The 130,859-nt window shown below is 33.1% G+C and overlaps 5 protein-coding genes across 13 annotated transcripts; 3 read left to right on the top strand and 2 right to left on the bottom strand.

Moving 5' to 3' along the window:
* The first annotated feature begins 10,966 nt into the window (after positions 1-10,966).
* Stoml2 (stomatin like 2) lies at positions 10,967-22,493 on the top strand. Of its 3 annotated transcripts, none has more exons than XM_074138611.1 (9): positions 10,967-11,134; positions 11,381-11,464; positions 11,757-11,904; positions 15,436-15,556; positions 15,768-15,895; positions 16,586-16,741; positions 19,252-19,367; positions 20,880-21,008; positions 22,229-22,493. In XM_074138611.1, exons 1-9 carry the CDS (start codon positions 11,093-11,095, stop codon positions 22,394-22,396), a joined length of 1,092 nt encoding a protein of 363 aa, XP_073994712.1. In that variant the 5' UTR covers positions 10,967-11,092; the 3' UTR covers positions 22,397-22,493. The 3 variants fall into 3 exon arrangements, with proteins under 3 accessions (XP_073994712.1, XP_073994713.1, XP_073994714.1); XM_074138612.1 differs by lacking the exon at positions 10,967-11,134 and adding an exon at positions 11,156-11,295; XM_074138613.1 differs by lacking the exons at positions 10,967-11,134; positions 11,381-11,464 and adding an exon at positions 11,573-11,689.
* A 2,063-nt stretch (positions 22,494-24,556) lies between these two features.
* LOC141459483 (uncharacterized) lies at positions 24,557-47,334 on the bottom strand. Of its 3 annotated transcripts, none has more exons than XM_074138608.1 (16): positions 47,020-47,334; positions 42,949-44,022; positions 42,142-42,281; positions 41,860-41,958; positions 41,725-41,782; positions 38,585-38,742; positions 36,505-36,636; positions 34,713-34,827; positions 31,576-31,644; positions 31,205-31,468; positions 30,109-30,181; positions 28,690-28,908; positions 27,806-27,944; positions 26,107-26,227; positions 25,942-26,033; positions 24,557-24,797 (listed from the first exon to the last, which is right to left on the bottom strand). In XM_074138608.1, the coding sequence occupies exons 1-16, from the start codon at positions 47,117-47,119 to the stop codon at positions 24,774-24,776; spliced, it is 2,877 nt and encodes a 958-aa protein (XP_073994709.1). In that variant the 5' UTR covers positions 47,120-47,334; the 3' UTR covers positions 24,557-24,773. The 3 variants fall into 3 exon arrangements, with proteins under 3 accessions (XP_073994709.1, XP_073994711.1, XP_073994710.1); XM_074138610.1 differs by having other exon boundaries at positions 27,815-27,944; XM_074138609.1 differs by having other exon boundaries at positions 31,576-31,641.
* Positions 47,335-56,288: 8,954 nt separating this feature from the next.
* Shal (Potassium voltage-gated channel protein Shal) lies at positions 56,289-93,814 on the top strand. Of its 3 annotated transcripts, none has more exons than XM_074138573.1 (5): positions 56,289-57,794; positions 68,127-68,289; positions 69,234-69,422; positions 69,993-70,145; positions 93,686-93,814. In XM_074138573.1, exons 1-5 carry the CDS (start codon positions 56,680-56,682, stop codon positions 93,797-93,799), a joined length of 1,734 nt encoding a protein of 577 aa, XP_073994674.1. In that variant the 5' UTR covers positions 56,289-56,679; the 3' UTR covers positions 93,800-93,814. The 3 variants fall into 3 exon arrangements, with proteins under 3 accessions (XP_073994674.1, XP_073994673.1, XP_073994675.1); XM_074138572.1 differs by lacking the exon at positions 93,686-93,814 and adding an exon at positions 86,116-90,821; XM_074138574.1 differs by lacking the exon at positions 93,686-93,814 and adding an exon at positions 74,322-78,233.
* On the bottom strand, positions 92,805-123,125 carry LOC141459461 (uncharacterized). 3 transcript variants are annotated; one of them, XM_074138576.1, is made up of 6 exons: positions 122,220-123,124; positions 121,891-121,923; positions 119,699-119,823; positions 95,873-96,058; positions 95,164-95,262; positions 92,805-93,083 (listed from the first exon to the last, which is right to left on the bottom strand). In XM_074138576.1, exons 2-6 carry the CDS (start codon positions 121,913-121,915, stop codon positions 92,982-92,984), a joined length of 537 nt encoding a protein of 178 aa, XP_073994677.1. In that variant the 5' UTR covers positions 121,916-121,923; positions 122,220-123,124; the 3' UTR covers positions 92,805-92,981. The 3 variants fall into 3 exon arrangements, with proteins under 3 accessions (XP_073994677.1, XP_073994679.1, XP_073994676.1); XM_074138578.1 differs by having other exon boundaries at positions 119,720-119,823; positions 121,891-123,125; XM_074138575.1 differs by having other exon boundaries at positions 121,891-123,123.
* Positions 114,784-118,736, top strand: LOC141459458 (uncharacterized). The gene is made up of 2 exons (XM_074138571.1): positions 114,784-115,290; positions 115,404-118,736. The coding sequence occupies exon 2, from the start codon at positions 115,770-115,772 to the stop codon at positions 118,422-118,424; it is 2,655 nt and encodes an 884-aa protein (XP_073994672.1). The 5' UTR covers positions 114,784-115,290; positions 115,404-115,769; the 3' UTR covers positions 118,425-118,736.
* Positions 123,126-130,859: the final 7,734 nt, after the last annotated feature.

The raw sequence follows: 130,859 nt of genomic DNA, 5'->3' as shown, positions 1-130,859 counted from the left end.
TCCATATACAAGTGAAATATAAACAAAATCCATCAAATAGTTATTGAGATATTTGAAGTTAAAGATTTCACTGTTTCAAACGAAACGAAAAGTTAACTCTAAATATCTCGTTAACTACTCGACAGATTTTTACGAAATTTTATGTAATTATAGACAAAAGATGTCTCCATATACAGGTGAAATATAAACAAAATCCATCGAGTAGTTTTTGAGATATTTGAAATTAAAGATTTCACTGCTTCCATCGAAACGAAAATATCTCGTTAGATACTCGGCAGATTTTTACGAAATTTTATACAAATATAGAAAAAAGTTGTCTCCATATAGAAGTGAAATATAAATATAATCCATCGTGTAGTTTTTGAGATATTTGAAGTTAAAGATTTTGCTGTTTTAAACGAAACGAAAATTCAACTCTAAATATCTCCTTAACTACTCGGCAGATTTTTACGAAATTTAATATACAATTATAGAAAAACGTTGTCTCCATATACAAGTGATATATAAACAAAATCCATCAAATAGTTATTGAGATATTTGAAGTTGAAGATTTCACTGTTTTTAACTCTAATTTTCTTGAAACTGAAAATTTAACTCTAAATTTATTGTTAACTACTCGACAGATTTTTACGATATTTTATACAATTATAGAAAAAAGATGTCTCCATATACAAGTGAAATATAAACAAAATCCATCAAATAGTTATTGAGATATTTGAAGTTAAAGATTTTGCTGTTTTAAACGAAACGAAAATTCAACTCTAAATATCTCCTTAACTACTCGGCAGATTTTTACGAAATTTAATATACAATTATAGAAAAACGTTGTCTCCATATACAAGTGATATATAAACAAAATCCATCGAATAGTTTTTGAGATATTTGAAGTTAAAGTTTTCACAGTTTGAAACGAAACCGAAATTTAACTCTATATATCTCGTTTCCTTCTTAACAGATTTTTACAAAATTTTATGCAATTAAAGACAAAAGATGTCTCCATATACAAGTGAAATATAAACAAAATCCATCAAATAGTTATTGAGATATTTGAAGTTAAAGATTTCACTGTTTCAAACGAAACGAAAAGTTAACTCTAAATATCTCGTTAACTACTCGACAGATTTTTACGAAATTTTATGTAATTATAGACAAAAGATGTCTCCATATACAGGTGAAATATAAACAAAATCCATCGAGTAGTTTTTGAGATATTTGAAATTAAAGATTTCACTGCTTCCATCGAAACGAAAATATCTCGTTAGATACTCGGCAGATTTTTACGAAATTTTATACAATTATAGAAAAAAGTTGTCTCCATATAGAAGTGAAATATAAATATAATCCATCGTGTAGTTTTTGAGATATTTGAAGTTAAAGTTTTCACAGTTTGAAACGAAACCGAAATTTAACTCAAAATATCTCGTTTCCTTCTTAACAGATTTTTACAAAATTTAATATACAATTATAGAAAAACGTTGTCTCCATATACAAGTGATATATAAACAAAATCCATCAAATAGTTATTGAGATATTTGAAGTTGAAGATTTCACTGTTTCAAACGAAACGAAAAGTTAACTCTAAATATCTCGTTAACTACTCGACAGATTTTTACGAAATTTTATGTAATTATAGACAAAAGATGTCTCCATATACAGGTGAAATATAAACAAAATCCATCGAGTAGTTTTTGAGATATTTGAAATTAAAGATTTCACTGCTTCCATCGAAACGAAAATATCTCGTTAGATACTCGGCAGATTTTTACGAAATTTTATACAATTATAGAAAAAAGTTGTCTCCATATAGAAATGAAATATAAATATAATCCATCGTGTAGTTTTTGAGATATTTGAAGATAAAGATTTTGCTGTTTTAAACGAAACGAAAATTCAACTCTATATATCTCCTTAACTACTCGGCAGATTTTTACGAAATTTAATATACAATTATAGAAAAACGTTGTCTCCATATACAAGTGATATATAAACAAAATCCATCAAATAGTTATTGAGATATTTGAAGTTGAAGTTTTCACAGTTTGAAACGAAACCGAAATTTAACTCTAAATATCTCGTTTCCTTCTTAACAGATTTTTACAAAATTTTATGCAATTAAAGACAAAAGATGTCTCCATATACAAGTGAAATATAAACAAAATCCATCAAATAGTTATTGAGATATTTGAAGTTAAAGATTTCACTGTTTCAAACGAAACGAAAAGTTAACTCTAAATATCTCGTTAACTACTCGACAGATTTTTACGAAATTTTATGTAATTATAGACAAAAGATGTCTCCATATACAGGTGAAATATAAACAAAATCCATCGAGTAGTTTTTGAGATATTTGAAATTAAAGATTTCACTGCTTCCATCGAAACGAAAATATCTCGTTAGATACTCGGCAGATTTTTACGAAATTTTATACAATTATAGAAAAAAGTTGTCTCCATATAGAAGTGAAATATAAATATAATCCATCGTGTAGTTTTTGAGATATTTGAAGTTAAAGATTTTGCTGTTTTAAACGAAACGAAAATTCAACTCTAAATATCTCCTTAACTACTCGGCAGATTTTTACGAAATTTAATATACAATTATAGAAAAACGTTGTCTCCATATACAAGTGATATATAAACAAAATCCATCAAATAGTTATTGAGATATTTGAAGTTGAAGATTTCACTGTTTTTAACTCTAATTTTCTTGAAACTGAAAATTTAACTCTAAATTTATTGTTAACTACTCGACAGATTTTTACGATATTTTATACAATTATAGAAAAAAGATGTCTCCATATACAAGTGAAATATAAACAAAATCCATCAAATAGTTATTGAGATATTTGAAGTTAAAGATTTTGCTGTTTTAAACGAAACGAAAATTCAACTCTAAATATCTCCTTAACTACTCGGCAGATTTTTACGAAATTTAATATACAATTATAGAAAAACGTTGTCTCCATATACAAGTGATATATAAACAAAATCCATCGAATAGTTTTTGAGATATTTGAAGTTAAAGTTTTCACAGTTTGAAACGAAACCGAAATTTAACTCTATATATCTCGTTTCCTTCTTAACAGATTTTTACAAAATTTTATGCAATTAAAGACAAAAGATGTCTCCATATACAAGTGAAATATAAACAAAATCCATCAAATAGTTATTGAGATATTTGAAGTTAAAGATTTCACTGTTTCAAACGAAACGAAAAGTTAACTCTAAATATCTCGTTAACTACTCGACAGATTTTTACGAAATTTTATGTAATTATAGACAAAAGATGTCTCCATATACAGGTGAAATATAAACAAAATCCATCGAGTAGTTTTTGAGATATTTGAAATTAAAGATTTCACTGCTTCCATCGAAACGAAAATATCTCGTTAGATACTCGGCAGATTTTTACGAAATTTTATACAATTATAGAAAAAAGTTGTCTCCATATAGAAGTGAAATATAAACATAATCCATCGTGTAGTTTTTGAGATATTTGAAGTTAAAGATTTTGCTGTTTTAAACGAAACGAAAATTCAACTCTAAATATCTCCTTAACTACTCGGCAGATTTTTACGAAATTTAATATACAATTATAGAAAAACGTTGTCTCCATATACAAGTGATATATAAACAAAATCCATCGAATAGTATTTGAGATATTTGAAGTTAAAGTTTTCACAGTTTGAAACGAAACCGAAATTTAACTCAAAATATCTCGTTTCCTTCTTAACAGATTTTTACAAAATTTTATGCAATTAAAGACAAAAGATGTCTCCATATACAAGTGAAATATAAACAAAATCCATCAAATAGTTATTGAGATATTTGAAGTTAAAGATTTCACTGTTTCAAACGAAACGAAAAGTTAACTCTAAATATCTCGTTAACTACTCGACAGATTTTTACGAAATTTTATGTAATTATAGACAAAAGATGTCTCCATATACAGGTGAAATATAAACAAAATCCATCGAGTAGTTTTTGAGATATTTGAAATTAAAGATTTCACTGCTTCCATCGAAACGAAAATATCTCGTTAGATACTCGGCAGATTTTTACGAAATTTTATACAATTATAGAAAAAAGTTGTCTCCATATAGAAATGAAATATAAATATAATCCATCGTGTAGTTTTTGAGATATTTGAAGTTAAAGATTTTGCTGTTTTAAACGAAACGAAAATTCAACTCTATATATCTCCTTAACTACTCGGCAGATTTTTACGAAATTTAATATACAATTATAGAAAAACGTTGTCTCCATATACAAGTGATATATAAACAAAATCCATCAAATAGTTATTGAGATATTTGAAGTTGAAGTTTTCACAGTTTGAAACGAAACCGAAATTTAACTCTAAATATCTCGTTTCCTTCTTAACAGATTTTTACAAAATTTTATGCAATTAAAGACAAAAGATGTCTCCATATACAAGTGAAATATAAACAAAATCCATCAAATAGTTATTGAGATATTTGAAGTTAAAGATTTCACTGTTTCAAACGAAACGAAAAGTTAACTCTAAATATCTCGTTAACTACTCGACAGATTTTTACGAAATTTTATGTAATTATAGACAAAAGATGTCTCCATATACAGGTGAAATATAAACAAAATCCATCGAGTAGTTTTTGAGATATTTGAAATTAAAGATTTCACTGCTTCCATCGAAACGAAAATATCTCTTAGATACTCGGCAGATTTTTACGAAATTTTATACAATTATAGAAAAAAGTTGTCTCCATATAGAAGTGAAATATAAATATAATCCATCGTGTAGTTTTTGAGATATTTGAAGTTAAAGATTTTGCTGTTTTAAACGAAACGAAAATTCAACTCTAAATATCTCCTTAACTACTCGGCAGATTTTTACGAAATTTAATATACAATTATAGAAAAACGTTGTCTCCATATACAAGTGATATATAAACAAAATCCATCAAATAGTTATTGAGATATTTGAAGTTGAAGATTTCACTGTTTTTAACTCTAATTTTCTTGAAACTGAAAATTTAACTCTAAATTTATTGTTAACTACTCGACAGATTTTTACGATATTTTATACAATTATAGAAAAAAGATGTCTCCATATAGAAGTGAAATATAAACAAAATCCATCAAATAGTTATTGAGATATTTGAAGTTAAAGATTTTGCTGTTTTAAACGAAACGAAAATTCAACTCTAAATATCTCCTTAACTACTCGGCAGATTTTTACGAAATTTAATATACAATTATAGAAAAACGTTGTCTCCATATACAAGTGATATATAAACAAAATCCATCGAATAGTTTTTGAGATATTTGAAGTTAAAGTTTTCACAGTTTGAAACGAAACCGAAATTTAACTCTATATATCTCGTTTCCTTCTTAACAGATTTTTACAAAATTTTATGCAATTAAAGACAAAAGATGTCTCCATATACAAGTGAAATATAAACAAAATCCATCAAATAGTTATTGAGATATTTGAAGTTAAAGATTTCACTGTTTCAAACGAAACGAAAAGTTAACTCTAAATATCTCGTTAACTACTCGACAGATTTTTACGAAATTTTATGTAATTATAGACAAAAGATGTCTCCATATACAGGTGAAATATAAACAAAATCCATCGAGTAGTTTTTGTGATATTTGAAATTAAAGATTTCACTGCTTCCATCGAAACGAAAATATCTCGTTAGATACTCGGCAGATTTTTACGAAATTTTATACAATTATAGAAAAAAGTTGTCTCCATATAGAAGTGAAATATAAACATAATCCATCGTGTAGTTTTTTAGATATTTGAAGTTAAAGATTTTGCTGTTTTAAACGAAACGAAAATTCAACTCTAAATATCTCCTTAACTACTCGGCAGATTTTTACGAAATTTAATATACAATTATAGAAAAACGTTGTCTCCATATACAAGTGATATATAAACAAAATCTATCAAATAGTTATTGAGATATTTGAAGTTGAAGATTTCACTTTTTTTAACTCTAATTTTCTCGAAACTGAAAATTTAACTCTAAATTTCTTGTTAACTACTCGACAGATTTTTACGATATTTTATACAATTATAGACAAAAGTTGTCTCCATATACAGGTAGTATATAAACAAAGTCCATCGAGTAGTTTTTGAGATATTTGAAGTTAAATTTTTCACTGTTTCAGACGAAACGAAAATTTAACTCAAAATATCTCGTTAACTACTCGACAGATTTTTACGAAACTTTATAAAATTATAGACACAAGTTGTCTCCTTATACAGGTGAAATATATACAAAATCCATCAAATAGTTTTTGAGATATTTGAAATTAAAGATTTCACTGTTTCCATCGAAACGAAAATTTAACTCTAAATATCTGGTTTCCTTCTCGACAGATTTTTGGCCTAGGCTATTCCACTTATAAGGTCCTTTTACCTCCCATTTTTAAGTTTGTAAATTACATGAGAAATAATAATAAAATCACTACTGTGATATATATCAATATTGTAAAGTTTTTCTTGTCCTTTTACTAAGAAAACTTTACTTACACAACTAATGCCTGCCACTAGTTATTTTATAATATGTGGGTTTGATTAAATAATAAAACTCGCTAAATTTGTAAGTAATAACCTGATTTATTAACACATTACCTTTACTCACATTAACATTTACTAGCAACTAACGCTATTCATTACAGTCACCATTTCCAACAGTCACAACAGTTTACTGTTACTTACTCACTACGTAACGCCACAAAACTGTTCCCCGTTTGACCACTGGTCCGCACTGCACCGAATTGCACTAGTCTCTGCTACACAAACAAAGCTCTACTCACTAACTGACTGACCTCCTGACTAGCTAACTTTGAAGCATTCCGCAACACTGACTCTCTCAAAACTAACTCATAAACTTGACTAATAACTCTAAACTCTAATAACTCTTTAAAACTGATTAACAACTCATTAAGAACTTTAAAAAACTGACTTCTCCAGCTGTGTCTGCCTCCTTTTAATTGCGTGCCTCCCTCCAACTGGGACTGCCCTCCTCCAACTCTCTGAGCATAAGTTTCCACGCCCTCCTGACGTTCATTGGCTGGAGAAAACATACTGCCACCACCTCAGCTGTGAGCCGCCTCCTCCCATTCTCTGTCTCTCTCCAACTCCGTCTGTCTCACTCTCACCTGTCAATCACTGGCTGGGAAACACATATGCCACCACCCCAACTGAGGCCTTTCTCTTGGCTGGCTTTTACACAGGTCACAAACTCCTTGAACAATCTAGCCCTTTCCTTTCTAGTTCAGGTAGAGACCGGTCCTTTTGTCTACACAGTGGTGGCCTGTTACCGGCTTTGGTCGCTTAACCCCTAGAACAATCTAGGCCTTTCTTTTCTCCTCAGGTAGAGACCGCCCTATTGTTCACACAGTGGTGGCCTGTTACCGACTTTGATCGCTCAACCCCTAGAACAATCTAGGCCTTTCTTCTCTGCCCAGGTCAACTTCGTTACAATATGTTAAATGTTAATATATAATATGTTATGTTTTTAAAATAGTGTAATTTTAATTTTGCTAACAATTTGAATGTAGGCCCTTCTTGATCTTGAGGCTCTAGGTTGAAGCCTAGTTAGCTTATAGGAAAATCTGGCCCTGGGGTTAGGGCCTTGGGAAGTTGAAAAACTTAGGTCATATTTTCTCTTTCTCATGTTATATTTGCTTTTCATAAAGGTGTATTCCAGAATTACATTATGTACAAATTTAAAGAAATTCCAAAATTAGATCGTTATCTTCTTCTTATTCTGTTGCCAAAATAATCTTCGCTTAGCCTGTAATAAAATTGGAAATATTTATTGTGTAAAGTTTTGTATTCACTCCATGTTAAATTTTTGAAGCACTGTAATCTTACTAGATGTATTGAGAAAAATAAATAAATTGTAATATAGTTCAATAAACACAGCATAGTTCATAAATGGTTCAGAAATACTTAAAGAAAGAAATTAAAAATCAGTCGGGGATAGAGTTCATTGTAAAACCTTTCCCATTCGCAATAAGACGTTTAGTCCCAATAGTAATGATAAGAGCCAAAATACAAATGACTGTAATCACCACTTGAAAAATTGTCGTTATTTTATTTTAATTTATTTTCTTTAAATATGGTTTTATAAAGATGAGTTACATTAATATAATTGTCTTTTAATGAAATTGCAATAGAAGTTATTGAAAAGTTATAAAATTTTAATAATTAAATTGTTAATAAATAATTATATTAAATTATTGATAATTTAATTATTAATTATGTTTTATAATTGCAAGTAAATTTAGATCAAGAAAAAATAATTTTAATTCATGGAGGAGCAGTGGCTAGTGTAAATAAATGTTCATGTATAAAGTAAGGAAAACAATTTTTTTAAGGGAAAAAAATTACGATTGGTGCTTGTAGAGCTAAATTGAATTTGTAATGTATAGGCTGCTGGCCAGAAGTCGCACACTCTAGCACTTAGATAACTCTGAAAGGATGGTGAATTTGTCCTATTGTTTACCTAAGCGTTGCACCTGCACTGCAGTGTCGCAAGTGCGCGTGTACCAACTATAATTCCTTAGTGGAAATTAACGTAAGTACACTTACGGTTTTACGACCTCCTTCTGCTTGGCTTGAACTCTTGGCGAACGGCCACTATCTTAATGTGAGAAGAGCGAAGAAAAGTTGAAAATCTTGGAGCGAGTAAAGTATGTGCCCTAGGCAATAATAATGTTTAGAATCACTAAGACTGCACGCACTACCTGTAAGAGGTTTAGCTTGCTACTCACGAAGAGCTAAATTGCTACTACTCGAAGGTACTATAAGGGTTTCTTATTAAGCAATACAATTAAAATTTCTGGTAGTTAGGAAAGAATTAAAGCAATACAAATAAAATTTCTGGTAACCGGAAAACATTTGATTAATTGAGTCCGAGAAATTCCGTTTAGATATATCTGTCCGGAAAATGATAAAGAAGTGTAAAAGAGATCATTGGACCTTATATTATTGGCAAAAAAGAATAATTAAATGTTTATTCTAACACATTTTTCAAGGCTAACAATGTAGTAATAATCATGTGACATGTCTTATACCATACGTTCATTAAAACACAATATGTATTATTATGAATTACTCATTAAGCAGCTAATACTACACCTCCATCCACTCGAAGAAGAATTAAGTTGAACCCTTTTCTTCTAATGACTCCTTATAATTCAAGCATAGGAGGCAGAGTGAGCGCATTTATTTGTCATCTCTCCTCCTCGTCCTAAATTTTAATCTGGACCTTCTGTCTGAGAACTAATTTCTAGAAGAACCAGCTGGACGATATCTGCCGTAATTTTTTTTATATCTATCGCTTATCTCCTTCTCCTCTACTGTTGATTGATTGGAAATATAGATTACTGAATGGTTCTTTTCTATAGTTACCATGAACCCCTTTTCTACATCCCTTGGTTAAAGGCCACTTTCTTGGGATGTTGATTTATATGGCAAGGGAGCCATACATTGGTGTTAATTTTTATTGAACAGCTTTCAAAAGGTGTAAACACCAGATTCAGCCAAGTCTTTGAATTGGTGGAACTGTCATTTACTGTTATCGACCTAGTCTCCAAGTGAGGATTCTATGACGGAGTTTATTGGCTAAAGTATTTCTACTGCCTGTCTCCCTAAAAGGGCTTTAAGAGCCTTGTTTAAGACCTTTAACAGCATAAATTATTTGATAGTTGATTTATCTTTCAGTTCTGTTTGGCAGCAGATTTTCCTGCGCACACTTGATTACCAACTCCAGCATGTTCCACTTTTTCTGCTGATGGTTTTCAAACTGATTTATACTAAAACGCAGATTGTGTCAGCTCCTGTCTTTCATCTCGATCTCAATCTTTTATCTTTCAAATAAGCAAGCTCTTCCTGTCTCTTAGAACATTCTAATACTAATCTTCCTGATTAGAAGATCTTCAATGCAGTCTGAATATCTGCTCAGATGCAAACGTTTTTGTGAGAGAATTGCAAGTACGCTCAATCAAAGCTCAACAGAGAATATAGCAAAAAACTGGGTCTGGAAAACACTGGTTTGCTCTTCAAGGAGCATCACAAAGTGATCCTTAATAATACAAAAGGAGATTCCGCTTCAGACCTTCAATCTATCTTGAAACCATCCGTGTAATATCTCAAATAATTTCCAGGTAAAATACTCAAGACGGACCCGTTGCTAGACCTCCACAGAATGCAACCTTACATTGTTAGAATGACAAAAAATAAGTTTATGCTTCATCTGAAGAAGACAAGTGATTTTTAAATAATTAATGTGCCAACCTTCAAAAAAGTTAGGGTAAGGAAGGATCAATTTTTTATGCAAAAAGATGTTTTCAAGTCCATGAGAGGCGAACGTAATGAAGGAACCATTGCCAGTGGAGCCATTGGTGAGGATTTAACGATTAGATTCACAAAGAGGTCATCCCCGGATTATCCGTTTCAAAAAATTATAAATCTGACTGCCCAGTCAAAAAACGATTAGGTAAACCAGCTTTTTCCTTATTTTATCAAAATGTCTTATAAACAACTTCAATTTGTGAAAACAAACTTTTGTTGCTTTGATTACGATTAACTGACGTTTGCTGGAACCAACTTGATTGCCCTACATTAATTACTGGGTGTGACAAATTCTGTAAAAATAATCTAAATGATTAACATTTACTGATTTGAAACAAATTTACTGAGCAAGTTCATGGATAAAACTTTCCTCGAATGCCTTAAAAACATAAGACGGGGCTCCGACCAGTATATTATTATTATTGAACAAAAAAAAATTGTCATTTAAGAGTTGTAACTATTGAATGTACACTTAAGAGTAAATTCGTGAATTCCTCATAAACACCCTGAATTTGTTAATTTTTTTTTCAAATTCTAAAAATAGATATCACTTTTCTTTTTTTTTGTAGAGAAATTTAAAAGTGTGTTAACGATAACCATTTGCAACCTTCGAATCTTACTAATTACGTTTATAACCGATTATAGAAGGTTAAAATTTTAAAGCTTGCCGAGTATAAGCATGTATTGAAAGTGCATAGATTTGTTTATTTAATGTACTATATTTTCATTTCTAATGGCGTATAATTTCAGGACATGTTCAAAATATTTACTCACAGTAAGTTTTATGTGATCATAATGATTGTTTACACTTGAGTGCAGTCAACTGAAGGACCCGGTTGGTTCTGTGGAAGAGCCCTTAACAGAGAGATTTCCACTAGAGGGTCACACTTCCTGAGGTTAACGCGATGCTGCCTCGCATAACCAAAATGTTTAAAGGCATCTGAGTGTTGTTTAATTTTTAAGCATTATTTTTTAAATTACTTAATCAAATTTATGCTAAGATGCGTTTATGTTCCTGTAGAGGCAAAGTCAGTTAACCGTTACACGAAGACTGAGAAGTTCAGCCCCCATTAATACAATCATCATGTTCATCCCGCAACAAGAGGTTAGTGTACCTAATATACTCATTTAAGGAATGTTACAAATTGTACATGAAATTTCTGTTCTCTTTCAAAACATGGCCACAAAGTAGTCTAGTCCAAAGCAGTATGAGCTCACTAGCCAGTGCAATCAGTTTGAAGAAGAACATTGCTGGAGCTGGGCTGTACACTCATAAGACCTGTTCTCAGTGAGGATGTGATTTCAATTCTTTCGCTAAACATGTGACCATGTATGGCAGTCCAGAAAAATGTGAGCTCACTGTCTAAAAGCTTGATTTTATTTGAGTTGTTTTTTAGGCTTGGATTGTTGAACGCATGGGCAAATTCCATCGGATTTTAGAACCAGGTTTAAATATTCTTTTCCCAATTCTTGATTCAGTCAAGTATGTCCAGAGTTTAAAGGAAATGGCTATTGATATTCCGAAACAAAGTGCCATAACGTCAGGTAAGTACTCTAACCTTGTCTGTTACAGAATATGGTTCAGTAAGTGTAATCTGTGTGTATACAATTAAATTAATTATTAGATAACCGTTCAGTATGTTCGCTAAGTACATAAGGCAAAAAGAAAGAAAGAAAAAACTCTTCAGTAACCTCTGTTGGACAGATTTCTGCGTAGTGATTTCTAGAAATAACTTAAATACATAGCTTAATTCTTTTCTCATCTCATGATGGTTGCCTGCGAAAAACGAAATACAACATAATTTAATCAGCTTCAAACTTACTTATTCGGTGTCCTCTTCTACCTCCATTGTAGAGGATCTGCAAAACTCTTTTGCCACTTTTCTCTGACTGCTACCATTGACAGGTTAAGATCCCTGAAAATGTCGAAGAGGTTATCTGCCAATTTCAAGCGTTTCCTTCCTCCAGTCTTTTCCTCATGCACCTGCCTTCTACTGCTCTTGCTCTGTTCATACTAGCCATATGATATTAGTAGAAAGTCCATTCAGGATACTTTCGGTTTAAGAATCTTTTTCTAAAACTCGCAATTTTAGAATTGTGCTGACCTTATCAAATTATGCTGATTAAGATGTGAAGGCACCACGCCCATCAGAATAGCATCAGTCCTTCAATGTTCCACCACGTGCAGAGCATTATCTTTTACGCAGTATTTTTTCTTTGGGAACAGGAAGAGCAGATTAGTTGCACAACCCACTGTTTTCGGGTATTGGATTGTTAAAGTGTACTCACTTGTCATCCAAGTTGAAAATTTGTTTTATAAATCAAAATTCACTTAGATTTTAAAGACGAGTTTTCGCATTTTAACTTCATGTTTAACTCGCTAAGGTTATAATTTGAGGAGGATAATCTTAAAGCATTTGGACAACGTTCCAATGCGTTATAGTACCTATAATGGCAGGGCAACACGCCTACAAGTTTTTTTAGCACTTCTGTGACGATCAGCTTCTGGATCTTCTCACAAAACTTTAACGTAAAGATATTTATTTGTTTCCTCAATTCAGTATCGAATACAATGAGTCAACGAATATGAGGGCGCCAGAATAAGATATCGCTTGTTGCACCTTTACTCTAGTAAATTAGAATAGTGCGTCCTAGGTGAAGAGGCTCAGGTACGCATGGCCCATAAAATGAGGGCGACCTTAAGATACTTATCAATGCGAATCAGCACTTCACCTGGTTCGGGGGACGTATCCATCGAGGTTGATTTAATCGCCTTCATTAACGAACTAATGTCAGGAAAACTCAGCTGGACAGTGTGAAGATGACATTTCAGTTCTAATATATTTTCTTGAGCCCAAGAGTTCCCTGAAGTGGGCCTATACAGCTTTTATCTCAGGCGTGCCCAACAGTTTTTGCCTCCAGGCCAAATTGGAAAGAAAACTTTTTTACACGGGCCGGAAAAAATATTATTAATATTAAATTAAAAAATATTAAAATTAAAAAATGTTAAATACAAAACCGATTCATTTAACTAAACAAAATTTTATAATGAACTTTGTGAATAAATGTAAGTAATTCGGTACAATAAATTGCTTTGCATCACTTTTATTTTCTTAATATCTGGCTGGTAGTAGCTATTGATAACACAGCTTTCAAATGTAAATTTTATCTGTCACACCGAAGACTACAAAAGAATACAATGGTTTAAATAAAAATAATAATAATGAATTAACCCGAATTCATTCGTCCAATTATTGGCAGTTAAGTAACTAATATTGAAAGATTAATCGGGGGCCGTATGTTGGCCCTGCCTGCCTGATCTATCAACTTCACTCATTTTAATTGGGGTGCGGCAGCTTTCATAATATCCTGTAGTACTCGATTTATAGTAGGGCAACTTCATGGTGATGTTTCTTTTTCTAGCAACTACTAGCTGTTTTATTGGCCCTTTGCCAACTTGGTCTCTTCCATTAATTTGTAGTTTTTTCTTAATTTTAGAGCCGAACTTAGTTTAAGGAAGTTGAGAAAATGATGTACTGTACCACCAAAAACTTTCTTCTCTATCTCTCAATATTCAGTATTTTTCGGAACAAGTGTAACAATGGTTCCATCCTGAATTTAATTAACTTCACATTTATTGCTATAACTCTCCTGGCTTTTTATCCTAGGATTATTATGGGATGTTTCTTAGCCAAATAAATACCGAACTCCGTGAATTGGTGTCATCAGGAGGGTTCGAGGTTTCAGGGGCAGCTGTATTCTCTTTGCCGTAATTGTAACTGGGTGGCCGTGGCTGGCTGGCGAGGAAAGGTATTTACAGATACTTGTTTCCCCAGAACTTCTCTCGAGTCGTCGGTCCTTTCCACTTTTACCAACTATTACTTCTCTCCATTACTAACACTGAACATTTCTAGCTCTGCAATGCTTATCACTGCAATTATCACCATACTGTTTAGCCTACCTCAAATAATCTTGTTATTGTTAGAAGTTGGGATGCTTAACTCCATTGAATATGGATAACGGCGAGATTCGAAAACTTATAAAGGCACAGGGTCTAGAAATTGTAATAGGACCAAATCAGATTCTGCTAGTACAAATGCAGCATACAGCCTGTACACCACCTTTATTTCTTTCATATATAACCTTATATGTTATATATATATCTTATTGCTATTCTCTTATTAAGGCAGAATATTTTCTGTTAGTCAATACGATGTGAATAAATCAAAAAAATAAATAAGCTAAAGTCATAAAATAGAAAAAAAATAATATGAAAAATAAATAAATACTAATGAGAAAAGAAAATAATAGCTAGTTGCTTCAGTAATGTATGCGTTCACTGAACATTTCCTTGCGATGGATGAAGTTCAGAACGGTCATTACTGTAAGTCCATCTGTCGTATGTGCTCTGAGTAGTGCTTGATGATTGTCTCCTTAATCTGAAAATAAACAATTTCAACTTGTATTGGAATACGTCTGCCTACGTAATCACGTACATATGTACAAGTCCGTGCAACTTCTTGCTTTCGGTAATCAACATTCTTTCTTAAAATTATATTTTCATTTATCACTCGAAAACGGTTCCTTAAAAAAAAATTATTTTTGTACTAATACAACTCAACCTTTAACTTCTACTCTGCAAAATTTCAGCGCCATGAACCATATTAAGTAACAGATTGTAACGGATACGAAGTGATATCAGGCAGAGTACGGTAATCATAGTATACTACTTTAGCTGCAGGTTTTTCCTCCTTTTTTCCTGCAATCCAATCCTCCTCACCTAACTTTTCTCTTGTCTACTTAGTTAAGAAGGTTGAAATGTTTTGTTATACATTTATACTCCTTTATTTATTGTATATATTTATCATAATAAATATTTATTCTTATTCATAGTATACTATAACCTGTATTCAAATAATCCTTACAGGACCGCACTGATTGCCAGATTTATGCTTTGAGTGATTACTCGAGTAGTGTGCCCTGCCACAGCTAAACGCATACTGAACCGCCACCATATAATGACTCTGCTTTAAGCCGTAAACATTTCATTCACTATTGATTTGTTTGTTATTTTAGATAATGTTACTCTGAACATCGATGGAGTTCTATACCTTAGAGTTTTGGACCCATACCTGGCCAGTTACGGCGTTGAGGATCCAGAATTTGCCATAACTCAGTTAGCCCAAACAACAATGAGGTAATGGTGATAATTAAAAACTATGCCAGAGTAAAAATTCTGAAAAGTATTTAGGGCAGATTGGTTAAGGTTTCAAATTATGTTTACATCAGTTAGTGCTGGGCTGACTTAGTTAAAGCACTTAGGGTGAGGCTCAAATACTCTGACCAAGTTTGAACCTCACAGACTTAATGCTGTGCATCCTAAAGCTCAAAGTCTATTACTATTGCAGATCTGAAATTGGTAAGATATCCTTGGACAACGTGTTTAGAGAAAGGGAGAGTCTAAACGTAGGAATCGTTGCATCGATTAACAAGGCTAGCGAAGCTTGGGGAATCACTTGCTTACGCTACGAAATTCGTAAGTACAGAATACATATCAATTTAGTTATGTAGATAAAGATGTTTTAAGCACGATAGGGTATTGAGACGTTACTGCGAGAACATTGTACGACCTGGTACTGGTACATTTTGTTGTTTTTTTTTAGCTTTTTTGGTTCAGTCATTTAGTCAGTTTTCATTTTATATTTATTCTTTCATGATTATTTTGTCTGTGGCCGTAGGGAGCAGCTGCCCCAATCTTCCTCATTCTGATGATGCCCGTAATCTGGAATCGAAAGTACTGATACATTTTTTAATACATTTCCACGCTCATATTCCCCTCCCCAAACTGTTTTAATTGTCCATTTTTTAAACATCATAAATTTTTTCATTAGCTAATACAAGCTAATTGCATTACTAATGCAATAAAGGAGGTAATAAAGAGCTGTTGGTAAATAGTACCAAGTACGCTTGAGTGTTGAGAGAGAGAGAGGGAGAGTGTGTAAAAAAGAGTCTTTTGTTACTTCGGCTTAAAGCGTAAAGCGTAGCCTAAAGCTGGTGAAGTTACACTGAATTCTATGAGCGAATTTGAAGACTTAGGAAACAAACACAGGTTTCTGGCTATCATTTTACATTGATGATGCTTACGGAAGCCCGACAGAAATTCAAATTCGCCAAAACTACTATATAAATTAAGTAAAGAAGTTTTAATTTTTTAAACATCATACAGGTGACATAAAATTGCCAGTCCGCGTGCAAGAGGCCATGCAGATGCAAGTTGAAGCCGAAAGAAAAAAACGCGCAGCCATACTGGAGTCTGAAGGCGTACGTGAAGCAGACATAAATGTAGCAGAAGGGCAGCGGACATCAAGGATTTTGGCATCAGGTAACTGTGTGTGTAGATAGGCTAGCACTTTAAGGCAGTTGGCTTATTTTTGAATACAAGGCATACCTCTGTTTGTACTTAATTCATTTTGAAACGACCCAAGTGTGTACGTACAGGTAGTTTAACAGTAATTAATAGTACTACTAATTAATTAATCCTACTGCTATTAAAATAGAAAGTGAGTAAGAATGTGAAAAGCAATCGGAAAAAATTATACATGCTTAATGTACTCGTATTTTTTACTAATGTATTAAAACAATGACATAAAAATATTTATGTACATAAAACTAATATATTACATAGACAACAACTGAAAGTCTCTTAAAATTAAACAGTAATCGTAAAGGATATAAATAAAAAACTATGATAAGATTCATATTACAAAAATAATACTCGTACTACACGGTATTTTTAAATTTTTGGTTTGTTTCGTAAGTTGAATTTGAACTCTGCTATCAGATGAAATAAGTATTTTCAACTAAATTTACAGAAATTCATTAAGGCTGGCTAACTTTTACCATTATAAATTCTATAATTTCTTTACTTTTTAAATCTTTTTTCCCAACCGTTGCCGCCTATATTCCGCTTACACGGAATACTATTACCTATATTATGTTGGGCCGTTTTTCATCTTTTCTTTTGCGCACTTTTACCCGCTATAAGATTTATTTTTTACATTAAATGCAGATAAATACATTAGACCTAGATTTTCTTTAGTAAGATGAACTTAAATACCTTAATATTTTATGAAACTCCAACCTCGTATAAACTCAAATAAATTGTATCATTAAAATCAGAAGATTAAGAGAAACTGAAAGTGTGACCCTATTTTAGGTGCGACAAAGTAATTATCTATCTATTGTCTTGATATTTTTTAGTCCCTAAGTCAAACTTGGATTTAATTAATTATTTGATTTCTCCATCAGTAGTATCTCTTCACTAACACTGACATAAGCCCTGAAATTATTCACCTCACGTTAGTGGCGATTTTTTCATGATTAGGTTATTTACCTCTGGTCGAAGCTTTTTCCCTGCTAGGCAGTTTGGTGCTGCTGTTAGTCCGGGTTTCAGATTTTGAATTCTCCACCAGACTAAGGTAACCACTTGCTGACTTGGGGGCCTTTTCCCCTCTTATCCACTTTTTGTTGCCTCTCCTCTTCTCTTTCTTTCTGACCATTCTGAGTGCTGCCTACGTTTTTCATATTATTATTTTGTGTGTGTGTGGAGCTTACGTCTTAGCCCAACTTAAATTGTCTAGCACTCATTCTCTAGTCCCAAACCTGCCCTGGCAATCTCGAAGCTATTATTGACCGGATTATCAAGAAGAATCTGAAAAGCTGTGAATTAGGTAAGAGGTTGTTGACAGGATGATAATGTTATAATACGAACAGTACGATGTACTTATTGGATTTAGTAATGAGTATTTAACGTGATGGCTGGGCATGCTTCTGTGGTGGTCAACTGAATACTCTCAACGTCCTTTGTACATGGTGTGAGGAGACAACGCGAGAGACCATTTATCATTATTTGGCGCAATGTCCTCGCTTCCTGAAAACGTCTCCACTGTAACTGAACTGGGGCTTAATTATTCGGTAGCACGTCGTTGCAGAAAAAAAAAATTAATGTAAATATTGACTTATAGAAGAATTTTTAATTGTTGAACCTTATTGGTAGGTTCATTCTAAATAATTATACACTGGTGCGACAATTCATTGGTGGGGAATTCCGCGCCGAATCGATTCTGACCATATTTCGCACAAATTCGAAGAGTCCACTAAAGAATGTGATTTTGAGCAAATCACGAGCAGTTCTCTTTATCCGAAAATAAATATAGATAGCTGAAAAAGAAGTGCACAGAGCAAATGTCTTGATAAAAAAGTGCACTTGTGATAAGAAGGATTGGAGCTGACCTTGTTAAAACCTTAAGACAAAAAAAAATTTTTTTTTTTATTTGCATTTATTTTGGTTCGCCATGTATCACTTTTTTTCTTTAGATATAATGATAAATAGTTTTCATATATCAGCTGGAACGTTCACTTAAGACTGTTGCAAATGTATTTGGCGATGAGACATTTTAAAATAAATAGTTCTACTGTCATAATATCTTTCAATTTGTTATAAAAACTTAAGAACGTTCTAGAACACTACTTTCCCTGCAAAATTGTCGATCGAAAAGATGTGTGCATATATTCGAACCATTTATGAATAAAGAATAAAAAATTAGTGACGGTTGGGAATCATTACGCATACTCTGAGACTTTCATTAGTAGCTGCATGTAGTTTGGAACTGCTATATGAAATTTATAAAAAAACTATGAAAGGCTAAAATTTCATCGACAAAATGTTATATACGATACGATGTTGTGTACGATATTCAAATATATAAGAAATTATTACTGCTTATAGCATGCCTTGGGTCAAAAGCTAGGATACGCCTCTGACTTTAGATTAGGTTCTAGTCAATCTGCATTTAACAGAACTTTTTTTAAAAAACATGTGTTTTCAAATAGAGGCAGAACGCCAAGAACAAATAAATAAAGCGATGGGTGAAGCTCAAGCCATGCTCGCGTTGGCCGAAGCGCGAGCCAAAGGATTAACTATTGTGGCCAAAGCACTAGAGACTCAGGTTTAGTAAAAATCACTATTTTCATAAAATTTTATTATAATGGGGTGCATAAAATACTAAATGATAACTGGAAGTCATCTTTCTGCCAGATGTTTGAGCCTTCGCTCTGTACCATTACTAGGATTTTCTATCTACTAACTCCGGATTTCAACTTCGGAGAAGTTATAATAAATAAAAAACTGTACTAAAGGGCAGGCGTGAATTGCCATTAATTAAAACTAGATAACGCTGGGCCATTTTAAAATAAAATTCTATGCACTTGATCCTTCATATTAAAAAAAAAAAAGAAAAGCGCACAACATCGACTTTTTCTCGAATTACCTTCTCTTGTTCCAACCGAAAATGCCGTCGTCCGACGCACATTCTAATCATACCAGCCTCAGCCAGTAAATCCTCTTCTTATAAAAAAGCGCATATCAGATGATTGTTTGAGAGTAGTTGGCAATAACGCATTGTCGTATGCCACCATCCTAAGCTCCATTTTACCTTTTCTGTATTCTGTGCATGGTCAGCTGTTTAATTTGTATTCAAAAGTAGATTATATTCAACACAAAGACAAATCTTTTAAATTAGTTTATGGAACAGGAAGATATCTGCACCAATAGTGGCAGATACTGTCTACTACAATTGCTGCAGCTTAGATTAAGGTAATTGACACAAACTACTTACAGTTTATATTATTGTAAGTTTTTTAATCACACTGTAATTATGTGTGATAATTCAGCCTGAGGAAGAAAATTACTTATTCCAATTACTTTGCCACATAAACTTTTTTTTTTTTTACCCTAACCAACCCCCCTATTTGTGGAACAACTATTTTTATTTTTGCTTAACATTTTAATCAGATTAGCACCCGAGTATTATGACAGGAAAACTATGCCAATTCATCCTTTATATTTCATAAAGAACGAGTTTCAAAAAAGTTTTAACTTAATCGGAAATATTCTTTTTACTTTGCGCAGGTGTGTCTAATGCGTTATAAATTGAAAACTCTTAAAAATTACAATTTTGTATAGTAAGAATGAACGAAACAAAAATAAAAGTCAACATGATATTTTAAAGATAAAATTAGTGTAAAATAAAAATATTGAATAACTAACTTCTTTTCCCAGCAAGAAACTGTGCGACCATAGCTAGTGCTCGAACCATTTTTTAAAAGTCTAAAGATGAATATATCAATGGTGTTGAACTTCCATGAAATGTCTTTACTTTAAAAAACTATCATTTTTTTTATACACCCCAGGCTTAGAAAGGCTGAGTTCGCCAAATTCTGCATACTGTATATGTCTTTTATTTTAAGTGAAGGCTAATTAATCGATATTTTGAATCATGTTTTAAAAAACGACGACAGCCTCATGAGAGAAATGTTTCATAATACTGTATATTTTACTTACTGTTAAACTGGATTATTGGAGATCCGAAACATTCGTTTCATGAGGGCTTTGTACGGTTTTTTATATGTATAACCTGATACTTTACATGTGAGTATATCATGGACTCTTTTATTTGCAGGAAGGTCATAATGCTGCTTCGTTACGTATCGCTGAACAGTACATAGACGCATTTAAGAACCTAGCTAAAATGAACAATACGGTGATATTACCAAGCGACGTATCTAGCGTATCTGCCTTTGTATCGCAGGTAATTTTGCTTAAGAGTAGATAATTGATTAGTTGCTTGCGTAAGTGTTCACTTCGGGTCTCAAAAGTTTTGTTTTTCCGGAGTTAAATCTAAGCTACTATCCAAAAAGTATTCTGACGGTTGGTAATGAGAATGAAGTTTATTGGTGTAAAATTCAAAATTTTTTTTCCGAGTAGTTATTCAGACTTCTCATACAAAATTTAACAACTTAAATAACAATAACAATAACCATTTTGCAGCATGGCGGTTGTTAGAGCGAAGTGAAAATTTATTTAGATATCTCGGTTCACCTACATTTCCCTAAGGTCTTCACTTGCTCTCTATTTTGAAATTGTATTATATTAATTATAATAGTTTTGAATTATTAAGGGTAATTCAGCTGCAAAGTGCAAAGGATTACAAGCATTTGGGTCAAAATTGGAAATAATTATTAATAGATTTTTATTGTGTGTCTAGCAACCCGATCTATTTGGGCAGCACCCTTTGTTTTGCAAATATTTGCATTAAAATGTTTCTCTCTCTTGAAAAAGAAAATGTATTTCTCTGAACTTGAAGTTGTGAACAATTATTAACACTTCAGTTTTTAACCATTAAATAAAATACTTTAGAAGCAATCATGTTTCTTCGAGTTAGGGTTGAATTTTGCTGAGAACATTGTCAGCTCTATTACTTAGCAAAGGAATGTATATTTTTTTATATTGAACAAAAAAACAATTTTTTTTTTCAAGAGTAGTCCCGATGTTTTAAGCAACAAACTCGCTTACGACATTGAAAAAAATGACTTATTCTGGCGTTTTATGTATTTTTTTTTTTTCACATGAAAATGAGAAATTTCAGAGCTCCAAAATTTTTTTTTTTTTTTTAAATGGTTCCTTTAAAGAGAAAATATTTGATACTGGAATCAACTAACTTTAAGTAAATCGAATGTTTTAAGAATATTTAATTACCTTAGCTGCATTAAGAAAAAGTCATGCAATTGTTCACCATATTTTGTTTTTACTGTACAAATTTTAAAAGTCAACAAGAGATTGAAAAAAAAGAGTAAATTGTATTAAGGACTCCATTAAATTAGTATTATTAACAGTTGTATCAAGTAATAATAATTATTAATTAATTAATTAAAAGGTCAAAATAGACCCTTTGTGGCCCCACACTTTTTCAGACTTTAAAGGCTATTTATTAACCTGTATCACCTCAATTGAACCTTTTTCTGTTTTCAGGCATTAGCAATTTATAACGCAGTCTCGAATACACAGAAGACGGCTATTGAAGATGTAGGCAAATTAGAACCTGCACCAATCTTAAGAGGTGATCGAGAACTGCCAATGAAAAGTCAGCTTAATCTCGAAGAAAAACCTTCAGTTGTAAAACCAACCGATGCTATGTGATAATAAATAAGCTTTTTGGTGTACAAATGTATCTAGCTCTTAAGAAAAATTAATTTTATTAAGTTTATTTTATGTAATTACATCTAACTGGCATTAACCTCCTCTTTTATGGCTGTCACCGGCAGTTATTGTGTCTTAATCCTCATATAAATTTTGACAAAGTAATGCAATCCAGAGCAGTGTGAGCTCACTTATAAACTCACATTGCCTCAGTTGGACTGAAAACTCTGGTGAAACAAAACCACAAATTAGATCTAAAAGTTAGACCTCTTGAACTAACTTACCATGATTTCTCTAGTCGGCTCACTGATTCAGCACGTGGTTACTGCAAAACCACGTATTGCTCTCTCTGTCGGTAAGAAAAGGTAGGTAACTCCCAACTATCCATCTTCGCGCTCAAATCCAGTGCCTCACTTCATGAATTCATTAACTCGCGCGGTACCTAACCTACCTAATTACCTACCAAATTTTAGCAAAACATTTAAGCGCTAAGATCAGTGTGTGTTATTGGGTTTAAAAAAGTTGAGTGGAAAAGGAACACCAAACTAAAGAAGCAAGGATGATGACATTAAGCAGCCACGCTGACTGGTTCTCTCAACAGTAACGGAAAGAACTTTTTAGCATTAACAAAAATTTACTTAAAACATCTCTTTTAAGACATAAAACAACGAACTAAATATATAATTTTCTTCCAAAGATTAATCGCTCTCATTTCTAAAAAAATAGTGAAGAAAGGAACAGAAAAAGGTTAAAGATGAAAGAAATACGCTCTTCACTTCAGAAGTGGTTCTCACCAAGACTTCGCGCTGAAAAGGTACCGAAAGGTATTAGGTAGTAGTAAAGGAAAGGTGCAAGTTTTCTTAGAGAAAAAAAGCATTAAACAATTAACTAAAAAGAAAACTTAAGCTGCAGGCAAATTTACTTCACAACAATCTCATCACCTTCCGGAAACACACTACTCACCTTAGTGCCAGTAACCTGAAGGAACATGATCGCCCTTTAACCATTCAAGTCTCCAACATGAATGTTATCCAATTTCTTTAGAATTAAGGTTCCTGCTATCATTTATTCAGACTATCTGAAATTCAAACTCTACTCAAGCGCTTTTAATAATTAGAGGTGTTCTTAGGCTGCTTAAATAGTTTCTTAATGAAAACTCATCGTACTTTTTCAATCGTATCAGCTGCTAAGAAGCCCCATACTTGGCATCAGTATATTTACACATATTCAAGCGGCATCCACGGTTATATTTACACAACGTTTCATACCTTATTAAATTTGATTTCTTCCTGACTTCATCAGAATTAATAATGCGTAACAAATTAAGTCCTCTAATAATAGCTGGAAGTCCGAAACCGGTATACCGGGCCAAGGATACCAAAAACGCGTGCTACGACGCTTGAAATCAGCGATAATATCCAGCACTGCGGACCTCACCACTTTTTCAATGTAACATTACTTTTATTATACTGGATTATGGTTAATTAATCAAATTATAACTTGAAATTGTAAGTTTGTTTTAGGAAGAGACAAAAAAAAAAATCTTAATCAGCAGTTTATCAGACATTTTCCAGAGAAGAAGTGATGCTGTGGGACTGCAAGCGCGAATTCAATGAGCTGGGGGTCTGGGAACTACTCCACTTAGGGAGAACGCGAACACTCCAATTTGGTTGAAAAATATATCTCAATGGTTAATGGAAAACGAGAATTTCATGAAGAACTTCATATTTTACACTGTTCTTGAGTGACGTCACTTAATTTTTTTTTCTAAAAACATTACTTTTTTGACGTCACTCAAGAACAGTGGAAAATATGAAGTTGGCCAATACGTCATTGAAGTACACTATAGATGTACTACACAGAGTAGGCCTATGGACATTACTTACTGATTCACCCTGTATATCTGCAGCAGTAAGCATAATAGGGGTTAAACTATGGAGAAAGACACACATCTTCTTCCCTTACATTTCTTCCCAAACTTGTGGTTTTCTTTCGAGAGTGTTTCCCCTAACACGTCTCCGGATTTTAGGAACACATTACTCGGAGCCAGATTAAATTGATCACTTAAAAATAACACATCGAATCCTAGTGGAGGGGAACGGTTTCAAGAGGTTTTTTCTATGGTCAACTAATAACCCAAACCCAATAAAGTAAAATGAACAGGTGTAAAATACAACTTATTTTAAGCAAAACTTATATATCAATACAAAAATTTACAAGGCACTGAATTAAGGTGTCATTAAGCTGTTGAAATTAGGCTGGGGCACTAATGTAAGGTGCCAATAGACTCTTGTCTCTGTCGGAAACTCTAGCTTCAAACACGTCCTTGCACTTACGCGCTTACAAAGCTAGATGGTTGAATCAGAGCTAGGCAGCACTATTTGTCAATACTTATGATTACCTGCAAAACAGACAAATTTATTAGTTTTTTTTTTCGGCAGGGGTAGAGGGCAATGAATGATATTGGTTATTATGTCCTCCCACCTAGATACTTATAAACCATATAAAACTTAATCGATTACTCTTATGTAATCACTAAGTATAATCAAAACAATTTTTGATTATAAAGCAAACAAAAAATCGCATGCCAAAATTAAGACAAATGCAACTGTTTTCAATAATTTTATCTCTGTTGCGAACTCTGGCTTCAAACGTGTCCATGTTCAAAAAGGTGCCTGCAGAGCTAGATGTCTGGGGTCGTCTTACCAAGAGCATCCTAAACTTTTCTAGAATACGATTTAATAATCTATAAAAACTCACAACAGTCTTGCATTATCTACCTTCACAGTCAGTCAGAGATGCGCTAAAGGAACAGATAGGTATCGAACTCTAACCATCAGAAAATCACCTGTAACCCAGGTGTGTCCGATTCCTCAGTCAAACTATCACTATTTTCACTCTTAAGTTACATCTGCGATTGGACTTCCATGGTGTTAACTTGTCTTTAAACTCTCTAAGATGCTACGTCTACTCATCCTGCCAAAAGGTTTACAGACTTTTCTAATCAATTAGCATGTGTCTCTCCTGGCTCCGATCCAACCGTAAAATCTACTTGTGCCAGACGCGTAAGTTCCAAACTTCTTACAAACATTAATTTAAAAGAGTCACGGTTGAGTTCTTCGGATATTCAAGGAAGCATGAATCAACTACAATAGGAGGGAGGTGGTAATCCAGCATGATCTTAATTCAGCTGAAATGGGAAAATTTTTGGTGTCGAAAAACTTAAACAGAGTTCTTTTCCGCTTAATCAGGATCAATTTTTTTTTTATTATTATTAAAAGCACTATTACTTTGTTGTATCAACGTTTTTATTGATTAGTGAAATTCAATTATTCATGCTTTCACACTGCTCCAGTGCACTTAAAAAGGGGTTCCTGCACGTATGACCTCAATACTAATAAGTATACGGCACATATCTTGAATTAAGTCCACATTGAAAGTCTGACAGCCTTTAAGAAAGTGTTGGGTCCAACACGGCGATGTTTCACTGATTTGAGTTCTAACCTCACATTATTTATCACGAAATATTAAGCTAAATAACCTACCCTCGGCTTTCGCTTCTTGGCATCCTCCTTGATTTTTCGGATCATGAGTTTCAAGCATGCGTCAGCATCCTCTTTACTATCATGCCCGCTTTCTATACAAGGAACATAACAATTGAGCTTAATAATGTTACAGTGTAACAATGATTGGGTTCAGTTATAGCTCACCTTTGTCCTGGATTGATAGACTTAGTTTGTCTTTGACTAGATTACGGAGCGCTACCTTGTAAGGAAGCCCTAACTTGTGCGGAAAAATTACACTTGTATCTACAACAGCTTTGTGAATGACCTGAAATGCATAAAGAACATATAAATACCTGGGACTCAGGGGACCTTAACTAAGAAAGAAATTTGATGGCAATTTGGGCAATACTTTCACTTACCAGTAAAATAATACATTTATTTCCAAATGTACCATACAATTTCTTTCTGTAATTAAGGTCCTAAAGTCCAAAAAATATTCATGTTATGATAGTAAAAGTCCGGAATTCATCTAAAATCAAACTATATCGAATTCCTTCTTAGTTCCACAATAACACAAAGCTACTTTCTATAAGATCATACGCCATGAATCTTCATCTCTTTTTTAACTTATTCGTGGTATAAAATGCACCTTTAGACACAGCCATTCTGCACCTAGTGCACGAATATTTTTGACTAAGACAGCTTCTCATCAATATCATATAATGGACGTCCTTAACCAGTCTTTCATAGTTAGATCTTATCAATAATATAACATTTTTGCTATAATACTCCTAAGAGAAGGTATTTCACCAGGTTGCACAGAAAGTATGGGTTACGCAGCACAAGTTGGGGACATAAAGCATGAGAGTCTCGAAAAAATTTTGTTTTGTTTTTATTAAAAAAATTAGTAGCTACGCTATTAAAGGGGGTTAGCTATGTAGTAAGCGCATTGGATTCCTACGCGGACATCCCTGGTTCGAATTCAGCGGCTGGGCCTTAAATTTTCTCTTCCTAGGAGCTCTCTTTCCGGTAATGGACAGTTTTGTTTGTAACGAGAGACCTCTGCCCCGAGGTCGGCAGTGCACTCAAAAAAGCTCTGGGCACCAATAACCTCAGATGTTGACTTAATTTTAAATTTTTAAAAACAGCTTTGCCACAAAATACCCCAAAGGCTGTTTTGTATCTGGAGACAAAACATTGTATGCCCTTATATAATTTCTTAATTTACGATATGTGTAGTAATAAAACATGCACTCCTATAGACTGCCGAATATTCTTTGTAAATAAATTATTTAAAAAAAAATACATTGGTGCAATGATTGGATACAGTTTTTAATAGGATTAAATGTGGTTTGGGAAGTATTTTGATTCAAAGTAATAATGAGAAGCTTATAACAAAAATCTTTTAGGAAATTAATTCGGAATTCTGGCAATGAATTAAAATTAGCCTTTCCCAATAAAATTTAATTATTTGTATATGCAATTAGGATTTAATTTGGATTTGCTGTACACATAGTCATAATGACAAATACAGACTTTCAACGGTGTGATTAATATGCAAGTTTCATAAAATAATCAGAAATGATTAATTTAAAAGGAGGAGTTCTGTCACTGAAGAGTGTTTTCTGTGTCTATGAATGTACCAGAGAATGTAGACCATTTCCTAATGTCCCGTATTATGAACTCAAGCCAACAAGTGAATATAAACTGTTCTCAATAGAAATGGTTCGGAAGTTGGACTTAATGTGCACATACACTGTACAATGAAAAAATTAATATAAGAAGTTGGTAAACATTTGAGCAAGTGGATAGTTTATTTCACAAACATGGATCTTCTTAAGGTACAGACACTAGAAACCGCAAAATTTCTGGCAAATTTAAAATTAAAAAATGAAATATTTACCTTCATCACCTTAAAATCATTTTCCAATGAATGTCCCACCACAATCGTATTTTTTTTAACTAGACTCAATAACTGTTCACGAAACTGCGAGAATGTTGTCTTGCATTGTTTGATTATGCTTTCTGTAATTCCGCTAAATCTGAAATCAAGAAAAACAAAATAAATTAAGTGATTTGAACGTTACGGCGAAGATTTAGTTAACTCACACTTTTTTGGACTTCATATATAGTCACATGTTTTAACGTAATACTCCTGGAACTAAAGCCATGACTGAGTGAAATTTAAGAAATCATGACGTCATTTAACGTTTTTATGACAATAAAAACCCATTAAATGAATCGGATAAAATGTCCTGGGATAATTTTTCTACCTTTTAGTTAGAGGAAGGCTAAAACATTACGTCCATTTTGCCCACGCAAGTTACAATCAGTGTAACTGGCACTCAGAGCAGCTAGCACGCTAGTTTTTCCCATAAATTAAGGATCTAGATTAGACCCACGCAATGCAGGAGCAAAAAACACATGGAAAAACTAATATGAAATATAGAAGTCGCACAGCATCCGAGAGAACCTTATAGCAGTTATTGTATAATTATCACAGTTGAGAGGGTTAGGAGCACGCAAACGTACAAATGTAGGTGGCGTGGTCAACGACCGGCGCAAGCATTTAATTCAGAACCATGAAAGATATGATGAAGACGTTAGCAGTTTTAACATCAATCCCTCGCAAGTGCATCGCGCTACTGTCATTACCATTTTTAATGGAGGATAGAGACCGCATTGACAGACTGCTGTGTATTAAAGGACTGTTTAGTCCAGCTCGATCAGATGACTCCAGTGATGGATGGTGCAAATGAATACATGTCGTACATGATAGAATTATACCTGGTGCAGTAGTCTAAAATTGGTGACGAAGGTAACACTGTAGTGTCGAGTACGATTTTACCATCGAGTGATATCATGGTGCATCTTGTTAACTCTAGACCAATCTTTGTGTAGCACATCTCGCAGTCTAGAGCATAAACCTGAGGTTCAGCTGACATACCGCTAGTTGTGACGAATCCTTCCAGACAATCTTCGTTGATTATGGAACTTACGTGGTACCTGCAAGGCAAAGGAGATTGTTGCATGATACAGCATCATAAACAGGGTGTTTTAGAGTTAAGTGTCCTAACTGAAAATATGAATACAGGACCTCAAAACAAAAATTTTTCCTATGAAGGTATGCCCGTTAACGCTTGTTTACGAGATATTCACGACTGAAGATTTCCATTTTATGAATTATTATTAGGTAGGTTATAATAAAAAAAAATTAATAGAGTATTTCCAACTACTTTATTATTATAAAATAATGTCAATTAAAAGTAAATAAATAAATAATAAAGAAAATGAGGAAACGGTATCTTTCTTCCACAGCAGCAATAGCCGTTATTGATTCAATTACTTTTCTTCTTAAAGAATGAAGATTATTGACCGGCATTTCATAGACTTTTTCTTTAATGACACCCCAAACCAACCAAAAAAATGATCATCTCTGGATGCTCGAAAATCCTCATGTAATTCGCGAGCAGCATTGTTCCTGTGCAATGTTTGGTTGGGGATATCAGACAATATTTTAATTGGTCCGCATTTCTTTTCACCTAGGTTTGTAATGATTATTACATTTTAATTGAAGATGTTCCGCCACAACTCAAAAGGAATTTATGCTTACAATTAGATGGTTGTCTAGCAAATTGCGGCAAAAGTCCACGGCAGTGGCTAAATCAACATCCCAATCGATGGATTGGCCGTGCAGGACCAGCGCTTGGCCTGCTTACTCTCCAGATCTAACACCAATGGATTGCTTTTGCTTGGGGTGCCATTAAAGGAAAAGTCTATGAAATGCCGATCAATAATCTTCATTCTTTAATTAAGAAGAAGAGTAATTCAATGAATAACAGCAATCCAGTGCCCTTCGGCTATTGCTGCTGTGGAAGAAAGATACCGATTCCTCATTTTCTGTATTATTTATTTATTTACTTTTAATTGACATTATTTTCTATTAATAAAGTAGTACACTATTAATTTTTTTTATTATAACCTACCTAATAATAATTCATAAAATGGAAATCTTTAGACGTGAATATCTCATAAACAAAGCGTTAACGGACATACCTTCAGAGGAAATTTTTTTCTTGTTATGAGGTCCTAAATTCATGTTTTCATTTAGGACACTTAACCCTGAAACACCCTGTATAAAACAAGAAATTAATTAAAAAATAATAATAAAATAAAAATAAACAAAATTTAAGCAATATCAGTTACCTAGCGTTCACACACGGTTCTGATCCGGCTTCTGAGTTACAACATCGGTATTTTTCTTGCAACATATTTGCGGCTGTAAAATAACTTACAAATGTAATATTACTGGAGTTTTTGCAAGGTACTTCTGAAGTATATATAAAAAAAAAAGCGGAGTGTATGAAAGAAGTTTAACGAAACATTAAAAAAACCCATTTTCTTACATCTGTTTACATTAGTTTACTATCTATCAAATTTATATTTGACTGTGTAAAGTGTTTCCATACACTTCTAACTTCAAAGAGTCCCTTCAATTAGTAAGAACGGCTGGTTCACACGGCCAGCAGGTGACGTTCATATGGCTTTACTGACAGCTGTGGATCACAAGTTGTGAAAAAGTACAAGTGTTGCAGAACCGATTTTTATCGCTGATTTTATATGCACAGATATATTTTATATCCTTAACCGGTTTCAGATTTTTATTTATCATCAGAGGTTGATTAATCAGTTTAGTGTAGAGAATTTGACTTCAATTTGGTTTCCATCTCACATTCTAGGAATTTCCTAGTGATTCAAATTCTAGAGTTTTCGTGCATTCCTTTCCCGGCTACAACAGATTTTTAAGACATGAAAATTGCAGAATTTGAATCACACACGTGATCAATTTATATAAATAGATTTTTTAAAAATGCAATAAACAATAAAAATGATTGCTTTCTAAAACATTTCTAAATACTCTGAATATACTGACGATAAAAAATTAAAATTTAACCACGCCAACTACTAAGTTAAAAACTATTAGAGAGATAGCTTAATACTAAAAGTAAAATGGATTATTAGAAAAATATAACAATTAAAATTAATTTTACAAATATATTATACAATTTAAAAACTGATTAAAAATAAAATTATTAAATTGAAAATGATTGAAGAAACTTATTATAAAGAAAAAGAGAAGGGAAAAATAACACGTTGATATAGCCCAACATAAGTGGAATTCCCCAAAGGTGCTGTAGCAGCCAGGCTTATTGTACAATTGCCCTTGATGTCTGGTAAATACCAGAACGAATTCGTGAACTCCGAAAGGGCACAAAAACAAGAAATACTTTAGAAGACATACCTCTAAATTTATATAATCTGCCCCAATGATAAAAGCAATCATTCTCAGTAACAGGAAATCCACTGTCGTCAACGAAATATTGGTTACTACAATTTGCGCAAATCCTTTGATTAGGATCGTCAGGCTGTTTTACGGTTGCCCGTCTTGCGGTTTTCTGAATATATGCGCAACCTTTGCGTGTAGGATGAGGCATAGGAAATCCATTTTCTGTATACTCCTTTTCTGAGATTACATACTGCAGAAAGCATTCGTATAAACTTAATCCTGTAAAAATGTTTTAGGGTCAGTATGTGCTCTATGAATAAAAATTGTATTATAGAACTTTGTATACAATTTTGTAAGCAAATGTATTGGGCGATATTAACGCTTACCGTATGTAAAATCTGGCACTGACTGAGCAGTCGTTCCGGTTTCTAGTTCGCTCTCATTAGGTTCCACTACTGAAACCACACAATATCTATAACCAAAACATTCACTCGAATTTCTCTTAATGGTAACTGCGAAAGAGTAAGTACTCCACCAACGGTCAACGACCATGGTTTCGTCTTCATAAAATAACTTCATTTGAAATCATTCTTATTAAAAATTGAAAATTAATTTCTCAGTGGTGTTTTTTCTTAATACAGTTGTAAAAAATTTGTCTGTCATAATAAAAAGTTAGGATCATTTTTATTATAATAAAGGGGAAACATGCGTTTAGTGCTAAGTTTAACAAATGCTCCTTAATATTTTATGGTTGGTAGCTCTAAACATTGCAAACAACTTGGGACCATTTAGGTGGCTAGTATGTTGTTATCCCTTAGTACTACTGCTTAAAAAAACTTTCAGCTGAAAAACTTGAACCTCGCCGATAAATCGAGAAAATCAACAATATCTAACATTTCATTCTTATTTTCTTTTCAGCTTGTAATTTCAGCCAGATAGATACGTATTTTCAATTTTCTTACCAATCTTGGTGAACTGACATCGTTCACTACTGCTGGGATTTCGTTGGCACTTTATCATTCACTATTTAACAATTTTTTCAAGAATACTTACCGAATATATTGCTTATAATGGTTCTAAGGGAGTGTCTTGTTCCCCGTGGCACTGCAACCAAAAAAGCTTATTGTGCCATCCCTTGCCTTTTAGTCAGATACCTACACAGAGGTTCTGGGTTAAATAAAACATCCTGTGTTGATATTTACCGAAGCTACCGTGCCCTGTAAGGAGGCCAACCACCAGATTAATCTGGTACAATACATTTCATTTTTTTAGAATTTATACTACGTCATGTACTCATGGAAGCCGTTTTAATTTATAACATATCATTTGTTAGAATAATATTAAAAATTGTACTTTTATTTATCATCATTGAGCTATTTATTTTACCACTTCTGAACGCATACAAACACAACACCCCAAAATCGAAAAAGAAAAGTATAAGTTGGTATTTTATCGTATTTTAACTCAAGGACCTAAGTTCGAGCCGGTGATTAATTGTTGTAGAGGTCCCTGGAGCGCTGGCTTACAACTTTAATTTAAGTAGTGTTTCTGCAGAACTAGTTATCCTGTAGGTAAGCTGCTACCTAGATGCGGTTAGAAATTCGATATTTTTGTGATATTTGAATTTTCATATATCTCTATTATACTGAGAGTGGAAACTGTCCAGTAGTGGGAGAATTGTATATTGGTTGAAATTCTTAACACATTGATGTACGGGGGACTAATGCTATGGTCTAATTTACTGCGGCAATATTTTTTACAGTTTTCATTTTTTTAGTAATGATCTCGCCCTACTATTTTGAAAATAGCTACTATTCACCGCACTGAAGTAAAAAATTATTAGTTACTAGTGAGATTCCTGGACCTATACAATGCCCAGAATGTACAAGTTGGAACATTTGCTGGAATTTAAAACATTTATAAGTTTAGTGTCAGTGACAGAATTTATTTATGTCAATAAGCATTAGTTAATTGTAAAGATGTTCTCACAGAGCAGAAAAATCGTCTCAATGGCGCTTAAAAAACTAAATGATTAATGTACCTATTGATGGACGCCCCAACGAATCCACTAGTATTATTATGGGCAAGTTTTGAGTAAAGAATAATTTGAAGGTTTCTCTAGTGACAATTCAATAAAGGATATGAATTATTTTCCAACTTCAGATTTGGATGGTTCTGAAATGAATTTAGATGAGGTAGAATCAAATCATGGTATCAACCTGTGAACTTTTTCGTTTTATTTCAAATTTATTTTTTAATTAATAGCATCTTAAACAACATTATTAGATGATTCCGAAAAAAGCATTACTCAAAGTGACAGCAACTGATAAGATATAACCAAACGTCAATCAACTTTTACTTTTTCAAGGAGTCCATTATCTATTATTTTTAATATATTTGATTCTCTAGTATTTGTACATATAAATTTAAAAAAATCTTTTGTTTGTTACACTTTTTTTTTTAAACCACCAAATTGTATCAAACAGTGCGGTTTCGGTCGTTGGAGACCGTTGCATATTAGGCAGTTGTTTAACTTATATGTAAGACACTAAACTTGGTTACAGAAATCTAAGTTTAGTTTTGCTTATAACTTGAGACAGTATTGAACAAAAGGATAGACGATGGTCTCCTGCGACCTAGGCCGCACTACCATCTAGTATAAGTCCTCGAAGGCCGAGAGCGAATAGGAAAGAGAACCACTTGTTTACTCTCGCAGACAACATGTTTAAATGATCATGATTTGAATTTATTTCAAAATTATATTGGCCGTTAAAGTTTACTTTAGATTTTTGTTTCTTTCATCAAACCGAAATTAAATACTGTCTGTTAATAGCAAAATCTGCCCGCCAATAATTGTAGGTATAATAGTATCAATCAAAAATATACTTACTACCATAAAATTAAAACAAAATTTTAACCCTGAACTTTTCTTACTGCAGAATAGCAAAGTCTAATTAAGTATCAACGCGTATAAATAAATGGACGGGCTAAAAGATTAAAAAATAAAATAAATGAATGAAATGTTAGGTATTTGCTGATTTTTTAAACCTTAGTCGATACGAACATATAGGCATAGATTCACCTACATTAAAGAAAATCGGTTCAGTGTTTAGCCGCTAAGTTGTGAAGAAAAAAACCAAAAGCAAAAAAAAAACAGAATAATTTCATTAATACATACTAGTGATAGATTAGTTCTATCTGACGTGGGAAATATTTAGAGGATTATAGCATATTATAAATCGCCTTTTTTTTTCTTTTTCTTTTTTTAAGCGCATCATTTGAGGTCTTGGTGCTCAGAGCTTTTTTCAGTGCACTGCCGGCCTCTCGTTACAGACAACACTGTCCATCACCGGAAGTGAGCTGTAACGATGCTCCTTGGAACAGAAAATAAAAATCTAGCAATTGGATTCGATCTCCGCGATGGAATCCTGCATTCGCTAACCATTCAGCTAATCCCTTCTCTAAGTCGCCTTATTATTTATATAAAAATTAATCATCTCAGTTGAATTTTGTTCACACTCACAATCTTTAATCTCGCCCTTGTTCCTTCTGATTCTAAGCACAGCGATGGCCATGGAATTTTGATATGTTTTGGTCAAGTGTACTCGTTTTGCAACCATTAACTCTGTTGATATTGCCTGAAAGATAAAAATCTATTATCAGAAAAGTCTATGTTTTAATCTTTGTTGGAGTATTTGTTCGGTTCACCATCAGTTCCTTACAAGCCACCCCATTTACTTCCAGTAACTATGCGTTTTAAAAAATTGCACATTAAAAAAAGTTAAACGCCGAAATTCGCCCTATTTAGTGCCCCCATTCAATATTTTTAAAACTCTATAACGGCACAACGCCGCTTTAGAAACTAATGAAATAGAAGATGAATACCCCGTTTTACATAGGCTGCTGATATCTGGTTCAGAATTAAGAAGATTTGTTATTAGCAAAGACAGTATGCTGGATCAGAAAGTGTTCCTTCCAAATATCCCACTTTAAATTGAAAAAAGTAGTGGGGTGACCATCTCAGTGTCAGTGAGGCCATTTTGAGAGAGACTTCAAAAGCAGGAACCACGATGTATTCCTGGAAGCGGTATTGCCGAGCAGATGGAATATATAACGCAAAAGACAAACATCTAATCAATCAGATGGCGCAAACGCCCATATAACATTACAGAACCTATAATGTACCTGTGAAATTTCATTTAGAAGTACATACTCTAATAATCCGTTAATTACTGGTAATTACATTTATGGTTGAATTTTCTTAGTTGGCCTCTCTTGCATATTACTATCACAAACAATTGTACATTTTTACTAATTTAGAAATGGGCGCGAAAATGTAAGCTGCGATGAAAGTAAATTGTCTATTTGTTGGTCGTGAGAACCTCAAATCAGCGAAACTAATCTCGTTTGCTGCTACTATTTAATTTTCCCTGTCATTTTCCAGGTTTTTTTTTTTCGTGTACCTCAAATAAGAATTTTGTGCAATTACTCCCTACTTTCAATGAAGTGGCGCCCATAACAATATAATTTTCTCCCCTTAAAATACCTACACCCTCACTGAGTATTTACTCCGTGAAGCCTGACTTGGTCTACAAAATTCCCTTCGAAACCACAATCATTGTTGTTTCATCAACCAAATGATTTCTTGCGATAGAATAGTGGATATATTAGGAATAATCCGAACAAAATAAATTAGAAAATCTACGGATTAAATCAGATCAACCAGCTACACCTGTGCCCCGAACAAAAAAAATTGAGAAAATTATCTGTGATGTAAGCACCAGGACGACATTATAAGCTAACGCTATTTTACCCAGATGGATCGGTTACACTCTGCTTTAAATGAAAATCGGTGAATCTCACTTCGGTAATTTCTTAGATAGAAAGAGCCACGCATTTGAACCAAAGCTTTGAAGTTAATAAAAAATCTGGCAAACAAGCTCAGTAGTACAGAAAAAAAAAAACTGTAACGTAAAAACTCACAGATTTCGCGGAACCCTCACGACTATACCTAGTTTTATAGGCTTCAAATGTGGCATGCGGCTTGCTGAGGAACGTGAGTTGATGTGAAGTGCTTATGGCAAGTAAGCCAGCTGCTAGCAGGCGACATCATATACAACTGAGGGGAACACACGTAATTTACCTGGAAGTTTTCTGGGGATGGCTTTCAAATAGTTGTATTAATGATGTATTAATTAAAACTGTCCGGTAGGGCAGTTGCATAAGGGTTGATCGTCAAAAAGTAAAGTATATAAAGTTTAAAGTATATAAAGTAAGCATAATTTTTTAATAAGTACTGAAACCTTAATATTTACGTTTTTCTTAGCATCGTCCGGCGAGCAGAACTGGGCATACGTTTCGTACATGGTGTTCAAACAAACCTGCCTTACGGACAATGGTAGTTTGATCTCAGGATCCAATACACATTTGGGATAATCCAATGTGGTCTGAAAAAAAAAAAAATCAGATAATTTCATATTAAGGCTACGGTTACCGTGGATGTGTGTTCAATTCTTCAGGAAAGGTAAGATCTATTGATCAAAAGATAGTGGTTCAGTATGATGAGCGCAGTATGAATATCAGCAGGCTTCTAGCCCTCCTCAAACTAGAAGCCACAGAAGATATTGTTGAAAACACAGAAAGTGTGTGGTTGAAGATATTACTGACCAAAGTGCAAAAACAAAACATGTTAAACGAATGAGTGCTTCAGAACGATAGGGAAGGGTGGCGAATGTTATTACAAGCCCTTTCTTAATCCACTAGCGTTTTATAAGTGTTTTAGATTGTACCATTAACTTATAAATATGAACATACTTAAATATACCAGCACATGTACATAGGGAATTGAAGAGAATACTTCAAATTACTCAATTTTTTTTTGTTTATATTGCGGTAGGAAAGAGACTGAATTTTATGCCCCACAATTATTATTGAACACATTCGACATTATTCAAATTTTCGACCTCTATTAAAAAAAGTATGGATACGAGGACTGGAAGAATAACTCTAGGAAGAGCTGCACTTGGACCGGGACACACGCAGAAAACAATGATATGAACACTGATTTGTTTCTGTTTCATTTGATGTTTCTGTCTCATGTGAAGAGAAAGTCGCAAGCAAAGTATAACAATCTTATAACATTAACTAAGGGGCAAAGTCGGATTTCTACTTACTTATATAGCCCTGAACAAACTAGATTCAGGTAAGTGTGATTGAAATTCTAGCCAACAGTGCCTTAATGACAGTTCTTAGTACCTACAACAGACAAGAGCATGGGGTGACAATGGATAAATGGAGATAATTATGAAATCTGGTTTCTGGTCCCTAATATCTTAGAAGGCATTTCAATGCCCTCCACCTAGCGGGCGGATAATTTCGTGAAAATTTGGAAAGGCTTTTTTTTTCCCAAGTAATAGACGTATTTAATACGTGCACAATGAGAGATGGGACTCCTACATGATACCAAACACAAAGCCCGGGCAAGCCCGCAGACGTAACGCTGTGCTCTCCAGGCTAGTCGGTGATAGAGGAATTGCTGAGACGGATCATCACATGCCAGTTATTTCAGAGATTGATTCTGCTCGACGAGGTCCTTCCAATTTTCGCTTTTGGCATCCCAAAACAAATTTTTCGAACATTCATATGAGGCCACTGGAAACGTATCAAAACATATTTGACGAAATGTTTGAGTTTAGACCAATTAAACTGTACCTAAAGGAGCCTAATAGATACTACAGAGATAACTGCTTTGAAATCAATACTCAAATGGATTTATGTAAAGCAAAATGGTTGACAAAACTTGGCGGGATGAAGACTGCAGTAAAACAAAACGACAATCGTTTTCAGATGCATGAGCTTGAACTAATGTTGAACAACTTCATATATATATACTCGTATATAAATCTGTCAGCGAACCTAACAAGCAAATAAAATAAGTAAATGGTTCGAATCTGCACTAGCTTGTATCGCAATATTTCATAAAAATAACTTGGGCTAACCTACGAAAATTGAAAAATTTTAATTTTCTCTTTGACAGACGTAAGAAAACAGTGTGCGTGCCCCAAATCCCGACTGCAGCGAACGAATTTCAAAACGGTATTAAAAAACACGTCAACAGCTCGGATAAAAAAGAGAAAAAAAAGAAGACTGAAATTGGCATTATTCTTTCTTCCTACTGGATTAATTGAATCAGTTACCAAAAACAATCAACAGTAAATTATTATTGGAAGAATTTAATTATTATTATATTTCAAACGTATAACTTATAAAAATAAATGTGGACTTGAAAATGATACTTCTATGTAGTTTCTAAACGAACACATTAAATATTTCGTTCCTTCTTCTAAGAAAATTTCATTAGGAAAAAAAATATATATACTCAGGTCAAATACCTACTGGCTTATGTGCGATCCTAGGTTTAATATGTGGTTTAACCTCCTCCTCATCCGCATGTTTTTTATTTGGAGGGACAGGTTTCTGTGCCATAGACAACAATCTATCTTTAGCATTTAACAGCGACAATACATTTGGAACACTGGATATTCTTAATTTACCTGAAAAATATTAACATTAATATCAGTCTTCCAATGCACACAAAGCTTTGGGTAGGTTAAAACTTAATACGGATGACATCAATGATAGTGATAGTATTCTATACGTATCATATCCCCTTGAAGCGGTTATGCCCGCTAATGTATTACAGCTCTCCGGGAAGTAGTAATCGGCGTAATAAACTCTTTCGACGTCGGGAGCGCCAAAGGGTCACTAAGACTTTAGGTGCGTTGGACATCAGTGGGAATAATCCCACCGACGAACCTACTGTCGGTTCGAGACCTCAACAACAGGCGGCCAGTGGGAAGCGGCCCAGGTCAGAGGGAAGCTCTCCATTGGTTGTAAAAAAAACCGAATGAGGCTGCTATCTCTTTGGTAAGCCCCTCTAATCTACGCGATTGTTCGTGTTCTGGCCAAGATACCAGCGTGGAGATGTTCAAGGGCAAGCTCGACTATTTAGTTAATGCGGTTGATTTCGCTATTCTCATAACGGATGGCTCGTTTTGTTCCGAGAATCCGTTCAAATGTATTGAAGCATGGGTGTGTCCGGTTCGCTTGTGCAAACAAAGAGACGCTTGACTGACTGAAGCCTATTTTGAGGGGAGTTGGTCCACGGGTGGAAGGGCACCCTGGTAATTGTTTGATCGGTCCTAGGGATCAACCCCCATTGAAGAAATACTACATCTGGCTCCCGCAGCATGCTAATCCAAACACGGTTCTAGAATTTGTAGCAAAGTGTAACCAGGGCTTTTTGCTGGATAGTTAAGCAGATCCGCTTTAAAGAAACAAGTTTGCGGCCGGTTGTTGTTCAAGCGGGGAATGCGGCTGGGGCCCAGATAATCAGCAGCTTTCGCTTAAGCCCCCACCTGATTTCATTCCGGCTACTGCTAGAATATTCCTGACCACCAATTCCTCCACCCCTTCCTTCTTCCCTATTGATGTTTATTCCCACACCCCTTAATCAACTCTCCTCGGAGGCGGCTGGTGAGGCTCGCGCAGTCGGTGAAATATCCGGTGCCGCTTGGGCCCCAGTGTTCCCTCGGAGTTTCCCTGCGATGAGAGTCTTGCCCTTCAGGCGAGCTCTCTACTTTCTGTTGGTGCGAGTACACTCTCAGGGAAAGGGCCAAATAAATATTAATTCTAGAGGTGAAACTCTATTAAAGTACCTCATGAGCACTAACTTGGTATGGTGCAAACGTGGACATAACCCACCTTTGATACCAGAAGTAAACGGGAAGTCCTAGGTTTGACTTTGGTCTTTCCTGATATTACTGACTTGGTCTCTGGGTGGGATGTCTCTGATATTCCCTCATTGTCAAACCATTCAGGGCAAATAGGTAGCTGGCCTCTATTTCTGAGGAATCCAGTTCGGGCTCAGATGGGAACGCACCAGTCTAGATCTTGGTAATTATGCATCTGTTTTTCATGCGGAGTTGGCGGCCATTGAGATGGCAGCTACCTTACTCCGCTGGAAGGGATTCGCCAGTGCTATTAGGTTCATCACGGATAGCCAGGCTGCATTTAAACCTCTGGCCTCGCCAAGTAAAAACCAAATTTCGGTTAATTCTTGCCATGCTGCTTTCAATTTGTTGGGAGGTTCGAACACTGTTTCGGTTGCTTGGGCCCCTGGTCACTCCGGGATTCCGGGTAACGAACTTGCTGATGAAATAGCTAAGAAAGGAGCTGCGTTGATTACAACTCCTCAGCCTATTATCCCTGTATCCTATCGCCGTTGTCGAACGGAGGTGGAGCAGTGGATTTTGAAGGAACACCGGAAACGGTGGAGATCCCGATCTGATTGCCGACAGGCTAAGGAAATTATTGGCCTGTCTAAAACGGCTGTTGTTGGCTTCAGCAGGTCCTGAATTCGCCAGTTGGTTCAGTTGTTGAGTGGACATGCGAATTTAACGTATCATCTTCTTAAATGTGGCCTTACCCAGTCCCCAGTTTGTGCTGGCTGTGGTGAGACCAATGAGACTGTGCGGCACTTTGTAGAGGAGTGTCCCGTTTATTCTAAAACTAGTTTCCTCGTCTTCGGGAGGTTAAATGTTTCCCTCCCGGAGATTGTCAGATCTGGTAAGCTTTATGAACTCTCTAGGTTTATTCAATGCACTAGGCCAGTGGTTCCCAATCTTTTTTAATTAGTGTACCCCTTTACCTGATTGTTTTCTTAGTGTGTACCTCTAACATATATATATTGTATATAAATATATATTTATATATATAATATGTAAATAAAAAAATAATCGTATTCTTGATTTTACGTATTGTAACTTTAAATTAACAGCAAAACAATCTGAATATAATGTGTCTTGTAAAGAACATATAAATATGATATGTTCCTATTAAAATAATCATTTATGAATAGTTGAACATTTCAAACCAAGGGGGTCGTAAATTGAAACAGCAAAGCGTTAATAAAGGAGAAGTAAATTATATGCGGGCCATGTCTAATATTAGTCAAAACTAAAGCAACATTTTTTCGAATTTTACATTTTCCGCCATAATAAATTTTTTTTTGCGTACCTCTAAACAATCTTTCGCGTACCCCAGGTTGGGAACCGCTGCACTAGGCGATTGAGTTGCCATGCTCCCTAGTGTCCCGTTGCCACTTACAGTGTTGACATCTGGCAATGTTTAGCCTGATTTGTTGGTTTTGAAGCCCCAGTGCCTCTTATGAGGTGAGTGGTGGGCGGGGAACAATGGGCATTTTTGTTTAACTGTGTTCCTTCCCCCTTGTGGAGGAACCGCTCTGTCAATATCTAATCTAATTAAGTTAGCTGCAGTATAAGGACGTAAAATGAATGCCCCACAGTTGTTCAAGATATAGAAAATGATGATCCACATTTCCACGAGTAAACTTAGCAGGAAGGGTAAGCATTGTGGAATTTTCTTACAATATGTAGATTACAGATACTTTGTACAGTCAAAATTGAAATGCCAGCTCCTGAAAATCCATATACTGAAAAAGAAATTACGATTACCGGTTAAATTGGATTTCTGCACTTGTTGCCTAGCTTTCCTCCATCTTTCACAAAGCGTCTGAAAAACAAAAGATTTGATAAAGACGGTTGACATCGAATCCCAGACTCAAGTGGCTGTCGTCTGATAATACTTACTGAAGGTGGTGATACTGGGTTCGGATTTTGTAGCAACGGTAAAGACCCACCTGATACACTTAGCTTCCTTTTTTTGGGCTGTGGACTGATTCTGCCATCCTGATAAAGCAAAAAAAAAAAAAAAAAATGTTTTTTTTTAATCAGAAAAATAGTTAAAATTATTCAGTGAGCATATTATGTGTTTTATTTTTAGCTTTTTTTTTTTTGTACGGCCAATCAGGCATCAAAATTTCTTAATTAGCTAAATCTTTTGAAATAGTCAAGTAGCCAATTTTTCCATACCTCAAGTCCACTAGAATTGAATTCGGAAATTTGATCACTGGAACTACTCGACGAAGTATCATTGATGACGATGCATGTCTGCTTGTCGAGAACTAGTTCCACATCCGAGGAACTGCTGGTTTCTGCAATGGCTTCATCATCTGCAGAATACAATATGCAGCTTTATCAATAAAGCTAAAAGAGTTAAAAAAAAGTTATAAGAGCGCTTGCACTTATCTGAATAAAATCATTCTAATCTAACCATATTAGAATCATTTGTACTGACTGACTAGCCAAGTATGACGACTAAACTTAGCGACTTTGAGAAAAACACTTCTAGTTAACAGACTGGGGCAACTAAATGAATAACTCTGATTAATGATTAACTAAGACTTAATCGGTACTTCCTTTGGAGATAACGAGTGAAAAGAAACAACGGGTAGTATCTATGCAATGAATGAAATTATGCACTCTAACAAAATGGGGGCGGAGTCAGTATAGTGGTTACAGGTGGGATTTGTGATTGGAAGGTGTTCCAGTTAGACAGGCTTGTAATTTAAATTTATACTTAGAAAAATATTAATAACAGTATTTTCGCCACTTTCCTCGACACCTAATTTGGAAATCAGACAATTTGATTATACATTAATTAAAAATTTGGGGAATTCGTTATTTTGCCTGAAGAATTACTAAGTCTGCTATCAGATAAACTCTAACTAACTCAACTGACTGGAGTTACTTTTTTAAATTTTAACATACTTTGGCTGTTTTATTATCACTTGTCTTTGACAATAATCTATTAATTTTACCACAAAATAAATTACCAACCTGTTGAATTCATTTTCGACTTGACACTAGTTTTCATCTTATTGTCAGTAACTCGTCCTTTCTTATCCTCTTTGTTAAGATGGCGTTGATCGTGCGATTTCTTGCGTTCAACTTTACTAATTTTATTATCAGTTTTATGCTTAATATATTTACTGTGCTTATCACTTTTATGATGTTCATGGTGCAGACGGTTTGATTCACGGCGATCTTTATGATTTTCTGCTGGTCGCCGTTTCTCTTTATGTTTTTTATGATGGTTATCTTCAGTAGATGCTGTGCGTTTATTATCTAATGTTTTGCTTTTCTTAAATGTTTCTTTATCGTTGGTTTCATGTAATTCTGTTGATTTGACTGCCTTTGTGGTGCTTGGTTTTTTTTCTGGTTGTGATGCTGTTGATGTGGATTTAAGTTTTATTTGTTCAAAGGGCTGTTTTGTAAGTTCTTTGTTTATCTGTGTCGGTATGTAAGTCAACGGGGAATTGGATCTTTCAAAGTTCTCATACAGGTTAGTTGGTTTATAATCATCTGAACTATCTGCAGAATCACATTTTTTTGTCTCAGACAATTTTGTCGGTGCATAGGTGACATGGCTTACGTGTGCTTTACTACTTATAAGACTTGGTTCGTATTGATTCAACGATGTGGTATTTGTTTGACCGTCAACAGTTTTAATACTCGGTGTATATGTAACGTTCAAAGATGGCGTTTTACGAGGAGCCATTAGATGATTTGGCCTTGTTGGAGCATATTGCACAGGTATATGTCTTTTAGTTAGTTCAGAAATAGGTGTCGGTTTATACGACACTTTCGATATTAGCTGTGCCTCAGTGATTGGTTCAGTGCTGGTGAGCTCCTTATTATTATTTTTAGGATTGTTATTGCGCAGACTGGACACAACATTATCAAGAATCAATGTAGTGTCTAATAATTTGTCTTCTTTAGTAGCATCTTTACATTCTTGTTGTGTTAAGACTTGTTTCACAGTTTCATTGACTAGTTGCTTGATTAATGTTTCATTTTTCTCATAGCTAACTTCACCAGTGGCTTCGTTTTCAGATGAATTCACATCCTTATCTGCGGGAACAATAAAAAGAGTTTAAAATTACAAAATTTGAATTTTGGTTCTCCTCTAATAGTAGTGGAAAGGAAAAAAATATAAGTTATCAACGCTCTCACGACTTTCTCATACTGCAATATCCATAATTAAATTTTTTGCATTTTAGAATTTGTATTTAGAAAATAGTTGCTTCATTGTGATTTTTTTTTCTACAAAATTGAAACTAAATTTACATCTGTAAAACTTCCAATAAAAGTGAAATTGTTATCATACTTGTAAGGAGTTATTTTAGATTAAATTAAAAAGAAAGAAGAAGAACTTCGAATACCAGTCTTCAAGTAACATTGATACAGAACGGCTAACGCTTTAGGAGGGAGGGTGAGTCAAGTATAATCTATGGTATCTATTGACATCTTATCTTTTTTTATAAGCTAGCAAGGCACGCCTTATTATTAACTGATTTAATGTGGCACTTCTCCTGCGTGGAAGAGAAAGATAATCTATTAATAGCGTGGAGGAGGATACATTATCGGAAACATTATTAAAGAATGCAACCAACTCAAAAAAACAAAAATATAGATCAAGAAATTTGGAAATTTTTCATTCCGCCTTAATGAGAAAAAATAAAAGCTAGTGAAATGAAATTTATAGATATGAATTTGTTAAAGGTTTGTTTAAATAATACTAACAATAAAGTAAATTTTTATAATTTTTTATTTTATTTTTGGACGAGGAAGGATTTAGTATAGCATTTCATTTTTGTTTAAATAAAAATAACATTAAAATCTGTAATATTAAAAAAGCATGTGCATTTTTCAAGCAATTTAAGGCGTTTATTTGTTTTAAAACTGGCACATTGCGCACGATGTAAAATGAAGATTTCTAAATTATATCTTCTATAGCTCTTACGAGTGTTGAATTGCTAAATAGAAACAAAGATTGGACACTTTTACGATTAAAAGTATACTATAATGATACTATGTTTATGCTGCTTATCTGTGTCCTGATCATAAATGTAATTTGAAAATTGAGAACTTGGGTAAATGATTTGAAAAACAGAATTAAGCTAAAATATATGTTGTATTTTGGATGAAGATTTTGATTCGAGACTGTTGAATTAAATAATATCCATAAGACGGTCTTTAATAGCTCTCAAATATTTGAACTTATGCATTCTTTTTATACATTAACTAATTCCAAGCGGAACAATTCATTGCATTCGTTCAATGTTATGGGCGAACCGTTACCGATTCTCCAGCTCGCTTTTGTAGGATGCTGGCGATTAAGCGTAACAGGTTTAGTATTTAAAGATCAGGTTAGTGTTAAAGAAATATTAGATCTCGAACCTTATAATATACCTCATAAACTTGTTGGTTTGAAATTGGGAAACAAAATCGTAAATTAGTACACAAAAAAACAATTAGTAATTTTGTTAAATGTATAGATGGCATTTTAAGAAATGATGGGAAGGGATTAGCTGAGTGGTTAGCATATTGGATTCCCGGAGATCCCGGTTCGAATCCAGCTGCTGACCCTTAGAATTTCTCTTTTTAGGAGCTTCTTACAGTTCACTGTCCGGTGATGGACATTGTTGTCTATAGCGAGAGAACACTGTGCGGTGGCCTATGAAAAAAGCTCCGGGCACCAATAACCACAGATGTTAACCTTAAATTAAAAAATAAATATAAATGTTTAAAATAAATTTAGAAGCGTTATTTCATACTCAATTTGTCATCTCGAAGAACGAAAAGCTGTTTCCAGGCGCCAAACATATTCAAGTTAAGAGAAAATGATTGTCCTAGCAAGGTCTAAACAAACTACCCTTAAGGGCGCCTCAGATGGGATCGCTCTAAGTGAAGGTGGAGTCCTATACGGGAAAACCGTATGCGAAGGGAAGGTAATATAAATGTCTCTCTTAGATTGAAATGAAACTAAAACAAACACTTTTATTTAATGAAGAATGAAAAAGAAACCCAAATAAAGCATCTGAGAATAGTAAATGGAAATAAACCTAAACTCTAGAGTACTTATACCAGAAACTACTACTTAAAAACAAAGAAAAACTACGTAGACAATAATGCTTTAACCTGCAAAAATAAACGTAAATCAAGCGCGCCAAGGAAAATTTCAAGTACTTCCATGAATGAAATGTTTCAGTATGGAGTTGCACTGGCCAGACAGAAAGTCAACAATATAAGAGTAATCTTTACTATTTGAGGGTAAACACTTCATTGAATATTGCTGTCCAACCGTCAGTTAGAGGCTCTTCTAAATTAAAATTGCAATAAAATCTAGCCTAGTCATCTAGCGGATATTTCGGTTACAAATCAAACGTAAATTAGTTAAGGTTGGTAGATTAGCGTAATAAAATACAAATGAGCCTCAAATAAATCCGTAGAAATAGTTTGTTTTAAATAATTTAATACATATCTACTGAATGGAAGGATAGAGGCCACTGAAACAAAAAATTATGCGTAATCCTTTCTATCAATATGATTTAGGATTCCTATAATAGAATTTTTCAAGATTTTAAACTGAAGCTTTAGTATGAATAACCTCATAGAGTCCACCTGAAGCTCCGAGCGCAGCATGCAATTAGGTTCTTTATAGTGCAAAACTGAAAAAAATATCACTCATTGGAAAACACCCAGCAATAACAACCTCCAGCATGAGCGTGAAGTGCAAGACTCGCAGAGATGAAGCAGACAACAGCTACCTTCTCACCCATGTTTTTTTAAATGTCTGCCAACAAATCAATTCATACTGCCGGTTAAACAATTTTTTTTTTTTTTTAAAGAAATAAACAGCCAGCTAAGGCGAAAGTAATTCAAGAAATAACACCATAACGACTTCGTGAGACCTAATTACCCACGTCTTTTACCGTTCTCAGATATAACAGATTTTTCCGCAACGACCCAACTAGCTTTTACATACATGGTTATCTCAGATAGAAACGTAACTCCAGATTTCAATAAATGACACACAATTAAAACCAAATTTTTGGTACAACTCACCTTTTTTACTATGTTTAAAATGACAATGCGGCCGGTCACAAGAGCCGCACTCAAAATATGGACAATTTAAATTGCTGAAAAAGCCTTTTGAAGGTAACATTTATATTTAAGTAAAAACTTGCGCCGTAGATAATATATTTTTCGCTACGCAACATTCAATTTAAAAAATAATAATGTGAACATATCAAAGAAATTAAGAGGAGGCAATTTATTTATGAACAAAAAACAAACAAACGGATTTTTCGCCACATTAACGATCTGAGTGCCTACCAGTTGCAAACTCCACTAATGACGGAGAAGGTTAGAGTAGAGACCAAGCTGTGATTCACTTGTGGCCTCAGTGTTGTATAAAAAAGAATATGAAACTGACTCGAATTTCTCTTCCTACAAGTCTTAGTTCTAAGTTACGTTTTAATCAGTTTGGAATTTCGACTAAATGTTTAGTTGGGCTTCAATATTACATAGCTTTACGGTAGAAAATGAGAAGCTTGATATTATCAGCTCCCCCCACCAAATGACTTTTTAAGATCAAAGTCGTTTAAAATTAAGAATGATAAATAGACAAGTAATAAGATAATCATTAGCCCTAAAACAACGAGTTGGCTAAGATCACTTAAATTAATTAAGGTAATCATTAGGTCTCAAAGTGAGACAAAAAAGAAATAAGAAACGAAAATCCGACGAAGCTAAACTTGTAATACTGATTATTGAATGTTAATGAACAACGATAACTGTCTATTTAGAGAGGAGGAGAGAAAAGAGAAGAGCATCCGAATTAAAACTGTCCGGTAGGGTTGTTCGTCAAGAACTGCACGAAAAAGCGTTACGTTGAAAAACACCCAACTTTTTCTATAAAAGATAAAATTCCCATTTTTTTTAAACATAGGCAAATCCTCGTTAACAAGAGTATTTTTTTGAAACGACATAGATTTACTACATTTCGAGAAATAAGGTGCCAAAAATGAGCAAAAACAGCATTTTCAAAAATTGTTGTTCTTGTTGTTACTTTTTTTTACACAACGTATACATTTCCATGAATGAGGTGACATTCTATTCGAAATTTCATGTAGATGTGCCTTTTAGGGGTCTCCACGTTGACAATGCAATGGGAAAGGAGTAAGCTCTATGTATGTAGGACCCCTCTAAAATTATTATTACTAATAACTCTGTAAATCTTAGCCCGATTTGAATCAAATATGGCAAAATGAAGGGATTAGGGCTTCTCTGCGTAACATTAAAGCGCAATCCTACTCTTACACCTATTCAGGGCAAGTATTGCATTCGTTTCAAATTATCGACGTGTGAACTGATTTACATGAATTAATTGTCATTCAATTTGAAATTTTATGTAGATGCTTCTTTTTGGGGTCTCGAATTATACAAAATTACACTTTCCCTATTGAGTCGTGCAAGTAGAATGCTTGCATTCTAACAACAAAATGTTGTTCTCTCCACATCAGACTTGGATTTAATAAATATCTCAAGTAATATACATTTGGCGGTACAAAACTTTAAAAGAAAAGTATTACCAGAAGTACAAAATGTCCCCGAAGAATCGAAAGGAACACCCAGGTAAGTGAAGCTTACTTCAGCTGAAACTGTAACATTATTGTATTTAAAGCCTTGCAACTTACATAGTTTTTCTCGTAAACATTAAACATAAACAGTGTCCCACCTACGAGGGTTTTAGGTGTCGACTCCCTACTTAGAAAATATAAGTTTTCCAATATGTTATAGAAAATTTAATTTTCAAGTAGACTATATACTTTAGGAAATTCCAGCTCTAAGAAATAAGTTTAAATGGTTTAAACTCATTTATATTTGTACAGAGACTTGCATCTTTTGTCTCCATTTTAAAAACAATGTTCTAATACAAAAATTGGGCATAGGTTTAGAATAGATTAGATTCCAAGGGAGCTAGCAATTCCTCCTTAGCTTCTGAGGGTTTTTTGAGGCACGATCTAGTTGGAGCACCTTCAGTCCTGTCTGTTTCATTAGAAATGAGTTTTGTGAGGAACTTGTCGAAAAAACTAGAAGATTTTTCTCGAGTTTTTCTGCTCCAGAGTCGAATTCTCAGTTAAAACGCGTTTCTCAATGACAGATAATAGGAGCTCAATAAAGTAGTGCCGTTTCTTGGTTAACCGTTGACAAGGGCATGCAGTGCACGTGGATTCTCAGTCAGCACGAGTCGTATTTTTTTAACCTGCCAGAGATATTTCTTCTCTTTCTTCAGAGTTTGTACACTCGTACGTCGCTTCAATTTTAGTTTATATCACTTTTATTAATTTATTTGTTTACCTATTTTGGTAATTTCTATCACTAGAACTTCCATCATATTTAATATTTCATACCTGTTTTTTAAGGACCATATCATCCACGAACTGTAGTGTATTTGCCCAATCACTTTTTATGCTGGTTCTTTTCTATTTCAATTTTATTTCTTTAGAAACCTAGATTAAATAATATTTAACATGAAGTTAAATGTTTTTGTAGGAGGGCTATCCACTGCCTTAATCATCGTCCAATTTTATTTATTATTTTTAAATACCATCTATTTCAAAGGTTAGCCTTGTATTCTGTAAATAAATTTAATTATGTCCATATTACTGTTTGGTTTAGTTAATATGGAGCTTCTTTTTGCACTAAAAGATGCTTTCTCAAGGTTTATAGTGTAATTTCTGGCTTTTCTAATAAGCTGCCGTATTGCTAGTAAATTATCTAGAGTTGATTTTTTCCCCTAAATACTGTTTGACTAGCGTTTTCAAATGAGTTTAAGGTGTTTTCCAATCTTCTTGTATTTCCTGGCACAAATAATTTATACATAACTATATTAAAACTGTCCGGCAGGACAGTTGTATAAGGGTTGATCGTCAAAAAATGCACGAAAAAGCGTAACGTTGAAAAACACCCAACTTTGACAATTTTTTTCTCTTTTTCTATAAAAGATAAAATTCCTAAATTTTCTTTATAATATAGGGCAAATCCTCCTTTATGAATGTAATTTTTTGCAACAACACAGATCTAATAGATTTCGAGAAAAAAGTTGCTACAAATGAGCAAAAACGGCATTTTCAAAAATTGGTCTTGTTTCTTGTTCTTGTTGTTGTTGTTGTTCTTGTTGTTACCTTTTTTTGTAAACAACGTAGCGCCTAAACGCGTGAACCAATTTTCATGAATGAGGTGTCATTCGATTCGGACTTTTATGTAGATGTGCCTTTTGGAAGTCTCGATGCTGTACATCGAATGGGAGAGGAGTTAGCCCCCTTTATGTAAGGCCCCCTCCAAAATTATTATTACTAATTACTCTGTAAATCTTGGCCCGATTTTGATAAAATTTGGAAGGATGATAGGGTTATGGCTCCCCTACGTAACAATAAAGCAACGATCTGCTCTTACACTTATTAAGGGGAAGTATAGCAATCGTTTCAAATTATCGACATGTGAACCGATTTTCATGAATGAAGTGTCATTCGAATCGACATTTTGTACAGATTTACCCTTTAAATGTCTCGACGCTGTGCCTCATAAGGAGGGGAGTTCGCCCCACCCAAATAAGGCCCTTTCTAAAACTATTATTACCAATATTTCTATAACGCTTAGTCCGATTTTGATAAAATTCAGCTCGAATAAGTGGTTAAAGCTCCTCTACGTTGCTGTGAAGTGCTATCATGCTCTTTCACCTACTAAGAGGAAGTACTGCAATCGTTATTTGTGTACCTTTTGCCGTTTAATCAACCCTTATACTTAACATTTTAAACTGTAAGTTTTTGATAAGGAGATTAAATTTATAGGACTATGATTTCTATTGTTTGTATTTTTTTTTTATTTTATACGTTTATTTATTCATCAAAAAGCATACATAATCCAATTACAATGCCGCAACAAAAAACCCATGGTCATAAGACCGTCAGGCAAGTTCCATACAAAAAATAATCAAATAATTATCACAGATAGTTTAAATATTGATTTATACATTTTCATTATTTATGCCATTTTCTCATATTTTGATTCATTACTTATTTATTTATTTTACTTTATTTTATTATTTTTTTTCCATTTTATTTTATTTATTTATTTATTTCTTTAAACTATACTTTCTCAACTCAGCTTTTTAAATAACAAATCGTGACAGGAAGAAACACTGCAACACTTCAGGACTTCATAGACACCATCTATTAAATTTATTTTAAGTACATTTTGTTTTTCTAAATTCACACGCCCTCTTTACATAGCAGGCAAGGGGACCCCAACCGCAGACACCATTGACCACATTCAGGCCCTCCTCAGCAGCCAATACTGCTTTACCCAAATACCGCTCTCTCAGCAGACATAGACCAGGACATTCAAGCAGAAAATGGTAAAGGTCCTCCCTCACGTTCATACCACACACCGGGCAGAAGGGTGACTTAACAGGTTTATAGGGGGTGCAAGTCAAATTCAACATCTCCGATCTTACGCCAATAATCAATTTTGTAAACAGAAAATTGTCCAAATTTAAATATTGGTTACTCAAATTAAATTTCAAATGCAGATACAATAAATGATTTGAACTATGGATATTAACTGATTATATTCTTTATTCATTATACTTTTAAGTAAATCATCAGACAAATCAACCCATTGTTTCACATCAGTATTAGCAGTGTCAATTAAATTAAATTCAATTAACCGACTCGACCATTCTTTGGCCCAACAAATCTTCTTACTTATTACTGACATTGCTAATATTTTTGGTAATCGACTATTATCCATTTCATTCACAGTTTTTTTAATGTATTTCATGTGAAGTCGAAAGGTGTACGCAAACATACTATTTACATTGGATTCAAGCAATAAGAAATAATTTGGAGTGTTTAACGGAAGACAAAAAATTCTCTTTAAAAACATTCTGTGACACTTTTCCAGTGATTCATATTGTCTCCACCCCCAAACTTGAGCGCCATATGTCATGATTACACGCGATGTCGCGTAAAATAATTTCATTTTTGAATCATAATTACACTTATTTGAGAAGAGAATATTATTGAAATTATTTAGCGCAATTTTAGCCTTACTTATTTTTTCTCTTATGCTATTGGTAAAATTTAAATTTGAGGTGAATTTGATTCCTAAATATTCATACTCCTTTACTATTTCAATTAAATTATTCTGATAAAACCATTTTTCATTTCTTGTTATTTTCCCAGGATACGGTTTAAAAATTACAATTTTGGATTTGTCAAGGTTCACTAGTAAGTTCCACCTTTCACAATAACTTTCTAAGTTCTTTATCATGCGCCTCATGGTAGCTATATGGTCCGCGAGAATAACGACATCATCTGCATATGCAAGCAATTTAATTTTCATTCCAGCTATATTAATCCCACCATCTAATTCATCATAAAGATCATTAATGAACAAACTGAATAACAGCGGGCTAATTAAGCACCCCTGTTTTACTCCCATTGTTGTGTCAAATTCCTCGGTTAGACCATTTTGTCTCAATATCGACGCTGTTGTACCCTGAAATAACCCTTTAATACAACTAAGCATTTTAGTAGAAAGACCCAAATTAGATAACTTGTAGAAAAGCGACCTTCTATCCACATAGTCAAATGCTGCCCTAAAGTCTACAAAAAATGCGTACACCTTCCTATTGGCACTGGTCGTCTGGGCCCACTTTAACTGAATAATATTGTATAAGGAGAAAATGTGGTCAATGGTGGAATAACCCGCGCGGAAGCCCGCCTGGGACTCATGCAGTATCCTCTCTGTGTTATCCCACTTAACTATCTGTTTTGAACTATACCCGTGAACAATTTTGAAATCGTGTCGAGAAAGGACAGACCCCTATAATTTTGAACCAAACCGGGGTCTCCTTTTTTATAAAGCGGATATATTATGGCCTTAACAAAGCTAGATGGTATTTTGCATTTGTCATATATATTGTTAAATACTGTTACTAATTTTACCAAAAAGTCATTAGGGGCCTCCTTGAAAAACTCATATGGCACCCTGTCCCTGCCTGGAGCCTTGTTCAATTTAGCTTTTGACAGTACTATATTTAATTCATCTATTTCGATAGTTTTATCTAATTCATAGTTAACTATAAATGGCTCAGCAAAAGACAGCGATAAGTTTTTCAAAGAGGGATTCAATAGATACGCAGGTTGCTGTAAATACTTTGATAAACTGTATTAAAAAATCTGCTGATCTAGGAGAGAAAATAATTAAAAATAATAAAAAGTTGGCGTGTTTTAAAAATGTTTGGTTTGATTTTGTTTTGCTGAAACAGAGAAAGATATCATTTAGATTATTGGAACTGTTCAGAAGGTCAAATTCAAACTTTGTTAAGAAACTTTATTTAGAGGCAAACAAACTTTATAAACAAACATGTGAGAGCAAACGAAAGAATTACTATGAAAACATTATTTCCAACTTAAAACAAATAAATAATAGTAAGGATTTTTGGATTGCGGTCAATCATTTGAAGAAAAAACATACAAAATTTTTATTTCCAATTTGTAACTCTGTTGAATTAAAAGAATATTTTAAAGATCTATTGTTTGTATTTTAATTATCTTTATTTAAAAGTAAAAGTTCATTTTAAGTTTTAACAAGCCAAATTTAGGGTATTTTTTTTTCAGACATTGTACAGTTTCCGCAGTGATCTGTTATGGGAATCCTCTATTTCTTCATGAATTATAACATCTTTGGCGCCAGCTAAACCTTCTTTTAAAAAATTGATAACATAAGATATTTCTTCTTTCAGAACAGAAAATTCGTTCTGCAGTTCCGCATCACTTATACAAATATATTCTGTTTTAATTATCTTTCTTCGTCATTCCCCTCTGTCTCAGTTTCACCTTTTTAATTATAAATAAATAATATCAAACAATTTTCTACTTATACTGAATTTTGTACACTTCGTATTACCTAACTGCGTCACCTTCGCCAAGTTGTATTATACACTTGAGTATGATTTGTTTCAAAAAACTGTTTCAAATGCAAGTCGGCCTAGCATTGTGACTTCTCTCTAATTCAATACTTACAACTTAGCAGATGATAACAGAACTATATTGGGAAATCTATTCATACATACGCTCACTACATATATATTCCTTCACTCTTTACATTATTCTGCGTACTCATCCTTACAGAGAACTACAATAAAACTATTCGAATTACTGTTATTTAATCAATTTATTTTAAAAACTATAATATTACAATATTTATTAAATTATGCTTTTAAAATTTAAGTTAGTTAAAATGTTAGTAATTTCGAAGGTTGGTCTTTTTCTGTTTATGAACTACTGTCCTCATCACCTGCACCAGTTCAATCATGTTCTTTACCCATGAACAGGTTGCTAGTTTTAGTAAAAGGGACAGTCTTATCCGACGACGTCTTCCTAACACACAATGCCTTTTTTTTTGCATACAAAGTTTCTTGTTCCTTTGCCGGACAAAATGTTCCATCACAGAATCAATGTTGCAAAGTCTGGGTGTAACTCCAAGATTAGTTAACTAACGCGATTTTTAAATTCGTTTTTAATGATATTCTTCTTCTTCTTCTTTATTCCTACTTTTGTTCTCGAATCAAGAAGTGGCATTTTATAACGTTATTTCGTCGGTAATTTTGAGGACAATCGCTCCAGATAAAAACTTTTTCGACGATTCACCTAAGACGTTTCTCTCACCTTGATGTAAACTTCGGCACTCAGTTTGCCCTTAAGTTCTTCTCATAACTAGATTGAAGCAGAACCCTATAATTTGAAAAATCCCATCATTTTTGTTACGCTTACCTCTAATTAGCATAGAATAACTTTTCTCAGAGAATGTTATAACTTGATCGTCTTTGGTAACACTTTAATCGCAAGATTTAATAATTGCCTTATAGAATACTTCTTTTTTAGGAAAGTTACAGCTTTGTTTTTAAGAATTTCAGCGCAAATTACTGAGGTTTTGTTGGAATAAACAACGAGACTGTTATAGCGCTCATTGAAATCCAAGACCTTCAGAGTAATAATTTCTTTTTTCACCTTTTTGATCACTTTATTTCCTGGGTTAGAATAGAATAGATTAAATTAGGGCGGCCTCAAGGCCTACGCCACCGCGACCTCTATGGATCTATTGTGGCTCCCCATTTCCTGGGTTAACGGCTAGCATAGTGTCATCCATTTTTATCTCTTCCAAGATTTCCACTAGACGCTTAGTATTTAATCGAAAGCCTCTCTAAGTTAGTTTACACTTTTGTCCATCTTGTGTGAATCCGTCCCTGATGTGTGTATGTCCATCGTAACTCAGTTATTTTAGTTTTTCTCGAAAATGGCTCAAAGGATTTTTTAAAAACATTTATTGTGCAGAAATAGTTCTTTAACTTTTATTTTATTTTCAATCATTTTCAGGAAAAATTAGAATAAGTAAACTTCTGGATGTGGCGGTGATTCTACTTATAGTGAAGTCCTTTCAGCTACATACTATTTTTTTTTGTATTTAAGGCGCGTCAACATCTAAGATTATTGGCGCCCGGGTAACATCTTTTCAGTGCACTTCACTTTTTCAGGCCTCCGGACTCAAACTGTCTAACACCGGACAGTGAACAGTAACAAGTTCATAGGAAGAAAAAAAATCTATTGTCCAGCAACTGGCTTCGAACCCGTGAACTCTGTTGGAATCCAGTTTTCTCTAACCACTTAGCTAATCCGTACCCTACATACTAATAAGATGTATAGCATTTACATTCGTCTAATTTGGCAAAAATTCCAGGTTCAAAGTAAGTTTCTTAACCAGAAGTAAATGTGATTAATGTAAGTGCAAAATGGATTTTTTGCTTTGAAAAATGACTCAACGGTTTTTAAATTTCGGCTTCATTACGTACACTGAGCACCATCTTTTGTAGTAGTAGTAATTTTTCTAGGTAAATTCGTTTTAGAGTAGATTTGAGGAGGGAATAGATTTGGGGTTAGCTTACATCTTATATCATTTCAGAGTGATGTAAGGTTTCACAAACAGTATAATGTTAGGAAGAACCAAGTATAATTGAAAATTGGGAGTTGGAGCATTTGGTCGTAAGGGACAGTCGCGTGAGTGTTCACAACCAGAAAGCCTGGTAGTATGAAGTCATATGACTTTTAGTAAAAAATCCAAGTTTACTATAACCCACATGTTTAATTTTTTCATTTTGGAATAGTGCCAAAAACTTATAGTTTCCTTTAATATAACGAAATGTAAGAACAGATGAGTGCAGCACTAGTCTCGTAGTAATCCACTTGGGGTCGCGAAGTGGGGGTGACACAGAGGCAGTAGTGAGGTATATCCCGCAGCCGGGGTAGAGTAAAAATCAATGTTCCAATTCGGTGTAGTTGTGATGTAACATACTTCAGGGGCCAAAGTGTGTGGCTTAGTTTGTTTGTTTTTTTTTTTTTTTTTGTGGAAAACGACGATCATGTGATATTTGTAGCCTAAACTTTTGTTTTTAGGGGGTAATTCGAAGGAGGAATGAGATCTAGAGAGAATTGTTCTTCCTTTGGTAGTGTGAAACTCATACATGTTTTTAGTGTATTTCCAGCAAGGATTTGTATACCCTTCGAGGATTTTAAGGAGTAAAGATACCAAATTTTGAGAAGATAAGTAAAGGACAGGTGAGGCTAGTAAATCACATAAAAGATTGCACCTCATAGCATGGCCTCGGTTGCCGCTTGGCTGCCTTTTGCTAGAGCGGCAGCCATAGGTTGGGTTCCGATAGCAACTCATCCTCTTCCACCAGCACCTGTACCAAAAGATCGACGTAAAGCTGATGATGAAAAACTACTCATCAACGTTTCAGGACGACGTTTTGAAACTTGGCGTAACACTTTAGAGAAATATCCAGACACCCTGTTAGGCTCTAATGAACGTGAATTCTTTTATGATGAAGAATTTAAAGAATACTTTTTCGATCGAGATCCAGACATATTTAGACACATTTTAAATTATTATAGAACTGGTAAGCTACACTATCCAAAACATGAATGTTTAACTAGTTATGATGAAGAGCTGGCTTTTTTTGGCATATTACCTGATGTGATCGGTGATTGTTGTTACGAAGATTATAGAGATAGAAAACGTGAGAATGCCGAAAGGCTGATGGATGATAAGCTGTCTGAGAATGGAGATCAAAACCTACCCCAGTTGACCAACATCAGGCAGAAAATGTGGCGTGCTTTCGAAAATCCACATACAAGTACAGCTGCACTAGTTTTCTACTATGTTACCGGGTTCTTTATTGCTGTTTCTGTGATGGCCAACGTTGTGGAAACAGTACCCTGTGGCCACAGACCAGGCAGAGCTGGTACTTTGCCCTGTGGTGAACGTTATAAGATAGTATTCTTCTGTCTGGATACGGCTTGCGTTATGATCTTCACAGCTGAATACTTACTAAGATTGTTCGCGGCACCAGATCGTTGTAAATTTGTACGTAGCGTTATGAGCATAATAGATGTTGTAGCTATATTACCATATTACATTGGACTTGGCATTACTGACAACGACGACGTGTCTGGTGCTTTTGTCACGCTCAGAGTTTTTAGAGTATTTAGGATTTTTAAATTTTCAAGACATTCACAAGGGCTGCGTATTCTTGGATATACTTTGAAGTCTTGTGCTTCTGAACTGGGATTCCTTGTGTTTTCACTTGCGATGGCTATCATCATCTTTGCGACGGTTATGTTCTACGCGGAGAAGAATGTGGACGGTACGAATTTCACATCGATACCTGCAGCTTTTTGGTACACCATTGTCACCATGACAACTCTGGGGTGAGTTCTGTTTTAAATATAATTCTTTTATTAAATTTAATAAGTGGGTAACAAGTCTTTACTTTTCCTTTTATTTTGTTGTCTGAACTATTTATATAATTGGTAGTGAGCTTTATATACAGATAACATAGCATTTAAATAAGTGAAATAAATTTGAAGCTCGACTGATATTATGGTATTATTATAAAAACGGCTATTCAGCCTTTAAGGCTGGCTTTACTACAAGTAGTATAATAAAGAGGGTCCAATGATTTGTCGATTCATACTGCAAAGTATTGGTTTAAAACTTTCAGGGAAGAAGATAGGGCAGCTGCGTTCCCTTGACTCAATTATTGGAAGAATAACTGTATAAACTGATTCTCGGACAAATGTTAGAAAACTAGCAGGACGGTTAGCTAGGAGTGTCAAAGTTCTAGTTGAAAGACGCACTTGGATGGTACAGAGCAGTACGTTAGGAGTGTGTCAAATTCTTATTAAAAATCCGTGATTTATAAAGCGAGTTATATTTGTAACGAAATATGGGTTTACTTTAAGTACCATATCTCTTACAAAGAGTGGGTTAGACCTGGGACTGGCCGCTCCACATGTGGTAATCAGTAAGTATTGCAATCGTGTGGATTTCCAGTTTTGATTTTTTCACCTGAAATATCGGTTTTGAAAGTTTCCTGGGTCCGAGAATAGGTTCCTTGTACATTTGCTTGTATATTTGTGTGTGTGAGCAGTATTTGTCAGCATAAATTGCAGAAAGTTCAAATTTCTTATGTAGCTTAGGTCATCATCTCATCAACGCCCAAAAATAAGCTTTGGGACAAAAACATTCAACCACATTTGTCGCTTTACTGTTTGTATTTTCCGCTATTTTAGGTTTCTCTCTGAAAGAAGCTTATATGTTATTTGTAAATACAAAAGTCTCTCCAAAATTCCGAGTTGAAAGAAGGTATAAAAGGTTTGAAATTTGTCAAATTTTAAATTACCAAAACTCAAATTAGATCATCAATTTAAATGTTGTTATTTACTTTCCGCGAGTATGTACATCTTTTGTATATTCTTTGTGTATGTGTATTTGTGTGCATTTGCTGCTTCTATTTTTGCGGCTGTCTACAATGTGTGTGTATACTGTATGGATATGTATTTGGAGGTGGTCAGTGTATGTATGTTGTTGGCCGATGTACACATGCTTAGGCAGCTATCTTTTTTATACATGTATATAATAGGTAATGTGTATATAATATTTATATGCAGTTAGGAATCTAATTCACTTTTAAAGATTTTATATTCTAAATTATTTTTTATGATATTTGATAACCCATATTTTAAATTCATTTTGTCCTTAGTGTTTCTTAGTGTTACTTGCTGGTGGCAATATTGATTATGTTTTGGAATCATTTGACATTATGACTAATAATTAAATTTTAAGTTCTGCTTAAACATTCAATATTCTGCTTGTAATATTTAATAATTTCATTAAATGTGTACTGTACTTATTTAATGCCTGACGTCGGCTATCAAGATAATGAGTAGCACTTCGTAACGCCTGAAGGGCCAGTAACGGCTGGCATCACTGGATGGCCGCCGTTCAAGAAATCAAGCCAGTGTATGGTGCGCTGGCGTTAAGTCAACGTTCACATTTATTGTACATATATCCTTTTTACTTGTTGTACTTACTGTGCAGTAGTAAAATACTTCAATAAAAAGAAAAAAAATCTAAATTTCAAGACAATTTAATTGTGCAGAGTGCGTTTTGTGGAATCATGTACGCACGCCTGTCAAAGGAAGATGAAATCATTAATAAGTTGCAAGATCTTGCATTCAGAGAATTCCGTAAAAAAAAAAAAATCTGAAAATTTGAAAATAGGTTACTGGTTTTAGCTCGCTTTTTATTCTAAAGATTGTACGAAATTAACCTAAGTTAAGTTTTGCAAGTTTTTGCGTAATAAATTAGGTAATTCGCACAGTCAGTGTATTCTGGTGTGGAAATACGTAAAATTTTATTCTATTGGGAAATTTTAAAACAATCTTCGTAATTACAACAATAGTAAAAGCTATTTTCTAAAATTAAGGAGCTACAAGAACATTTCCTCTTTGATCACCTTGTCTGTCCAGATTCTCACTTCTGTTTGTCGCCTAACCGCTAAAGATAGTTCAGGTAACGATGAGAGGGTAAAGGCGCATGTAAACTTAACTGCTAACTAGCGGGCTGATTTTTTGATTGCAACAAAGTAAACTACTAATAGAAAGATAACCAATAAACAAGTATAAAAAATGGTTTAGCTTCTATTATCAAAGGAAGAGTGTGAATTGTTGAAAGAAAAACAAACACCTTGAGCCGAATGAGAGCACATCAAGGTTTACATACTATTAGAACAGAATCAGAATTAAAGATTCACCACATTGATGGGAATGCGGAGAATTAGATACAATAGAACATCATGCACTCTCCCGAGAATGTGAGTTCAAGGAACATAATGTTTGATTATAATTCAAATTAACATTTAAAAAATTATTGCTTCTCAATTGGATTATAACAAACTTGGAATATGTGTTTATGTTTGTGTTTCTTTCATTGCCAAGTTTAAATTTTAGCTGTTACTAAATTCAAAACAGTGAATGACCGCTAAAATCTTCTTTAATTTAATTCTATCCAATTGTGTGCTATAATTATTGATTCATAATTAGCTATGGCTCGTAGCTAATGCCGAAATATGGCGCTGGAAAGGACTTCTGGAAAAAGTTTTAATTAAAAGTAACAGTCCTGACCAAGTCTACGGAAAATCATTGGAAATTTTTCTTTCAAAAAACTGAAAACTCTAATCAGTAAAAAGATATTTTCGGTAGACTGTTGTTTTTTTTCTCAAAATTCAAAATTTTATTTACACAATTAATTTCTTCAACATTGTGTTAGTGGTAATAAGTTTGAAGTGAGTTCTGCTCTTCAAACATTCACTTTTGTTGTGTTTTGAGTTGTTAATTTTTGGCACAACTGTAGTTTACTGTATCATCTAGATCAGTGGTGGGCAAACTTTTTTTTAATGGGGGGGGCCACAAAGTTTAAGAAATTCTAGAGGAGGGCCAGAATTATAGAAAAAATGCATTTTGTGTTAAAGCTTTTAATTATAATATTATAAAAACATTACAGCATTACACACTTGTGTAACTAGTGTGGCTAGTTTAGCTTCACCTATAGGTTATGCATCTATTATTCTACTAAGTAGAATCTACTCTATACTTCTCGACCGTCAAAACGTAATTATAGCGGGCCATATACTATCCATGTCGATGGACCCTCGGCGGGCCGGATTAAATACTTTCGCAGGCCGGAGTTGGCCCGCGGGCCGTACTTTACCCATCACTGATCTAGATCGTAGTGAAGTTTTACAAATATCCATGAGCAGATTTTTGAAGAGTATTCCTTCAAGTATGCAATAATATGAGCGAAAATAATGATTATTTGCTGATATAAAAAGTTAGATCTAAAATTAATGAGTTAGTTAAATGGAAGGCGGGTTTCCAAGAAATGCAAAATGTAAATAATAAACTGCAAGAGACGGAGAGAGTTACTTATGGTATAGAGAAGGAAAGAACAACGTAGTGACATATAACTTGAATGATCTCACAGGTGAGAGATATTAGCTTTTTGGAAAAAAGATTATTTAAACATCTTGACTATAACAATGGACAAAAGTCCAGTTATCGTGAAATTCACTTGTTTCTCACTTAGAAAACTTGAATAAGAAAGATGATATATCTAAAAAATAGTAAGAAGTTGCCTCTAAAATCATTTAGAGCGATAGAGAATGAAGGTTCGCAGACAGAATTTCTTCGACGGGAGTAGAAGAGGAGGACTTGAAGACGCCAATAAGTAGCAACCAAACACATCACTTGACCCAGATGCATCACTCGTCGGATGAAATCACTAATAACTTGCAAGATGAATATCTTGCATTCAGAGAATTCTGTAAAAAAAATCCGAAAATTTGAAAATAGGTTACTGGTTTTAGCTCGCTTTTTAAATTGAACAAAAAATAAATAATTTACTGAAATTATTTATTGGAAATACCGTTTTACGGAAACCTGGATCGTATCCGAAAAAGTTATTCAACCGAGCGAGTGGCGACATTATTTATATTTATTAAGCGCGTCTTATCATGATGGTGCGTTAGTAGGAGCGATTCTTCAGAACCCTGCCTTTACTCGCAAATTCATATTCATAACCTTATATTTTAGGTACAGAAAGTGATTTATTTTAGGCCGATCTGAAGTGTTAGGCTCAAAAAAAAACAAAAAAACTATTGTATAAATGGTGTATTTGAGAAAAACTTCCACCACTTCAACGAAAATTGCTTTTATATGATTTTTCTAGGAAAATGTTTCAAATACAAGCGTGGACCAACATGAGTGAAATGGATGAGAAAAGTAAAGCTTTACTTAAAAGCTATTTTTTTTTTTTGTGAAAAATCCAAAATTCCGAAAAATCGAAAACGCAATCACTTCCGGCTGGGTGATTTTGTCTAAAAGCTCATTGCCGGGTCCCACGGAGGCACAATGATGGTGGCCGAATTTCAAATTTGTAATTTTCGACCATTTTTCGATTTTGAGCTATATCGATATACACACCCTTTAATTACAGACCAATTATTCATTTATTTATTTTGTACATATTTAACAACAAATAATTTACAAAAATAAAATAAAAACCAATCATACTTTTTTGTCCAAGCTAATCTATACTTAATACACATAGACACAACGGATAAAATCCGTCTGTCAAATCTGTACAAGTATTTATATATACGAGTATACATTTCATTATTATTTACCTTTATTTATATATTTATTCATTTTATTTTATTTATAATTACTCCTTTTTGGAATTCTCTCCTTTACTTATTAACCCTATTTATGCAACAGAAAGTATTACTCCCTCTCATATTTTAAATAGAAAACAATGGACACTACTCTTAATGAAGATTAATTAATAAATATGTTATATATGTATATAGCAAAAATAATAAATAGTAATGATAAATTAGCAGTTTTTCTTTTTTTTTAATATAACAAAAATTAATCTCTTTTTACGTTCTTATATTGTAAATAATTATCATCGAAAATGTAATTGTAAACAAACAAACAGAACTTCAGCAAGAGTAAGAATTAAATAAATAATTAACTACATCCTTTCCAACTGAAATAAAGAAAACTCCAGAAATAAATAATAGTTCGTAATTTAACTAAAATAAAATAATTCAACTACGCCCCTTACCAATTAAATACATTAATTAATTCGTTTCTGTAATAACTGGTTTGCCTTAAGTACATAACAAGATTTGACCAATTTCTTCCATTTAACAGATTAGAAACCTCTTCCTCTTAGTCAATATTTTCTATTTTTAACCATTTGACCCTCCATTCAGATAGAACAGTACACACTCCTATGAAGGGATAGGTATCCTCTTTTTAATTAGAGTTACAACGGGAACACCGAACTGTATTGTCTGATTTCCAGTATTTAAAATTCAGATTTAGGGGTTCAGTTCTAGCCTTACAAATCCATCTCATCGTATATAAATCACTATCATCATTCAAATATATAGTGCCGTTCCCGACAGAACAAAGCTTACCGTATAATTCACACCTTGATTGTACGAGTATACAGTTATTTAAGGCTTCTTCTTTTTGAGCTTTTGTTATAACCTGCCTAAAACTTTGTAATTTTTGCCGCAATGATGGGATATTTGTCAGAGGTAAATGTGCAGCGCCCAACTCCCCCCATTTTTTATACCAGTATATATTCCTTTTAATAGTCTCGTTACACAAAATGTGGGGCAAAGGAGTGGCGGGCATTTCTAAAACTTTCAGTACATACTTAAAGTGAAGCTTCAAACTATAACAATATACAGGGTGATCCATTTAAAACGCACCAATCGCTAATAACTTTTTAGGAAAGCGGAATTTCGAAAAAACCCACGAAGTAAACTATATGTTTTTTTGGGCCTAGTTTTCAAATTTGTTACCCCCGATGCTGTATCTTAATTTTTGGCGGAGTTACGGCTAAAAACCTGGTTTGAGTTTCGTAAGGACCACTGGTTTTGACAATGGTTATGAAAACTACATAAAAAACTGTGAAAAATGACTTAATTCCGTTTCGATATCCGTAATATTTGTCGAGATATTTAAGATCAAAGTTACAATTTTTCTATTCGTGAACGGTTTTCAATATTAATTTTCCACCAGAAATACACGTTTTGGGAGGTCCTCTGATTGCAAAAAATGTTATTTGTGATGCAAAATAAAAAAATAATAATAATTGAAGATTTTAAAACATGTAGTGTCATGTAATGGTTGTGGGTGAATCAAGATAAATTTGTTTTATCGTCAAATAAAACCAATCATCAAATCATTTTAATGCACCCAGTATGTAAGACTTCTTGACCTATGATTTCGGTAAGAATATCTTGCCAGGATGTTGGTCTAATGGTCAAGAGCGTGGCTTTGTAAAAGGGAGATCTCCCGTTCGAATTCCGCGTATGCAATCATTCGTATTACTTAAAAAACCATACTACATGTTTAAATAAAATGTAGTCATACGCGGGATTCGAATTGGAAATCATCCACTTTACAAAGCCACGCTCTTGACCACTAGACCAACACCCGCCGATCCCTTTGCAAGATATTCTTACCGTAATCATAGGTGAAGAAGTCTTGCTTACTAGGGTGCATTAAAATGATGTGATGGTAACTTTTATTTGATGATAAAACTTTATCCTGACTCATCCATAACCACTACATTCTACATCCACATTACACTACATGTTTTAAAATCTTCAATTATTATTATTTTTCTTCATGCGTCACAAATAACATTTTTTGCCGTCAAAGGACCTCCCAGAACGTATATTTCTGGTGGAAAGTTAATATTGAAAACCGTTCACGAATAGATAAAATTGTAACTTTGATCTTAAATATCTTAATTAATATTAGAGATATCGAAACGGAATCAACGTTATTTTTCACAGTTTTTTATGTAGTTCTCATAATCATTGTCAAAACCAGTGGTCCTTACAAAATCCCAATCAGGTTTTTGGCCGTAACTCCGCCAAAAATCAAGATACAGCCTCGGGGGTAGAAAATTTGAAAACTAGACCAAAAAAAACTTATAGTTTACTTCGTGGGTTTTTCCGAAATTCCGCTTTCATAAAAAGTTATTAGCGATTGGTGCGTTTTAAATGGATCACCCTGTATAGAGTCAATTCCGGTTTCAAAATCTACTATATAATTTGGGGTACTCCGGGGAAGTGACAATAATTTTTTTATAAAGTACCTTCTAAATTTACAGACTAGTTTATAAACATTGTTTTTTTTAGAAGGAAGGAATTATTAACTAGGTGGTCAGTGTATTGAATTCTCACGCGGACATCCCGGGTTCGACTCCAGCTACCGGCCCTTAGATTCTCTCTTCTTTGCAGCTTCTTACTGCCCACTGTTTGTAATGAGAGAACACTGTCCAGAAGCTAGCAATGCCCTGAAAAAAAGGACCTGGCGTCAATGACTTTACATGTTAACGCACCTTGAATTAAAAAAAAAAAAAGTAGCTTTGCCACAAAAGACCCCAAACGGTGTTTGTGCCTGAAGACAAAACAGGTGGCCTTACATTAATTCTTCATTTAAGACATATATCTGTCAAGTTTTAAAACATGCCCGCCAATAGACTGCCGAATATTAAAGAAATCTTAAAGAGAAAAATACATTGCTACAATGCATGGATACTGCTTTTACAAAAATTAAAGTAATTCATATTGAAAAAAAATCTGGTGTGATTGACTGTATCGTACTACAATTTAAATTTTTTGAATTATAGGGACATTTCAACACAATTTAAAATGCCCAATACGGATTTCTCCAGAAACATTGTTCATATAAAACTTTATATTATAAATTCCAAGTAAAATATTAAGACAAATAAAAACGATTAAGGCGGAAGTGCGTGTTTGCCGGCAATCTACACAAACCCACATTGTACACAATCCACTTCTCGAGCCTTCTCTGTCCGGGATCGTTGCCAAACCTTTTTAAATAAGTCGCTCTCTTATAAATATCACTGCCAATTGAAGAATGTCAATTTTGACTTTTTTCATAATCACTTTGATGTGATGTAAAGAAATTTTGATTGTAAATGTGAATCTATTATGCCCTTCACAGTTTGGGACGGAAGTATTAAAAAAAAAAAAACAAATGAAGGCCCTAGTCTAAAGTTATATAATTTAGTTTATTTAATTGTTAGGACTTGTTTTTCAAAAAAGAATTTATTCGACAGTTAGTCACAGTTACCAACATAAGGTAAAATGTTCATTGTCAGAAACTAAAAACAATTGCTGATGAGTTCTGTGTTTGTAGTTGGAAATATTGCAGTGAATTTTTCTGACTCCAAAGATGGCTTTTAACGGAAATGAAATTCTCAAGCTTTTTCGAGCTGGCTGAAATTTGAGCTAAACTTTAAATGAAATATTAGTTAATACTTGTGTACCTTTTGCCGTTAAATCAGCCCTTTTACCTTTTTAAACTGTGGTTTTATGAAGGAGACAAGGTGGCAGATATTAAAACTTAACTTGGAGTATGATGCGAGATTTTGAAAATTTTTAACACCCAATACTGGCTTTTCTTATATATATCTGATGTTGATAGTTATCTCAATTGTGCCTCTAACAGTAGTCATTTATTGTGCCGAATTGCATTGATTTATCTAAATTAGAATTTAGGAAATTTGGACATTCAGCGTGATTTAACATTTTTAACATTTCAACGTTCAATTTATTTTTTTCATTTTTATCTTTTTATGTCTGTGATACATCTGAGGTCATTGGCGCCTGGAACTTTTTCCAGTGCCCTGCTGGCCTCCGGCGGACAGAGTTCTTTCTTTTACGAGGGTCGTTTGAAAAGTCCGTGCAAAAATAAAAACTACTTAATTTTTGGGGTAAACCTTTTTTATTTTTCAACATAGTCTCCTTTTAGGCTTATACACTTCGTCCAACGCTGCTCTAGTTTGTTGATCCCTTCCGAATAATAGGATTTGTCCAAGTCTGAAAAATAGCCATTCGTTTCTGCAATCACCTCCTCGTTTGAATAAAATCTTTTTTCCGCCAGCCATTTCTTCATATTGGGGAACAAATAGTAGTCCGAGGGAGCCAAGTCTGGAGAATAGGGGGGATGTGAAACGAGTTGGAACCCTATTTCCATTAATTTTGCGACCACAACTGCTGAGGTGTGAGCTGGTGCGTTGTTGTGATGGAAAAGGACTTTTTTGTGGGCCAATCGTAGGCGTTTTTCTTGCAGCTCGGTTTTCAAACGGTCCAATAACGATGAATAATATGCACCTGTAATAGTTTTACCCTTTTCCAGATAGTCGATGAGGATTATTCCTTGCGAATCCCAAAAGACAGTCGCCATAATCTTTCCGGCCGAAGGAACGGTCTTCGCCTTTTTTGGCGCAGATTCCCCCTTGGTAACCCATTGTTTAGATTGTTCTTTGGTCTCAGGAGTGTAGTGATGTATCCATGTTTCATCCACAGTGACGAAACGACGCTTAAAGTCCTGCGGATTCTTCTGGAACAGCTGCAAACCGTCCTTGCAACACTTCACACGATTTCGTTTTTGGTCAAGCGTGAGCAATCGCGGCACCCATCTTGCGGATAGCTTTGTCATGTCCAAATGTTGATGCAAAATATTATGTACCCGTTCATTCGAGATGCCCACAGCACTAGCAATCTCACGCATTTACGAGGATAATGAAATTTAAGTGTGAAAGTTAACCGCTTCTGTGTGCATAGTTGAGTGGGACAGGTCGTAATGTGTGAAATGGTCGTATGCAGGTATAAATTTAATCGTAATTGCCATTTTTCCTTTTGTTTGGCAACGTTTTGTCTTTTTCATCTAGATTTTTAGGTTATATTACTCTATAAATCAGGATAGGACCTTATTTAAAAAAAAAAAAAAAAAAAAAAATTAGGAATTTTACCTTTTTTTTAAAAAAAAATAAAAAATGTTTACAGTTGGGTTTTTATCAACATTGCACTTTTTCATAAGATTCAGTTTTTGATTATACAGTTGTCCGGACTGTTTAATAACTATTTGAATAAAATGTAAGTTGAATCAAATATTTATGTCACTGCTATCACAGCAGCTACCGTTTTAGAGGAGGCACTCCTCTTAAAAAGGGTTTTGCAGCGAGAAAAGCTCAGTCTATTGCTTAAATCAGTTAATTCATAATATTTGAAGGTTTTCTGAACGACTTATTAAATAAATCGTAACATATTTATACGCTTTAATTTTGTTTAACAGATATGGGGATATGGTGCCGGAGACAATTGCCGGTAAAATCGTCGGTGGTGTTTGCTCGCTAAGTGGAGTGCTTGTGATTGCCTTGCCTGTACCAGTCATCGTGTCCAACTTCTCCAGGATATACCATCAAAATCAGCGTGCTGACAAGCGAAAAGCACAGCGAGTAAGTACTGTTCTTTTAATAATAAACTTGGTTGGAGTTTATATCTTGCACAAATATTAATATTGCTCAAGTCCTTGGGGTCATTTAAGTTTTTAATTTTCTCGGAAACATTGTATGGATCGTACAAAAAGTTCTGGAATTTCAGTTTTCTTCGCTAGTGCACATCTTGAGCTTTCGCTACTCCCTCTTACTCCAATTCTTACAATTATAATTTATTTTGTAATAACAACAGTCATTTTTCCCCCAAGCGTTCAGTCCCTATAAAATAGGGAGCTACAACTGCAAAATCGCGTTTGTTGTTAAACGGTTTTGTCAGGGAACCGGTAAGTTGACCCTACAGTCAGTACTGTGGCCTAATACGGTCTTATTTTGATTATACTGGCATCTATCGTGAGCGTTAACGGAATCGTGTACTTACATTTTTCTAAACATTTCAAATGAATCTTAATTTAATGTTAAAATTTGGGATTATTTAATGTTAATTATTTGGTATAGGGGGTTAATTATCATGCGTAGAATTATGATAAATCAAGTGGAATACCATTACCATGATCTCTTTCTCCCTCTTTTATTGACTTCAATAAGAAATAAAAAATAGCAAAAAGTACCAATTAAAGAAATTAAACAAATAAAATATATAGAATTATAATTCCATTTCAAAATAATTTAATATAGGGCGAATCCAGATTTCGAAGACCCTCAGAACATGAAATGAACTTATAGAAATTGTTTTTTAGAGCAACTTTTCCAAACATCCTGACGGAGCAAATCGTAGTATTAATGTTATCTTAAATCACTTACCGGATTGTATATTAAAACATACTGTAGGACGAATGAGAAAGTCTCTAAAATTTTACCATATTCTACTTTTGCTCTAAGTACTTAAGACTCATTCTATAAGACTGGTGGTATTTCACGTGTCTCAATTTTTTGTTTTTATTCAGAAAGCAAGGCTGGCACGAATTCGTATCGCGAAGGCGTCATCAGGGGCGGCCTTTGTGTCGAAGAAGAAGGCGGCTGAAGCCAGGCTAGCTGCTCAAGAATCTGGACTGGAAATCGACGAGAATTACAAAGAAGAGGATATTTTTGAACTGCAGCATCATCATCTGCTGAGATGTCTGGAAAAAACCACAGTTAGTATGTTTTGAGGTCTACATTCTTTTTTTAATGGCGGTCATAAGACTTAGGTCTGAATTACTTAGGTCTGAATACTCGTACAATCACATAAAACATGAACCGTAACCAACTACACCAGTTCGTGGATCATTGCCGTACTAGATTTACAACTTATTTAAGTAATGTCACGGAATGTAAATTTTGATCTGAATTCTCTGACTCAAAATGTGTAAGCTTTGCATATGACTTTTAGTCCACAAAGTTTGAGCTCACTCACTAAATTTCCAACAAAGTAAAAAATCAACAAGTTTTAGTGGCATGCATTACCGAGTTGTACTGAACCTATTATATCACGAGCTTAAATTTTGATATGATTTCCTTTACTCAAAACATGTTTTCATATATTTCAGCCAATAGCCGAGTGAGCTCACTCAATAAATCAGAAGATAATTATGAACTTAACCATTCAGCCCAAACAGTTTAAGGACTGTTTATAGTTTAAATTTTGGTCTCTATTCTCTCACAAAGCTTGTGATCAGATATTTTATTGCTTATTTTATTTTGTCTATGGCTTCTTACAAATTTAGGATCGAGAGTTTGTGGAGCTTGAAGTACCGTACAATGGAGCTCCAAAACGTCCGGGCTCGCCGTCACCATTGATCAGCCCGACGCATTCAGCTGGCAGCCGAACTGGACTACTGCACTCTTGCTGTGGCCGTTGCTGTGCCCAGAGATATCAGGTATGTCGTCACTGACAGAGCTCAACTGTTTAAATGGGTTTGTTCCAGCTTTGTGTTGGGCTCAAAATCAACTCTTGAACATTATGAGGGTGTGAAAAGAGTGTTTTTGTGATCTGTGGCAGGGCACTCGTCTTATAGAGTAAAGTTTTTCTATATCTGAACACAACTAGGTCTGTTATTACAACCAGAAACCGCTCTGGACACTTAAGGCTTCATGTAGGATTTTGTTATGTCTAGAAGAGAATTTTCGGGATCACTTGATGAACTCCAACACATTGCTGTGGACTTGAATGGCCTAAAGTGAAAGAGTACAAGAATTTCCGATTCTACAATTGCTTTTTGTTTAAATTTAACGTGAGTGGCCTGGTTTTCAAAAACTGGAAATCCGAATGGAAAAAAATTCTTGATGAACTGCTACATATTTTCAGTAAAAACGTTCCATCGTCCTAATTCTTTGAAGTTATGTCATTTGTATTCCGTAATTCGTTGATGACTATGTCAATCCCATGAGAAGTTAGCATTGTGATGGCCTGTTGAAATTTAAGTTAATGTGCCACTAGCCTACAACTCTTTCTTATCTTTATCAATATATGGATGGCCACATAATCTCCTAAGACTGTGTCAGTCGTACAAGTGCTGCAGTTCTTATATTTAGGTTTGACTCAGATAGCTTTCCGTAATTCCTCATCGAAACATTACGTGATGACCGCCCTGAGAAAGTGACTTTCTTGCCAACATCCCTATCACCGGTACCCCGTTGTAGGATTCTTACCATTTATTATATTCTTGTCAAATCCTCTTCGTTAAAATCGTCAATTACCTTCATTTGCTGGTTGGCTACTTTTGCTTGGTCGTTCCCGTTTTCTTGTACTTGGTGGTGAATATACTAAAAGTGTTTTAAGCCAACGTTCTTCATCTACTGGAAATGAAAGCTATCATTTTCTGTATCTTGGAACCATTTGCAAAGCAACAATTTTTTATAAGTTTTTTCACCGCTGTATTAATTATCACCATGTAAATACTGGGCCATAGGACATGACTGGTGGTTATCAGAGGTGTCGGTTCCGGGATGTTAGCTGGGCAAAGGAAGCTTTAAATTCAAATAAATCTGCAGTCTTGTATTGTCTTCTTGAAAGTTTCAGCCAAAACAGAGTGTACGCGTTCTAGTGGTAAAGTTGGAATGTACTGGATGACAACCAGCTTAAAATCGAAATGTCTTTCTCAAATTTTTCTCTCCAGGTCATATGTACAGCTGGTTGGCCTGATCCAATTTATTGTTTTTGTTTCACGGCAAGTCCGAAATAAATCCACTTTTCTTCTCTAATTCGTTTCGACAAACGAAAGTCATTCGGATTTGGAAAAGAGTATTAAAGACGAGAAGTGGTCGTCTGGCTTCTTGGAGAAATGAATTAAGGTGGAAGGTTTTGCTGACTGCTCGAAGCCGGCGATTAATTTTTGAGTGAAACACGCCTAATTTCCCTGAAAGTTTCCTGGTGCAGGGGTCCGCTTCTACAGCTGGTGCTAGAAGCACAGAATGCACGCTAGAGGTCGCCGTGGACCATGTTTTTATCACCCCCTCTACTTTTTTTAAAAATTAACGTAAGTTTTTGTTTAATTTAATATTTAGAAATTTAAGTGACCCTGGGAATACCAACCAGCTTAGTACGAACTGAGTCGACCTCCTTCAGAGTCCAGAGCACTAACCACTGAGTTAATCGCTTTTCTGACCTCTTTATTAGTGTTTTCTTTTTTAAAAAAATCAAACAAAAATAGTCAAATCAGTACGCTGAGCATAGGGGCTAAATGTTTTGCCAAAGACTGTCCAGAAAAACTTTACTCTAGCAACAAGGGTTTTTGCCATGCCACGTAAGAAATCACGGACTTTTTAACTCTTCAAGCAATAAATCCAAGTTGTGCTTAAAAACATTGACCTGCTTACTTTTGGTGGGTTATTGGATAGAGGAGGAAATTAATAAATTGCCATGAAAATTGCAACCCAGAAATGTGGTTTGCCTAAAATTCAAAATTGCACTGTTATCTTTATTAAAAAGGCCAAGCAAAGCTAAGCAATTTTCCTTGTCCCTTTTATTTGTATTCATTATCTATTCATCATAATTTTTATTTTCATTTTTGTAAATATAACTCAAAAGTTAAAAACTCCAAGTCAGATTTTTTTTTTATTAATAGTAAGCAGTAGTTGGTGAATTTCAATTATTATAAAACTAACTTGATGAACCCTTGAGATACTGGATGGATGTGGGTTTTTAAGGAGAAATATTTACCTCAAAAGACCTATATTTTCCTTTGGGTTTTGGAAAAGGATACCAAATGTTTGGTTTCCCCCGAAGAGTAAGATAACCTTTTCGTAATTGGTATGATAAGTTTGCTAGTACTATTTTGGGGATGTGTTGTGATTTAGCCCCATGATTGGTGCCCACTGGATCTATGAGTTTCTATTTGAATAGTAGGTATTTCTAGATCTTTCTCTTAGGATTGGTGCAGTATTAGGAGATCTCTTCTCTATCAGAGCTACAGTATTAGTAACTAAAAGTTTTCATAAGAACCATTAGTAAGTCTAAATATTTCCCTAAATTTATATATTCTTTGGAGCTTCGTTTCCAAATGGACTATGGTATTTCTAGGACATTCCGTCAGAATGGTAAACATGTGCTCATGTGTTCCCATTAAAACTGTCGGACTTTCAAGATTCTCCCTTGAGATGTGTGTCCTGGAGGTATGAGTTTTCACTCGGATTGTGGGTATTTATAGATATTGCCTCAGGATTTCTAAACCTCTTAGTATGGAGGTTCCTCTTCATAGAGACCGCGAGCTTTTCTTAATTTTATCTTCAGTACCTTTGTTATATTTGGGACTGTACGATTCAATTAGAGTTGTGGGTGTTATTGATGTTGCACATAAATGGTACATTCTTTGAAACTTTGATAAGGGCTGTGGGTATCTTTCTTTTGTAATTGGTTTATTATTAAGAGCTATAGAGCGTCCATCTGAACTGTAGGCATTTCTAGATCCTTCCCCATTTGGTGCACAAGTGTTACGAGCGTCTGTCAGAATTGTGGGGATTCTAAATCTTTTCCTGCTGGATTAATGCACTAGAGCTATGAGCATTCTCGATACTTCTGGGCATGCGCTGTCAAGTATTGCATGATCTCATTTTGAATTAAGCTATTGTATCTATGTAAACAAAATAAGATAACAGTAATAATACATATTATTGTAGCTAACTATAATTGTAATAGAGTGTGCACATTAGACATTACTTGGAGTTTTTAATTTATGGCACTTGATAGCTTTTTTGCAGTTAGCTTGTGGAAATATCAGCTTCTGCTAAACCTGTGGGTTGTCATCTCTGATGGTCTAGCCATAACTCTTCTTTAGGAGTTCACAGTCTTGCCAAGCTCAAGACAATTTGCTCACATTAACTAACATACCTCGTTATTAGTAATTATGTTTGAGCTACTCAAAGACTCCACTTTTACTACAAACCCCACCACAATAAAAGCTACTACACTACTCAAACAAATCTACCCCAATAAAAGCTTTCATTCAGGGTTAGATGTGATGTAATTTATTAAAGCTGTAAATAGCTCTGTAACGTAGTTGAAGTTATTTTTTTTAGTTAAAAAAAAACGTAGCATGTGACGCCACCAAAAAAAGATGACCTTATCCTGTTCTAGGCACTTAGCTTTGGTCTCAAAGTAATGAGTTTTTTTTTGTCAATAGTTCTAGAAATATTTCTGAACCAATTATTATTAAGTGACTCATAGTCCAGGGAGAGGTCCCTTTTTGAACCATTTTAGAGCTATGACTGAGCGACTCAACTTGGGGCTCAGTGTAATGTTTTTTTTTTTAAAAAAAAATGCTCTAGATCTATCATTGAGCTGCTTATCTTATGGGATCCCATTTTCAAATTCTAGAGGTATCACTGAGCCACACAGTATAGGGCTCAGTTAATGAGGTACTTTTTAAGATCCTAGAGCTTGACTGAGCCCCAAGAGTTGGTGGAGAGGTCATTATTGAACATTCTAGTGCCATCACTGAGTTACCTAGCCAAAATAAAAAGCATGCATTGCCTTTAATAAGCATGATTGCATGCTAATAATATCTTGACACATGCTTTTTTGACGCCTTTCTTGACGTCTTTTGCCTTCTTTTTAGGTCACCAGATCTTGCTGAATTTGATTTTAAAAATAAATCCAAAGATAATGGAAAGATCATTTAATGAAATTCTATTGTCTTTTAGAGACTCTCATTAGTTGTAATTCTAACTTTTAAGTTTTAGCAAGTTATAGTAAAAAAAGCTACTTGTCAATAAAAAAAAGCTACTAGAAATGAAAAAGTTTAAGTCATTGTATATTCTTACTCCTTTTTCTTGTTGTAAATATTGTTTATTTAAATTATTACATTAATTTCAATAAATAACGAATTGTTAAATTAATCTTATGTAAAATATTGTTGTTGGAATGTAGTCTCGAGAATGAACTCACAAGAATGTGTTTCAAAAAGTTTGAGCATTCTTGAATTTTAAATTTTGTTAGAACATACTTCGCTGTTTTACGGGTATCTTTTTTTTTGGAGAGAACAATTAATCAAATTTTCAGGGCCAAACAAAAAATAATCGGGAACTCCGGGGAACCGGGTCGCCGGTCAAGATAGTTTCCTTTAGCCTTACAACTTCTTTTGGTGGGGGAGGAGATTGTAGGAAACAAGCTAAGAACCGGCGGCTGTTCTGATTTTGGTGGACCGTGTTTGCTTGGCACAGAGATTTCCGCGTTTCATTAAAATGAAAAGAAGAAAAGGTCTAAAGAAGTTAGACCAAAGATAAAAGGGCCTAATAAGACTAATGTTACCCCTTCTTGCAACTCGGGTAGGGAGCCTTTTTAAATTACGTTACTTCTTAGTAATCAGACCATCCCAAGCACGTTTTAGTTCTCAAGCAAAGGATATTATCTTGATTGACTTTGCAGTTTCATGCCCGAACGCGTTCCCCAATTTTCTACAGTTGCTCTCACAGAGGCCACAAATCCCCGTGGAAGCACTGCTTGTGACCAAGGTTCTAAGCAAGGTTTCAGTTGCTTTTATTATAGTTGAGCCCTATTTTTGAAGAATTGCGGAATGTATTTAACTTAATCTAGTACATGCGGAACATTAGCAACTACATGTATTGCGAAATTGCATAGTGTAAGGAAGGAAAAGATGCAAGATGATTATACAAACCATTAAGTATATAGTTTTTACAATGTATATAACCTTTTGTATTTAGTTTTGTTTTATGGCAATAATTTTATTTAAGGATTCATTCGAAACAGATTAAATCGCAATAACCAAAAATAAACTTAATGTGAAACCTGTGCTTGATGTTTTTCACATATTTCTGGAATATTTGATCCAGTAAACGGCGAAACTCATTTCCTGCTCTGTTTAAAAGTTTTTCGCATTAATTATTTTTTGTTGACTATTGTCGAAAAATGAAACTTACAAAGTTTGGTTGTAAAGATAGCAAGCAGTCCACACATTTTTTGTTAAGAACACAGTTGGAAAGCAGCAAGCCATAGTCTCTGCAAACTTTAGGGGCCAGCGGTGACCAATTTTTTAGAGCACACACTCTAGTATTCATTTATATTTATTTCATTTTTGTCTGTTTTTTCGGTCAGAAGAATTTAAATATTTCTAATTTATTTACCATAAATTGTCTCAATCTCTCTCGTTTTTAAGTGGAAAGAAAAAATAATAGACAGGTAGTACAGAAAATGTTTACAATCAGCAAATCGCACAGATAAGTCACAATCAAATCTTTTATTGATTGATTCAAATTACACGAACAATCAGATTACAGAAAAAAACTATCATAAATATGGAAGTAGCAACTAACACAAATACTAATAGACTGACAATACTAACAATGATGTTGAATAAAATGAATAATGTGAATAATAATGATGTTCATTTCAGACAGAGTATCAAAAATCATCTGGTTACAAAAAAAATGAGAAAAACGTTGAAAGAAAAATCTCCGATGTTAGATCAAGTGATCTGTGATCTGTCGCTTTTCTTTTCTTCTCTAACTAGAACTGATCTCTTGCCAGTTCGACTTCCAAAACTTTCATTATTTTGATTCCCATATTTCTGCTAATCTGTATTATTCTGATCCAACCTTTCTTATTTCCCCAAATAATTCATTTTTTATTTTTTATCAAAGTTAAAAAATAAATATCCTAGTCATAATTACTATTACACCGATGGTTCAAAAACTAACTGGGAATGACTCTTCTTTCCTAATTCAAGAGTCACTAAGAAACTTGTTTATTGATGGGAGATCTGTGCGTTTGATATTGGTGTGTAGTACCATTGCGGGTTAAAAGAAAAATAAGAAGCTGATGTTGGGACTAAGGAAGCTTACATAGATATCCAGAAAGATTCCTCTCGATTTCAAACCAGAATCTGTTGCCAATCACATCATTCCAATCACTGGCCTGCAACAAGTATGTAGCTGACAGGGATCTATAGTACAAAGTAAGTTCGCTACATGCCAACATAAACCTGAATTTGCCTGCAAAAATAACAATCTATACTTTGAAGTGTGTCACTTTGTACAAACTATCTACATCTAACAATATCTACATCTAATCAGACTTACCACTTGCGCCATGTTCTATCAAAAATCTTAATTCAAAACTAACTTTCTACGACAAAACCCATAAAACCTATGTAAGCCTACATTTAATTAAGGCTTAATTCAGATAGCCCAAGATAACCCAAATATACTCCTTTCATCCTTTGCCAGCTTTTCTTTTACGTCTCCAAATAACATAATAAATTTACTAAATTTTTCAACTATTTATTTTATTTATTTATTTTTATGAAACACAAGAGGCAGGAATAGAAGTGTTTCGCGGAACACGCTTTGAGAACCATTGCTTTAGTAAGTAGATCAGCTTGAAAGCCCCTGGGCACTTTATTGTTGGATGTCTAGAGAGATCTATTACAGTCTGCAACATCAACTACTAGGACAAATTTTTGGCTAAAGGAAGCTGGCTGGCTTAACATTCTGCAATAGGTCTCCGAAAAGGCCGATTTCTGAAAAGACTAATTTTAGCCTTATTCTCTCCAGAAAAAAAAACATCATTTTTAGGATAAGCAGACTTTCTTTATGGACACCTAAAATTTTAAGGCACTAAATTTGATTTCATTGTATTGTAATTTATTTCTATTTATTTGTATAAATATATATATATAAACCTATACACACATACACACACAGATACCAGGGTGAGTCAACAATCAAATTTGTGACAACATGATTCTTCAGTGTGATTGCTCTTCAGTTTAGATCTTATGTAAAAGCCTATCATTAAAACCCTCAGCAACAGCCGTCATAAAAGATTCCTAGTGAGCACTGCTAGGAGAAAATCATGCTTTGCCTAGGTGTGAGTAAGCTGGTCCTTTCAATTGATGAATGTTGTCTTTATACCTTTTTTTCATTACCGTTACCTGAGGAAACAGACGACCCAGCAAGCCCGCCCATACCTCAGGATGTGATCAAGGTTCTAAACAGGACATCTAGTATCTTCCCGTTTCCCGAAGCTTCTTCCTTTGCCCTCACTGAACTACATTACCTTATCCTTATTACCTTCATTATTACCTTCATCTTCTTCGGCTGCACTCAATGATTTTACAATGGCCCAGAGAATAGTAGCTCAGGGCTTTTAGACTTGTTGGAATACTGTAAAATCTCATAGTCTAACTAATTTACCTAGTGTTCAATCATACCTTTGCACTAATACTCTCCACCCAAAATGATAATAGCTTTTGACTCACCTTGAGTATCAATACGCTTTAAAATAGTTTGGTGTCGCTAGATTTCAAGTTCAGGATTGGTTAATTTATTTATTCCAATCATTTACTTAAGCATATTTTTGTTTAATAATAAAGGAGAACATTAAGTATAAATTTAAGGCAATCATGCAATAAATTACATTTTTAGAATTTGAAAACTTATATCAAATTTTTGAGCATCTTGTTAAACTTCTAAATAATAAAGTCTTCCTGATAAAAAATTACAATCAAAGATTCGAGTGTATTTTTAATTATTTCCTGTTCAGGATATTATTATTGATCTTTTGTAGGGGAAATGCTAAACTGCTTGGAAAGGGGGATAACATCTTGAGCTCTGTTTATCGGAAGAATTGTCTGCGTTTTTTCACCTGGCAATTCAAAAATTATTTTTGTGTTCACTGCTTATAAATACTGGTGAAAATACAGAGTGGTAATACAAGGTTTAGGATGTCATCTGGGTCTTAAAGAAACTAAAATAAACCTAAATCTTCTATTTTTAAGCATGATTGACGAAACGTGTGCGACCACTTTATTTTTCTGTTCACTTCAAAGGGTATTTTATCAGCCAAAATGAAGTTTATGCATTTCTTATCACTTTTTATGCAGAGTTTTGAATTTAGGGCAGTTCTGAGGAGGCTTTTCCCCTGATGTCCCATTTCGTGTGATGTACATTTTCAGAAACTGGATAATTTTAGCAACAATCAGATATATTTGAAATTTGGAGGTAGGAGAAAAATGTGTAAGTGTCCTCACAAGATTTTTGTTTTTCAGCTTTCCTTTTTCTTTTTTTTAATTTTCTCAAAAACGGCTGCAACTGTTTTCAATAAACTTGGAGTGATGTAGCTTATCTTATACGATTAATAGTTATTTTCATTTGTTTTCCGGCCTTTTTTTTTTTTTTTTTTTTACAGCCTTTCGGAAACAATGATTTTATAGGTGCTCTGGGGGCGATAGATATATTCTGATATTGAAAACATAATAATTTGATTCTTGCGTTTTTTTTGGCGGGTAGTGCAATCAGGTCTCATCTTCGTGCAAAGCCAAAAATTTTATCTGGGGATTATACGAAAAACTCGTAAAACTGTGGGTGGATATTATACAACATTAAAATAGTCGAAAAGCTTCAAGTACGGACAGTATCAAAATGCAATTATATTTATTTTCTTATTATTTGAACCCAGTTACAAATTTACTTATTATGAATGTTTTAAAAACATGAAAATCAAAAATAAACGTTTGTGTGCATAGCAAATAAAAGTATAATAATGCCTGCATTTCAGGCGGGGTTGACTGCCTACTACCGATCAGATGTGGGCGGAGGCGTATAGTTAACATAATTTACTTAAATTTTTCATTTAAACTCATTAAATAAAATCTTAAGTCAAGAATCAAACCAAGTACCACTATTCGGCTAACTGGCGCCCACTGTTTTTGTGCAATATAGCTGAACCTGTACCCTTAAATAGTTAATTAGAATAGAATACAATAGTTACCTGTAAGATCTTATACGTATATCATTTGAATAAGATATAAATATAAAAATAAAATCGTTTTTGAATTAGAATAATCATTGATTTTAGTAATAATTAATAATGTAATAAAAACCACATGAGTAAAACAATAACAAACTAAATTCATAAAGCGTAAGTGTAGATCCGCATTTCTTACTTCCTTTTAAAATGAAAACCCAACTGTAGCTGGCTTCACAAGAAACTTGAACACTGAAGCGATACTGGAAAGTTGGCGCAAGTGGATGCACAGGGCATGCTCGAACTGCGTCATGCACAAATAAGCTGATACTTAGAGAGCTGGACTTAATCTAGCTCTCCAACTAAACATTTCCTTTAAATCAGAAGGCTCGCTTAACAGACAAGTGTAAACTAAAAGTTTAAAGGGTAATTAGAATGGGGCTGGTGGTAAATAGTGCGAAGTATGCTAGGGCTTTCATGCGAAGACTTTTGTTTCTATTCGATAGTATTTTTTTTTTTACAGAGGCGTCTTGCTGCTCAGGTGAGTTTCTTCTATGATTAGAGAGTTTTCCCTTAGACAGCCTTCCTAGGGGGGGCCTTTCTTTCTATTTTTCAGGATAATTCAAGTGAATCCCAAGCATGCCAGAGTTTCTAAAATGGTCGCCTTTCAAGCCAATTTGTTTAAAATTAATTTTAATATTTATGTCTATTTTTACGGGCGGTAGTGCCTATTATTATTTTATTATTATTATTATTATTATTATTATTATTATTATTATTATTATTATTATTTTTATTATTATTATTATCATCATCATCATCAAAAAGTCTATTTTTATATATAACTGAAAAAAAAGCACAAGAGAAGCCTTCGAAGAACACTGTTAATAAACTGAGTTGGGCATGGATTTTTTTAATTATTTATTTATTTAATCACTCAGGATGTGTGTTTTTTAATCCACTGTATGTGGATAAAAGCTTCAAAGGATTAAAATTAAATTATTTATATAAGTTTTATTTACCCCGCTGTAGCTTTGAAAAATATTGTGTTGGTTAATTCTACCATGGTTTTATTGAGTATGGGTTGACAAAACCAGGACGTTGTAATAATCAATCGGCACGCTTATCACACCTTGAACAGTGCCAAAGGAGATGCTTATCTGCTTTGATCATAAAAGCTTTGTTAACTTGGTTTAAAAAAAAGTCACTACTACTCAAGTTACTACTTGAGACTGGGTTTTTTAAATGGAGACTCAGGACATATCATAAAGCGGCGTGCTTGTCTTTTAAACAACAAATCAGTAAGAGATGCTTTTCTTGGTTTGATCATAGAAGCTTCTTGTTGAGTATAGCTTTCTCTTAGAGCAGGGATGTACAGACCGCGGCCCTGTGTGGACTCGTTGGCGACTATTATTGTTGATGCAATTTTTTTTTTTACAAAGAAGTGAGGTAGGTGGCTAAGTCACGATCAAACTTTAGAGCGGTTTATAAATTTAATTGATGGAATAAAAATATTCATGAATGATAAACTAAACATCCTGACACAAAAAGTCCGGATTGATTTGGTGACTTTGCTTTGCTGGTTGCCTTTACTAGTCGCATAAATACGCGGCTCAGACCGAACATCAACTTTAAAGCCTCATTTTCTTCTGTCTTTGCATTCAAATTACTTTTGAGTCAGGAAATTTAATCCATTTCCCTAATAACAAGGAAGTTTCTGGAAAGTTTATCACAATGTTGATATTGTGAATGTACTGTAGCTAATGTGTATGTGTTACAAAATTTTGCAAAGATTAATAACTTAATATCAGCCTTCAACGTAGTTTTTTTGATGTTCAAAAAGTATAACCGTTGCGATATATTTCGAATTCCTTCTGCTCTTTTGCCTCAAAATGCTTCCGAATCTGTAAAAACTCCCTTACATGCAAAACAATGAGAACTTGCCATTAAATTTAACAAAGAAATATATTAAAATTGTATCTTGGTGTCGAAAAAACAAATACAATAGTTGCCACAAGCATAATGCATCTGTTATTATTAACAAATCGAAAAATAGAAACCACTTGACTGTTGAAAATTTAGAACAATTTTGCTGTTGGCTATAACTAAATAACCAAAATCAATGCAATATCAAACATCAGAATAAATTCACTTATTTATTTATTTATTTTTGTAATATTTATGCTAAGTATAAATGAAATAAACAACACATGATAGATAACTTTTTTCTTTCCTTTCTTATTTTGCGACCCTCTCCTTAGTCTTGAATGGATTTAGGTCGGTCTATCTTTAGGCTCTTGGAAATAACTGGTCTAAGCACCTTTTACTTAGTGCAAAATGGTTACCTTTGACCTTTTCACGCTGAGTGGTCTCCATTCAGCTTCTTGTATTCATAAGCTGGACACCTCACCTTAATCCAAGGATCGTTCTAGTTCGTTTACAATGCCTAGGTCCAGCTTTTGTAGCTCCGGTACTTTATGTTTTCAGATGGGCTCAAATGGATGAAGCCATTCTAAACTTCTCCAGAACCTTAACTCCATATTTAAATAAATATATAAATAAAATCTATTTTTAACTCGATTGAATCAACCACAAAATTGTAAATCCAAACTCCTCCAAAAAACGAAGTGGCGAATTTTATAGTATTATAAAATAGAATCAACTCTGAGCTGTTTAGTAAATGGGGGTGAATCGGAAGGGCCTCATTTCTGTTTTTTCTGAGTAACTATGCCACCATTTTGTTTTTTTTAGGCGTTTGGAGAGGTAAATTATATTGTAATGCTAATGTAAATCTAGTATTTATTTATTTAAATAGCTCATAAGCTGTAACTAAAGTATTAGTCAGAATTAGCTGTAGTAAATTTGTTATTGTTTAGCTTCTAGCGGTTTATATTAGCAACTTTAGATTATCGTATCTGTTATGAGTTAGACGAATTTAGGTTCAATTCAGGTTGATGCTTTAGATTTCCACCTGTACTCAGGCCTGGTATCTCATGCTTCTTTCATCTTGAGCAATGCTCTATACGTACAGCTTATAGTTTCTGTGAATTAACGTGTTTTTCATTTAGTTATTGATTTTTGTTCTTGAACTTCCGTTTTTTGGGCGTAGGTTTAGAAAACTTGTCTTTCTCTATTTGCCAACAGAGTACCTCCATATGGATCATTCCTCTCACTTAGCAAACCTCTGGATCATTCTGAAACTGATGAAGGCACAAATTCGCCCTGAAACGTTATGTAAATGCAGAAAAAGGATTTTTCAAGACCTTTAAGCTAACAGATCTGTTTTAAACGTAAAGGTCTCAAGTAAACTCCGTTCTAGCACTCATTCTTCCTGTGCAAAGCTTTCTTAGGTCTTTGAACCTCTCAGAGCTCCTTGTAATTACCATCTTGGGAATTCGTCCATAAAGTTTAGGCCTGGTATGTCTCTCTGCTTCCCTTAGCCTGATCTTTGCTTTCCTAGGTCTTCACGCCTTTCTACCTTTAGTGCACAAGCTGATAGAGTTACTAGCTCGTATTTCATGTAAACTCAAGGTGGTAGGTTACGTCGTGTTTCACGAACTATGCATTTTCGATTAGCAACTCGGTAGGTATGACACCTCACAGAGTTTGTTAAAGTTAACAGATCGTATATTTAACTTACTCTGGCCAGAAAATCCATCCTTCCTTCATACTGAACTATATATTTCCAGGCCTTCACAACTCATTGTGCTTTTTATAGTTTTCAGCTCCTTTAGAATTTTTACTGGAACCTCACATCCTTTATTCTGAGCTATGCTTTCTTAGATCAAACAAAAGGGGCTAAAATAACCAATTGTGTAACCAGTAAAGTTAGCAGTTTGAGTATGAGTCCTTGAATTCATGCTTCCTTTATTCTGAGCTGTGCTTTCCTAGATAGTTGCACCCCAATTCTTGAGGTTACTTGCTCCTATATTTATCTCCTTAAATTCAGAATGTAGTATCACCATTTTTCTTAATGTACTACTCCTGAATTTCTCCTAGAGCTTTGCACCTCGCCTGAGCTACTTGGAGCTATGTATATTTGCCACATACATACTTAAATTGATACGATAATATTTAGTCTGAACAAATGTAAACCTGTATTTTTTCAATTTGATAATAGTTGTTTGTAAACTGCGCAATTTTGTAAGTTTATGTTTGGAATCGTTAACAAAAGAAAAGCTAATATGTATAACAATTGTTTATAGTTTTTTGTAATTATTATTATTATTGTTTAGAATTGTTGCCAAAAAAAAAAAGTTTTTGGGCTTGAGCGCGGCCATTGTGGAAATTTTAAGGCATATTCTCTGGGTTTCACTGGTTAGGGAAGGGTTTGGGCTTATCGTAAAGGAATGCTGTAAACCCTATCCTTGCTTGTAAGTCTAAAAAGACTTGCATTGCCCTTGATAATAAGTACCCTCAGAAGGTGGTGGAGTGGATGTAATATTTCTGTGGCTACTGGACATCATTCTGGTCTAAGAACCCTGGATTGAGTACTAGAGCATCTTATGCCTGTAATAGGTCTCAGTATAGTATTCCCAACACGGGCGTCATAGACCCGTGAAGGCAGTTGAAGGCTCTTACTTTGAGGGTGTTAGGGCAGACTGAATACTTTTGTTCTGACAGACATCGTTAAAGATTAGGGTTAGAAAAGCTGGCTGTAATGTAAGCTTTATTCAGTTTTATTTTCTACAAAACTTATTTTTGATTTTAACCAGAGCTGGATAATATTTCATGTCAGTACTGAGTGCCAACGGAGACATTTTGTTGTAACGTTTTCATGACGAAACAAAACTATTGAATAATTCAGGAACTAAAAATACGACTGGAATGATTTTGCTATTATAATAATCAGCATGTATTCTGTTTTCGAGAAATACGTAATTGCCGCAGCGTAAATGTGGTAAGGGCGATGGGGGAGCATCAACGCGCGGCGGCCATTTTGCTCGAACGCGGAAGCTTACTATCAGTGTAGCTCGATATCCAGTACAGCTAGCAGCTGATTTTGATCTTAAATATTTATTATAAAGAGTTGGATTATACTAAGCGGTACAGTAGCAAATACAAATGTTTCGTTTGTTTTAGTGAGCGAAAATTATTTACAATAACGACTAAAACAAAAGCAAACCCCAACTTGAAGTAGAACAGTCGCACAGCATACGAAAGAGCCTGTTAGCAGTTATCAGCACCTGAGAGAGTTAGTAGAGCCAGGGCAAGCAAAACTGCAAATGTCAGCGGCGCTGAACAAAGACGCGCGTATTTAACTTCAAATCACGTCACTCCCTCGCCAGTGCATCCCGACCTTTGTTTATTTGTTTTTTTTTTTTTAAGTTTTATCTGTAAAGTTGCTGGCAGCAAGGATCCAGAATTCATAGAAAGTCTGTCGGCATTAAAGTCCTGGTTAATTTTGAATTCCTTTGACATACATGCACATAATTGCATAACGTCGAGTGCTTCTTAAATTTTCCTAACTTCTCGGATTTGACCACTGACCCAGTAATTTTGGGCAGTTAATCCTATTCATCAGATGTTACTATTCTTTTGTAGAAGTGCACTAGTAATTGTGGTTTCACTTCTGATATTTATTTTTCTTTTTATTTATAAACCTCTTTAAAAAGTGGTAGTCTTGCATGTTTGTAGAGGGTTTAATTAAAAATTGATATAGCCATTTTTCCTAACTCAAGGGATCACAAACCACATTCATTAGTTTTTCAGTGACATTGTAACAAAATGCACAAATAATATTTAAAATAATTTTGGCAGCAATAAATAAATAGATAATAACTGCAATTTAAACCTTGTAAAGCTAGAATTTAATTGCAGCTCTTTGTGAAATTGCAAAAGTTTGTTATTTTAAGTTTGCGTATTAATTACATTGCTAGTGTTATGAAATATGTTTAGGCCTTAAAATTGAATGGGTCTGTTGTAAAAAATATACGTTTGCTACAATAATGTTCCAATAGCTGGAACTCAAACATTAATTCCAGCACACTTTTCTTTTTTTTTATCACAACTTTCTTTTTAAAGCTGTCAAAGGCTATAAATAGTGGGTTCAATTCTCTCAAACATATACCGATGTATGTATTAAGTTCAGAGCAGTGTGGCCTCCTAACTAAATCTCCTCTAACTAGTGAACTCAATAAGTCTGACGCTGTCTGCGTGAGCTAAACTAAACTTTCTTTTATTGCTGACACAGGCTACATAAATGTGAGCTCAATTCTCTCACAAACATTTCCTAAAACTAAATATATTGTATACCAGAGCAGTTGATTGCAATAAGTCACTAACTAAGTAAATCTTAGCTAACCAATATCTACTTGTAGCTACTTTGCTTGAGCTGGACTAAACACTCTTTTACGTGCCGTCTCAAACTTGTGAATCAATTCCTACACAAAACATGTGCCGCCCATATATTGTAGGCAACAGCAGTGTGAACTACAATCTCCCTAACTATATCTCTGCTAACTATAAACTAGATTGAAGAAAATTGCGTCTAAGAGGACAAAACTCATTTAAGGGCTGCCACTGTTTGTGAACTGTGCTCTCTTTTCTTTCTGGAACCTATTTCTTGTAGCATACGTCGTAATGGTGTAGCTAGGCTAAACAGAAAATCGTCACTTTTTTGTTTGTAATTTGTTTGCAATTTGCAGAAGCATCAGCGATGCGACAGCCCGGAATCTGCGGCCGTCGGTGAAGAATTGAACGATATCCAGATTAGACTTCAGTTCACCCGGGCCACGGCTGGACTCAACGATTGCCGAGGAACTACCCAGGCTGGACGACAAAGTAAAGTGGTCGGCCATTGTGGAAGTATGGGGCCGACAACTGGAGCGAATCCAGGAGGTGCTGGGTCGGACACTGGGCCAGGATGTGGACAATCTTCGGCATCATTAGTCTCGATAAGCAAGCCAAATTCCACATCATCGAATATGACTGCTTCGGTTGTTGTCAATTTACCGACATCGTATCCAAACTCTGATATCGACTATGTATCGCCTGCGACGCCTTCTTCGCCAGTCCATTCCGTCGATAAGCAACAAGTGCGAATTTCGTTTTTATAGTTATAATATTAATATTAATAATAATAACAACATCTTGTTTAGGGAGAAAGTAAAATAATGATAAAATGTCTAATAATAACACAAAATGTCACCCTCTTTTCGTAGCTCATTTCTGCCCCGCACCATCTTGATTTTTGAGCTTTTTTAAAGATGGCGTCTGTTAGGTGTTGGACGTCACTAGAAATCTGGGTAAAAAGCCGTCCATGTTCCAGCAAGTCTCCTAGCCAGGATACCTCTTTTACCTCACAACTTCTTCAGCTGGCCTCACTGAGTCTTAAAATAACCCGCTTGAGTGATGCTGTGGCTTAACTAAAGTTCAACTATATTTGTTATTTAGTTAGTAGCAAGGGCTTCTAGACCTGCTCTGGATTCTCTAGGAACCCTTCATTAGCTATTCCTCATGAGTCTATAATTTCCAGTTTGTGAGGAAAGATGTTACTAATGTTCTAGAGATGTCTGTACTCTCGTTACTACTCCTGGGCTTCTAGACCAGTTCTGGGATCTTGTAGGTCGAAAACCTCTTTGGCCGCTTTATGTGTCTATGGTCCAAGATTTTAGGCAGCCCTTGTCATTTTTTTTTATTTTTTATGTACACTAAACCTTACAGTGAATGCCCCACCCAGTATGAGGAATGATGCGGCGGGAAAGATTCGTTGCCTAGATATCCGATGCTCTGGTAAGTAGCGCAGGGCTTCTACATCTGCTCTGTAATTATGACTACCATTCAGAGCAATGTTTTAGCCATTGCTATCAACTTCACAAAATTTTGCGGGGCTTAAACGAAGTTTTAGGAAAAAGCAGAGAAATAATAGTTTTGACGCTCTCGCTTGGGGAAAAAAGGAGCTCACAACTTGAAAAGCCGAATTTAGCACCAAAAACCAAAGCATCGAGAAAGTTACCGCTAGGTTAAAATCTAAAAAAGAAACCTTTACAGCAATCTTTACCTATTGGTGAATAATGTTTTTTTTTATTTTGGCCTTATTGTACAACGCAAATTAGCCATTGTGAATAATGTTAAAGTAAGTTGGTTTTACAAAAAATTTAAATTAGATCTGTCATTATTTGGGCGTTTTCAACTGTGACTAATCCGAGATATTTATTCCTTGGGCTAGATCAATTCTAGTCAAATTTTTGTCACGAATAAGGCTCAAGATGAGATGAGGGTTAAGCTTTATCAAACTTATTCGAATAAACACAAAAAGCAACGCATTCTTAATCGTTATTTAAACATAGCGCTGCCTACTAAACCTCTTTTGATCCAAATTAAACATTTTTTTGGTCACATATTGCATTACTTTGAATCAGTTTATCTTCATGTCACAATAATTCAGTTTGAAACAATTTATTTTCTCTTTGAACCTAGTTTTACTTTATGTTACCTCTGGTATTATTTATTGCAATCGGGCAGATTTTCGATTTTTGGTTCTCATCGAACTGCACGATTTGAGATCCCTTGAGTTCGCGTGCGCGTGTGTTCTGGTCTATCTGTTGTGGGTAGCCACACATTCAACAACAGAAAATCTTAAAAACGTAGTAAAAATTCATAGTTTCAATAAAATTTAATTCTATTCCAGTGCAGATGTGGCTGAAGGAGAATAAACGTATCTTGCACCCTGTCATATTGCTTTTTAATCGCTAGTTTGTGATATGAGGTCTATGGCTCTTGGAAACCATAGGGAATAATTCGCAAAAACGACTGCTGGGGAAACCCTGGGTGTGGTTTATTAACCACGAACCCCTGACCAGACTGTGCCAGGAAGAGAAAGGAACGTCTCATATCTGGCTTGACTGCGATATAATTGCTAGGAAACGACTGAAATAATAAGTCCCTAAACTTTGTAAAGAAGAGAGGCTTTGGCTTAGAATCATTTAATAATGGTGCATTAACGGCTTTGACTGCAGTGCTTCGAAAACAGGACTTGCCCAAGTTCAATTTAATCTAACAATCATTTTATTGTCTTATTTTATGCATCCCATTAGGTTCAAAAGATAATTAAAGTGAACAGTGACTCAAATTGTTTAGAATAAAGTAAATAAGTTAGTAAGAGGTGATTTCATTGCATGTGATGCGAGTAAGCAAATAATGAATACTATATTTGATGATTTATTCGAATTGGTTCACATAAAGGATAAACATTTAATCATCATTTATAATTGGAACTAGTTGGAATAACGCCGATCACAGGGTGAGATTGTACGAATAAGGAGTGTCATATTTAACTGATGTAGCCTAAGAAAGTCTAATATTCCATTTTTTTTACTTTCAAACATTGTATTCCAGACGGTTTTTAAGAAACTCGTATCTATTTTGTATTGTTAATTCTCTTTCCTGTAAATAATGTTTTTAAAAATAGATAAATTATTGCACAAATGTAACAGCTCTTAGTCTATTTATAATTATTTATAAATGTGGGGTTTCCAGAAAATTCCAAAAGTTTGCCATGAACCGAAGAAATGGTAGTGGGATGGAATCAAGTTTGGAGGATAAAAGAAGTTCAGTGTCATCAACCTCTTCATTATCTAGTAATGAAAAAATGTTCCACAGGTCCTCGATTTTGAGCTTTCACCAGAAACACACATCTTGAGATCCCCAACCAGAATAAAGTGATTTTTACCCAATCAAATAAATCCAATAGATGTTGCTCTGAAGGTTTTACAACTACTTCTAACACAAGTTGAGGTTACAGTACACTACAGTACATATATGTTTACATACATAAAGTTGAATGAAAATTGAGTAAAAGAAATTTCTTTGGAAACTTATAACAAAACTTCTTATTTTTATCGTATCATACAGCGAAGAAAAATCTTTATTCAACTTTGACCAAGGATTTAGAATTAATTAACCATCACAGTCCTGATTTATAGTTATAATTAGATAAATTATATATTAAATAATATATAATTAAGTAATTAGATAAAAAAAAGTCAGCATTTACATTTGCATGAAGGACTGGGAAACTGGCTGGAGTTTATACTTCTCACCATTAAATTCTATTGCTTAATAGGAGAGTTTATTACACTATTGGCAATCTTGCAGGCTATTTTATTTATGAACGAGTCTTATAGATTTGATTTTCTAATATTAGGAAAATAGCTTCTGGGCGAACCTGAGCAAAATAGGCGGCTTTGGGGTAATTGTTGAAGAACTAGGGAAAACCGAGCAAAAAGTCATTTTATAATATGCACGTAGGGTCTTTGGAAAGTCCGAGCTTTGGAGAAGAATTTGGAGGAGGTTTAGCGGAGGACTATGAACAAAGTTATCTCCTACGGTGCTCATTTGAAATATTACATTTGAACTTTCTGCAATTTCGGTTTGTTATTTCGCTCTCAGATACAGAATATCAGAAAGATTTCTAATAACCACTTTTTCATACTCAAGGAAGCCCAAATCGAGTACGGTGAAAATTATAACTCCACAATTTGTCCGAAAGTCATACTTCCTCAAACGGAGAGTTAGAGCAAGTAGATATAAAATGATGCAATAGTACTGGCTATTCGAAGTTGTACTTAATATGCACAGGATTGTTCGTCAAAAACTGCACAAAAAACCGTACTGTGAAAAAAAACTCTGAGAATTTTTAATAAGTGTAGACCCGCTTCACAATCGAAAGATTGATGTAAATATATTTATTTTTTTAAAAAAATCATTAGTCTTCAGAAAACATTATTATTTTATTTTCTATAAAAATATTTCCGCACTTCTTCAAGACGTTAAAAACATCGAAAATTATAATTTTCAATATTTTGTTTACTCCTTTGAAAAATTCTCTTCTGAAATTTTTAAGCATTGTTATGAAGTCTTTATTTTTCCAATAATTTTTATTTTTTCATATTTATACTTTTTATTTTGAAATGACAAGACAAAATACTGAAAATTAAATTATTCGAAATTGTTGAAGAAATCGGAAAATTATTTACAACAAAGAAAACAATAAAATTTTTCGAAAATTGGCAAATGGTTTTTTGATTCCAAACAATAATAGTATCAATTCTTACTTTTCTTTATTGTTTTTTATAATATGGCGTTTTTAAACATCAGATGTGTGAGGGTTTCAAGATCTTCCAATTTCTTCAGTTTGGGAAAACGGCCTCCCCATTATTACAACAGATCTATTTATGGATCATTAAAAAATTGTAGTATTTTGTAGAAAGCTTCTTAAAACGATTCGAGTAAAAAGAAGCTACCAAATATATTACAGCTCTTTATTTTAATTTTATTTTTTTAATAAATATTAAACATTCTTTTACTTATTTTTTTCGAAGAAAATAATAAATAAAGTTATTCCAATTTATATAGCTTTACCTTTATTTCTACAGAATAAAGTCCCCAACTCATTCAGTTAAGATATGTCTATTTTAGAGCCTTAACACTAAGGCTGCAGCTGTAATGCTCGGTGCCAGCTGTGATACTCAAACGGGCTTTAAACTGCACATCAAGGCATTGCTGGAAATATATAGTTGGATTGGAAAAAGATAGGCCAGTGTAATATCTATAATTATACTAAGGTTTGACTCAACGAGCTGACCTGTCTGTAATAAACATTATACCAAGAATTGAGCAAAAATTAAATATTTTTATTAACTATGAGATTTTTGTAAGTCGTGATTTCCTTAACTTAATAGCACAAGAATCTTGAGTTTCTAAGTCTGAAACAGAGTTAAAAGAAATAGTGCACCAGTTTACAAGGTCTCAGAAGTTATTAAAACATGTTCTGGACAATCTTTTTCCTCCATAGTCAATAATTTTATGCAGTCCTCTACCGTTATACTTGACTCTGAACGAATGAGGCCCATTCTTAATTTCTCGCGAGAACAATTGTTGTTGGCTGGGAAAAGGACTGCCATATGACTATCCGAATTGATTTGTTTTTATCATTAAAGAGGACATTCCTTCGATGGCGGTTCCTCTGAACATAATACGAACAAATTGCTTTCTATTTTTTTTGTTGTAATTTTAAGAGGGCATTTTTTTCATCATCACTCCACGGGAACGTTTCTGGCATTTTTCGCGTAAGTTTAAATTCTATCCCTTTGAGCCATTTACATTGCAGTCAATGACGTTCTAGAACGAAGGTTGAAATTGAGAACAAGTTACCCAGAGATCAGTTAACTTTTTCACACAAAAGATTTGTCTAGAATTGTAGAACGTTGAAATGTAAGGATAGGAAAACATGCACTGCAAAATGCAGTTTTTATTACTTACAACACTATAGAAGCATGGTTGTAAAAAAAGTAGATTGCTTTTATAATTACATATAGTAAGGTTTTTCTAGTAAGTACATGTAGAAATAAGACAAATTTGTATTTAAATAAAATAAATAAAAATTGTTATTATGTTATGGACTGAAGATAGATTCAAATAAGTCCGAAACGTTTAAAAAGTAGGTTGAGGAATTGGATGACAGCAAAGATAATTTAAGGAAACAAAGTGAAGGTTATTCGTATCTGATGATTTATATGAATGACTGAAAATAGTCTACGACCTATAATTTTTTTTCTCTAAAAACAATGAAGAGATATATAAAAATTAATTGATTTGAATAGAATTATTAAAAAAATTGGTGTGGACTACTTTTTTGTCCCAAACCTCACTCAGCCTAGACCGAAGGTTTAATTTAGAATCAGTACTGAGTGTGGGACAATCGAAGTTAGTTCCCTAAGTCTGGAGTCCGAATACTTACCCGGATTAAGCTCTGAATCTCACTCGGGGAGAACACCCACAACTTACACTAAGAATTAGAACTTATTTTAGGAAATTAAATAAATCACACGTTTCATAGTAAATACATTTTATTATGAAAATACAGTTACAATACAGTTTTGGAAATCAGTAAGATAGTGAGGAACAGTCGTAATTTAAATTCAGAGGAAGCCATGTAAAATACATCATTGTACGAGTATTTAGCACCATGGACAGGCATTTTTCGGCACATCCGAAGCACTAGGTTCTACAAGTTAAAGAAGCTCCGGAAACATGAAAGCAAGAAGCTTCTTAAGGTTTTTTTAGAGGATAGTAAAAGGTAATTTAAGTAAATTAACGTTCTAACGTTGTCACGCGTTAAGCCAAGCCTAAATAAATAAACTTTATGCTCTTATTTTGCAATGGGAAGAATAAAGATTGTTTTGTGTTTTTTTTGGGGGGGGGTCTCTAATCTTTTCAAAAATCAAAACTCTACTTTTATATAATAAAATAATCCGAAGAAGCTGATTAGAGGCATGGTCAAACTGGGGGCACCACTATCCAAACATTATTTACATCATGAATATGGGTGGACTTCTTTGTAACTCATATCTCTTATAATCTCTTGCTCACCGGCCCCTTTGTTGATTAATCCGGCTTTTCTCCCAGATCCCCACTAGAAGCAGCCCAGGAAATTTCCAATCTAACCAAAAAATTTCTGACTATTTAGCAGCCTTATTAAAATATTTAAATAATACAAGGAGCTTGGAAGTTACTGAATTGGCGTTGTCGGAGCAGTGAATGGATCTTGCCTTCTATGAAGTGATAAAGCGCTTCGCATCTCTCGTACCTTGGTCTCAATTGAAGCTTTATGCTGTGACAAAAAATAAAAATAAATAAAATAAAAAAATAACAATAATAAAACAAAGAACATGGTTAGATGTCACGGCTTTGACAAGCATCATCTGATGTAAGATGTATCAACACTTTAAATATTACATTGATAATTTAACATTATTAGTGAACCTTCCTTAAGAAAAAGTTTCGAGCTATAGTGAAAGGCCTAACAAACGTTATGTACAGATTCAAATTAAAATTTGTAGTGGGATTGATATTCTTTCAACTTTAATTTTTGTTAGTTCACACTCATAAATATTATGCAGATTTTTGAATCGTTCAGTATATTAAAAATAAACTTTAGAGGAGAGCCCAATTCCATTAATCCCCTCCATATTTGTTCTGCATTAATTAATATATCTGTTCAATCTGGGCCCAGAAGAAAATAATAAATTTGTCGAATAGCTAGAATTTTATTGACAGAATCCTCGCAAACATAATGTACAATATACTCTAATAATTTTAATAATTACAATTCATTCATTTGTCTTTTCCTGCTGTTTTTCCCCCTCAAAAGCTTATTGGTTGCACCTGAACCTAATATAAATTGTAAGACTTTCTACAATTTTTCGTTTTTAGGTAATTCTGGCCACGCACATAACGACACCCATACACATTTTTTTAAAAGCCACTTATCCACTTTTACATACTCAGGAGTCTTCAAAACAAGCCTATCAGGTAAGTCAAAATTGAAAATCTGCTCGATTACTTACATCCTCTTAAAAAGAGAAAGTTACCTCTAAGTAAAATTTAAGAGCAAGACTCTTTGATTTACACAGTGCTTGTTAAAAACATTATGAAGTGTTTCACTCTAAGAAAGAAATGCGTACATATATTTTTTAGCAATCATCGTAAAACGTTGATGAAGCTTTATTTAGGCTTACCATTCGTCCGGTCTGAAGGTGCGTTATAGGCCTGTGCATAATTTTTTTGATAAAAATCAAAAAGTCCTAAATGCATACGCTGAACGCAATGAGCAAAATATGTTAAAATATGAATTGTTGAATACACTTTCAGCCTGCACCCGCTGAAAGAATATTCTTATTAATAAATAGCATGAAGAATGAGGTAGGATTACTGAATCAAAAGCTTTTGTTACACTGAAATCTCAATTTGGTTCCAAATCGTACTGAGTTCTTAAACGAAATTAAAAATAAATTATTCTTAAAAATGATCAATATCAAAAACTTTGTAATAACATGTTTTTTTTCAGTTATGAGTAACTGCGACAAGTTAAAGCAGCAGTTACCCTTTACGAAGATCGCGGAGTCGAATGGCGAATATGCCAAAGGCAGACATTGAAAAAAGTTGTGGGAGTAACTATTTCTAAGATTAAAAATACCAATAATTTTTTAGAAAGTTTCTTTCGGCTTTAAAAATTGCAAATAATTCTAACACAATAGCACATTTAAAAAAATCATTTGCTGTTTGTTAAGTTTGAAAGTGTGTCCTGTGGTAGTTTAGGTTTTAATTGTTGGTCTGTTTTTTTTGTCGAGCAGGAAGTTTTGTCCATCTTCTGTTTTCTCTAGAAACGTTTGCTGTCCTGGTCATAAAACCTGTCATTGTTAGTACTCTCAGCTCCCTGTGACTTCGTTCATTCTGCATGAAACACAGTGCCCCGCAGGCGATTCGTATCACTTAAGCGTTAAAAAATTACAGCTTATTCGTTGCAGTCTTACCAGTGTCCGTGCGTACAGGGCAAGCGTAGGTCAGTGTAGTCAGTGTAGATGTATACGTGAGTCTAGAGTAGTGAAGATTTTTAGACGTCCGTTGGTTTTTTAAAGGATAGAGTTGTATAGGAGTTCGGGGGTCTTAGTTGCAGTGAAATACATGGCGTCCTATATATAGGAGTCTCGTGTTGAGATTTTTTGTAACCTATTCCACTATTCTGCGAATCGTCTCGGTGTAGAAAACAATTTATGGTAAATTTAGGATATATGTATTATATATGGCTAAGGAAAAATTCGACCTGCAATTAATTATACAATTGTTTGCAAAATGGGACGAGACTAAAGAAACTATGAAAAAGGGAAAAGAGGCGCGCTTGCCTCACTTACCTCAAGCTCATGTTGTAGTCTTGCTTTCATATCAGCCACATTTTGTTCCAGATTTTTTATTTCGCCTTGTAATCGCTTTGCTATGATTGTGTAGTTTCCCTAAAAAGTTTAAAAGTCAAAATCAATTTTTGTAATCAATTCACACTATGGGACAGCGATGTAGATTTGTACGAATATTGAGAAATTAAAAATGACAGCATAAATTGTAAAAAGAGTTTTTTCGAACTTAGGATATTCCTCAAACTAGTGAAATTTACTATTAGTATAGATTTCATTAATCAGCTTACGATTCTCTAGACAACAGGGTATGGACACAAGTTTCGTAAGAGAATTAAGGCCACATTCAGATTGTGGCTGCACTGACTAGTTATTGTAAGAGTATTTAGTGCAATGTATGCAAGATGATTGACGCTACAATCACGATGTGTGACAGTTATTTCAGCTCCAGCACAGTGTTTGAGTTTATTAGTGAAGATACAATGTTAGTTCACACTCCTCTGCACTATAATTACACACGGATTCTATAATAGTAAGTGTAAGGCCTGTAAAGTTTGTTAATTAGAGATTGAGTTGTGAATGTTGAGTTGTAAGCTCTCACTCTTCTGGATAGCACTATATGATCACATGCGATTGAATCGGGTCACACTCACGGTATGTGACAGTTAGTCCAGGTTCAGTACATTTTGGTTGAGTTTATTTACTACTTTACCACTCTGGACGGAGGCAATTTGTTAGTATTTTTGTCGATTGATAGGGTGCTAGATTTGTTTAAAGTTTCCTTGCTGGCCGCCAGGTGTTCGTTCTTCATTTGGCTCTCGATAACATCCTTCTCAGCGTTCAATTCTTCACATTCTTTTTTCTCCAATTCAATCAGTCCTTCCCATTGTTCATCAATCTGTGAAACAATTTAAGAGAAAATTTATAATTAAGGAAAACAAAAAGAGTAAGTTATTAAATTGCAGAATTCTAAGGATGCTATAGAACTCTACAAAGATTTAAAGTAAAGTGTGTTGTGAGTTTCTATACAACATGGGCTTAAAAACACTGGAAAAGTCCGAATCCCGGCCAAAAGTTTCTCTCAAACCGTTCAAAACATAATTAGACCAAAGAGATAGACGTACCATCTAGACGGCACTGTCGGACGATAACATCGGTGAGATTAGTACATTTTGTATTTTAGTCACACCAGAATACCCATTTCGGCTCTACCCAAAATTCGGCTCGATCAGAAACAATTAATTACTTTTAAAAACATGTTATTTCTGCTACACAAGAAGACAAAAAGAGAATTATTTTTCAAAATTCAATCAGCTTTATTATTATGTACTGAAAAACGAAACAGAAACTTTTCTCTGCAGTTTGGTAAAGATTTCATTGAAATCTGATAAATATGCTACGAGTTATAAAAGTTCGAAATTTTAAGGTATAGCAAAACCACCAAAATTTAACCTGCTACATCTCATTAACTATTATGACTAGAACATTGCGATTAATATCAGTTACAGAGCTAAGCTTTGTCTACAATTCGGTAAAGATTTCGGTACTTTTCCGTTAGCCGGGCGCAAATGTCGCCTATTGTGAACCAAACGCGAGCCAAGTCAACGGAAAAAAGTCGAAAATGTTCAACTATAAACAAATATTAATTAATAGTAAGCAAAACAAGTTCAACTATAAACAAATATCAATGAATTGTAAAGAAAACAGTTTTACCCAATACGGTTTTTCGCTTGCGCCCGGCTAACGGAAAAGTACCAAGATTTCATTAAAAACTGATCAATAGGAATCGAGTTATGAAGGTTTGAAATTAGAAGGAATTGCAACACTACCAAAATATAACATTCTACATTAAAACAGTCCGGTTGATCGTCAAAAACTGCAAGAAAAAGCGTAAAGTTGAAAAACACCCAAATTAAACAATTTTTTTCTCTTTTTCTATAAAAAGTAAAATTACCAAATTTTCATTAAAATATAGGGTAAACCTCCTTTATAACTGTAATTTTTTTTGCAAAAACATACATTAAGTATCGAGAAATAAGTTGCTGAAAATGAGCAAAAATGGCATTTTCAAAAAACGTTCTTCTTCATCTTGTTACAAATTCTATCTAGTAGTTTTCCAGATATTTGAAGTTAAAGATTTCACTGTTTTAAACGAAAACAAAGTTTAACTCTAAATATCTCGTATTCTACTCCACAGATTTTTACTAAATTGTATATAATTAACGAATATATGTAGATGTCTCCATATACAGATAAAATATGAACAAAATCTATCGAGTGGTTTACGAGATATTTGAAGTTAAATATTTCACTTTTTTAAAAAAAAACAAAATTTAACTCTAAATATCTTGTATTCTACTCGACAGATTTTTACGAAATTTTACACAATTAAAGACTATATATGTTTCCATATACAGATAAAATGTGAACGAAATCTATCGAGAAGTTCACGAGATATTTGAAGTTAAAGATTTCACTTTTTTAAACGAACACAAAGTTTAACTCTAAATATCTCGTATTCTACTCCACAGATTTTTACTAAATTTTATACAATTAAAGACAATAGACGTCTCCATATACAGATAAAATATGAACAAAATCTATCGAGTGGTTTACGAGATATTTTAAGTTAAATAATCCACTGTTTCCAACGAAGACAAAGTTTAACTCTAAATATCTCCTTTACTAAACAATAGATTCTTACGACATTTTACACAATTAAAGACAATAGACGTCTCCATATACAGATAAAATATGAACAAAATCTATCGAGTGGTTTACGAGATATTTCAAGTGAAATATTTCACTGATTCCAACGTAGACAAAGTTTAACTCTAAATATCTTGTATTCTACTCGACCGATTTTTACGAAATTTTAAACAATTAAAGACAATAAATGTTTCCATATACAGATAAAATATGAACAAAATCTATCAAATAGTTTTGCAGATATTTGAAGTTAAATATTTCACTGTTTCCAACGAAGACAAAGTTTAACTCTAAATATCTCGTATTCTACTCCACAGATTTTTACGAAATGTTACACAATTAAAGACAATACAGATAAAATATAAACAAAATCCATCGAGTGGTTTACGAGATATTTGAAGTGAAATATTTCACCGATTCCAACGAACACAAAGTTTAACTCTAAATATCTCCTTTACTAAACGATAGATTTTTACTAGATTTTATACAATTATAGACAATAGACCTCTCCATATACAGATAAAAAATGAACAAAATCTAACAAGTGGTTTACGAGATATTTCAAGTGAAATATTTCACTGATTCCAACGAACACAAAGTTTAACTCTAAATATCTCGTATTCTACTTCACAGATTTTTACTAAATTTTATACAATTGAAGTCAATAGACGTCTCCATATACAGATAAAATATGAACAAAATCTATCGAGTGGTTTACGAGATATTTGAAGTTAAATATTTCACTGTTTCCAACTAAGACAAAGTTTAACTCTAAATATCTCCTTTACTAAACGATAGATGATTACGACATTTTACACAATTATAGACAATAGATGTCTCCATATACGAATAAAATGTGAACGAAATCTATCGAGTAGTTTATGAGATATTTGAAGTTAAAGATTTCACTTTTTTAAACGAAACCAAAATTTAATTTTAAATATCTTGTATTCTACTCGACAGGTTTTTACGAAATTTTACACAATTAAATACAATAGACGTCTCCATATGCAGATAAAATATGAACAAAATCGTTCGAGTGGTTTACGAGATATTTCAAGTGAAATATTTCACTGATTCCAACGAAGACAAAGTTTAACTCTAAATATCTCGTATTCACCTCCTCTGATTTTTACTAAATTTTATATAATTAAAGACAATAGACGTCTGCATATACGGATAAAATATGAACAAAATCTATTAAGTAGTTTTGCAGATATTTAAAGGTTAATATTTCACTGTTTCTAACAAAGACAAAGTTTAACTCTAAATATCTCCTTTACTAAACGATAGATGTTTACGACATTTTATACAATTATAGACAATAGATGTCTTCATATACGAATAAAATGTGAACGAAATCTATCGAGTAGTTTACGAGATATTTGAAGTTAAATATTTCACTTTTTTAAACGAAACCAAAATTTAATTCTAAATATCTTGTATTCTACTCGACAGGTTTTTACGAAATTTTAGACAATTAAAGACAATAGACGTCTCTATATACAGATAAAATATAAACAAAATCTATCAAGTGGTTTACGAGATATTTGAAGTTAAATATTTCACTGTTTTCAACCAAGACAAAGTTTAACTCTAAATATCTCCTTTACTAAACGATAGATGTTTACGACATTTTACACAATTATAGACAATAGATGTCTCCATATACAGATAAAATATGAACAAAATCTATCGAGTGGTTTACGAGATATTTCAAGTGAAATATTTCACTGATTCCAACGAACACAATGTTTAAATCTAAATATCTCGCATTCTACTCCACAGATTTTTACTAAATTTTATACAAATAAAGACAATACATATAAAATATGAACAAAATCTATCGAGTGGTTTACGAGATATTTGAAGTTAAATATTTCACTGTTTCCAGGGAAGACAATGTTTAACTCTAAATATCTCCTTTACTAAACGATAGATTTTTACGACATTTTATACAATTATAGACGATAGATGTCTCCAAAATATGAATAAAATCTATCGAGTGGTTTACGAGATATTTGAAGTGAAATATTTCACTGATTCCAACGAAGACAAAGTTTAACTCAAAATATCTCGTATTCTACTTCACAGATTTTTACGAAATTTTATACAATTAAAGACAATAGATGTCTCCATATACAGATAAAATATGAACGAAATCATGAACAAAATCTATTGAGTAGTTTACAAGATATTTGAAGTTAAAGATTTCACTTTTTTAAACGAAACCAAAATTTAACTCTAAATATCTTGTATTCTACTCGACAGATTTTTACGAAATTTTACACAATTAAAGACAATAGATGTTTCCATATACAGATAAAATATGAACAAAATCTATCAAATAGTTTTGCAGATATTTGAAGTTAAATATTTCACTGATTTCAACGAAGACATAGTTTAACTCAAAACATCTCGTATTCTACTTCACAGATTTTTACGAAATTTTATACAATTAAAGACAATAGATGTCTTCATATACAGATAAAATATGAACGAAATCATGAACAAAATCTATCGAGTAGTTTACAAGATATTTGAAGTTAAAGATTTCAGTTTTTTAAACGAAACCAAAATTTAACTCTAAATATCTTGTATTCTACTTGACAGATTTTTACGAAATTTTACACAATTAAAGACAATAGATGTTTCCATATACAGATAAAATATGAACAAAATCTATCAAATAGTTTTGCAGATATTTGAAGTTAAATATTTCACTGTTTCCAACGAAGACAAAGTTTAACTCTAAATATCTCGTATTCTACTCCACAGATTTTTACGAAATGTTACACAATTAAAGACAATACAGATAAAATATAAACAAAATCCATCGAGAGGTTTACGAGATATTTGAAGTTAAATATTTCACTGTTTCCAACGAAGACAAAGTTTAACTCTAAATGTCTCTTTTACTAAACGATAGATGATTACGACATTTTACACAATTATAGACAATAGATGTCTCCATATACGAATAAAATGTGAACGAAATCTATCGAGTAGTTTATGAGATATTTGAAGTTAAAGATTTCACTTTTTTAAACGAAACCAAAATTTAATTCTAAATATCTTGTATTCTACTCGACAGGTTTTTACGAAATTTTACACAATTAAATACAATAGACGTCTCCATATACAGATAAAATATGAACAAAATCTATCGAGTAGTTTTGCAGATATTTGAAGGTTAATATTTCACTGTTTCTAACAAAGACAAAGTTTAACTGTAAATATCTCGTATTTTACTCCACAGATTTTTACTAAATTTTATACAATTAAAGACAATAGACGTCTCCATATACAGGTAAAATATGAACAAAATCTATCCAGTTGTTTACAAGACATTTGAAGTTAAATGTTTCACTTTTTTAAACGAAACCAAAATTTAACTCTAAATATCTTGTATTCTTCTCGACAGAAATTTACGAAATGATACACAAAGACAATAGATGTTTCCATATACAGATAAAATATGAACAAAATGTATCAAATAGTTTTGCAGATATTTGAAGTTAAATATTTCACTGTTTCCAACGAAGACAAAGTTTAACTCTAAATATCTCGTATTCTACTCCACAGATTTTTACGAAATGTTACACAATTAAAGACAATACAGATAAAATATAAACAAAATCCATCGAGTGGTTTACGAGATATTTGAAGTGAAATATTTCACCGATTCCAACGAACACAAAGTTTAACTCTAAATATCTCCTTTACTAAACGATAGATTTTTACTAGATTTTATACAATTATAGACAATAGACGTCTCCATATACAGATAAAATATGAACAAAATCTAACGAGTGGTTTACGAGATATTTGAAGTTAAAGATTTCACTTTTTTAAACGAAACCAAAATTTAATTCTAAATATCTTGTATTCTACTCGACAGGTTTTTACGAAATTTTACACAATTAAATACAATAGACGTCTCCATATACAGATAAAATATGAACAAAATCTATCGAGTAGTTTTGCAGATATTTGAAGGTTAATATTTCACTGTTTCTAACAAAGACAAAGTTTAACTCTAAATATCTCGTATTCTACTTCACAGATTTTTACTAAATTTTATACAATTAAAGACAATAGACGTCTCCATATACAGGTAAAATATGAACAAAATCTATCCAGTTGTTTACAAGACATTTGAAGTTAAATGTTTCACTTTTTTAAACGAAACCAAAATTTAACTCTAAATATCTTGTATTCTACTCGACAGAAATTTACGAAATTATACACAATTAAAGACAATAGATGTTTCCATATACAGATAAAATATGAACAAAATCTATCGAGTAGTTTTGCAGATATTTCAAGTGAAATATTTCACTGATTCCAACGAAGACAAAGTTTAACTCTAAATATCTCGTAATCTACTCCACAGATTTTTACTAAATTTTATACAATTAAAGACAATAGACGTCTGCATATACCGATTAAATATGAACAAAATCTATCGAGTAGTTTTGCAGATATTTGAAGGTTAATATTTCACTGTTTCTAACAAAGACAAAGTTTTACTCTAAATATCTCGTATTCTACTCCACAGATTTTTACTAAATTTTATACAATTAAAGACAATAGACGTCTCCATACACAGGTAAAATATGAACAAAATCTGTCGAGTGGTTTACGAGAAATTTGAAGTTAAATATTTCACTGGTTCCAACGAAGACAAAGTTTAACTGTAAATATTTCCTTTACTAAACGATAGATGTTTACAACATTTTATACAATTATAGACTATAGATGAATCCATATACGAATAAAATGTGGACAAAATCTATCGAGTAGTTGTGCAGACATTTGAAGTTAAATATTTCACTTTTTTAAACGAAACCAAAATTTAACTCTAAATATCTTGTATTCTACTCGACAGGTTTTTACGAAATTATACACAATTAAAGACAATAGACGTCTCTATATACAGATAAAATATGAACAAAATCTATAGAGTGGTTTACGAGATATTTCAAGTGAAATATTTCACTGATTCCAACGTAGACAAAGTTTAACTCTAAATATCTCGTATTCTACTCCACAGATTTTTAAGAAATTTTACACAATTAAAGACAATACAGATAAAATATTAACAAAATCTATTGAGTAGTTTTGCAGATATTTGAAGGTTAATATTTCACTGTTTTTAACAAAGACAAAGTTTAACTCTAAATATCTCGTATTCTACTCCACAGATTTTTACGAAATGTTACACAATTAAAGACAATACAGATAAAATATAAACAAAATCCATCGAGAGGTTTACGAGATATTTGAAGTTAAATATTTCACTGTTTCCAACGAAGACAAAGTTTAACTCTAAATGTCTCTTTTACTAAACGATAGATGATTACGACATTTTACACAATTATAGACAATAGATGTCTCCATATACGAATAAAATGTGAACGAAATCTATCGAGTAGTTTATGAGATATTTGAAGTTAAAGATTTCACTTTTTTAAACGAAAGCAAAATTTAATTCTAAATATCTTGTATTCTACTCGACAGGTTTTTACGAAATTTTACACAATTAAATACAATAGACGTCTCCATATACAGATAAAATATGAACAAAATCTATCGAGTAGTTTTGCAGATATTTGAAGGTTAATATTTCACTGTTTCTAACAAAAACAAAGTTTAACTGTAAATATCTCGTATTCTACTCCACAGATTTTTACTAAATTTTATACAATTAAAGACAATAGACGTCTCCATATACAGGTAAAATATGAACAAAATCTATCCAGTTGTTTACAAGACATTTGAAGTTAAATGTTTCACTTTTTTAAACGAAACCAAAATTTAACTCTAAATATCTTGTATTCTACTCGACAGAAATTTACGAAATTATACACAAAGACAATAGATGTTTCCATATACAGATAAAATATGAACAAAATGTATCAAATAGTTTTGCAGATATTTGAAGTTAAATATTTCACTGTTTCCAACGAAGACAAAGTTTAACTCTAAATATCTCGTATTCTACTCCACAGATTTTTACGAAATGTTACACAATTAAAGACAATACAGATAAAATATAAACAAAATCCATCGAGTGGTTTACGAGATATTTGAAGTGAAATATTTCACCGATTCCAACGAACACAAAGTTTAACTCTAAATATCTCCTTTACTAAACGATAGATTTTTACTAGATTTTATACAATTATAGACAATAGACGTCTCCATATACAGATAAAATATGAACAAAATCTAACGGGTGGTTTACGAGATATTTGAAGTTAAATATTTCACTTTTTTAAACGAAACCAAAATTTAACTCTAAATATCTTGTATTCTACTCGACAGGTTTTTACGAAATTATACACAATTAAAGACAATAGACGTCTCTATATACAGATAAAATATGAACAAAATCTATAGAGTGGTTTACGAGATATTTCAAGTGAAATATTTCACTGATTCCAACGTAGACAAAGTTTAACTCTAAATATCTCGTATTCTACTCCACAGATTTTTAAGAAATTTTACACAATTAAAGACAATACAGATAAAATATTAACAAAATCTATTGAGTAGTTTTGCAGATATTTGAAGGTTAATAGTTCACTGTTTTTAACAAAGACAAAGTTTAACTCTAAATATCTCGTATTCTACTCCACAGATTTTTACGAAATGTTACACAATTAAAGACAATACAGATAAAATATAAACAAAATCCATCGAGAGGTTTACGAGATATTTGAAGTTAAATATTTCACTGTTTCCAACGAAGACAAAGTTTAACTCTAAATGTCTCTTTTACTAAACGATAGATGATTACGACATTTTACACAATTATAGACAATAGATGTCTCCATATACGAATAAAATGTGAACGAAATCTATCGAGTAGTTTATGAGATATTTGAAGTTAAAGATTTCACTTTTTTAAACGAAACCAAAATTTAATTCTAAATATCTTGTATTCTACTCGACAGGTTTTTACGAAATTTTACACAATTAAATACAATAGACGTCTCCATATACAGATAAAATATGAACAAAATCTATCGAGTAGTTTTGCAGATATTTGAAGGTTAATATTTCACTGTTTCTAACAAAGACAAAGTTTAACTGTAAATATCTCGTATTCTACTCCACAGATTTTTACTAAATTTTATACAATTAAAGACAATAGACGTCTCCATATACAGGTAAAATATGAACAAAATCTATCCAGTTGTTTACAAGACATTTGAAGTTAAATGTTTCACTTTTTTAAACGAAACCAAAATTTAACTCTAAATATCTTGTATTCTACTCGACAGAAATTTACGAAATTATACACAAAGACAATAGATGTTTCCATATACAGATAAAATATGAACAAAATGTATCAAATAGTTTTGCAGATATTTGAAGTTAAATATTTCACTGTTTCCAACGAAGACAAAGTTTAACTCTAAATATCTCGTATTCTACTCCACAGATTTTTACGAAATGTTACACAATTAAAGACAATACAGATAAAATATAAACAAAATCCATCGAGTGGTTTACGAGATATTTGAAGTGAAATATTTCACCGATTCCAACGAACACAAAGTTTAACTCTAAATATCTCCTTTACTAAACGATAGATTTTTACTAGATTTTATACAATTATAGACAATAGACGTCTCCATATACAGATAAAATATGAACAAAATCTAACGAGTGGTTTACGAGATATTTGAAGTTAAAGATTTCACTTTTTTAAACGAAACCAAAATTTAATTCTAAATTTCTTGTATTCTACTCGACAGGTTTTTACGAAATTTTACACAATTAAATACAATAGACGTCTCCATATACAGATAAAATATGAACAAAATCTATCGAGTAGTTTTGCAGATATTTGAAGGTTAATATTTCACTGTTTCTAACAAAGACAAAGTTTAACTCTAAATATCTCGTATTCTACTTCACAGATTTTTACTAAATTTTATACAATTAAAGACAATAGACGTCTCCATATACAGGTAAAATATGAACAAAATCTATCCAGTTGTTTACAAGACATTTGAAGTTAAATGTTTCACTTTTTTAAACGAAACCAAAATTTAACTCTAAATATCTTGTATTCTACTCGACAGAAATTTACGAAATTATACACAATTAAACAATAGATGTTTCCATGTACAGATAAAATATGAACAAAATCTATCGAGTAGTTTTGCAGATATTTCAAGTGAAATATTTCACTGATTCCAACGAAGACAAAGTTTAACTCTAAATATCTCGTAATCTACTCCACAGATTTTTACTAAATTTTATACAATTAAAGACAATAGACGTCTGCATATACCGATTAAATATGAACAAAATCTATCGAGTAGTTTTGCAGATATTTGAAGGTTAATATTTCACTGTTTCTAACAAAGACAAAGTTTTACTCTAAATATCTCGTATTCTACTCCACAGATTTTTACTAAATTTTATACAATTAAAGACAATAGACGTCTCCATACACAGGTAAAATATGAACAAAATCTGTCGAGTGGTTTACGAGAAATTTGAAGTTAAATATTTCACTGGTTCCAACGAAGACAAAGATTAACTGTAAATATTTCCTTTACTAAACGATAGATGTTTACAACATTTTATACAATTATAGACTATAGATGAATCCATATACGAATAAAATGTGGACAAAATCTATCGAGTAGTTGTGCAGACATTTGAAGTTAAATATTTCACTTTTTTAAACGAAACCAAAATTTAACTCTAAATATCTTGTATTCTACTCGACAGGTTTTTACGAAATTATACACAATTAAAGACAATAGACGTCTCCATATACAGGTAAAATATGAACAAAATCTATCCAGTTGTTTACAAGACATTTGAAGTTAAATGTTTCACTTTTTTAAACGAAACCAAAATTTAACTCTAAATATCTTGTATTCTACTCGACAGAAATTTACGAAATTATACACAATTAAAGACAATACAGATAAAATATAAACAAAATCCATCGAGTTGTTTACGAGATATTTGAAGTGAAATATTTCACTGTTTCCAACGGAGACAAAGTTTAACTCTAAATATCTCGTATTCACCTCCACTGATTTTTACTAAATTTTATATAATTAAATACAATAGACGTCTCCATATACAGATAAAATATGAACAAAATCTATCGAGTAGTTTTGCAGATATTTGAAGGTTAATATTTCACTGTTTCTAACAAAGACAAAGTTTAACTGTAAATATCTCGTATTCTACTCCACAGATTTTTACTAAATTTTATACAATTAAAGACAATAGACGTCTCCATATACAGGTAAAATATGAACAAAATCTATCCAGTTGTTTACAAGACATTTGAAGTTAAATGTTTCACTTTTTTAAACGAAACCAAAATTTTACTCTAAATATCTTGTATTCTACTCGACAGAAATTTACGAAATTATACACAAAGACAATAGATGTTTCCATATACAGATAAAATATGAACAAAATGTATCAAATAGTTTTGCAGATATTTGAAGTTAAATATTTCACTGTTTCCAACGAAGACAAAGTTTAACTCTAAATATCTCGTAATCTACTCCACAGATTTTTACTAAATTTTATACAATTAAAGACAATACAGATAAAATATAAACAAAATCCATCGAGTGGTTTACGAGATATTTGAAGTGAAATATTTCACCGATTCCAACGAACACAAAGTTTAACTCTAAATATCTCCTTTACTAAACGATAGATTTTTACTAGATTTTATACAATTATAGACAATAGACGTCTCCATATACAGATAAAATATGAACAAAATCTAACGAGTGGTTTACGAGATATTTGAAGTTAAAGATTTCACTTTTTTAAACGAAACCAAAATTTAATTCTAAATTTCTTGTATTCTACTCGACAGGTTTTTACGAAATTTTACACAATTAAATACAATAGACGTCTCCATATACAGATAAAATATGAACAAAATCTATCGAGTAGTTTTGCAGATATTTGAAGGTTAATATTTCACTGTTTCTAACAAAGACAAAGTTTAACTCTAAATATCTCGTATTCTACTTCACAGATTTTTACTAAATTTTATACAATTAAAGACAATAGACGTCTCCATATACAGGTAAAATATGAACAAAATCTATCCAGTTGTTTACAAGACATTTGAAGTTAAATGTTTCACTTTTTTAAACGAAACCAAAATTTAACTCTAAATATCTTGTATTCTACTCGACAGAAATTTACGAAATTATACACAATTAAACAATAGATGTTTCCATATACAGATAAAATATGAACAAAATCTATCGAGTAGTTTTGCAGATATTTCAAGTGAAATATTTCACTGATTCCAACGAAGACAAAGTTTAACTCTAAATATCTCGTAATCTACTCCACAGATTTTTACTAAATTTTATACAATTAAAGACAATAGACGTCTGCATATACCGATTAAATATGAACAAAATCTATCGAGTAGTTTTGCAGATATTTGAAGGTTAATATTTCACTGTTTCTAACAAAGACAAAGTTTTACTCTAAATATCTCGTATTCTACTCCACAGATTTTTACTAAATTTTATACAATTAAAGACAATAGACGTCTCCATACACAGGTAAAATATGAACAAAATCTGTCGAGTGGTTTACGAGAAATTTGAAGTTAAATATTTCACTGGTTCCAACGAAGACAAAGATTAACTGTAAATATTTCCTTTACTAAACGATAGATGTTTACAACATTTTATACAATTATAGACTATAGATGAATCCATATACGAATAAAATGTGGACAAAATCTATCGAGTAGTTGTGCAGACATTTGAAGTTAAATATTTCACTTTTTTAAACGAAACCAAAATTTAACTCTAAATATCTTGTATTCTACTCGACAGGTTTTTACGAAATTATACACAATTAAAGACAATAGACGTCTCCATATACAGGTAAAATATGAACAAAATCTATCCAGTTGTTTACAAGACATTTGAAGTTAAATGTTTCACTTTTTTAAACGAAACCAAAATTTAACTCTAAATATCTTGTATTCTACTCGACAGAAATTTACGAAATTATACACAATTAAAGACAATACAGATAAAATATAAACAAAATCCATCGAGTTGTTTACGAGATATTTGAAGTGAAATATTTCACTGTTTCCAACGGAGACAAAGTTTAACTCTAAATATCTCGTATTCACCTCCACTGATTTTTACTAAATTTTATATAATTAAATACAATAGACGTCTCCATATACAGATAAAATATGAACAAAATCTATCGAGTAGTTTTGCAGATATTTGAAGGTTAATATTTCACTGTTTCTAACAAAGACAAAGTTTAACTGTAAATATCTCGTATTCTACTCCACAGATTTTTACTAAATTTTATACAATTAAAGACAATAGACGTCTCCATATACAGGTAAAATATGAACAAAATCTATCCAGTTGTTTACAAGACATTTGAAGTTAAATGTTTCACTTTTTTAAACGAAACCAAAATTTAACTCTAAATATCTTGTATTCTACTCGACAGAAATTTACGAAATTATACACAAAGACAATAGATGTTTCCATATACAGATAAAATATGAACAAAATCTATCGAGTAGTTTTGCAGATATTTCAAGTGAAATATTTCACTGATTCCAACGAAGACAAAGTTTAACTCTAAATATCTCGTAATCTACTCCACAGATTTTTACTAAATTTTATACAATTAAAGACAATAGACGTCTGCATATACCGATTAAATATGAACAAAATCTATCGAGTAGTTTTGCAGATATTTGAAGGTTAATATTTCACTGTTTCTAACAAAGACAAAGTTTTACTCTAAATATCTCCATTACTAAACGATAGATTTTTACGACAATTTATACAATTATAGACAATAGATGTCTTCATATACGAATAAAAAGTGAACGAAATCTATCGAGTAGTTTACGAGATATTTGAAGTTAAATATTTCACTTTTTTAAACGAAACCAAAATTTAATTCTAAATATCTTGTATTCTACTCCACAGGTTTTTACGAAATTTTACACAATTAAAGACTATAGACGTCTCCATATACAGATAAAATATGAACAAAATCTATCGAGTGGTTTACGAGATATTTCAAGTGAAATATTTCACTGATTCCAACGAACACAATGTTTAAATCTAAATATCTCGTATTCTACTCCACAGATTTTTACTAAATTTTATACAATTAAAGACAATACATATAAAATATGAACAAAATCTATCGAGTGGTTTACGAGATATTTGAAGTTAAATATTTCACTGTTTCCAGGGAAGACAATGTTTAACTCTAAATATCTCCTTTACTAAACGATAGATTTTTACTAGATTTTATACAATTATAGACAATAGATGTCTCCAAATACTGATAAAATATGAATAAAATCTATCGAGTGGTTTACGAGATATTTGAAGTGAAATATTTCACTGATTCCAACGAAGACAAAGTTTAACTCAAAATATCTCGTATTCTACTTCACAGATTTTTACGAAATTTTATACAATTAAAGACAATAGATGTCTCCATATACAGATAAAATATGAACGAAATCATGAACAAAATCTATTGAGTAGTTTACAAGATATTTGAAGTTAAAGATTTCACTTTTTTAAACGAAACCAAAATTTAACTCTAAATATCTTGTATTCTACTCGACAGATTTTTACGAAATTTTACACAATTAAAGACAATAGATGTTTCCATATACAGATAAAATATGAACAAAATCTATCAAATAGTTTTGCAGATATTTGAAGTTAAATATTTCACTGATTCCAACGAAGACATAGTTTAACTCAAAACATCTCGTATTCTACTTCACAGATTTTTACGAAATTTTATACAATTAAAGACAATAGATGTCTTCATATACAGATAAAATATGAACGAAATCATGAACAAAATCTATCGAGTAGTTTACAAGATATTTGAAGTTAAATATTTCACTGTTTCCAGGGAAGACAATGTTTAACTCTAAATATCTCCTTTACTAAACGATAGATTTTTACTAGATTTTATACAATTATAGACAATAGATGTCTCCAAATACTGATAAAATATGAATAAAATCTATCGAGTGGTTTACGAGATATTTGAAGTGAAATATTTCACTGATTCCAACGAAGACAAAGTTTAACTCAAAATATCTCGTATTCTACTTCACAGATTTTTACGAAATTTTATACAATTAAAGACAATAGACGTCTCCATATACAGGTAAAATATGAACAAAATCTATCCAGTTGTTTACAAGACATTTGAAGTTAAATGTTTCACTTTTTTAAACGAATCCAAAATTTAACTCTAAATATCTTGTATTCTACTCGACAGAAATTTACGAAATTATACACAATTAAAGACAATAGATGTTTCCATATACAGATAATATATGAACAAAATCTATCGATTAGTTTTGCAGATATTTTAAGTGAAATATTTCACTGATTCCAACGAATACAAAGTTTAACTCTAAATATCTCGTATTCTACTCCACAGATTTTTACTAAATTTTATACTATTAAAGACAATAGACGTCTCCATATACAGGTAACATATTGTAACGAAGTTGACCTGGGCGGAGAAGAAAGGCCTAGATTGTTCTAGAGGTTGAACGACCAAAGTCAGTAACAGGCCGCCACTGCATAAACAAAAGGGGCGGTATCTACTTGTGGCAGAAAAGAAAGGCCTAGATTGTTCTAGGGGTTAAGCGACTAAAGCCGGTAACAGGCCACCACTGTGTAGACAAAAGGGCCGGTTTTTACTTGAACTAGAAAGGAAAGGGCTAGATTGTTCAAGGAGTTAGTGACCTGTGTAAAAGCCAGCTAAGAGAAAGGCCTCAGTTGGGGTGGTGGCATATGTGTTTCCCAGCCAGTGATTGACAGGTGAGAGTGAGACAGACGGAGTTGGAGAGAGACAGAGAATGGGAGGAGGCGGCCCACAGCTGAGGTGGTTGCAGTATGTTTTCTCCAGCCAATGAACGTCAGGAGGGCGTGGAAACTTATGCTCAGAGAGTTGGAGGAGGGCAGTCCCAGTTGGAGGGAGGCACGCAGTTAAAAGGAGGCCGACACAGCTGGAGAAGGCAGTTTTTCTAATCAAGTGTTAATCGAGTTTCAAGCAAGTTTTAAGGAGTTATTAGAGTTTATAGTCAAGTTTATGAGTTAGTCTTGGAGAGTCAGTGTTGCGGAGTGCTTCAGTGGTAGCTAGTTGGGCAATTAGTCAGTTGATGAGTAGAGCTGTGTTAGTGTAGCTGAGACTAGTGCAATTCGGTGCAGTGCGGACCAGTGGTCAGTCGGGGAACAGTTTTGTGGCGTTACGAAGTGAGTAAGTAACAGTAAACTGTTGTGACTGTTGTAAATGGTGACTGTAATGAATAGCGTTAGTTGCTTGTAAATGTTAATGTGAGTAATGTTAACGTGTTAATAAATCAGGTTATTACTTACAACTTTAGCGAGTTTTATTATTTATCAAACCCACATATTATTAAAATAACTAGTGGCAGGCACTAGTTGTATAAGTGAAGTTTTCTTAGTAAAAGGACAAGAAAAACTTTACAATATGAACAAAATCTATCGAGTGGTTTACGAGATATTTGAAGTTAAATATTTCACTGGTTCCAACGAAGACAAAGTTTAACTGTAAATATCTCCATTACTAAACGATAGATTTTTACGACAATTTATACAATTATAGACAATAGATGTCTTCATATACGAATAAAATGTGAACGAAATCTATCGAGTAGTTTACGAGATATTTGAAGTTAAATATTTCACTTTGTTAAACGAAAGCAAAATTTAATTCTAAATATCTTGTATTCTACTCCACAGGTTTTTACGAAATTTTACACAATTAAAGACTATAGACGTCTCCATATACAGATAAAATATGAACAAAATCTATCGAGTGGTTTACGAGATATTTCAAGTGAAATATTTCACTGATTCCAACGAACACAATGTTTAAATCTAAATATCTCGTATTCTACTCCACAGATTTTTACTAAATTTTATACAATTAAAGACAATACATATAAAATATGAACAAAATCTATCGAGTGGTTTACGAGATATTTGAAGTTAAATATTTCACTGTTTCCAGGGAAGACAATGTTTAACTCTAAATATCTCCTTTACTAAACGATAGATTTTTACTAGATTTTATACAATTATAGACAATAGATGTCTCCAAATACTGATAAAATATGAATAAAATCTATCGAGTGGTTTACGAGATATTTGAAGTGAAATATTTCACTGATTCCAACGAAGACAAAGTTTAACTCAAAATATCTCGTATTCTACTTCACAGATTTTTACGAAATTTTATACAATTAAAGACAATAGATGTCTCCATATACAGATAAAATATGAACGAAATCATGAACAAAATCTATTGAGTAGTTTACAAGATATTTGAAGTTAAAGATTTCACTTTTTTAAACGAAACCAAAATTTAACTCTAAATATCTTGTATTCTACTCGACAGATTTTTACGAAATTTTACACAATTAAAGACAATAGATGTTTCCATATACAGATAAAATATGAACAAAATCTATCAAATAGTTTTGCAGATATTTGAAGTTAAATATTTCACTGATTCCAACGAAGACATAGTTTAACTCAAAACATCTCGTATTCTACTTCACAGATTTTTACGAAATTTTATACAATTAAAGACAATAGATGTCTTCATATACAGATAAAATATGAACGAAATCATGAACAAAATCTATCGAGTAGTTTACAAGATATTTGAAGTTAAAGATTTCAGTTTTTTAAACGAAACCAAAATTTAACTCTAAATATCTTGTATTCTACTTGACAGATTTTTACGAAATTTTACACAATTAAAGACAATAGATGTTTCCATATACAGATAAAATATGAACAAAATCTATCAAATAGTTTTGCAGATATTTGAAGTTAAATATTTCACTGTTTCCAACGAAGACAAAGTTTAACTCTAAATATCTCGTATTCTACTCCACAGATTTCTACTAAATTTTATAAAATTAAAGACAATAGACGTCTCCATATACAGATAATATGTGAACAAAATCTATCGAGTGGTTTACGAGATATTAAGAGTTAAATTTTGGTTTTGATGGTCTCATTAACTATTATCACTAGAACAAATCGATTTTTACCAGCTATAGAGCTATTTTTTCTGTATAATTCGGGAAAGGTTTCATTTATCCTGAACAATACGATACGAGTTTAAATGATTTGAATTTAGAAGCAATTGCAATACCACCAAAATTTAGTCTGCCATATATCATCAACTATTATCACTAGGACATTGCGTTTTGTGGCATTTATAGAGCTAAGTTTTCTCTATAATTCGGTAAAGATTTCATTGAAATCTGTTCAATAGGAAACGTGTTATTAAGTTCTGAAATTAGCAGGTACGTAAATCACGAAAATTAAATTTTCTATTTCCCACTACCTATTATTACCAGGACATTGCGATTTATGTCGGTTCTAGAGGTATGTTTTCTCTTCAAGTTGGTAAAGATATCCTTGAAATCTGAAACGATTTATATATCGCTGTTCTTGTGATAATAGTTAATGAGATTAAGAAGGTTAAATTTTGGTAGTGTTGGAATTCCTTCTAATTTCATACTTTCATAAATTAATTCCTACAAATCAGATTTCAATGAAATCTTTACCGAATTGTAGAGAAAACATAGCTCTATAGCTGGTATAAATCGTTATGTTCCAGTGATAATAGTTAACAAGATATAGAAGGTTAAATTTTGATGGTGTTGCTATACCTTAAAATTTCAAACTTTTCAAACTCATTGCATATTTTCAAATTGTATAGAAAACTTTGCTCTATAACTGATATAAATCGCAATGTTCTAGTGATAATTCATTCCAATAACCTTCCTTCCATCAACACTTGCTAATATTTACATCACCAATATTCATTAGTTTTACATATTATTCAACTATGGTGAATGTTCAAGATTGTCTTTATTGTTCCAAATCTATTGCGGATAACGAGAAATCAAGTGATAATGTTTATACTTGTGATGGGTGTAATGGTTTTGTTCATTCTTCATGTGCTGGGTTGTCTACTTCTGAAGCTAAGTGTATGGCTTTAAAGAGAAGAACACTAAAATTCCTTTGCAATGATTGCAATATAGGATTAAAAGATCTACCTTCTCTAAAAAATCTAATAATGGAGTTAAAAAGAGACATTGCAAATTTAAAACAACAAAGTAACACCTGTAACTGCCAGTATGCGAATGATATCTTTATGCAAGATAAACTTGTAAGAGAATTTGAGGACCGTGACGAAAGAAAAAGTAATCTAATTATTTTTAACCTGCCTGAGGAGGATAGAGAAGATAATGAGGAAAAGAAAAGCAACGACAAGAATCAAGTTGAAATGCTAGTTAGATCTGCTGGGGTAAGTGAGTCTACTGTGCTAACTACTTTTAGGCTAGGTAAACCATCTGAAAATAAAATTAGACCACTTAAAGTAATATTTGAAAATAAAACGGCAGCCTATAAAATATTCAGGCAAAGGCGGTTGGTTACTAATGTACCACAACTAAGTGACGTGCGTGTTAAAAAAGATTCAACGCCAATGGAAAGAGAGCTCTTGCGTCAATTACGGATCAAGTTGGAAGAAAGAATTACAGCAGGAGAAACTGACTTAACTATTAAATATGTTAGAGGGCATCCACAAATTGTAAGTAAAAAAAACTTTTAAATACCCAGTTACAAATCTACTACCAAAATGCAAATAGAATAAGAACGAAATTATGTAAACTAAAACAGTTTGCCAACTCCTGTATATACGATATAATTTTATTGACTGAAACTAACTTAAATACCGATATAAATACTTCTGAACTTGGATTGGATAGATATAACGTTTATAGGATGGACAGAACATGTGATACTAGCTGTAAAAAATCTGGTGGTGGTGTCTTAATTGCTGTTAGGAAGAACATACAATCGTTTGAGTTAAAGCTATGTTCGAACACTATAGAGCAAAAATTTGTATCACTTAAGTTTGAGTCAGAATGCATACTGATTGGTGTAGTCTACATTCCTCCTGCCTCACCTCTGCAAGATTATCAACAACATTGCATGACGATCGAACATATACTTCAGTCAACTAATTTCAACAAAGCGTTCATTGTAGGTGACTACAATATTCCTTCTGTTAATTGGTTAAATGTAACTGATAACACCTGTGAATCTCTGCCTCCAGCGGGACAACTTGTCGTGGATACTTATGTTTACGCTCAAATGCATCAAATAAATGGCATAACAAACTGTCTAGGTGAATTCCTTGATTTAGTGTTCTCTACTGATAAAAACATAGCAGTTAATTTGGCTCATGACAGCATCTTTAAAAAGGAAGGGTATCACCCGCCACTTCAGTTTAGCTTTAATCTAGGCTGTGAGAAAAATGTGTTTAAAGAACCTTATCTAGTCTTTGATTATAGAAATTGCGACTTCAAGACAATTTCGAGTTATCTAGTCAACTACGACTGGGATTACGTGCTAGGTACAGCTGATGTAAATACTGCCTTTGATTTGTTTGGACGAGTTGTGACGGAATTAATCTCTGAATTTACTCCGCGCAAGAAAATTTTCGAGTCAGACTACCCGAATTGGTTTTCAAAGGAGTTAATAACGTCAACTAAGAAAAAGAAAGCAGCACATCAACAATATAGAATCTCTCTACTTCGTAAGGACTATGAGCACTTCTCTAAGGTACGTGCGCAATGTAAAAAATTAACTAAACGGGATTATGCATTCTATATACATGATGTAGAATCAGCAATAAATGAAAGTTGTGATATAAAGGATTTCTGGAACTATATCAACAGGCAAAAAAACAATAATGCCATTCCAGATGCTGCCCACTTCAATAACACTTATTCTTCGAGTAACCAAGATACGGTAAACCTGTTTGCTGAGTATTTCTCAAGTGTATATAATAAGTCTGTTCTAGATACCGCAACCAATAAAGATGTGATATCTTTGAATTCAGTGAACATCTCAATGATAGAATTCAGCACCGAAGATGTACTAAGACAACTGTCTAATGTCAACATCAGGAAAGGTACAGGACCTGATGGAATACCATCTGCAGTATTAAAAAATTGTCAACTTGCTCTGGCTCCGATTCTGGCCTCATTATTTACCAAATCCGTAAAACATGGGATTTATCCGGACATGCTAAAAACAAGTTTTGTAGTTCCGATTTACAAATCTGGAGATAAGAGGGATGTTACAAATTATAGACCAATTTGCATTCAATCAGCAATTGCGAAAATATTTGAAAAGTCTGTAATTGACATTCTTCGACCTTTACTCGACAACCTCATCCTCAGTGAACAGCATGGCTTCCATTCTGGTAGATCGACGCTCACTAATTTGTTACTATTTGAGGACTATCTGCGGAGAGCCTTAGTTACTGCCAAGCAGGTCGATGCTGTATATCTCGATTTCGCCAAAGCTTTTGATCGTGTCAATCATTCCAAACTAATTCATAAACTATCCCATTGTGGAATTCATGGATCACTACTTGACTGGTTTTACTCCTACCTCACCGCAAGACATCAATCTGTTAAATACAAATCACTAATGTCAGAAGAATTTCTTGTATCATCTGGTGTACCTCAAGGTTCTATTCTTGGCCCTTTTTTATTCAAAATTTTTATCAATGATATATCTACATGTCTCAATTCAGTAAACTTTCTGCTTTTTGCTGACGATTTAAAGATTTATACTGCCATTAACTCTGCGGATGACTTTCTCCTCCTCCAAAACTCTCTTCATAGACTGAGTGTTTGGTGCGATGAAAATGATATGAGCCTAAACATCTCTAAATGTAAGGTAGTATCCTATCATCGTAGTCGGACGTGTACAAACTTCGATTATTCTCTTCATGCTGCAACTCTAAGTAGATCTAATGTAGTGAAGGACCTTGGTGTTACGTTCTGTGCTAACCTTTCATTCAACCTCCACATGAACTCCATAGTCACAAAGGCAAATAAAATGCTTGGCTTTATATCTAGATCTACTCGAAACTTTAAAGATGTCAGAACCATAATTATCCTTTACAAAGTAATGGTGCGACCTATTCTTGAGTACTGCTCTGCTTTATGGTCTCCTTATCAGAAAACTTACGTCAACAAACTTGAATCACTTCAAAGAAGATTCCTAAGATTGCTCTGGTATCGAGAGACAAAAGTCATGACGGAGGTACCGTACGATGACGTAATGGAATTTACTGGTTTGAGTACTTTACAGTTTCGTAGACAAGCCACAGACTTAAATTTTATTTTCAAAATTCTAAATAATAATATAAACTGCCCTGAACTTTTATCATTGTTAAATTTTCACGTGCCAACAAACGGTACTAGACAAAAACAAGTGTTTTCTAAAGTGTGCCATGGTACCAATTATCGTAAGTTCAGTTATTTTCCAAGAGTTGCGGATCAAGTTAATCATCTACCCGCTGATTTTGATATATTTAACACCAACATGATCGAGTTGAAACATTTGTTAAATGGCTGATTTTGCGGTGATTGGTACTAGGGAAAACTTACCGGTTATTTGTGATATAAAGATTTATTAATTGAGTAAAGTTTCTATTTTTAAAGTATATTTTATAGTACATATTTTGAAGTATTTTGTTTATCTATTAAGTAAATTATGTGTATATATTATTTCTATTTTATCTTTATTTCTATTCTACGATATATATATGTATAAATGTATGATGTATGTATATTCTATAATTATTACATATTGAGTTATTATTAAATGTTATTTTAAATTATATTTCTTTGTAACTGGGTGATTGCCCGTCTTGTAAATAAATAAATAAATAAATAAATAAATAATAGTTAATGAGATAGCAGGTTAAATTAAGGTGGTGTTGCAATTCCTTCTAATTTCAAACCTTAATAACTCGTTGCATATTGTTCAGATTTCAATGAAATCTTTACCGAATTGTAGAGAAAACATAGCTGTAAAAGGCCAGAAATCGTTATGTTCCAATGATAATATAATAGTTAATGAGTTATAGAAGGTTAAATTTTGGTGATTTTGCTATACCTTAAAATTTCAAACTTTTAGAACTTGTTGCATATTGATCAGATTTCAATGAAATTTTTACCGAATTGTAACAACTAGAACATTCCGTTTTATGGCAGTTATAGAGCTAAGTGTTCTCTACAATTCGGTAAGGATTTCATTGAAAGAAATCTGATGAATAGGAATCGAGTTATTAAGGTTTGAAACTTTAAGGAATTGGAACACCATCAAAATTTAACCTTTTATATCTCATTAACTATTATCACTAGAAGATTGCGATTTATATCAGTTATAGAGCTAAGTTTTCTCTATAATTCTGTAAAGATTTTATTGAAACCTGTTCAATAGTAAACGTGTTGTAAAGGTTTGAATTTTGATGGTGTTGCTAATCCTCAAAAAGTTTTTTCCAACGTTACGCTTTTTTGTACACTTTTTGGCGATTAACCCTTGTACAACTGCTTTACCAGACAGTTTTAATCTAAAACTAACCTTACCTCCCCGAAATTAGAATAAAATTGGTTTAAATGTGTGACGCCTAATTCATGGATCGGCTTGCCTGTTTTAAAGTCATAATAGGTAAAACTTTTTTTTATTTAACGCTCTCACCATTCTGACAACTGTTAATCGCCGTCACGCATTTATACTAACAAAAACCTTTGAGTATTTATCTATATAATTTTAGAAATGCAGCCTTTGTGTGCTAACCCAGATGTTTTTCATTTTAGAAATCGAAAGATAGTTAATTGCTTTACCTGCAGTCTCTCTCTTCTTACTTTTTGTTTAAGATCGGCAATTTGCAACATTAAGTTCTTGTGCAATTCCACATCCTGGATACGCTGTTGCAAAATGCCGTCCATCTCGTTCAGCAAGTCAAATGCTGCACAGAGAAAAAAGAAGCTACTTTTAAACAAGCCTTCTAGCTTGTCATATTCAGTGACCATATCTATCACTTACTATAATCTAAAAGGAAATTTTTTTTTCTTAATTGAGGATATACATTTTTTAATTTGCAATATCTAACCAACTCAATCAATAATAGAGCACAGAAATTCTATATTATAATATTAAGGCGGTACTAACTCAAGTTGTTTACAATTAAATCATACTTAATTTAAAAATGATATCATTAAAGGAGAATCACCTTGGAGAATGATTATTATTTAAAAGTTGTAAAAGAAATAAAATTATACAAGGAAGAAGAATAAAAAATAAAATTATATATGCAATTAATATTTAATTATTTATAATTATTAATATTTATAATTTGAAATTCATCATTAATAATTAAACTATGTTGATTGCAAAAGTAATGTCCAGAATTTCAAGGGAGTGTTTTTTATTAAACAAGATAAATGTGGAGACTATTACATTAAATTAGATACTTGGTTTGATGTTTACATTATATAAATTGATCTCGTATATAATTTTTATGGGAACTTCAACCCGATGTAATTTACAACGTAAAAATCTACCACCCACTTGATATTAAAGACGTTTAATTCATTTTCTCCTGGACTTGTCCGGTTTGTTATTTTGTTACTAAATTTGTGGCAGTCATTTTGGTCTCCCAACTTATAACCATAAGTTAAAATCTAAAACGAATATTTTACAATCCAACGCTGTCAAGTAGTTACTAGTAGCTGTGGACGTAGTGGATCCGTATATCATGCGATAGACCCTACCGGTGGTTCGTCCGCTACGCAAAGTGACCATACACTATTACATTTGCACAAGTGTCCAAAGTAAACGATGATATACTCTGTGGCTTTATCGATCTGGCTGATACACGCAAAGAAGAAAAATCGGGTTGTACCGCCCATCCAGATTTCTCGTAATGCAATGCTTGCCAAATTCTGGTGCGGTGCTTTCTAGCAATTATTGACCTTTACAGGGCTTAGCCCTGCGCTATGCAAAGCCCTTTTGGGGTTAAGTAACTACGCCAGACAAAAACAATTCCAGCAACGCAAGCTGGCTCTTGAAGAACGAGACCAGAACTTAATAAGAAACCAAAGTTTCACAGCTGTCCGAATAAATCGGACACACCAGAAAAGATGACAGACTAAACTCTTCCGCCAACAATCTGTTCCGACAGAACACCTTCAGCCTAATCTCTTCACAATAAAACACTCCGATTTTTTATCTTCTGTCACACAAACTGTATTAAAGGATTATAGCATTAGCCCTTTTGGTAGAGAGATGTCTTATGGACCAACCAATAGTCTGAGAGATAACCGTCACAGACACAGTCATCTTACTATTAGCCCTGGTGCACCCTCTATCAGCATTCTTAGTTTGTTGACAATAAACTATGAAGCGAATTAGTGCCATTCCTAGAAGCTAGATAGAAATTTCAAAGAAACTTGATCTCGAAATCAATTAAAGAAAGAGAGGCGCTAATTTGACCCAACTCTCTTCGTGAATATATTGGTCTTGATTTAATACATTATTTGTGTTTTTTTAATTTTAATTCAAAACGAAAATTTAATTGACATTTTAGTAGAGTATGCTTGTTACTTGACTTTTAAAGGTTGTTAGGGGGACAAATATTAAAGAAAATCTACAAAATTTCCACGGCATCCAAAACAGTTTGCCATGTATTTCAGTATTTTCAAGGAAAATAAAATATTTTACATTGAATTGTCTGAAGTGTCCCCTTAAAAGAAGTTTTCCAGTCTCAGACTCTTTGCTCATAACTCTTGGAGATTGCCACGGTTTAGGCTACCAAAACAAAATAACTACGCTATTGTGCATCGGACTGTGTGGGCCAGTAAATATGTGTAGTCAGCATAATTCAAAAACTAAAATTTAAAAGATAGTTCAAATTTTATACTTGATTTAAGGATCTCGATAGGGCCTGAAATAAGCTTTTAGATAAAAATCAACCAACCTAAAATGCAGTTCTATCGTAATGAACCTGAGAATATTGAAGTGTGAGAATACTTACTCGGTTGCTCGGTTGTTAGTTCCATTCGCTCGACTCTCAGAGTAACATGTAAAGTAAAAATGTTTAAATTACAACCACGAGGATTAAAAATTAATAAATCACTCACACAGTGACATGACTTAAGAAATATAAAGGTTTTCAAAGAACGGTCCTTAACACTATATTCATCTATCAATGAACTAACAGCTAGTTTTAAATCTAGCTGTTCTATTTTAAATTAAAAAAAAATGATTCAACATTCGATTTATCTACGCTCTATCGTGTTATTTTACATACACTTACATACAAATAAAGAAATACACCACACACCAGGATGTATAATTAAGTACCTATGAACTATGGGGGACTAAGTGAGGTAGCTGTCAGATTGTTACTGTAAAGCGATGCTTTCAACAATAAGCAGGACCGGGTTGCTTTGAATTCTTTACTAGACAATAGGCAAACTCCCGGCATGACAAGAGACTATTTGCCTCGTCAGGCGAACTGGGTAACATTGCCAGGCACTAGATCATCCCCACTACTCTCATTCTCTCTCTCTTTCTATATATATAAAATATATATATATTTCTTTTATATATATAAAAAAAAGAAAGCGAAATCAGTCAAAAACTGACCCGATTTCCTCCGACTGCAGTGCTACACAAATTACGAACACATGACAGTGTACTCAACCCATAATGATTGTGCAAATGAATCCTCACCCAGAATCTCTTCTAAATCAATAATCCTGGAAAAGAATCCGAAAATAAAAGTGATGGGCCTACCTGTTTGTAACATTAGAACTATCAACTATCAAGTGATTATTGCTAAACAACTGACCGAATATTAGCAATTGGATTTTTGTATTTACCAATATATTTCACATAATTTCTGAGAACTAGTAACAGAAACCTCAGATGTTGACGCGCCTCAATAAATACAACAGCTAGTAACAGAGTAAAATCGTTGCAAGTAATAAAGCGATTTTCTTATACCCATATGTATAATAACTACATTTGACTAATTTTAGATTAAAAACCAAAATTGATCTAAATCACTTCACTTCAGGTATTTGAATAAGTTTTCCGATAAGATTATTTTACAGAGTATTAAAGCAGAGATGGACAAAAATTTAACCAATTAAATTCCAATTGAAATAAAACAAAATTTAATTTGAATCGATGATTAAAATTAAAAAAATTAATCGGCCAGAATTAGATGATTGAATTAAATTCATTTATCATTTAATTGGAAATAAATCAATTCAAATTTTTAATCATAAAAAAATTAATATAAAATTAAATAATCAGGATTTTAATTGATTGAATTAAATTCCAAATTCAGTTTTAATCACTTTGGACGATTAAATTTCTTTAATTAATTTAATCAAAATTGAAGTGATAACATTTTTATAACCACAACTTTACCAATGATTGAACCAGGATCGGGCCATTGCACCTTCATTCTGTCTTGCTGGTGCCTCATCACCATCAATTTTATCACTGTTCTCAAACTCGACACCTTCACTCTACCAACCTGCTGCCTCATCTACATCAATAATATCACTTTTCTTAACCTCGGCACCTTCTTTCTACCAACACGAGTGCCATCAATTGCAGAAAGTACTTGGAGAATTAGGAAAAACTTTTCAAATTACTTCTCTCTAACTATTGTTCCCTTTCTATTCCCAAAGACCCTCTCCAAAATTTGTGAGGTTGACTCCCTTTTTCCAAAATCTCAATATATTGTTGAGAAGAGTGCTTGAGGATTATCGCAACCTGGTCTTTGGAATAAGTTCTCTATCGACTTATTGCTTGAGCAATAGTTTAGTGGGGGCGCCATGATCAATAGGATTTTTGTCATTTATATCTGTAAGACAAAAAGCCATAATAGATATTTACTGGAGGAGTAACAAGTAATACTTGAAAAGTGTTACCAGCTCACGGAAAACACCGATAAATGAGGAATAAAACACATCCTCTCTATCTGCATTGAGTATCCAAGGTGGTTCAAAAAGATGACAAAGAAGGTTACATTAAGTAATATTCGCCTACTTGGTAACTGGCAAATCAATCCAAGTTTGGTTCAGTGTAACATAAAGTGAGAATTACTGTAATGTATGCATAAGACTAAAACAATTACCTACAAATTAACTGAGTAAGCTGCTTTATGTGAGATCTTTCGAATCCAGGAACGTCCTAAAAAACGAGGTTCCATCAGAGTGGAATAGCAAAGGTGAAAAATAAATAGCTCAAACTACTTAGTTAACTTAGATAACATGGAGATGTGTAGTAAAGTGATTGTCAAAATAATTGACTAATACGTAAATAGGTTACATGTAATGAGGTAAAAAATAAGTTAAAGATGAGTTTAAGATGATGGTCCTTATATGTGAGTCGTCAACATGATTAAAGTGAAGTAGAAGCTGCATTTTTGTTTACAGAAATCGCCACTAGAGTTCTCCACCGGATGGAGTATAAAGTAAGCTTACAGCCTAAGTAATGGCGGCTAACAAGTCCATTTCTCTTTTATCTATTTCACAATTAAACAATACAAATTCTCAAATTTTTGGTTTCTGTCAACGATAATTATGTAAAACATGAAGTATTATTCCAAAAGAAATATTATTTATTCTATTTTTACAGAGACTTTTTTTTTTTTTGCTTAATTCGAAAGTTTATCAAATACCTAAAGAAGAAATGTTGAAAAAAAATTTGAATTTCTTATTTCATTGAAATTATTAGATTTTAAGTATTGGCCAATCACAATGTAGTATGGTTGCAGACGCTGGGCGGGTCATGCCCACCTCTAGGGTAATCACGCCCCGTCCAATGAAAACGATACATAGCTGGTCAAAGCGTATTAACAATGGTGGTTCAATACCTTTCATTGTTTTTCTGAATATTTTATTATTTTCTCATATTTTATTATCATTTTTTGTTATTTTAGAAATAATATTTTCTAATATAATTTACGAATATGTTTGAATTTTATTATAACTTAGAATTGCATAATAAAAAGAAAAATGAGACCAAAATAATAATAATGTTGATAGAATGCAACACATTTGTGTATTTGTACAACACAGAAAAAATTACAAGCTAAACAGACATTTAAGCTTAAGTACGCCATTAGATCAGCTTAAAATTAATCCGTTTGGCAAATTCATTGTAAATTACAGAAAAACCTTTCTTTAAAATTGCTCTTCCTTCTCCTTTTTTTTTTTTTTTTGATTGATTTTCTTTCCTCTTGGAAGTTTGGTTAGAAGTTTAATAATTAAATACTTAGAGGTAGTAAAACCTTAAAATAGCTTGTGTGCCATCTTTAGAACAGGGCTCAGGATGTTCCCCTAAGGCACCCAACGTCTATGAGAAAGGAAGATGAGTTACTAACTGAATGGGATTGAGCTTCCTTCGGAGCAAGCCTTGATGCCAAACCCATCAAAAGCTGGACTGACTCTAGAAAAATGGCGCGGCAGCATTTCTTTCGCTCAAGAATGGAAGGAAGCCGAATAATTAACATGGAATAATAAAAATAATGAAGGGAAACAAAATAAAAGTATCGTAAACTATAAGTAATATATTAAAAAACAAAAAAAAATTCAATAATAAAATTAGATTTTAAAAACATTTAAGAGAAACTTATTTTACATCAATAAATAAAGAAGTATTTCAGTTATTTACACCCACATTCTCCCAGAGGGGTGTAGGTATACCTCATAATAATTAAATACCAAAATTCAAAATACATACCTAATACAATTAATCTTTCATCAAAACTCTGAGCGAAATCGAGAGCAGAAAGAACAAATAAACAAATTCAATTTAATAATTTCTTTAATAGTAATTAAAATGCCCAAAGAGCAGTTTGCAATAGTTATGTACATTGAGTTGGATTAGGTGCAGAAAAGTGACACGGGTGTTCCACGGGTTCTGGTTCTTTTTTTACATAATAATCTAAATACTTACATCTGTTTCAAGTTTGTCAATTTCCTCCCTACTGATAATGTAAGGGAATCATAGTGGTACTAATTGTATTTTACATTATATTTGATATTAAGATAGATTACCTTTCAACGCCTAACGGTATGATTTTTTAACTTTGACGAACTTATGTTCTTCTAATATTTTGCTCTTTGCACTTAATAGGCTTTTACGGTAATAGAAACATAGGAACATGGAAGATGCTGGGGTTTATTGGGTTTCGAGAGATAGTGGAAAGATTCCATAAATGGGACAAGTCACTGGTTCTTTTCACCAAATAATAAAGATATAGGTAAGGTAGTAAGTAAGTAACCTATGATTTTTCGGATTATTAGTAAAAATCAAAATATAAACTTTTTGAGAATCAGAGGAGCCATGAACCGTCTTCATGCGTCAAAGGAGTTAGTACAGCTTTATAGGGCAGTATTCTATAATTTACAGCCTCTAATGCTTTGTTCTCAGTCAAAGCGGGTTATGTACATTCGAAAAACTATCCTTCTCTGTAGGTGACCAGTTCTGATCGAAGAATGTTATCAGAGGATTAAATAGCCAGTGCATTGCCACTTGGATCAATCACTTTAAGTGTTCTTACATAGAGGGGGTTCTGTTCTTGTTTTCGCTGTCTGTTCAGTGTACAGCTTACTGTATTGTGATCTGTTTAGATGAAGTAATGTTTCAAACAGCTTTGTTTATATTATCGTATGTTTGTGAAAGGAGAAGCTGAACAGTTGTCAGTCTATATTACCTTGAATTATAGACTGTTTTGGAGTAACAGATGGATAGGAGTCAAGGGTGAGAGATATAGGACTATGAACAGATCATGTTACATTATAACACAGATGTGCCATACGGAATGTTTTGAGAGGGACTTGGCCAATAAATTGGTTCATTAAAACCACAGTTTTGAGTGGATAATTAAAGGCATGATGTTCTTAAACTAACACAATAAAGCATCGCATAATAGACTCGTTCAAAATTTGATTTTATGAAAAATATTCAATATTTATAAAAATAGGAACATGAAAAAGTAAACATAAACATAAAAAGTAGTAATTAGAAACATAATTGAAACATAGTAGTCATTATTGTACCAAACTTATCTATGAAGAATAAATAAATGTATTACTGATCTGACTAGTATCTGTTAATCACTTAAGGAACGAAAATGTTATTAAAATAGAAGTTAAAAGTTATTATAAATTGTTGCTGAACCATGATATTGTTAAATAATTTCATTATCAGCTTTCATTCACGATGAGAAGTGGAATAAATCCGTTTAACATATTAAAACACTACCTACACAAACGCTGATTTTAATACTTAAATTGAAGGCAATGCAGTTATTACATTTTTAACTGTGACTCATTTCATTAGTAAAAAAAAAAGTAAGTTTTGATAACAAAATATTATCCAATATTTATCATTTCATCGAATATAAAAATAGAGATAAATGAAAATTATAAATGATAAAAAAAGTATTTTATTTGTTCAATCCTCAATATTCAGGAAAAAATACTTCTAAATTTTGTAAACATGAAAAAAAAAAAAATTGTAATTGGTAGTAAGCATAAGCGCAGAAGATGACCTGGTCTCAAGATCGAAACCTTAGCAAAAAATAAATTAAAAAATGATTGAAATTCGCATTATTCTTTCTTCTTCTATTTGACTTACTGGCCACTAGACAATCTCAGATTGTGAACAACCGATTTACTCGAAATAGTCCATGATTTTTGCTTTATTGAAAATATTGGTGGTGGCCGAGTAACCCACATGGGTTTCTATTTAAGAAAAATTTAAATTTATTCAGTTGCCTATCTTTCCTGTGAAGAAAAACTTGACCTACACTTTTGACCTACTCGCGGTGAATCCGACTTACCCATTTATTCACCGTTGTCTTAAGTATTATAAAATAACTCCAAATTCATGTAAAAATTTATAATAAAAGAAATTATTTTAAGGTAAATAAACAATGCCAACATAAATATACAGTGTGACTGCAAAGGGATTGTGCAGTGAGGGACAACGAGAGGCGGTTACTAGTTACTATCTTAAGAATTGAGAAAGACGTTCTGAGTTAACTTACAGTGTTTGGTTAATGTAAAATGTAAGTTACTTAATTATCTGTATTGTTGATCTATATTTTTGTTTATTTTTTGGCCTCGAAGGAGCGTAAAATAGTTTCTTTTTTAACATGCAATTTATTTTACTTTTATGGTTTTGTCTATTGTACATTAATACCCTCGATACATTCTCTGCAGTATCAGGAATTAATTTAATAGATTATTTATAAAGGGCACACTCTTCTTTTAATTAAGTAATCACCCAATTGCAGCCACTCTTGTCGTTAAAATTGAATTGAATTTCAAGATATACCATCGAAGTTACTGATGTATTGCTAAAATACAGTCATGGTTTTCTAAAAATGTTGTACACTTCAACCGACTGCTTGAATTGGGCATAATATTACTTGTCTGCATTTATAAAGTAGCTACGCTATTTTTTGGAAGGAGAACGATCTTGACAGCTGCGTTTCCTGTGGATGTCAGCAAGTTTAAGACCGCTGATTTCCGATCAGCAGAGTAAGACGTGGAATAAATTGGAGCGACAAACGGAGTTGCGATCGCGCCGACTGGCACAAACTCCTCTCTGCACCCTGCATCTACAAATATCTACAAACTATCACAGCTTTAACACAACAATATAAAAAAAGTAAGCAGAATACACGCTTTCCATGTGTAGCCTTACTTCTCAACTAAATGGGAAGTGGAGGACCAGAGCATATCGATTTCCTCTACCCACATCTATTAAAACTGGTCTAGGAATAGATGTTTTTTTAGTTACTACGTATATTTTCATATTTATATTAAGAGAACAATATGATTAATCTAAAGGTGCTGCTGTTTTACATACTGGTAAAATCAACTATTACTTTTTGTTTTTGTTGTTTTGGAACTTCATCTGTTGTTGGGCATAAATGTTAGTTTTTGTGATTCACTTCATTATACTTTTGTAATTGCTAGTAACTAGAAAAATTGTTCGCTGTGGTACTATTTGTCGTAAAAAGGTTTCTATTGTAAAAGACAAATTTTACTTAGACCTGACTTACAAACTTACTCTAGTGAAAACATATTCAGGTACAGCTTAGAACCTCACATAAGTATGCAGCAAACTATGAAGATATTTTACTGACTAACGGTCAGAGTTCCAGTGCTGAGAAGTCCTCACCAGTGGCGAGAAGGTCAGGGCACCCCTATAAACAGAAGGAGAAACCCTTGCTACTACCTGACAAATCGCGCCTCTTCTAAAAGGCAACACACTCAGGTTTGTGTCCAGAACATTCAGGTTAACTATTGGTATGGATAACATAGATATTATATTTGGGAATATAAAAGATTCAAGACTGGCAAGGAATCGGTCAAATAAAAACAACAACTCGTCTTTTTGCCAACGTTTCGACAAAAATATTGTCTTCTTCAGGGACTGGATATTACAAATATAAAAATACAAACAATCTAGAGAATCAGTAACATAGAAAAGCAGTAAAAAAATCAGCAATATAAAAATAAATAAAATAAAATACAATATTTTTTTTATAATTATGTATTGAAACTTACGTGGCTATGCGGGTTGGTTGAGTTACAAAAACTAAGAGCCAGAAGTGGAAAACAGGTATATAACATATATACAGATATAGCGGGACTTACACGGGAATTTTGGTAATGACAATGGGACAGATACAATAGACTAATTACAATGTTCAATTTTGACAAAAGAGTAAATAAAATAGATATTGGGAAATTTCTTTTAATACAAAAACAAACCGGAAAAACCAAAAACCCTTATAAACTAAATAACATAAGAACCAAATGATTAGAAGCAAATTTAAAAAACCCAGCAATAATTATGTACAAGAAGTTGGATATCTGTTTATTTTTTAATGATAAAATTGTAGCAGTTGGCTAAAGTTCGACGTGTCTGTCCTAAAGTTAATTGTGTTGTTTTATTTCACTATGTGGCTTATTTCTAGAAAATTTCGCCTTTACTGATTTTTTTCCCTATCCAGTACTGTCACATTCTGAAAGTCAAAATTGTGTTTGTTGTCAATGTGGTGTCTAAGTAGCGCGGTGGAATTGTCGTCTTTTTTTGTCTAACAATCATATTGACGCTGGTAATATCCAGGCCCTGAAGAAGACAATATATTTGTCGAAACGTTGGCAAAAAGAAGAGTTGTTGTTTTTATTTGACCGATTCTTCGCCAATCTTGAATCCTTAGATCAATAATTTACGGCCACGAAACTTAGATATTCATATTTGGGAATATAGGAGGATTATGCAGTAATAAATTATATTATTTGGACGCAGAAGATATTAATTTGCTTATATGCAATGAAATGAGCTTTTTAAATTTTTGTAGATCTAGATTCCATTACTAGGCCTAGTTGACTTTCTGAATACAGTTGGTCTATATTCAAAGCAAAAAAAAACTGTCTGGTGAAAAAATCTAGTGGAGGTTGGCTCAGTGTCGTTGAAGAAAATGATTCTCCTAATGTCTCCTAATATTTACATAAGTTGGTTTGGTAGCATTTGCAGCAATTTCAGTTCGTCGTAATTGAAAATATTTACTTAAAAGCAAATTCGATGACGGGTGTTTACTGTTTACAGAAAAAGTTAGTGTTAAGAGTGCCAAATATCAGTTGGTGGTTTGACGCGCCTTAGTTTAAAAACAATATAAATAACTTGCGCTACTCTTTTAATTATTTTTGTGGGCAGCTTTAATTATATAACATCGGAGATCAAATTTGGTACAATGCCGAATCCAGGGAGGCCAAATGTTAGGGTAAATTTTCTTATCGAGCATTAAAAAGAAATAATTATTCTCCAGATCAGTACAGGTAGTTCTCTCAGAGCAAAAAGGAATATAAAGTAAAAATTAAAGTAAAGTACTGCCTAATTTTTCTGGCGGGCTTTAGTCCAACTAACACGGATAGTGAACGGAGGCGAGTGACA

The sequence above is a fragment of the Rhodnius prolixus genome, unplaced genomic scaffold, assembly GCF_049639745.1.
Source record: "Rhodnius prolixus isolate KJV_2025 unplaced genomic scaffold, Rpr scaffold_11, whole genome shotgun sequence".
NCBI lineage: Eukaryota > Metazoa > Arthropoda > Insecta > Hemiptera > Reduviidae > Rhodnius > Rhodnius prolixus.
This window is presented reverse-complemented; position numbering and strand designations above follow the sequence as displayed.

Bases quoted from the DNA above. Each gene is read 5' to 3' on its own strand.
- Stoml2 (XM_074138611.1), top strand. From the start codon at position 11,093: ATGGCGTATAATTTCAGGACATGTTCAAAATATTTACTCACA. The intron at 15,557-15,767 runs GTAATGGTGATA...TTACTATTGCAG, and splicing joins TTAGCCCAAACAACAATGAG to ATCTGAAATTGGTAAGATAT. The intron at 19,368-20,879 runs GTTTAGTAAAAA...TTTTATTTGCAG, and splicing joins CCAAAGCACTAGAGACTCAG to GAAGGTCATAATGCTGCTTC.
- Shal (XM_074138572.1), top strand. From the start codon at position 56,680: ATGGCCTCGGTTGCCGCTTGGCTGCCTTTTGCTAGAGCGGCAGCCATA. The intron at 57,795-68,126 runs GTGAGTTCTGTT...TTTGTTTAACAG, and splicing joins GTCACCATGACAACTCTGGG to ATATGGGGATATGGTGCCGG. The intron at 68,290-69,233 runs GTAAGTACTGTT...GTTTTTATTCAG, and splicing joins ACAAGCGAAAAGCACAGCGA to AAAGCAAGGCTGGCACGAAT.
- LOC141459458 (XM_074138571.1), top strand. From the start codon at position 115,770: ATGGACAGAACATGTGATACTAGCTGTAAAAAATCTGGTGGTGGTGTC.
- LOC141459483 (XM_074138608.1), bottom strand. From the start codon at position 47,119: ATGTTACCTTCAAAAGGCTTTTTCAGCAATTTAAATTGTCCATATTTT. The intron at 44,023-47,019 runs GTGAGTTGTACC...TTGTTCCCGCAG, and splicing joins TTTTAAACATAGTAAAAAAG to ATAAGGATGTGAATTCATCT. The intron at 26,228-27,805 runs GTAAATATTTCA...TATGCATTTCAG, and splicing joins ATGATTTTAAGGTGATGAAG to GTCATTCACAAAGCTGTTGT.
- LOC141459461 (XM_074138576.1), bottom strand. From the start codon at position 121,915: ATGGAACTAACAACCGAGCAACCGA. The intron at 96,059-119,698 runs GTAAAGCAATTA...ATTGTTTCACAG, and splicing joins TAAGAAGAGAGAGACTGCAG to ATTGATGAACAATGGGAAGG. The intron at 95,263-95,872 runs GTAAAGTAGTAA...TAAACTTTTTAG, and splicing joins AATTGCCTCCGTCCAGAGTG to GGAAACTACACAATCATAGC.